The sequence below is a fragment of the Mobula hypostoma genome, chromosome 10 (genome assembly GCF_963921235.1).
Source record: "Mobula hypostoma chromosome 10, sMobHyp1.1, whole genome shotgun sequence".
Taxonomy (NCBI): domain Eukaryota; kingdom Metazoa; phylum Chordata; class Chondrichthyes; order Myliobatiformes; family Myliobatidae; genus Mobula; species Mobula hypostoma.
Genome location: NC_086106.1, coordinates 9,512,220 through 9,656,398, shown reverse-complemented (window position 1 = coordinate 9,656,398; position 144,179 = coordinate 9,512,220). Strand labels below are relative to the sequence as shown.

General features: G+C 44.2%; 4 protein-coding genes across 5 annotated transcripts; 2 read left to right on the top strand and 2 right to left on the bottom strand.

Annotated features, from left to right (window-relative positions):
- The first annotated feature begins 40,009 nt into the window (after nucleotides 1-40,009).
- Nucleotides 40,010-62,498, top strand: tmem91 (transmembrane protein 91). Its single transcript, XM_063059964.1, has 4 exons — nucleotides 40,010-40,058; nucleotides 45,320-45,770; nucleotides 57,979-58,128; nucleotides 59,715-62,498. The coding sequence occupies exons 2-4, from the start codon at nucleotides 45,342-45,344 to the stop codon at nucleotides 59,871-59,873; spliced, it is 738 nt and encodes a 245-aa protein (XP_062916034.1). The 5' UTR covers nucleotides 40,010-40,058; nucleotides 45,320-45,341; the 3' UTR covers nucleotides 59,874-62,498.
- A 215-nt stretch (nucleotides 62,499-62,713) lies between these two features.
- On the bottom strand, nucleotides 62,714-79,377 carry exosc5 (exosome component 5). The gene is made up of 6 exons (XM_063059965.1): nucleotides 79,161-79,377; nucleotides 78,251-78,364; nucleotides 69,345-69,466; nucleotides 67,243-67,383; nucleotides 65,670-65,759; nucleotides 62,714-63,080 (listed from the first exon to the last, which is right to left on the bottom strand). The coding sequence occupies exons 1-6, from the start codon at nucleotides 79,318-79,320 to the stop codon at nucleotides 62,982-62,984; spliced, it is 726 nt and encodes a 241-aa protein (XP_062916035.1). The 5' UTR covers nucleotides 79,321-79,377; the 3' UTR covers nucleotides 62,714-62,981.
- Nucleotides 79,378-79,855: 478 nt separating this feature from the next.
- bckdha (branched chain keto acid dehydrogenase E1 subunit alpha) lies at nucleotides 79,856-125,475 on the top strand. Of its 2 annotated transcripts, none has more exons than XM_063059963.1 (9): nucleotides 79,856-80,002; nucleotides 88,641-88,817; nucleotides 94,879-94,965; nucleotides 96,128-96,236; nucleotides 106,985-107,146; nucleotides 108,339-108,545; nucleotides 112,723-112,864; nucleotides 119,725-119,896; nucleotides 121,092-125,475. In XM_063059963.1, the coding sequence occupies exons 1-9, from the start codon at nucleotides 79,961-79,963 to the stop codon at nucleotides 121,260-121,262; spliced, it is 1,269 nt and encodes a 422-aa protein (XP_062916033.1). In that variant the 5' UTR covers nucleotides 79,856-79,960; the 3' UTR covers nucleotides 121,263-125,475. The 2 variants fall into 2 exon arrangements, with proteins under 2 accessions (XP_062916033.1, XP_062916032.1); XM_063059962.1 differs by lacking the exon at nucleotides 79,856-80,002 and adding an exon at nucleotides 80,031-80,156.
- Nucleotides 125,476-141,394: 15,919 nt separating this feature from the next.
- LOC134353196 (probable G-protein coupled receptor 139) lies at nucleotides 141,395-144,121 on the bottom strand. Its single transcript, XM_063061215.1, has 3 exons — nucleotides 143,330-144,121; nucleotides 142,790-142,854; nucleotides 141,395-141,506 (listed from the first exon to the last, which is right to left on the bottom strand). Exons 1-3 carry the CDS (start codon nucleotides 144,119-144,121, stop codon nucleotides 141,395-141,397), a joined length of 969 nt encoding a protein of 322 aa, XP_062917285.1.
- Nucleotides 144,122-144,179: the final 58 nt, after the last annotated feature.

The following is a 144,179-nucleotide window of genomic DNA, read 5'->3' as shown; positions in this document are numbered from 1 at the left end:
CGGGCCAGGATCCTTCATCAGGACTGGAAAGGATGGGAGCCATGCTGACCGCAATTGTGATCGAAGCTAGTCCTGTAAACAGAAGTCATGCTGCAGATGGTGGAAATCTTGAGCAACACACATACACTGCTGGAGGAATTCAACAAGTCTTCCAGCTTCTGGAGGGGATGCTTCTTCACCCCTCCCTCCCACCACCTTCCAGCTTATACTTCACACTCTCCCACCCCGTCCGGAGTTTGGGGTACATCCTACTCTTGGCCACTAGAGGTCCTCAGTGAGTTTCTGGTTTCTAAACATTCCAGCCTCGCTGTGTACTTGTATAATTGACCACACCAGCCCCTAGTTATTCTGACTATTTCAGCTGTGTGAATTGTGCTGTTCTTTGCTCAGTCTTTGAGCCAACACTTAATAATGTGCCTGTTTTGTAATTCAGTGTCGTATTCCTTTCAAGTACATTTTTTGCCCCTGCCATTGCTGTTTGTAACACATGAAATGCCAGAGGACCTCAGCAGGCCAGACAGCATCTATGGAAAAGAAAAAACAGTCGACGTTTAGGGTGAGGCCCTTCATCAAGACTGGAAAGGAAGGGGAGAGGTCTTGATAAGAAGGTGGTGGGGAGGGGAGGAAGAAGTATAAGGTGGCAGGTGATAGGTGAAACTGGAAGAGGGAGTAGGGTGAAATAAAGATCTGGAAAGTTGATTGGTGAACAAGTTAAAATGCTGGAGAAGGGGGAATCTGATAGGAGAGAACAGATGACCATGGAAGTAAGGGAAGGGAGGAGCACCAGAGAGAGGTGATGTACGGGTAAGGAGATAAGGTGAGAAAGGGGAACAGGAATGGGGAATGGTGAAGGAGTTCGAGAAATTGATGTTCATGCCATCAGGTTGGAAACTACCCAGACGGAATATAAGGTGTTGTCCTCCAACTGGAGTGTGGCCTCATCATGAACTGACATGTTGGAATGGGAATGGGAAGTGGAGTTGAAATGGTTGGCCACTGGAGGTCCCTCTTCTTGCTACAACGTGTCGGTCCAACTCTCTGACAACCAGAAATCTGAATCCTTCCATCCTGGAATAACTGCAGCCATAACTTAACCCACATATTCCATAGTTCCTCTCTATCCGGTAGCACGTGGTATTGAGAAAATCTGAGCTGACAGATAGTTTTGCTATTACGTGATAGCTTTGTTCCTAAGAAGCTTTGTATTTTATATATAGTTTTATTGTAGCAGAACAGTTTGTAGATGCCCGCAGAAGATCCCCATTAGAGGCTTGGCTCTGAGCATTGTTTGGTTGGAGGGTCTATATTTGTCCTCAATCTTCCTCGCTGCTTTAGTGACCCAAGTTGGACCCTGGACTCTGGTGACATCTGCAAGGAGTTTGCACGTTCTCCCGGAGATGGACATTGCACTTTCCCAGGATCTGACGCAGAGTTTTGTCCCCGAAACGTCGACCATCTTTGTCTCCAGGGATGCTGCTCAACTCAGATCCGGAGTTTGTTGCTCCAGATTACAGCACCTGCTCTCTCTTAGTACCTGATGGGTGAAGGAAAACCAGGACACCCCTTAATGGTTAGGGGCTACAACCACGAAGTCCCCTCCACACCTTATGATCTTCACTATCTTCATCTTTTACGCAGCTGTGTTGTGCACTGAGGGTAGCATTAGGTATATTGCTAATTAGAGGAAAGTGCGTTGTTAACAACTCAGATATTTAACCCTTTATTCGGCATTTTCTTCCACAGTAGGAGCCCACATATTTGAGGTCGATGACACGGGAACACTAGTTGGAGTTGTATCTAACCCAAAGGAAGATGGGGTAGTGAACATAAGATCAATCTCAGTATATATACATTTTTATTGGATACAGCATGGAACAGGTCCTTTGAAGCACACCACCCAGCAATCCCCTGATTTAATTTAATGTAATCACAGGACAATTTATAATGACCTTACCAACTGGTACGTCTTTGGGCTGTGGAAAGCAACCCACGCGGTCATGGGGAGAACATACAAACTTCTTACGGGCAGCGATGGGAATTGAATCTGGGTCACCTGTACTGTGAAGCGTTGTTTTAACCACTACACTGTTGTGCCACTGAGCTGTTGTATGTGGTCATATTTACTGTGATTTTTAAAATAAAATTATTATTGTGCTCTTTATTTCATTGTGGTTTTCTTTGCTGCATTGGATCCAGAGTAATAATTACCTCGTTCTCCAGTCTTGAATCTTGAAGATCCAAGGGGAACTTCACTCGAGATGTAAGAGTGTGGAACAAGCTGCCAGTGGAAATGGTGGATGTGTTCAAGTTCAGCATTTAAGAGAAATTTTGGTAAGTACAGTATATGGAAAGATGCAGAGATGACAGAGGAACTGAATGCGTATTTTGCATCAGTCTTCACAGTGGAAGACGGTTGCAGGATACCGGACATTCAAGAGTGTCAGGGAAGTGAAGTTTGTGCAGTGAAAATTAGGACTGAGAAGGTGCTCAGGAAGCTTAATGGTCTGAGGGTGGATAAATCTCCTGGACCTGATGGAATGCACCCTCGGGTTCTGAAGGAAGTAGCTGGAGAGATTGCAGAGGCATTAACCATGATCTTTCAAGAATCAATAGATTCTGGCATTGTACTGGATAACTGGAAAATTGCAAGTGTTACTCCGCTGTTTAAGAAGGGTGGGAGGCAGCAGAAAGGAAACTATAGACCTGTTAACCTGATATCAGTGGTTGGGAAGTTGTTGAAATCGATTTTTAGGGATGAGATTACAGAATACCTGGAGGCACATGACAGGATAGGCCAAAGCCAGCGTGGTTTCTTGAAAGGAAAATCCTGTCTGACAAATCTACTGCAATTCTTTGAGGAAATTACAAGCAGGGTAGACAAAAGAGTTGCAGTTGATGTGGTGTACTTGGATTTTCAGAAGGCCTTTGACAAGGTGCCTCACGCGAGGCTGCTTAGCAAGATAAGAGCCCATGGAATTATGGAGAAGTTACTCGCATGGGTGGAGCATTGCCTGCTCAGCAGAAAACAAAAAAGAGTGGGAATAAAGGGATCCTATTCTGGCTGGCTGCTGTTTACCAGTGGAGTTCCACAGGAGTCGGTGTTGGGACCGCTTTTTACAATGTATGTCAATGATTTGGACTACGGTATTAATGATTTCTGGCTAAATTTGCCGATGATACAAAGATAGGTGGAGGAGTGAGGAAACAGAGCCTGCAGAGAGACTTGGATAGTTTAGGGGAATGGGCAAAGAAGTGACAAATGAAATACAATGTTGGAAAGTGTATGGTTATGCACTTTTGTGGAAGAAATAAACTGGCATTTAGAAGGGGAGAGAATTCAAAATGCAGAAATGCAAAGGGACTTGAGAGTCCTTGTACAGGATACCCTAAAGGTTAACTTCCAGGTTTAGTCAGTTGTGAAGAAGGCGAATGCAATGCTGGCATTCATTTCTGGAAGTATAGAATATAAGAGCAGGGATGTGATGTTGAGGCTCTATAAAGCACTTGTGAGACAACACTTGCAGTGTTGTAGGCAGTTTTGTGCTCCTTATTCTAGAAAGGATATACTGACATTGGACAGGGTTCAGAGAAGATTCACGAGAATGATTCCAAGAATGAAAGGGTTACCATATGAGGAACGTCTGGCAGCTCTTGGGCTGTATTCCCTGGAGTTCAGGAGAACGGGGGGGATCTCATAGAAACATTCCGAATGTTAAGAGGCCTGAACAGATTAGTTACGGCAAAGTTATACAATCCCATGGTAGGGGATTCTAGGACAAGAGGGCATGCCTTCAGGATTGAAGGCCGTCCTTTTAGAACTGAGATGCAGAGAAATTACTTTAGTCAGGGGGTGGGAAGTCTGTGGAATTTGTTGCCACCAGTACAGGAGGCCAAGTCATTGGGCGTGCTTAAGGCAGAGATAGATAGCTTCTTAATTAGCCAGGGAATCAAAGGGTATGGGGAGAAGGCAGGGGAGTGGGGATGACTGGAAGAATTGGATCAGCCATGATTGAATGGCAGAGCAGACTCGACGGGCCGAATGGCCTACTTCTGCTCCTATATCTTATTGTCTTATTGATAAGAGGGCAAAGGTTCATGTGCAGGTTGATGGGATTAGACAGAATAATAGTTCAACATGAATTGCCTGACCCAAATGGCCTGTTTCGGTGCTGTACTGCGCTATGTCTGATTCCTCAGCTACTTTGGTCACGACCTTCCTGCCACAGGTCGTCCGTGGAACCTACCAACCACAGGCTGATGGTTGCACTACCTCTGGTTACATTTTCGATGACTCAGATAATGTGTTAATGTCTGTGCGCCGTGCGAACTGAACAACCTCACAGTCACTGACATACTCTAAATGATATGGTTTCGCGGCAGCACCTCCAAGAGGACCACAACCTTGTGGTAGGATTTGGAGGCTTTTCTACCTCGATGACCCGGAGAGCTTTGTTGGCTGGAGTCAGGGTCTGCGCTTCAGCTCTTGGTAAGGTTACCCATGCCAGTTGGGTCAAAGGGTAGAGGCCAGACTAAGTGTGGTCCGCTGGTCCTCCAAGTTTGGGGGTTCAGTTCAGCGTCAAAAAAAAAAATGTTACGGAAACAGTAATGAAGAATCTTCTAAACAGGCACAAAGGGAGGACCTTCATTGCTGGCCTAACACCAGCGGCGTAACCGACAGTAAGTGAATACGTTTGCGGCAGCAGAACATTGCAAAAACATTTTAAGAAAAGAAAGTAGAAGGTAGGGTTCAGAGGCCGGAGGGGAAGAAGCTGATTCTAAATAGTTGAAGGTGGATCTTCAGGCTCCTGTACCTCCTCCCCAATGGTATTAACAAGATGTCCTTAGTGATGAATGCTGCCATATTGAGGTACTACCTCCTAAAGATGTCTTCAATAGTGTTGAGAGTTGTGACTGTGATGGAGCTGGCTGTAACTACGACCCTCGACAGTGCCTTATGACCCTCTGCATTGGAGCTTCAAAACCAGGCTGTGACTCTCCCGCTCTCAATGCTTCCCATTGTATGTCGAGAGGAAGCTGCAAGATTCACTGGTAAACACGAGGAATTCTGCAGATGCTGGAAATTCAAGCAACACACAGACAGAGCCGCCAGAGAAAGCAGGATCTCCCAGTGGCCACACGTTTTAATTCCACGTCCCATTCCCATTCTGATATTTCAATCCATGGCCTCCTCTACTGTAGAGATGAAGCCACACTCAGGTTGGAGGAACAACACCTTATATTCCATTTGGGTAGCCTCCAACCTGATGGCATGAACATTGACTTCTCTAACTTCTGCTAATGCCCCACCTCCCCCTCGTACCCCATCCGTTATTTATTTATATACACACATTCTTTCTCTCTCCTTTTTCTCCCTCTGTCCCTCTCACTATACCCCTTGCCCATCCTCTGGGTATTTTCCCCCCCTCCCCTTTTCCTTCTCCCTGGGCCTCCTGTCCCATGATCCTCTCATATCCCTTTTGCCAATCACCTGTCCAGCTCTTGTCTCCATCCCTCCCCCTCCTGTCTTCTCCTATCATTTCGGATCTCCCACTTTCAAATCTCTTACCAGCTCTTCCTTCAGTTAGTCCTGACGAAGGGTCTTGGCCCGAAACGTCGACGGTACCTCTTCCTAGAGATGCTGCCTGGCCTGCTGCGTTCACCAGCAACTTTTATGTGTTGCAAGATTCACTGGTGATGTACCAAGTCAACTCCAACTCCAAACAAAGCAGAGCTGCTGGTCTCCATAGTAGGATCAGGATAGCACATTATATACGATTATTCATTAAAACAATCATTAGCATCAGCTCAAACACGAGGAAATCTGCAGATGCTGGAATTTCAAGCAACACACATAAAAGTTGCTGGTGATCACAGCAGGCCAGGCAGCATCTCTAGGAAGAGTTACAGGACGAAGGGTCTCGGCCCGAAACGTCGACTGTACCTCTTCCTAGAGATGCTGCCTGGCCTGCTGCGTTCACCGGCAACTTTTATGCGTGTTGATTAGCATCAGCTGCCTGAAGCTGCTTGTATCAATTCATGGGATTAGCATAAAAACAAAGATACCTTCCTAATGTGCTCCCTGGCGACTGATATTGGGTACAAATATGCAGTATGTTGCATGCTTAAAGATTTCAAGAGTAATGCATGCACCTCCAACAATCTTGTGGTTGGCCGTTTGCTATTACATCATTGCAGTGATTGGCTTTCCTGGTAAAGTTTTGGTGTTTATTATCAATCTTTTTGATTGATGCAAATTAATCATGGAATACATTCCTTTGGACTTCTTGACATGTATGTTACACTCAAAAACAAATAGTTTTCATAAAACATGGCAACCTTTTCTGCAGTATATAGATGTAAACCTGTCTGCTATACTAATAAGGGCTTTTGTATAGGATGTTGTGGTGATGTCTATATTTTCATCGAAGTGTTCTGATGCCTGATATCTGTGACGGGAAGAAATGTAAACGTAAGGTATCTGGAAATTGGAAGTTTGGTTATAGTCATAGTCATAGTCATACTTTATTGATCCCAGGGGAAATTGGTTTTCGTTACAGTTGCACCAGAAATAATAAATAGTAATAGAACCATAAGTAGTAATATGTAAATTATGCCAGTAAATTATGAAATAAGTCCAGCACCAGCCTATTGGCTCAGGGTGTCTGACCCTCCAAGGGAGGAGTTGTAAAGTTTGATGGCCACAGGCAGGAATGACTTCCTATGACGCTCTGTGCTGCATCTCGGTGGAATGAGTCTCTGGCTGAATGTGCTCCTGTGCCCAACCAGTACATTATGTAGTGGACGGGAGACATTGACCAAGATGGCATGCAACTTGGACAGCATCCTCTTTTCAGACACAACCGTCAGAGTCCAGTTCCATCCCCACAACATCACTGGCCTTACAAATGAGTTTGTTGATTCTGTTGGTGTCTGCTACCCTCAGCCTGCTGCCCCAGCACACAACAGCAAACATGATAGCATTGGCCACCACAGACTCGTAGAACATCCTCAGCATCGTCCGGCAGATGTTAAAGGACCTCAGTCTCCTCAGGAAATAGAGACGGCTCTGACCCTTCTTGTAGACAGCCTCAGTGTTCTTTGACCAGTCCAGTTTATTGTCAATTCGTATCCCCAGGTATTTGTAATCCTCCACCATGTCCACACTGACCCCCTGGATGGAAACAGAGGTCACCGGTACCTTAGCTCTCCTCAGGTCTACCACCAGCTCCTTAGTCTTTAGTGCCTTAGAGTGATTGGGAAACTACTGTGGAAGCTCAATCCCCAAATCTTAAATTACTTGGGACTTTTCTAATAAATACAACCATTGCATGGGAAGATTGTGCTACAGTGCTGCATCTCTGGATGTTAGTGTTTCTGCTGAACTATTTGAAGAGAAGATTTTCAGAAGCAGAACCTGGCTTATCAATGAGATATGTCATTAAATATGTCATTTTGCACGGTGGAGAGGAAAAAGTTGCTCCTAAAACATTGTGTGTGTGTGTACCAACACTCTTGTATCTCCTTCCTGATGGTAGTAATGAGAAGAAGGCATGTCCTGGATTGTGAAGGCACTTTTTGTGGGATGCTGCCTTCCTGAGGCATCACTTTTGAATATGCTTTTGATGATGGGCAGGCTGGTGTCGTTGATGGAGCTGGCTGAGACTTTGGTCTTCTGCAACTTTCTCCAGTCCTGTGCAGTGGCCCCTCCATAGCTACAGTGATGCAACCATTCAGAATGCTCTCCACAGTATATCTGTAGGTATTTACTAGTCTTTGGTGACATAGCAAACCTCCTCAAACTCTGAATGAATGAATTCTTTGTGATTGCATTCATATGTTGGAACCAGGGTAGATCCTCTGAGATATTTGATGGCCAGGAAATTGAAGCTGTTCACACTTTCCACTTCTGAACCCTCGAACCCTGAAATTCTCCCAACTTCTCCTTCCTGAAGTCGACAATGGTCTTACTGCGAGTGATCGCAAGGTTATTGTTGTGACACCACTCAACCAGCTGGTCTACCTCACTCCTGTATTCCTCCACATCTGAGATTCTCCCAGCAAAGGTGAAATTATAGATAGGATCTGAACTGTGCCCAGCCACACAGTCATGAGTGTGGAGGGAGTGGAGCAATGGACTAAGCATGCATCCCTGAGGTCACCTGTGATGATTGTCAGTGAGTAGGAGATGTCCTTTCATTGACTGTGGTCTCCCAATGAGGAACTCAAGTATGCAGTTGCAAAGGGAGCAACAGAAGCCATGGTTTTGAAGCTTATTAATCGCTGAGCTCAAATCAATAAACAGCGGCCTGATTAAAGTACTGCAGATGTCCATTTGGTATAAGGGCAAGTGGAGAGCCAGTAATTTCATCTGCTATAGACCCGTTGTGGTCGTACGCGAACTGCAGTGTGTTCGGGTCCTTGCTTGAGGCAGAGTTAATTCTGGCTATGGCCATCCCCTCGAAACACTTGACCACAGTAGATGAGAGTGCTACATGGCGATGGTCATTGAGACAGCTCTCCCAGCTCTCCTCGGACACCGGTATGATTGATGCCCTTTTGAAACAGGTGAGCACGTTGAATCATAAAACCAGCTGAGCTGTTAATTCTTGCCAGTGGGTCATTCTTGGACACACAGCGATTTCTCACATCGATAACAGTTCTCTGACCAGAAAATAAAACCTTACCTGAAGCTCCTTGATATTTTGATAACACAATTGCATACAGATAACAAGGATGCTTTTTATAAGCAGTCAGATGCACACAAGATAAAGTGTGTTAAACCAAAAGACAGAACACCCATTTGTAGAAAATATGTGAGTAGGTCAAGGTGATTCAAGTGCCTTCTATTAAAAAGATTTAGCATTGTAAGGAAACAATTCATCACTTTAAAATGTGAATCTAGCTAGCTCCATTAAGGGTACTAGCCTCCGTATTATCCAGGACATCTTCAAGGAGTGCTGTGTGAAAAAGGTGGCCCCCCCATCACCCAGGTCCGGTCTTGTTCTCATTGTTACTATCAGGAAGGAGGTACAGAAGCCTGAAGGCACACACTCAGTGATTCAGGAACAGCTTCTTCCCCTCTGCCATTCGATTTCTGAATGGACATTGAACCCATTACCTCACTAATTTTTAATATTTATTGTTGTACTACTTACTTAATTTCACTATTTAATATAAGACCATAAGACATAGGAGCAGAATTAGGCCACTTGGCCCATCGAGTCTGCATAAGTATGTATGTAAATACTGAAATTCAGTTTGTTTTCTATTATTACGTATTGCAATGTATTGCTGTCCCAAAGACAGGAATTCCACGGCATACAGTGCCTATAGAAAGTACTCAACACCCTTGGAAGTTTTTGTTTTATTGTTTTACAACATTGAAGCACAATGGATTTAATTTGGCTTTTTTTTACATTAATCAACAGAAAAAGACTCTTTTGTGTCAAAGTGAAAACAGATCTCTATAAAGTGATCGTTGGCGGAGGCGGAGTAATGATAGCGCTAAACAGCGACTCCTTTGTTTGCATGTTTGGAAACAACTCTATTTCCATCTTTAGCATCTTTATTTTTCACTTTCGGGGTTCTTGAAACAAAGGGAATAACTTCACTGAACTTCTCTTGCCCCATCATTGGAATGATCCACAACCAATGGACTCTCTTTCATGGACTCTTCATCTTCTGTTCTTGATATTTATTGCTTATTGATTTATTATTATGTCTTTGTTTTTGTATTTGCACAGTTTGTTGTTTTCTGCAAACTGGCTGGATGCCCAGTTGGTGTGGTCTTTCTATCATGGTTATTGGATTTATTGAGTATGCCTGCAAAAAAATCTCAACGTTGTATACAGTGATATAAATGTACTTTGATGATAAATTTACTTTGAACTTTTGAACTTTGAAAAGTTGATAGTAATAGTGATGCAAGTAAATAAGGTATTAAATTAAACACAAATGAATCATAGGTTAATTATTGATGGAATTCATACATTTTGAATGCCTGTCAGTGATGGTGTCAGAGACAATTGCCTTTGGATTTGATAGATTAGTTTGTACTCCAAAGGATATTAGATAGATTGAGTTAGATGTTACATAATCTTTTCCAGGTACTCTGTTATCATTCTACATGTAAGGAGAGGTAGCTTACAATCTGTTGTAAGGGGGTTTCCTTTTTATATGTCACTGCGTAGTATAATTAAAATTGCTTCTTTGTTATGTTATAATTGAAAGGGCTTCTTTATGTTAACTGCTGAGAAAGTCCTCTCGCTTGCAGTTTGTTTGGATCACGTTACTGATAAGAAAAGTGTTACAAACCAATTGTGATAGTTGTTATGTTTTTGGCGTATCTGTAAGATACTGTATGTGCAGGGTTTTGGGGCAGAAGGCGGGAGGGAGAGATAGAGGATGGACCAGGTACTGTGAATCCGCTAACGGGGTCGGACCCTGAGCGGGGCGTTCGGCGAGGAGAGGAGACGGAGACAGACTCGTGAGGAGCGTCTGGTCGACCACTGTTGTTGCTCCCAGGCGGCCGGTCGAGGTGGTCCGAGGGGTCGCAGGGTGAAGAAGAAGGGTCCTGAGTTCCAACTGTTTGCGCACGAAGAGATTGAACTTTGATAAGTGTGGCGCCTTTTATTTTCCTTTTATATTTTATTCTCTATTAATTATATAGTTCCAGTAATATCTATAAACTGTAAATCATTTAATTGTATCTGGTGTATTGTCTGTTATTTGGGCGGGGTGGGGTACCTCACACAGCATCCACACAAACAATTACCCAGTTTGGCGGGGCCGAGGGCTGGTTCCCTAGACGACAGCGAGCCGAGTGACCCTGAGGCTGGCCAGCGGGGCTACACTGTCTTCCAGGAATACCATTCAAGTGATGGGTTTAATTCATACATTGTGAGTAAAATTTATAGCAGGTGCTTTTATTTAGATACCTTTGGGGAAGATAATGAGATTCTACCATAATGGTTACACTGGACAACAAATTTTTTTGAATGTGTTGCTTCCTCAGAATTTGTTTATGATAGACCACGTGAAGTTGCACACAAATATAATTTCAGACTACTTGTATCTGATAGGAATTTGGAGAAACATGAACTTCTACGAAAATTATATGTTTAATTGCATAACAGTGTTGATGCTTTGCAATAGTTCAGCTAAGCTAAAATGTTTTGTTGATGATTTTGATTTGTACTCAGTGTCTGAGGCTTCTTGCTTAAGTGTCCAACAATAATCAGCCAGCACTGATGGATTCCAGTTGTCATAGAAACATAGAAAATAGGTGCAGGAGTAGGCCATTCGGCCCTTCGAGCCTGCACCGCCATTCAGTATGATCATGGCTGATCATCCAACTCAGAACCCTGCACCAGCCTTCCCTCCATACCCCCTGATCCCTTTAGCCGCAAGGGCCATATCTAACTCCCTCTTAAATATAGCCAATGAACTTGCCTCAACTGTTTCCTGTGGCAGAGAATTCCACAGATTCACCACTCTCTGTGTGAAGAAGTTTTTCCTCACCTCGGTCCTAAATGGCTTCCCCTTTATCCTCAAACTGTGACCCCTCGTTCTGGACTTCCCCAACATCGGGAACAATTTTCCTGCATCTAGCCTGTCCAATCCCTTTAGGATTTTATATGTTTCAATCAGATCCCCCCTCAATCTTCTAAATTCCAACGAGTATAAGCCTAGTTCATCCAGTCTTTCATCATATGAAAGTCCTGCCATCCCAGGAATCAATCTGGTGAACCTTCTTTGTGCTCCCTCTATGGCAAGAATGTCTTTCCTCAGATTAGGGGACCAAAACTGCACACAATACTCCAGGTGTGGTCTCACCAAGGCCTTGTACAACTGCAGTAGTACCTCCCTGCTCCTGTACTCGAATCCTCTCGCTATAAATGCCAGCATACCATTCGCCTTTTTCACCGCCTGCTGTACCTGCATGCCCACTTTCAATGACTGGTGTACAATGACACCCAGGTCTCGTTGCACCTCCGCTTTTCCTAATCGGCCACCATTCAGATAATGATCTGTTTTTCTGTTTTTGCCACCAAAGTGGATAACTTCACATTTATCCACTTTAAATTGCATCTGCCATGAATTTCATGATATTATTTGTCCAGGACCCAGTGATACTTTTCACCATGCTTGTCACTGACAGTGCCAAGATTTGCAGGAAAGTCGAAATGGGAGTGCAGAAAATGAATCTTTAGTGACATGTTGCACTTTATGGAATGTTGAAGCATATTGTCAACCAGTTGCACATAGGTTGGTGCTCTGTAGTTACCAAGAAAATTTTCAATAACATCCTTGAATGCCTTCCATGCGATTTTCTCCGGTCCTGACAATGATGATCTATTTGATTTGTCGACCAACAAAAATACCTTCCTTAATCTTGGCATCAGTTGTTCTGACTTGAATTATTAATTGAAATAACAAATAGGCAATTTCAGAAACATGGTGTGTGACAGGGAAATTTCATGGTGATTTTCATAACCAGCACCCCAAAATCCATAAGATACGTCCAAAGGTATTCAGGAGGCAAAATCTTTGTTGTCCAGTGTCATTAGTTAAGCAGAGTTAGATCGTACAAAGAAATAAATATTCTAAGGTAATGCAGCATTGCCCCTCTCTGAAGTTTACTATCTATGGTACAACTAATAGATGTAGCTTAGGATGGAGCACTGCATTTATGAAGAGAGTCTGTGGAAGCTAGGTCTGTTTTCCAAGGTGCAAAGGAAGTTAAGAGGGGTCATGATTGAAGTATATAAAATTGAGGGGTACAGAGGGTAGAATGCAAGAAACTTTTCCCTGTATCAGCTGTATATGGAATTAGAGAACCTACGTAGATTTAGTAGATAGTAGTAGATGGTTGCCTCTCTGACGGGAGGCCTGTGGCTAGTGGTGTACCGCAGGAATCAGTGCTGGGTCCATTGCTGTCTGCCATCTATAGCAACGATCTGGATGATAATGTGGTAAACTAGATCAGCAAATCTGAGGATGACACCAGGATTATGGGGAAGTTGTGGATGGGGAGGAAGGCTATCAAAGCTTGAAGTGGTATCTGAGCCAACTGGTAAAATGGGATAAAAAAATAACCAATGGAATTCAATGCAGACAAGTGTGAGATCTGACACTTTGAGAGGACCATCCAGGATAGGACTTGCATGGTGAATGGTAAGGCATTGAGGAGTATTGCGGAACAGAGAGATTTGAGAATACAGCTCCCTAATTCATTGAAAGTGGTGCCACAGGTACTTAGGGTTGTAGAGAGAACTTTAGCCACATTGGCAAAATCAGAGCATTGAGTACAGGAGTTGGGATGTTATATTAAAGTTGAATAAAATGCTAGCAAAGCCTGATTTGGAGCATTGTGTCCGGTTCTGGGCACCTGACTACAAGATCAAAAGAGTGCAGAGAAAATTTACAAGGAGCACACATCAAAGTTGCTGGTGAATGCAGCAGGCCAGGCAGCATCTTTAGGAAGAGGTACAGTTGACGTTTCGGGCCGAGACCCTAGTTTGAAATTCCAGCATCTGCAGATTTCCTCGTGTTTGCATTTTTAAACTTATAAGGATGTTGCTGGGACTTGAGGATCTGAGTTGTAGTGAAAGGTTGAATAGGTTAATATTTTATTCTGTGAATGAGAGGAGATTTGGTAGAGGTATACAAAATTGAGTGGTATAGATATGGTAAATGCAAGAGGCGTTTGTCTACTGAGGATGGGTGAGACGAGAACTGGAGGTCATGGGTCAAGGTAGAAAAGTGAAATGTTTAAGGGAAACATGAAGGGAAATTTCTTCACTTAGAGGGTGGTGAGGGTGTAGAATGAGCTACTAATGGAAGTGGTGGATGTGGATTCATTTTCAACATTTAAGAGAAATTTGGATAAATACATGGGCGGGAGAGGTATGGAAGTCTATGATTTAAGTGCAGGTTAATGTGACTAGTCAGAAGAATAGTTTGACGTGGATTAAATGGGCCAAAGGGCTTCTTTTTGTCATGTAGTACTCTCTTACTCTATTTAAGGTGAGGGACAGTAAGTAAAAGGGGATATGAAGAGTACTTTCTTTACACTGTGAGTAGAACGTGCTGCCTGAGACAGTGCTTGAAACAGCATTTACACAGTGTCTAGATAAATATTTGAATCACTTGGGCATAGACAGGGATGGACCAAGCGACTGGTGATGAGGTTAACATGGAAGGGTGCCCAGGTCAGTGCAGACAAGTTGGAACAAATGACCTGCTTTCATGTGGTACAATAATATGAATTCTAAGAGATTCAGCTGATGGAATTTAATTCATATTGTCTTAGATGTTCTACACACAAAGTTAAATGCCTTTTGTATTATAGAGGTGACTCTACACTCCCAAAAGCATATCAGCTACCAATGGCTTAAACATCCCGAAGGATGCAGAAATGCTCTTCTTATAAAGAGGAATAGTTTCTAATCCATCATACAATAAACAGGTTCATCCAATGAAAGTCAACTTGCACATTGTATTTGAGCTTCATAGATGATGCTGCACTTTTACTGATTACTAAAATTTCTTTTAAATCTTTTTATTGAATAAGTATACAAAGAGTAAACCATAAAGGCACTAATACACTTAGAAATTACAGGAGATATTAATACAGAAGAAAAAATTGATACAAACACTGCAATTTAAACATAAAATAATATGGTAAAATAATAGTATACTAATTTTTATATATATATAATTAGCTACTGGCAAATGACACTTAAAGGATTGACAGTGGATATGCAATGGCAAGCATTTAAAGGTTGCATGGATGAACTACAACAATTGTTCATCCCAGTTTGGCAAAAGAATAAATCAAGGAAGGTAGTGCACCCGTGGCTGACAAGAGAAATTAGGGATAGTATCAATTCCAAAGAAGTAGCATACAAATTAGCCAGAGAAAGTGGCTCACCTGAGGACTGGGAGAAATTCAGAGTTCAGCAGAGGAGGACAAAGGGCTTAATTAGGAAGGGGAAAAAAGATTATGAGAGAAAACTGGCGGGGAACATAAAAATGGACTGTAAAAGCTTTTATAGATATGTAAAAAGGAAAAGACTGGTAAAGACAAATGCAGGTCCCCTGCAGACAGAAACAGGTGAATTGATTATGGGGAGCAAGGACATGGCAGACCAATTGAATAATTATTTTGGTTCTGTCTTCACTAAGGAGGACATAAATAATCTTCCAGAAATAGTAAGGGACAGAGGGTCCAGTGAGATGGAGGAACTGAGTGAAATACATGTTAGTAGGGAAGTGGTGTTAGGTAAATTGAAGGGATTGAAGGCAAATAAATCCCCAGGGCCAGATGGTCTGCATGCTAGAGTGCTTAAGGAAGTAGCCCAAGAAATAGTGGATGCATTAGTGATAATTTTTCAAAACTCGTTAGATTCTGGACTAGTTCCTGAGGATTGGAGGGTGGCTAATGTAACCCCACTTTTTAAAAAAGGAGGGAGAGAGAAACCGGGGAATTATAGGCCGGTTAGCCTAACGTCGGTGGTGGGGAAACTGCTGGAGTCAGTTATCAAGGATGTGATAACAGCACATTTGGAAAGCGGTGAAATGATCGGACGAAGTCAGCATGGATTTGTGAAAGGAAAATCATGTCTGACGAATCTCATAGAATTTTTTGAGGATGTAACCAGTAGAGTGGATAGGGGAGAACCAGTGGATGTGGTATATTTGGATTTTCAAAAGGCTTTTGACAAGGTCCCACACAGGAGATTAGTGTGCAAACTTAAAGCACACGGTATTGGGGGTAAGGTATTGGTGTAGGTGGAGAATTGGTTAGCAGACAGGAAGCAAAGAGTGGGAATAAACGGGACCTTTTCAGAATGGCAGGCGGTAACTAGTGGGGTACCGCAAGGCTCAGTGCTGGGACCCCAGTTGTTTACAATATATATTAATGACTTGGATGAGGGAATTAAATGCAGCATCTCCAAGTTTGCGGATGACACGAAGCTGGGTGGCAGTGTTAGCAGTGAGGAGGATGCTAAGAGGATGCAGGGTGACTTGGATAGGTTGGGTGAGTGGGCAAACTCATGGCAGATGCAATTTAATGTGGATAAATGTGAAGTTATCCACTTTGGTGGCAAAAATAGGAAAACAGATTATTATCTGAATGGTGGCCGATTAGGAAAAGGGGAGGTGCAACGAGACCTGGGTGTCATTATACACCAGTCATTGAAAGTGGGCATGCAGGTACAGCAGGTGGTGAAAAAGGCGAATGGTATGCTGGCATTTATAGCGAGAGGATTCGAGCACAGGAGCAGGGAGGTACTATTGCAGTTGTACAAGGCTTTGGTGAGACCACACCTGGAGTATTGTGTGCAGTTTTGGTCCCCTAATCTGAGGAAAGACATCTTTGCCATAGGGGGAGTACAAAGAAGGTTCACCAGATTGATTCCTGGGATGGCAGGTCTTTCATATGAAGAAAGACTGGATGAACTGGGTTTGTACTCGTTGGAATTTAGAAGATTGAGGGGGGATCTGATTGAAACGTATAAGATCCTAAAGGGATTGGACAGGCTAGATGCGGGAAGATTGTTCCCGATGTTGGGGAGGTCCAGAACGAGGGGTCACAGTTTGAGGATAGAGGGGAAGCCTTTTAGGACCGAGATTAGGAAAAACTTCTTCACACAGAGAATGGTGAATCTGTGGAATTCTCTGCCACAGCAAACTGTTGAGGCCAGTTCATTGGCTATGTTTAAGAGGGAGTTAGATATGGCCCTTGTGGCTACAGGGGTCAGGGGGTATGGAGGGAAGGCTGGGGTGGGGTTCTGAGTTGGATGATCAGCCATGATCATAATAAATGGCGGTGCAGGCTCGAAGGGCCGAATGACCTACTCCTGCACCTATTTTCTATGTTTCTATATATCAATAGAGAAAAGGAAAAAAAACCCCAAAAAACCCACCGTGCAACTAAACTAAAAGCAAAGCAAAGCAATGGGCTAACTTGGAAACAGGTAGAGTTAAAGAACTTAAAATCATGTCCTCAAACCCGACCTCCATTAAAAACAGTTTAAAAAAAAGGCAAGAAGGGAATATAAATATGGAACAAAAGAGAAAAAAAATTACATTAAATGAAAATATTGAATAAAAGATCTCCAGGTCTGTTCAAATTTAAGTGAGGAATCATAAAGATTACTTCTAATTTTCTCCAAATTTAAGCATAATATCGTCTGGGAAAACCAAAAAAAGGTAGTTGGAGCATTAGGCTCTTTCCAATGTTGTAAGATACATCTTTTCGCCATTAAAGTAAGAAATGCAATCATTCTACGGGCTGAAAGGGAAAGATTACTGGAAATTTTAGGTAATCCATAGATAGCAGTAATAGGATGAGGAGAGATATCTATATTCAATACCTTTGAGATAATATTAAAAATGTCTCTCCAAAAAGTTTCCAGAGTAGGACAAGACCAAAACATATGAGTTAAAGAGGCTATCTGCCCCCGACATCTATCACAAAAAGGATTAATATGAGAATAAAAACGAGCTAATTTATCTTTGGACATATGTGCTCTATGAACAACTTTAAATTGAATTAGGGAATATTTAGCACAGATAGAGGAAGTATTGACTAATTGTAAAATCTGCCCCCAGTCATCCATGGAAATAATAGAACCCAATTCTTGTTCCCAATCTAACCTAATCTTCTCAAATGGAGCTTTCCTAAGTTTCATAATAATATTATAAGATTACTAAAATTTCAAGAGTTCAAATTTCAAAGTAAAATTTATTATCAGAGTCCTTGTATGTCATCACATACAATCCTGAGATTCATTTTTTCTGTGAAAATCTATAGAATAATATCTGTAATATGATCAATGAAAGATCAACCAGGAGATAACAAACTATGTAAATGCAAATATAAATAATGAGAACATGAAATAACAAGGGAAAGAGTCCTTAAAGTGAGATCATTGGTTGTGGAAACATCTCAAAGGATGGGCGAGTGAGTGTAGTTATCCCTTTTTGCTCAAGAGCCTGATGGTTGAGGGGTAGTAACTGTTCCTGAACCTGGTGGTACAAGTCCTGAGGCTCTTGTACCTTCTACCTGATGGCAGCAGTGAGAAAAGAGCATGGTGTGGATGGAGAGGATCTCTGATGATGAAAGGCCCTCGTTTCGTGTAGATGTGCTTGGCCGCACAGTTATAAATGTAAAATAAGTAGAGCTGGGTGCTAAGCTCACAGCCCAGTGGTGCACTTGTGCTAATGGAAATCATGAAGGAGATGTTTTTTGCCAATCTGAACTGACTGGGGTCTACAAGTGAGGAAATCGAGAATCCAATTATATTCAAAGGACATATTCAAGCCAATTGTATTCCAAGAACGTACTCAGGCCAAGGTGTTGGAGCTTATTTATTTGTTTTGTTTTGATTTGTTTTGAGGGAATGACAGTGTTCTGTTCTCTAAATGCATTAAAGTTTGATAAGATAGTTTGTTTTATATACACTGACTATTAACTAAGCTGAGTTAAATCTAACAATGAGACCACATTTTAAACTATTCCGGTATTACTCTGCATGTAATGAGAAGTAGTTTACAACTTGTCAAACAAGTAATGGATTCCGTTTGTTATTCCTTTTCACACCTTGTGGTGCACTAGGCAGCATTTTTGCCGTTTCCGTAGCAATTGACTTCTTCTTTGAGGCCCAGATGCTAGCTCGATTCTCAACTCAGCACGGCTGGAAGGCGTCCAAGGAGCCGGCCGAATTCGAACTCTGGAGCATTGGCCTCGAAATCTGGTGCTGATGCCACTACACCACCGGTCGGCATAATGGATTCTGTTGAGGGAATTGAATTTATTGTCGCAAGGATGACCCCTTAGTAATAATGATCAGTTTGGCACAGTGAGAATCTGTATTTAATGATGAGTACATTTATTGACTCAGTTCACAAGCACAGGAATGAACACAATTGCACACCTACTAAGTTTCCCTGACCTTCCATGAATAGTCAAAGAAGAGGAAGGGTAATACCTGGGAAGAAGAGTCTACGCTGGCCAGGCGTTCATTGTGGTCCAGTTGTGAACCCAAGTGTCTGATGTGGGTCCTCCATATCCACAACAATTGGTCTCCAGAGAGTTGTCGCTGCCTGAGCCCCCAAAATTGTCTATTTTTATACTTTTCCTTATCAATGATGTTTTATTGTTGTTGGATTCAAGGTCACCTGACTGATCTATGACAGATTCCCATTGGATGTAGCTCAGGGCTACAAGCAGCATTGCTCTATGACCTTCACCTTCAACTTCATGCCTTGGGCGTCTTCTTTTGTTCTATTCAACTTTGACTGGTTGAAACTAATCAAATCAGGTCAACCAGACACTGGGCCTAATGAGATTACAGACTGCTTCTTCTTCAAACCTGCACTTTATACAATAAACAGTTTATCAGAGAATGAGCTCGGGTTTAGCAGAAGCTCCTTGTGTCTAAGTTCAATTGCTCTGATTAAGTTATCCCAGGGCAATAATCCATTCATCAAACAGTTCACAAAATGACAACTGCAAAATGGTGAGATGAATGCCTACATTCCTGTTCCCTGATTGTCACTCTTTCTGGCCAACTTTATAGAAGGTGCCACACACCAAGGCAGATGCCTTCGGGTAAGATGGAATATTTTATACTCCAAAGGGATATTAATAAACAGAGTGAAGTTTTACAAAAAAATTGGCACTTCCCAATGCTCCAGTATCCCTTTCCACATAGGCAGTAATAGTATACAATCTATCATATGACAAATTGATGTTGTAGATGTTGCACATGTTAGGAGAGGGTTTACTTTGTACAGCAATTATTAGATTTCAATGTAAAAGTATTATCAAAGTACGTATCCTGTATGTTATATGTACCACTTTGAGATTCATTTTCTTGCAGTCTTTCACAGGAAACAAAAGAAATACAACAGAATTTTATGAAAATCTATACAAAAACAAAAACTGTAAAAAACAACAATGTGTAAAAGAAGACAAATAAAAATAATAATGAGAACATGAGCTGTAATTGCTTGCCTGGTTGTTGGTGGGGGAGGGGTGATGCTATCTTCTGGAATAATTTAGAGGAGGGGCAGGGGGAGGGGTTGATGCTTTGCTCTTGCTTGTGCGTGGGAGAGGGGGTGCTTTGGGGCTCGAATGTTTTCCTGTCATTCATTCTTTGGGGCTTTTCTTCTGTTTCGGGGATGTCTGTAAAGAGTAAGAATTTCAGGTTGTATATTGTATACATTCTCAGATATTAAACTGAACCATTGAAATAGTTCTTGAAAGTGAGTCTGCAGGTCATAGAATCAGTTCAGAGTCGTGGTGAATGAAGTTATCCATGCCAGTGCCGGAGCCTGATAGTTGTACGGTAATAACTGTTCCTGAAACTGGTGGTGTGGGATCTAAGGCTTCACTAAACAGGTTAAGTCTTACAATAATTCTTTCCAAATACTCCAGCATTGATCGTCACATAAAGAGAAGCAGATTACAATTTCTCATGAAATGAATGAATATTTTAGATATTGCCACAAATACAAAGTGAAATGCCTTTAGACAGAAGATTGTTCTATATATACCCAATGGCCACTTCATTGGTTGCCTCCTGCACCTAATACAGTAGCCCATTCACTTCAGGGTTCACCATGTTATGCATTCAGAGATGCTCTTCTGCACAGCACTATTGCAACCTGTGGATATTTGAGTTACTGACCCCACTTCCTGTCAGCTTGAACCAGTCAGGGCATTCTCCTCTGCCCTCCCTCGTTAACAAAATACTTTTGCCCACAGAGCTGCCACTCATAGCTTTTATTTTGTTTCTCACACTAAGTTCACACTAGTAAACTCTAGAGATTGTTGTGCATGAAAATCCCAGGAGATCAGCAGCTTCTGAGATGCTCAAACCATCCCATTTGGCACCAGCAGCCATTCCATGATCAAAGTCGCTTAGGCCACATTTCTTCCCCATTCTGAGGTTGGTCTGAATAACAACTGAACCTCTTAACCATGTCTGCATACTTTTACGTACTGAGTTGCTGCCATTTGATTGGCTGATTAGATAATTACAGGTGTACCTAATAAAATAGCCACTGAGTGTACATTGGCTATTACTGAAACATAGTGAAGTCTTACAATGAAATAAGCATCTAGTATCTCTCTACACATGCAAGGACATAGATTATAAACTATTGTAGTCCATATTTACCTAAAAGTGGTGACACAGGTAGACGAGGAGGGTGATGAAGGCTTTCAGCATGTTGGCCCTGATCAGTCAGGACACTGAGTATTGAAACTGGAGTGTTATGTGGCAGTTGTAAATAACACTAGTGAGGCCACATTTGGAATATTGTGTTCACTTTGGCACCCTACTGTGGGAAAATGTTGAAGATCTGGGAAAAGTGCAGAAGAGATTTAGGAGGATGCTGCAGGAAATTGAGAGGCTGAGTTGTCAGTGTTTCAATGGTTCAGTTTGATAGCAGAGAATATATACAATATGCAACACCAAATCCTTACACTCTGCAGACATCCACGAAACAGAAGAAAAACCCCAAAGAATGAACAACAGAGAAATGTTCGAACCCCAAAGCTCCCCCCTCACCCCCCCACCTGCCTCTGCAAAAGCATCAGCCCACCCCCACCACCCCACCAGGCAAGCAAGAGCAAAGCCCCCAAAAGACACCATGATCTAGAGTCCATAAAAAACCCCACATCTAGTTTTTTTAGATATTTACAAATTCGAGATTATGTTTGGAAATATATACCTAACCGAAGTTTTAGACAAACATGAGTCCCTGGAGGGACTCATTTGATCCTGTTACTCATAGTGCGGTATCCTATTTTTATCAGATCCTACATAATGGAGCTCGGGTGAATACTGCAGGTCTTAAACAGGCATGGGTGGATGAACTGGGTATAGAACTGACAGAGGTGGCCTGCGATGAGTGTTTAAAGAGTATACATGATTGTTTGGTCAATGTCAGACACAGACTTATGCAGTTTAAAACAATACATAGACTATGCACAGTTTCTACCCTGATATTTCACCAGTTTGTAATAGATGTAAGTCTGTGAACAGTAACTTGTCACATTCATTCTGGTCATGTTGTAAGCTTTATGCATACTGGAAAAGTATTTTTCACTGTTTCTCTGAGGCTTTTGGGAAGCGGTGGGAACCAGACCTGCTCATAGCCATCCTTAGAGCAACAAGCTCTCTATCTTCAGCCAATAAGTATGAAAAAAAGGCTGTATTGTTTGGCATGGTGATTGCTAAGAAGTTAATCCTGCAAATGTGGAAAACGGACTCTGTGCCTACGTATGATCTGTGGCTGAGAGAACTGGCAAATACTTTATATTTGGAGAGACTGAGACTATGTAATGAGGACAGAGGGGACCGCTTTGAAAGGATATGGGGCCCTGTATTGGACTTTCTTACGAGATGAGGACTGAGGTTTTTTGGTGCGGTGCACCTCTGCTGTGTATGGGAGAATGGGGACTGATCTTACAGAGGCGTACCAGATCCTGAATGGCATAAATAGTGTCAATGCGCCTAGTCCTTTTTTCACAGGGTGGGGGATTGGAGGGCATAGCCTTAAAGTGCAAGAAGGGAGATTTAATAGAAATCTGAATGGAACTTTTCTCATCCAGCAGATGATACTTATGTGGAATGAGGTGCCAGTGTAAGTGGTTGAGGCCGATACATTAACAATTTTTAAAAGGTACTCGGACAGGCACAAGGACAGTAAAGGTTTAGATTTAAACTTCCGAGGGATTTAGTTCAGATGTGAGCAAATGGGCTGAGCTGAGATGGGAATCTTGATCTTAATCAGCATGACCAGTTGGGCCAAAGGACCGGTTTCCCTGCCCTGTGACTGTATGACTCTCATGAAATAGGTTTAGATAGAAGTTAATTCCTCTATTGAGAATGAGACTCAATGTGATGGTTTTGCATAAATTAGGAGTACTTTACACACAAAACCTATTTACAAATCGTAAGCACAAAATAATTTGCAGATGGTGGGGTCAGTCCTGCCGAAGGGTTCCGGCCCGAAATGTCGACCAATCTTTTCCATGGATGCTGCCCGACCTGCTGAGTTCCTCCAGCGTGTTGTGAGTGTTGCTATTTACAAATCAGTTGACTTCTAAAAACAAAGCACAAATGCTGCTTATATTTTATTATTCACAAAAAAAGTACAACAGTAAGTCACAAAATAAATAATTTCAGTTGATGAAAGTTGCTTTATACCTTGCAAGTGGAGAAACAGGCAGGTCTACACTCTCAAATGCCTTTGGATAAGAATTACATTATAATGGCTATTAAGTAGATAGAGTTGGGTCTTATGGGGAAATAAACATCTTGAAGTAGTTCAGCATTGACATAAAGAGACTTTTTTTAAGGCATCCGTTAGTCTTGCGAGACCATGGATCTGCGCCTGGAAAGTCTTCGCTCTCCAGGGCGCAGGCCTGGGCAAGGTTGTATGGAAGACCGGCAGTTGCCCATGCTGCAAGTCTCCCCTCTCCACGATACCGATGTTGTCCAAGGGAAGGGCAAGGGCCGATACAGCTTGGCACCAGTGTTGTCGCAGAGCACTGTGTGGTTAAGTGCCTTGCTCAAGGACACAACACACTGCCTCGGCTGGGGCTCGAACTCATGACCTTCAGGTCACTAGTCAAATGCCTTAACCACTTGGCCACGTGCCCACAAACATAAAGAGTAGATTACAATATATCATAATGTAATTTGATTACAACAAATAGATTCAATTTATGTGTGTTAATTCATACATTCCTCCAAGAGCATTACAACTTCGGAGGCTTGCATTCCTCAATGAACTGGAGCGCTATGTTGGCTGGAGTCAGGGCTTTATGCTTTGGCTCTCGGTAGGGTTGCCCATGCCAAACAGGTCAAAGGGTAAAGGCCAGACTAAGAGTGATCCACCAGTCCTCCAGGTTTGAAGGTTCAGCTCAGAGCTAATGACTCTGACTTGTAAAACAAGATTGTTACAGAAACAGGATTGAAGATTCCCTCTACATTTGAGTGTGAAGGTGTTCCCGAGCCTCCACCTCGAACTTGCATGACTGATAGTAGTGAAAACTGAGAAGGTGCTCCTGACATGATGAAGGAAGCCCTGAATGTGGCCAGAGATGGAGAACCTTCATTGCTGCCCTAAACTCCAGTGGTGCAATGGGCAGTTGAGCAAATTCATATATTACACTGAGGTTGAAAATGATGCCGAACTCTCAGTTAATGTCAGGACATGAGATGGAGTACTTGGTGCTACAGTGGCCATGAACTAAACAGAGTTCATTATAGACACAAGAGCTGCACTTGCTGGCATCTGGAGCAACGATATGTTGAAGGAACTCAGCAGGTTGAGCAGTATCTGTGGTGGGAAAAAGGAACGGTCAACATATTGGGTTGAAACCCTGCATGCAGAGCAAGTTAATTGCACGTTGAGGTAAATGTCCCCAGTTGCTCTGGTATTGATCTTTGCCTAAAGCAAGTAGTTTTCAATATGTCATAGGACACAAGAGGCTGTAGTTGTTTATACATTGTGAATGCTGGCTGCAGATGCTGCCTTTGGAGAACACAAAGTACTTTATACCATGATCAGAATTAGAATCAGAGCCTCTTCATTGCCAGTATGTGAAAACATGCCAGAATTCATTGTGGTCTGGTGCCAAGCATAAAATGCAGGACAATACTATATTAGAAAAACACAACAGCAACCAACGATAATCAAGACAATAGTACAAACAGTCACAAATAAATAACAATCAGTGCAAGCATCAATAATCAAACTTAAAGAAATGTGAACATAGACCTTAAAGGCATTCGTTAGTCTTGCGAGACCATGGATCTGCGCCTGGAAAGTATTCACTTTGCAAGGTTTTATGGAAACAAAGCCTGGCCTGCTGCGTTCACCAGCATCTATAGGAGGAGGTACAGTCGACGTTTTGGGGCGAGAACCTTCGTCAGGACTAACTGAAGGAAGTTATTGAAATTGCTGGTGAATGCAGCAGGCCAGGCAGCATCTCTAGGAAGAGGTACAGATGATGTTTTGGGCTGAGACCCTTCGTCTCTGCCCGAAACGTCGACTGTACCTCTTCCTAGAGTTGCTGCCTGGCCTGCTGCGTTCACCAGCAACTTTGATGTGTGTTGCTTGAATTTCCAGCATCTGCAGAGCTCCTCGTGTTTGTGAAGTTATTGAAAGTTAGTTTTGAGGTTTGCAGGTCATGCTGCACTCTCTGCGGTGGGTTTTCTGACCAGCTGTGCGGCCTAGCGCTTTGCGATCTCTAGGAACGGCCTGGAAGGTGTGTGCCCTCGGGGCTGGGAGGTTGGAAGTCAGGGAGTGGGCCCTGTGGGTGACCCGGTTCCTCGCTGATTTTGCTGACTTTAGCATCGTGGGAGACTGAGACATTGAGACTGAAACACCGAGACTGCGGGCAGTGCGCTGGCTGCTGTTGGAGGAAGGCCCCCATACCTGAGCGACTTCCTCCCCCAACCTCTCTCTTTTGATGGAGAGAGAGAGAGAGAGAGAGCGAGTCTGTCCGTCCTTGAGACGGGGGCTTGGAGAAGTGACGTGGAAGATTGTAACATCAGAACAGCAAATTGCCGGTCTCCATCCCCATGGCAGGAGCGACCTCTTCCCCCCTTGCTGGACAGAGAGCCTGTCTGAGATACTAAAGTGTTGGTTTGTGGACGGTAGTTTGATGTACACTGGATCAGTGGGTTCTTCTGCTCCTGCTCACTTAGTGGTGGGGGGTGGGGGAGGGAATTGGTGCTTCTGCTGGCGTGGGTGGGGGGGTGGGGGTCAATGCTTTTGCTGCTGCTTGTGTAAAGAAAGGCGGGGGGGGCTTCGATGTTTCTATCGTTCTATGGGGTTTCTTTATTTTCTGGACTTCTGTGAAGAGGATGAATTTCAGACTGTATACTGTATACATGCCCTGATATTAAATGTACTTTGAAAACTTTGAGTTAGATATTTTAGTATCAGGTACACCAGAGTGGCCGCTGCAAGCTGCGCCGTGCTGCCATCTTCTCCTCCCGCCTTTAGCGCAGATAACTGTGAGGTGTCACCCCCCCCCGCCACCGGCAGGGCAAATGCAAGGCGACAGTGCCCTGTTAGGGGCAAGATCCTGAACAGTGTTGCTGAGCAGAGAGATCTCACCATCCAAGTTCACACCTCCTTGAAAGCAGCCACACAGGTCGATACGGTCATTCAGAAGGCTTACAGGATGCTTGCTTTTGTTACCCAAGACACTGAGTCGAAAAGTCAAAAAGTTCTGTTGCAACTTTATCAAACTCTGGTCGGGCCACACCTGGAGAATTGTGGACAGTTCTGCTCGTCCCACTACAGGAAGGACGTCGAGGCTTTGGAGGGGGCGCAGAAGAGGTTCACCAGGATGTTGGCTGGTTTAGAGGGCATGTAATCTCACGAGAGGCTGGATAAACTTAGGTTGTTTTCTCTGGAGAGCTGGGGGCTGAGAGGAGATCTGAGAGAGGCTTACAGGATTATGAGAGGTGTAGATAGTGGCATGTGGAATGCGGCCAAGTGGTTAAGGCGTCGGTCTAGTGATCTGAAGGTCGCTAGTTCGAGCCCCAGCCGAGGGAACGTGTTGTGCCCTTGGGCAAGGCACTTAATCACACATTGCTCTGCGACGACACCCGGTGCCAAGCTGTATGGGTCCTAGTGCCCTTCCCTTGGACAACATCGGTGGCGTGGAGAGGGGAGAATTGCGGCATGGGCAACTGCTGGTCTTCCATACAACCTTGCCCAGGCCTGCGCCCTGGAAAACCTTCCAAGGCGCAAATCCACGGTCTCACGAGACTGACGGACACCTATAATAATAATCAGGTACAATACTGGCGGTCACTGGGCTATGTATGGGTTCCATTGTTGGCTAATGTCCATCAGCCAAGTTCTCCAAAAATCAGAAATATGCTAAAATTCTTTCATTTCATTGAATATTCACTCTGTATCACCTACAATTAAAATGATAGAATATGTACCGTATCCATTCATTAAAAAATTAATTTTATTGTTATTATTTTCTTGAAAAATGTTTTAAAAATGTATGAGAGTATGTCTGTAAAGTTGGATTCAGACCAACAGTAACACAGAGAGACCCTGTATCTTCAAAGTTGGTGTATAGTCCTTTACACAAGTTCATGTATGCACATGTAATGCCCTGGTTAAAACTTGTACTGCTAAGCTGTGAGGTTTTTTTTTAATTTTAGAAGTTTCTGCAAACACAGTGTGTCCTGTTAGTAAGCTTCATTGACTATTGCTTCGGCTTTGAGGAAACATCTGGAGTATTTGCGGTGGAAAATTTGAGAGAGCGGGGTGGGATCAGATTTCAGAAGGACAGTAGTCTGGTTTGGGGTCTTTTGTGAGGAGGTGTGGAGAAGATGCTCAGAGGATCCCACCCTTTGTAAGAAGTACTTTGTGTAGACGAATGCTTCAAAGGAGGAAGAGTCAGTGCTCCTGAGTTGGCCAGTTTGCTTGAAATGGTCTTCAAGGGAAGTTTGAATTGTTGCTGGTGTCCATGCTGATAAGGGGTTCAGCACGTTAGCAATCAAAGTGAAGTATCCCGACGACTTCCGAAACAAGCTCCAACGTTCATGTGCACATGTGTAATAGGCCCTTTTAGTTTTCTTTTCCTGTTGATAAAGTTGAAAAGTTGGTAAAATTTGTAAAAGAGTATTTTCTTTATAATTTTATGCTGGTGTACCATCTGTCATTTCTTGGTGACTGTTAATTGCGTACGGGACAGTATTTAGACAGCATTTGCTACAATCCATGTTCCTTAATTGGGACATTCTATTTTTCTGTTTGATTGAACTCCAAATCATACTGACCCTAGACGTATGTTATTTATGACAGGTGGCCTTCTCTCCGCTGAGTCAAGAGGCTGTTACCAGAGTCAGCTAACAATCCAAATTTGTATATGAGAGGGTTACACACAGGTGCAATGAAAACTTCAGCTGCAACAGCATCACAGGCACATACCATCATACAAGTGCGATGAGGTCCTGAATTACCGCTATGAACTGTGCTCATTTACCCCTACTAACTGTGCTTTTGGAAAGAGAGATAGAGTTATTTAACATTGATGTCTTGTTTTGATTAGAGAGAGAGAGACAGAGACGAAGACTAACTGTTGGACTGTCACTTTAAGGCACTGGAAGTAACTTTTGGTTTTCTGCCGAATTGGAGACAGCATCGAGCAGCTCGTAAGTTGCTATGGTAACCAAGGGTGTTATTTGATGAACACTCGATGTTATGATTTTTGACAGGTTGTTGATACTTCTCGAGGACACTCGCCTGCTTGTGCATTTCTTACACAGAGAGAGGAAGGAAGAGTTATTTGAATGACAGTTGATGCTTAGCACGGGAAGATAAAATAGGAGGTCAGATGATAGACCTCAGACACACGTCTGGACACTGAATGAGCATTGTTGTGCCCTCAGGAACAGTGGGTTTTGGAGGATCGATCTGTCGCTCTTGCAGTGGAAAGGGAAGGGGTTGACTGGTGGGGAGTTGTCCATGTGTCCACCCTCGCCTGGGGGATAGCTCCACCACAGAAAACCGGTCCCCTTTGTTAAAGTCACAGTCAGTGACCTTTAAAGGATTTCAAAGGACAACGAGGAGATCGATGGCGTCAGCTCACCTGGAGACTCAAAACTCTCCCTCTCTCTCTCTCTATCACTACTCAACTCAATACCACGAACTGAACTGAACTGAACTTCACTCATCATCGTAAGACTGTATCTTTTTATCCCTAGACTTTAAGAAGCTTGGTTTTTCATACATATGTTTCCACACTTACTGAAATACTTACTTCTATATATAATCATTGCTGACCTGTTTGATTTATCTACATTTATATTATTGTATTGCGTAGTTACTAACAAATATTACTAGTTAATAGCAATACAGGTCTCGAAATTGTTTTCTGTTTCTGTTGGTTCTTTATTCCCGTCACGGGGTTCGTGACACGAGCAGCATTTACATGAAAAGCATAAATTAAGCAGAAATCATACACAATGTTTACAAGAAGGAACACAATTAAAACAAAAATTAAATCACAAGTCCATTTTAGTGCGAAGTAGTCTTTGTGTTACTCAGCTGCAATGATTAGGATTGTGCAGGTTGGTTCAAGGACCGGATGGTTGAAGGGAAGTTGATGTCCTTGAACCCGGTGGTGTGGGTCCTCAGACCGCTCCATCTCCTGCCTGATGGTAGCTGAGATAAGATGGCATGGCCCGTATGCTGTGTATCTTTGATAATAGATGTAGCCTTCCTGAGGCAGTGCCTGCTGTAGATACTGCTATTGGTAGGGAGGGAAGTGCCCATGTGTATTGGATAGAGGCGATGACTCTTTGCAGCTTCTTAATTTCGTGCACATTTGAATTGTTGATTCGTAGAATGATGCAACCTGTCAGGATACTTTCAGCAGTATGTTTGTAGAAGCTTCTTAGAATGTTCACATCACAAGCTGTTTATCAAGTCACCACCTTTTTTCCATCGAGTAGGAAAGGGAGGAATCAAAGTCCAAATGGTGCAGAATCTGGACCTGGCACATCACATGCTTTCCTCGGACCCCTCAAATCCACCCTTCTCCTCTTTGTCCAGCCACTACAATGTGTGAACCTTGATGTCCCCATTTAGTCAGGAATGGCCTCTCTCTCAAGGTGGTCAATATTTGATGACTTTTTCTTACTCTTAACAAAAGGTACAGTACTGCTCAAAAGTCTCAGGCACATGTAAAAAGAAAATCTGTAAGCCGAAGGTGCTTTCAAAATGCTGATTTGAGAAGTTTCTAAATTGAAGAAAAAGTACCATAAAGAGCATTAAGCAATAAAAAAGAAATTACATCAAATCAATATTTGGCATGACCTCCCTTTGCCTTTAAAACTACATCAATTCTCTAAGGTACACCGTCCTGCAGTTTTATAAGAAAATCGACTGGTAGGTTGTTCCAAGCATCTTGGAGAACTTGTCACAGTTCTTCTGCAGACTTTGGATGTCTTGCTTGCTTTTTTCTCTCCAGGTATTCCCAGGCAACCTTGATGATGTTGAGATCGGGGCTCTGTGGAGGTGATACTATCTGAAACCATATTAAAAATCTACAATGCCTAAGACTTTTGCACAGTACTGTATGGATCTGAGACCTCCTATCTAACCTCAAGGAGGGAAAGGGACCCCCCTCCCCAACTCCCCCCACACTTTGTACTTTGATTTGCCCTGAACTGATGAAAAAAATCTAAATCCCATGTTTTGCATCAGCTGTCGAAAGAGTAGGGTGCCACAGAAAGGGCAGAGCTGCGGATGATTCATAACTGCAGGAAGACCCCACCCTCTGCAACAATGGAGTTTTCATGGGGGTCTGAGCCATGCCCAATCCAGCTGTTCAAGCCCCAATAACGTCCAAGGCACTAGAGAAAACCTCAAACCTTACACACCCAGTGAAGGCGGGAGTGAATTCACCAGCCACAAGGATGGAAATGGCACTTTCCACCTGTTATCGATCACCTGTACTCTGTTAAGGGACCCTGTAGCCAGCCACCACCCTCCTCAGGATCCAGAGATGGACACACCCCATTCCTCCTCCCACTTCTCCAGACCAACAAAAGCTCCTCCTCCCCTGGGGCAGCTGTCACGATGGGTTGCTGAGATGATGGTTGTGTGAGGTTCAGGGGTGAGTGCTGGCTCTTACACCCAAGCAAGCTCCAAGATCCCAGGATTGAGCACTGAGAACCTGTTGGCAGTCCAAAGTCAGAAGGTACTCCTTCCAGTGAGGACTGAAGTAAAGGAAAGGCCTTCTCTAGTGAGGCCCAAGGTGTGTGTTAGACCTCCTTCAGGATGGCCCAGGCCCCAAGACAAAGACAGATTCCTCTCCAGTGAAGCCTGGGATTCCAAAACAAGACCTGAGCTTTTCCGAGTATCGTCCAAGGTCCCAAGGTGAGTACTCAGCCTTTTCAGTAAGGTTAAGGCTGGGCTTTCTCCAGAATGTCCTAGGTCCGGACACCAGTGCTAAGCCGTTCCAGCACTCTAGTGACAGTACACATTTAATGGCAGGATGCTTAGCAATGTGATTAACAGCAGGATTTAGCTCCATGGTTGCAGAGTTCGATAGGGCGATAAAGAAGGTGTATGGCATGCTTGGCTTTATTAGTCAAGGCGTTCAGCTCAAGAGTCAGGAAGTTATGTTGCAGCTTTATATAACCGTGTGGTAGGTAGTGGTTAATGCAATCGCTTTACTGTGCCAGTGGTTGTTGATCATACTTTGATCATGGTTGCAAAAACAAAGGAGATGGTTGTGGACTACAGGCGGAAAGGAGACAGGCTAGCCACTATTGACATCAATGGATCTGGGGTTGAAAGGGTGTACAGCTTTAAGCATAAACATCAGCGAGGATCTCATATGGTCTGTACATACTAGCTGTGTGGTGAAAAAAGCACAACAGCATCTCTTTCACCTCAGACAGTTGAAGAAGTTTGGCATGAGTCCCCAAAGCTGAAGGACTTTCTACAGGGGCACAATTGAGAGCATCCTGACTGGCTGCATCACTGCCTGCTATGGGAACTCTACCTCCCTCGATCGCAGGACTCTGCAGAGAGTGGTGCGGACAGCCCAGCGCATCTGTAGATGTGAACTTCCAAATATTCAGGACACTTACAAAGACAGGAATGTAAAAAGGGCCTGAAGGATGTTTGGGTACCCGAGTCACCCCGACCACAAACTCTTCCAGCTGCTACCATCCGGGAAACAGTACCGCAGCAAAAAAGCCAGGACCAACAGGCTCTGGGACAGCTTCTTCCACCAGGCCATCAGACTGATTAATTCATGCTGATGCAACTGTATTTCTATGTTATCTTGTGTAAGGGGGTTTCGATTTTTATGTTACTGCGGAGGCTAATTAAAATGGCGTCTTTGTTATGTTAATCTGGGGAATGCGGCTTTGTTGTGTTAAGCGCTGAGAAAGTTTGAGCTAGCAGTTTATTGTGGTTTAGAGGGTGATAAGAAATACGTTATTAACCAAATGGGATAGTTGTTATGGATTTGGTGTATTTGAAGATACTGTATGCGAGGGGGTTTTGGGGCAGAAGGCGGGAGAGCGAGACAGAGGATGGACGAGGTGCTGTGAGTCCGCTAACGGGGTTGGACCCTGAGCGGGACGTTCGGCAAGGAGACGGAGACGGACTCGTGTGGAGCGTCTGGTCAACCACTGTTGTTGGTCCCAGGCAGCCGGTCGAGGTGGTCCGAGGGGGTCGCAGGGTGAAGAAGGTGGTTCCTGAGCTCCAACGGCTTTTGTGCACGAAGAGATTGAACTTTGATAAGTGTGGCACCTTTTATTTTCCTTTTATATTTTGTTCTCTTTTAATTATATAGTTCCAGTAATATCTATAAACTGTAAATCATTTAATTGCATCTGGTGTATTGTCTGTTATTTGGGCAGGTGGGGTACCTCACACAGCATCCACACAAATGAATTATTCAGTTTGGCGGGACCGAGGCTGTTTCCCTAGACGACAGCGAGCCGAGCGACCCTGAGGGTGGCCAGGGGGCTACACTTGACTATCCTGTTGTACATAATATTTATTATAAATTACTATAAATTGCACATTATGAAGGATGTAAGTAATGAAGTCAATTCGATTCGATTCGATTCATGGCCCCTTATCTCGGAAAGGATGTGTTGTCATTGGAGAGAGTCCAGAGGAGGTTCATGAGGATGATTCCGGGAATGACGGGGTTAACATCTGAGGAATGTCTGGCAGCTTTGGGCCTGTACTCGCTGGAATTTAGAAGAATGCGTAGCGGCGGGGGAATGGAGGGGTGGAGGAGTCTCACTGAAACCTACGAATGTTGAAAGAACTAGATAAGGTGGATGTGGAGAGGATGTTTCCTTTGGTGGGCGCATCCAGAATTAGAGAGCACACCCTGAAAATTGAGGGGTGACCCTTTAGAATAGAGTTAAGGAGGACTTTTTTTAGTCAGCGAGTAGTGAACCTGTGGAATTTTCTGCCGCAGACAACTGTGGGGGCCAAGACCATGGGTATATTTGAAGCGAAAATTGATAGTTTCCCGATTGGTCAGAGCATCGAAGGTTATGGTGAGGAGGCAGATGTGTGGGGTTGAGTGGGATCCAGCATTAGCCATGAAGGAATTGCGGAGCAGACTCGATGGGCTGAATGGCCTAATTCTGCTTCTACAGTGGCATGCAAAAGTTTGGGCACTCCTGGTCAAAATTTCTGTTACTGTGAATAGCTAAGCGAGTAAAAGATGAACTGATTTCCAAAAGGCATAAAATTAAAGATGACACATTTCTTTAATACTTTAAGCAAGAAAACTTTTTTTATTTCCATCTTTTACAGTTTCAAATTAATAAAAAAGGAAAAGGGCCTGATGCAAAAGTTTGGGCACCCTGCATGGCAGTACTTAGTAACACCCCCTTTGGCAAGTATCACAGTCTGTAAACGCTTTTTGTAGCCAGCTAAGAGTCTTTCAATTCTTGTTTGGGGGATTTTCGCCCATTCTTCCTTGCAAAAGGCTTCTAGTTCTGTGAGATTCTTGGGCCGTCTTGCATGCACCGCTCTTTTGAGGTCTATTCACGGATTCTCGATGATGTTTAGGTCAGGGGACTGTGAGGGCCATGGCAGAACCTGTGGTAAACCATGTATATAGGTTGTAACTGTATGTCTTATGATCTTATGGGGTCCCGCTGTTGTCTGTAAGGGGTTTGTATGTTCGCCCCATGACCACGTGGGTTTCCTCTGGGTGCTCTGGTTTTTTCCCATATCCCCAAAGACGAACAGTTAGGGTTAATGAGTTGTGGGCATGCTATTTTGCCACTTGAATTGTGGCGACACGTGCAGGCTGGCCATCACCCCACCCAGCCCAGTCCTCAGGCTGTGTTGTCTGTTGACCCAAAACAACGCATTTCACTGTAGCCTCCAATGCTTCAATGTACATGTAACAAATACAGCTACACTTTCAGTACGCTGGGTGAACTCAGCAGGTCGGGCAGCATCAGTTAGAAACGATGATTCAACGTTTCCGGCCGGAACCCTTCGTCAGGACTGAAGAATGAAAGAGGGGGAAGGATTTGAAGAATGCTTGTAGCTTCAGTTGGAAGACCAGTCATTTGAAAGACAAAGGGGTGGGGGAGGGGAAGCATTGACGTCATAGCCCTGAAAACAATGGGTGGTAGAAGAAGGAGGCGGAACAATGAGGGAGCTGGGGGAGGGGTTAGAGTGAAATAGGGATAGGGGAAGGGAGGGGGAGGGAATTACCGGAAGTTGGAGAATTCTATGTTCATACCAAGGGGCTGGAGACTACCTGGACAGTATATGAGGTGTTGCTCCTCCAACCTGAGTTTAGCCTCATCATGGCAGTAGAGGAGGCCATGTATGGACATATCTGAATGGGAGTGGGAAGCAGAGTTGAAGTGGGTGGCTACCGGGAGATTCTGTCTGTTGTGGCAGACGGAGCGGAGGTGCTCGACGAAGCGGTCTCCCAATCTGCGTCGGGTTTCACCGATGTAGAGGAGGCCGCACCGGGAGCACCGGATGCAATGCGTTCCGGCCCGAAACGTCGAATCATCGTTTCTAACTGATGCCGCCCAACCTGCTGAGTTCATCCAGCGTACTGAAGGTGTTGCTTTGATCACAGCATCTGCAGATTATTTTGTGTTTACAAATTCAGCTAACCTTCAAGGTTACATTCAATTCTGGCCGCCTCATTACAAGTAGAACGTGGAAGCTTTAGAGAGGGTGCAGAAGGACGCTGCCTGGACTAAAGGGTGAGTACTGTAAGAAGAGGGTGGTCAAACTTAGGCTGAACTCCCTGGAGCAGGGGAGACTCGACAGAAGTTTATTGGAACATATGATGCACAGATATGCTACTCAGCTGACGTCTTTCTCCCTGGGTCAAAACGTAATATAGGAGGGAATGCATTTAAGGTGAAATGGGGTAAATTCCAAGCAGATGTGTGGGGCAAGTCTTTGTACACAGAGAGAAGTGGTTACCCGGAAAGCACTGCCAAGGGTGGAGGCAGTAGAGGGAGGTACAATAGGGGCAGTTAAAAGGCTGTTGGACAGGCATGTGAATGGAGTATTGGCAGAAAGTATTAGTTTAGTCAGGCATTTAATTACTTTCGCACAATATAGTGGACCAAAATGCCTGTTGCTATGCTGTACTGTTCTATATTCTCTGAGTGAGGTGAGATGAGGCTTGGAGTTTATCTTACAATGCACACGGCCTTGGAGTCAGAGTCAGGTCCCCAGGACTGCCAGCTGGACAGTGCTGTCCTTCCAGGAGAACGTGACACGACAGCGCAGAGGGACGGTGTATACAACCTGCCCGCCATCAGGGATTTACATAAAGCTGAGAAGCACGAAATCTATGACCAGGATGAATCCGAATGGATATGTTGCCTTTGACTCTGCGTGGGCTGAACCAGCCCAAGTGGGAATGTGGCTCTATAAATGAAGAGGAGGTTGATCTGTTTGAGTTATTTTTGGAAAGCAGAGATGCTGGTAATCTCCACTGCGCCTGCGACTCATGAACTGATAAGAGACACACAGAAAATGTCCTACATAGGCTTTATATAATTATTCCTCTTTTTGCAGATTTGGCTCTGAATTTTCTGGGGAAAAAGATACAGGGAAGAGGGGGAGAGGACAGCAGAACTTCTCTGTTTAATTGGAGAGCACACACCCCGCCTCTGAGATCCCTCCTTTCTGCTATTAGGAACAGTGAGGCCTCCGTCATTCAGAGTCGACCATGCTTGGTGCATCCTACCGAGACACACACCGGCCGGAGGCTTTCGGCCCAAAACGTCGATTGTACTTTTTTCCACAGATGCTACCTGGCCTGCTGAGTTCCTCCCAGCATTAACACACGCAAAATGTTGGAGGAACTCAGGAGGCCGGGCAGCATCTATGGAAAGGTGTACAACTGGTATTATGGGTTGAGACCCTTCATCAGGACACATCCTAGCTGTCTAGATATGCAAGCCTGGGCAGTACGATATGGAGAGCGAGCTGTTGCCCATGTAGCAAGCTCCCCCTCTCCACACATCTGATAAAACCAAAGGAACGGCAGGGACTGATACAGTTTGGCACCGGCAGTGTCGCAGGAGTTGCCAGTCAGCATTCAACTCAACATAGAACTTCCTCAGGGACTCCTGCTCTGGAATTTTCCCTCGGAGTTTCTCCTGAGCCCTTCCCCATGCGTGGGTATGGCCGCAAGGCAGCAAAGGTTTGAGATCAGAGCTTTCCCTCTCCTAGATGAGCTGCCAACCACGGCTGATGAGCCCCATCCACCCGGCGACAGGTTTTAAGGCACCAGTAGCCTCCCTTTTCTCCTTCTACTGTCAGTAGAAATGGTGCCACCGGGCTTAGTAGCTAAGCCACATGTGAAGGCCGGGAGCTGAACTTGGTTATCAGAGGCTATTTGAGGTGCATGCCATTGGGGGCATTCAATAGGTAGTGGGAGCTTGCCCCTATTACCACCCTGTATAACAACCTCAAGGAATCTTGAGTAACAATGATTGTGATATGCTTGTAATCTTCAAATTTAGGTCATTACTTTGTCCAGGATACCACAGCACCTTTTCTCCGTCAAATCTTGCGTTTGGTTTGAAGGAGGTAATTTAGCTGTTTGCAACTGAGCCAATCCATGAAGGGCCACAGGAGAGAGCATGCATACCCAACACAGAGAGTGTTGAGGGCGAAAACTGAACTAGCATTACAGCGGGACAAGGTGCACAGAGCTGAGTGTGGCACGGCAGTGGTCAGCACAACGCCTTACAGTACAGGCGACCCAGGTTCAATTCTTGCTACTGCCTGTAAGGAGTTTGTATGTTCTCCCTGTGACTGGGTGGGTTTCCTCCGGGTGCTCGGATTTCCTCCAGGTGCTCTGGTTTCCTCCTGTAGTCCTATGACATACCAGTTTGTAGGTTAATTATAAATTGTCCCATGATTAGATTAAACAGGGGTTTGTTGGGTGGTGGGTCTCAATAAAATAAACAAAAATCCATGAGGTTTTGTTGTTTGGTGGCTGCGACTTTAACGCGGTTATGGCTCAATGTTCTGGTCAGGGTCTCACACACAGTGCCAGGGTGGGAACTGAACCGGTGTCACAGGAGTTTACAGCATGTTATACCTCCCATAATGGGACATAGCACATAGAAATGAGTGCCTAGTGCACATCCAAGAGCAGACTTTCTTGCTTGGTGGCTTCAGCACTAACGTGATTATGGTCCTGTGTGCTGGTCAGGGATAAGGGCTGGCTGACTTCTCAGGTGGACCTTGGATATCTCAAGGTGGCCCTTCTAAGAAGGGCACAGGGCACAGGCCCTTCCCAGATTCATCCCCCATGTGCTGCTATTTGTGGGTTCTTGTGCATCATTTCCTGCATTGCACAAACAAGAAAGAGTCTGCAGATACTGGAAATCTGAGCAACACACACAAAATGCTGGAGGAACTCAGCAGGTCAGATAACATCTATAGGAAAAAAGTACAGTTGAAATACATTTTCCTGCATTGCTGTAGCCATTCCTCCTCTGAAATTAATGACAGTTGGATTTCCAGAGGATGTGGAAGTTGTTATAGAAATGCAAGTCTTCTCTTTACTCTCCCCTTCTTGCCCCCAGTTTGAAGCAAAGACCTTTCGCCTATCTTTGATGTGCCTGGTTGACTCCTCACACTCAGACCCAGCTGTCTAAAAAGCAGAGAGTCAGTCAGTAGCCACTTTTTTTTGGGTCCACCTTGTTAATGCAAACATCTTGTTAACGAAACCGAATTTCCCTCGGGATCAATAAAGTATATCTATCTATCTAGCTATCTATCATCTACCAGCCAATCATATGGCAGATACTCAATGCATGCAGTAAAAGCACGCTGACATGGTCAAGAGGTTCAGTTGTTGTTCAGCCTAAATATCAGAATGGGAAAGAATTGATTGTGACCATAGAATGATTGTTGGTGTCAGATGGGGAGGTTTGAGTATCTCAGAAACTGCTGACCTCTAGTGATATTCAAGCAGAATTGCCTCTAGAGCTTACAGAGAATGATGCAACGAGAATCCAGTGAGTGGCAACAGATACAAAACGCTGGAGGGACTCAGCAGGCCAGCCAGTGTCTATAGGAAGAGTCCTGATGAAGTGGTCTCTGTCCGAAACATTAACTGTTTACTCTTTTCCATAGATGCTGCCTGGCCTGCTGGGATCCTCCTGCATTTTGTGTGTGTGTGTGTGTGTTGCTTGGATGTCCAGCATCTGCAGATTTTCTTATGTTGAGTGAGTAGCAGTAGGGTGAAAGTGCCTTGCTAAGGAGAGAGGGTAGAGGAGAATGTCCAGACTGATTAAAGCTGACAGGAAGGTGACAGTAACTCAAATAGCCACACTTTATAACAGTAGTGTGCAGAAGAGCGTCTCTGAACACACAACACGCTGAACTTTGAGGTGGATGGGCTATGCCAGAAGACCACAGACGCACACTCAGTGGCCACTTTATTAGGTACAGGAGAGCAGGTGGTTGCTAAATTGTGCCCAGCAAGCTCCCACAGACTGCAATGGGATAGCAACCAGACAATGTGATGCTGATCAAGAGATTAATATTGACCAGGATGCCAGGGAGATATCTGTTACTCTTGTTCAAAATGATACCTTTGGACAGATGTAGACTTGGCCTCACCTCTCACCTGAAAGTTAGAACCTCCAACAGTACTGCATTCACTCTGCACTACACTGGCATGGCAGTATAGCTTTCCGAACCAAGCCACTGGGGGAAGAGAAAGCACAATCTTCCATCTCCTTGCTGCACACCAAACCACAGACAGCAGCAGGTCGGGGGGGGGGGGGGGCGGGTTACCAACAGCTATCAAACTCACTCCATGACACTAGGCTGGTGAGAGAGGTGGTGAAGGGACAGGGAAGGTTGAGGAGCTGGAAGAGAGTGAGCGGGTGGGGGAAGGGGAGGGAGGATATGAAAGGAGAGGGAAGGAGGATCAGGAGTCAAGCTGATAAGAGGAGGGAGGGTATTGAGTGGAATGTGAGAACTAGAAGGAAGGGGAAAGGAGGGAAGGTTGGGAAGGGAGGGAAGGTGATCAGGGAGAAAGAAAGTGAAGAGGATGAGGAGGGTGGGAAAAAAGGATGAGTGGTGATCATAGAGTCATAGAAAAGTAGAGCCCAGAAACAGGCCCTTTGGCCCATCTAGTCCATGCTGCAACTTTTTAAACTGCCTACTCCCAACGACCGGCACCAGGACCACAACTCTCCGTGTCCCTACCACCCATGTACCTATCCAAACCTCGTAAACGTTGAAATCGAGCTCACATGCACCACTTGCACTGGCAGCTCGTTCCACACTCTCACCACCCTCTGAGTGAAGAAGTCTCCCCTCGCGTTCCCCTTAAACTTTTCACCTTTCAACCTTAACCCATGGCCTCTAGTTGTAGTTCCACCCAACTTCAATGGGAAAAAGCCTGCTTGCATTTACCCTATCTATACCCCTCATAATTTCATATGCCTCTATCAAATCTCCCCTCAATCTTCTATGTTCCAAGGACTAATGTCCTAACCCATTCAATCTTTCCTTATAACTCAGATTTTCCAGACCCAGCAACATCCTTGTAAATTTTCCCTGTGGTCCTTTAACCTTATTTACATTTTTCCTGCAGGTAGGTGACCAGAACTGCACATAATACTCAAAATGAGGCCTCACCAATGTGTTAAACAATTTCAACATAACATCCTGCACTCACTACTTTGATTTATGAGGACCAATGCACCAGACGCTCTCTTTATGACCCTGCTTACCTGTGACGCCACTTTCAGTGAGAGTGAAGATAATTTGGAGTCTGAGGGAGCCCGTGGCCAGGAAGGGTCTGACTTCAGGCGCTCAGCAGGTCCAAGCAGCAGCCGTTGGAACCGGCGGGCAATAGGACCGAGGGGGCATCCTGCGGGAGCGCTGGCGCTGCGATTTGTTCAGTGAGAAGCGGCGCACCGAGCGGAAAGTTTGTTGGCGGAGACGCAGCAACGACACGGCCCGGGGTAAGTGAGCGGGACCCTCCCCTAACCCGTACGTCTACCCTCACCCCTCCCTTGTTCTCCTTCCCTCACATCACTCCCTCCATAATCCCTTCACGCACTCGCATCCTCGATTCCCTCCCTCACCCTCCTTCACTCTCCCCTCCCTCTCTCACTCCATCTCTCCCGCCTCCATTTCCTCCCTCCCTCATCCCTACTGTCACCCTTACCCCCACCGCCGACCCTTTACCCCCCATTCCGCCTTTCTCACACCCCTTCCCCTCCATTTTTTTCTCCTGCACGCCAAATTTTCACCCTCCGTCACCTCATGCCCCCTAACCTGGACCCCCACCTCACTTTCCTTCCCCCAATACCCCCAGCTACCCTTTAGCATCCAACCCCCGTACCAATGTGACCCATTTCTCAATCGTTCCCCATACTCGCCCACCAACCCAAAAATCGCCCCCGCACGCCTTGCACAACAGCGGGAACTTTGATGAAGTCTCCTAAAGCACTGGATGCCGATGTGCAAAAATATATAACGCCTCACTGGGACCTGGAAATGCTGCGAGTGTGGGCTCGGTCTGTCAGTGAAACGTTTTTCACATTAACGTCACACCATTCAGTCTATTTTTCACGCTGCACAATATACCTTCGCATTAGTCACTCTCCGTGTGTATTCAGTTCGGATTCAACACTTGACCTTTCGTTCTTTACTTGTCTTCTTCACTTTTAATCCATTTCTTTAATCCATCTATTGCTATTTCTTCATTCTTCATTATCCCTCTCATTTTTCTCCCCTTCCTTCTTCCCTCTTCCTCTCCCCCTCCCCCCTCCCTTCCCCTCTCCTCCCCCCTCCCTTCCCCTCTCCTCCCCCCTCCCTTCCCCCCTCCCCTCCCCCCTCCCTTCCCCCCTCCCTTCCCCCTCCCTTCCCCCCTCCCTTCCCCCCTCCCTTCCCCCCTCCCTTCCCCCCTCCCCTCCCCCCTCCCTTCTCCCTTTCTCTCTCCTCAATATCTTCTCTCCCCAAAAGCCTCTCTAATCATCCCAGCTCTTCAATCCCCTGACTGCCTCTGACACTCACTACCCAGCCCCCCAAGCCCTGAATTATATTTGTCTATGTGTTTGTGAGAGCGAGGTGGGGGGGGGGGCAGATCATGCACATTTGTGTCTCTCAGTATGTACCATATGTGTGCCTGTGTTTGTGTGTGTGTGTGTGTCTATTTCTGTGTGAGTGTCTGGGTGCAAGAGATTGTGTGTGTCTGAGGTTTTGTGCGTATGTCTGTATGAGGTTGTGGGTGCAAGAGATTGTGTGTGTTTGAGGTTGTGGGCGTGTGTGTGTATGAGGTTGTGTGAGTGTGTATATGAGGTTGTGGGCGTGTGTGTGTGAGGTGTGGGCATGGGTGTGTGTGCATGAGGTTGTGAGTGTTTGTGTGGGTGCAAGAGGTGTGTATATGAGGTTGTGTGTGTGCGTAAGGTTGTGTGTGTGTATGAGGTTGTGGGCATATGTGTGTGTGTATGAGGTGGGCGCTTGTGTGTGTATGAGGTTGTGGGTGTGTGTGTGTATGAGGTTGTGGGCATTGGGTGTATGTGTATGAGGTTGTGTGTGTGTGTGCGCGCACGTGTATGAGGTTGTGTGTGTGTTTGTTTCTGTCTCTCTGTCATTTTCTGTATGCTGGGCTGCAGTTTCTTTGCCAAGTTGTGACTTCACCATCCATGCCTATTGAAACCTCATTAATGTGGCCCATGGAGAGATCTGATTATTTACCACAGCTCCACGTGATTTCGATATCCATTCTCTCTTCTCTGTTGCATTTCTGACTGAATGAGTCACTGGTGATTTGGACTGAGATAGATGTTGTACAGAAATGTCACACAGCGACGGTACCATTAGGAGTGGGTTTAATGTATCACTGTGAGAGTCGAGCAGAAAGCCAGCATGGAACTCGGAACAAAGATGAAAACTGCATGAGTCAAACTAGGGAGCATGAAGTGACCCCAGCTTTGTCAAAGCATTCTCAATTGTAAGGAAATATGCCATGAAGATAGGTGAAGAATAGGTGACAAATAATTTAGTCCCCATCCGTTTCGTCACATAAACCAGTGATTTTGATTAATTCAACTGAGAAATTTTATTTGCGAATCACATGCTCCTTTTTTTTTACAGAAGAGGTCAAAAACAGGGAAAATTGTAAAGCATGAAAAACAAAAATCAAAAACTGAAATGTCAGTAGTTCAAAAGTATTCATCCAGCCTTTTGCTCAGTACTTAGTTGACCTACCGCTCGCGGCTGTTACAGCCAGTAGTCTGTTTGGGCAAGTCTCTATGAGCTTCGCACAATGTGATGGAGCAAGATTTGCCCATTCCTCCTTGAGAAGTTGCTCAAGCCGTGCCAGGTTAGTCAGAGAGCAGTAGTCAGCAATACTGGGGTCTTTTCAGAGATTTACAATCGGGTTAAAGTGAGCCACTTACGGACATCCATTTTCATCATCTCAAGCCACCCTGTGGTTGCTCTGACAGCGTGCTTTGACCACAAGATATAGAAGCAAAATTAGGCCATTCGGCCCATCGAGTCTGCTCTGACATTTCATCATGGCAGATCCAATTTCCTCTCAGCCCCAGTCTCCTGCCTTCTCCCTGTATGCCGTCATGCCCTGACCAATTAAGAATCTATCAACCTCTGCTTTAATTATACATAAAGACTTGGCCTCCACAGTAGCCTGTGACAAAGAATTCCACAGATTCTCCACTCTCTGGCTAATGAAATTCCTCCTCATCTCCGTTATAAAAGGATGCCCCTCTATTCTGAGGCTGTGTCCTCTGGTCTTAGACTCTCCCACCAAGGGAAACATCCTCTCCACATCCACTCTATCAAGGCCTTTCATTATTCAATAGGTTTTAATGAGGTCACCCCTCATTCTTCTGAATTCCAGCGAATACAGGCCCAGAGTCATCAAACGTTCTTCATATGGCAAGCCATTCAATCCTGGAATAATTTTTGTTAACCTCCTTTGAACCCTCTCCAGTTTCAGCACATCCTTTCTAAGATAAGGGGCCCAAAACTGCTCACAATACTCCATGAGGCCTCACCAGTGCTGTGTAAAGTTTGAACATTACATCCTTACTTTTATATTCTAGTCCTCTTGAAATCAATGCAAACATTGCATTTGGCCTCCTCACCACAGACTCAACCTGCAAATTAACCTTCAGGGAATCCTGGACAAGGACTCCCAAGTACCTTTGCAACTCAGTTCTTTTTCTGTCCATCTAGAAAATAGTCAACCCTTTCATTTCTTCTACTGAAGTGCATGCCCATACACTTCCTGACACTGTATTCAATCTATCATTTTTTTGCCCATTTTCCTAATCTATCTTGGTCCTTCTGTAGCCTCTCTACTTCCTCAAAACCACCTGCCACTCCACCTGCCTTCATATCATCTGCAAACTTTGCAACAAAGCCATCATCCAAATCATTGACATGTAACGTAAAAAGAATCGGTTCCAACACAGACCACTGTGGAACACCACTAGTCACTGGCAGCTAGCCAGAAAAGGCTCCCTTTATTCCCACTCACAGTTGGGATGGTGTTACTTGGCTGGTGATTTACGCCACACATACTGCTATTAAAAAAAGCATACCCTTGCCCATAAATACTTTGCAAGTGTTGAAGCCAAAGTCAGTTAGAAGATACTGTAAAGACATGAAAGAAGATCTTGTGGTCAGATGAGACTAAGTGGAACTTTTTGGCTTTAAAACACTAAGTGGTACACATCAATACTGTGCATCAGCCAGGTAACACCATCCTGACTGTAAAGTATGGTGGAGGTAGTAACATGCTGTGGGGATGTTTTTCAGGAGCAGGGACTGGCAATCTGGTCAGGGTTGATGGGAAGATGAATGTTGCTAACTACTGAGAGATCCTGGAAAAAGTCCTGCTGGCCCCTGCCGGAAAGCTTGAACTGGAGAGGAAGTTCATCTTTCAGCAGGACAATGACCCGAAGCACACTGCCACAGCAACCACGGACTGTCTTCAGATGAACGTAATTCATGTCCTTGAGTGGCCCAGTCAGTCCTGACCCTAACCTGATTAAACATCCATGACAGGACCTCAAGATTACTGACCACCTCCACTCTCCAACTAACTTGAGTAACTTCTGCAAGGAGGAATGGGCAATATTGCTCCATCATGTTGTGCAAAGCTAATAAGAGACTTATTGAAAAAGACTTCTGGCTGTAACAGCCAAGAGTAGAGGTTTATCTAAGTACTGAGGAAAGGGGGATGAATACTTCTGAACTGCTGACTGTTCAGTTTTTTAATTTTTAATTTTTCATGCTTTACAATTTTCTGCTTTTTTGGGGGGGGGGGCTCTACTGTAAAAAATAATGACCATGTGATTCACAGATAAAATTTCTCAGTTAATTTGATCAAAATCCTTTGCTGTAATACTCGTTTATGTGGCCAAAGGAGTGGGGGCTGAAAACTTTTTCAAGGCACTGTAAACTGGGAAGAACTATACCATGTGGGGTAGCATTTTCACACTGGATAGAGGATTGTGGGTTCGCGGCACATTCCAGATATTTGAACACCAATAGACCTTGCAACCTAATGTGGTGCAAGTCTTTTTGATGAAAAACTTGCTCGCAGTTGTACGTCAAGGATCTGTGACTGTTCACAAGTACAAGAGGAAGTCATGCTTCCAATGTGTTTTTAACACATTTATGCATGGGACATGGGTGTCATTGGCAAAGCCAGAATCTGGTGCCTGTTGGAATCTTTATCCTTTACTAGGTAAAGGCCCCCTTGAGATCCCACCATAGGTTACTTGAGTCAGTTGACTGCAGGTAGGGACAGCAGTGAAAATAAAGTTTAAACCATTATAACACAAAAGGCATACACGCACACACAGAGGAGCGGAAATGTACAGAAGACACACACATACAGTAAGGTAATAGTGTGGTCACTTGAGACAAGTACTATGTTCTCCTAAATGGTTGTCTATTGGTGGGTCCACAGGAGGCTGTACAGGTGTCCTTCAACACACTTACTGAATAGTGGACACACAAAACAGAGACGCACACACACACAGTACTGGACACACTGAATACAACACACATTCAATACATGTACACACTGATACGGCATACAATAGCGAACACACACGTACTATATGGTGAAGATTGTTTGGCTCGAATGTGCATTGGATTTCGAAGTGTGAGTTTCTATTATCAGTTTGCAAACATTAAGATTGTAATGCCTGTGGACAGAAATAATCTTTTTTTTTCGCAGACATGACTCCTTGAACCTTTTGATGTTGGCAGTAGAGAGATACAAAGCAATGGAAGACATGCAGGAGCTCCAAAGACCCTTGCTGGGTGAGCAGGCTAAAGGCAAACCCTTTAGTCATGTCCTGCTCTGCCGATCCCAGGAGAAATCCACACCTCCCTCAGAGAGAGCCTGGGACCATCTGACTCTGAGCAAGTTCCCATCAAGAATGGACGCCTGCTCACATAAGGATACCATGGACGCTCTCTGTAGGCCAAGCCTTGCACTCCAAGTGGAGTCCATGGTCCTCCTGAATCTTAAAGGCTGCAGTGAGACTACCTTCACCGAGTGCAGGAATGAGGAAGGTGAGACTGGAAACCCTGCCTGGCCCCTGGACCTGGAGCTTGAGTCAAAGCTGGACAAAGTTCCAACCATCTCAATCGATGTGGAGGATGTTCCATTTCTGGAGATGCAGGTAAAGTAGTAACAATGTAAACCAAACTAAATGCCCATTGTATTGCGTCCTCTTCCTGATTCATTTTAATTCGGTTTGTTTTTATTTTGGGATCTGGACATTATTGATTACCCCGAACTGCTCTTGTGAAGGTGATAGCTCCCATCATTGACTTATTGATCTAATGTAGGGTGAAAGTGGTCTGATGGTGCTATTAGGGAAGATTTAAGTACTTGGTCCCAGTGGTGCTATTCATGTCAAGTCAAGTTTATCCATTTAACTATATACTGCATAAGTATACCATCAGAGGTGATGTTTCTCTGTACCAGGGGGTAAAGCACAGTGGTACTCATAGCACATGTAACACAAAATAAAAATGTTTGTAACTTAGAAAAGAATAAAATCTACAAATGAATTACATAGATAAACAAAGCAAAGTGCATAAAGTAAATATTGTAGGGTACAGGACAAATCAACGAGTCATACTTCGAACACGATGCGGCAGGGAGTTTAGAAGCCCAATGGCCTGAAGGAAAGAGCTGTTTTCCATCCTGGACGTTCTTGTCTTTCTGCATTGGAGTCTCTTGCTTGATGGTAGAAAGTTAAAGAGAAATTGAATTGAGTCAACTTTATTTCTTACACCCTTCACATACATGAGTAAAAATCTTTATGTTACGTCTCCATCTAAATATGCAATTTATGTTGATTTGTAATAAATAGTTTGTACAACAGTACAGTCAATATGACAGAAATACAATTATATCAGCATGAATTAATCATTCTGATGGCCTGGTGGAAGAAGCTGTCCCGGAGCCTGATAGTCCTGGCTTTAATGCTGGGGTACCGTTTCCCAGATATTAGCAGTTGGAACAATTTGTGGTTGGGGTGACTCAGGTCCCCAGTGATCCTTCCGGACTCTTTATGCACCTGTCTCTGTAAACGTCCAGAATAGTGGGAAGTTCACAACTACAGATGCGCTGGGCTGTCCGCACCACTCTCTGCAGAGTCCTGCGATTGAGGGAAGTACAGTTCCCGTACCAGGCAGTGATGCAGCCAGTCAGGATGCTCTCAATTGTGCCCCTGTAGAAAGTCCTTAGTATTTGGGGACCCATACTAAACTTCTTCACTATCTGATGTGAAAGAGGAACTGTTGTGCTTTTTTCGCCACACAGCCGGTACGTACAGACCACATGAGATCCTCGCTGATGTTTATGCTGAGTAACTTAAAGCTGTTCACCCTCTCAACCCCAAATCCATTGATGTCTCTCGGGGTTAGCCTGTCTCCATTCCTCCTGTAGTCCACAACCAGCTCCTTTGTTTTTGCCACATTGAGGGAGATGTTATACTATTGACACCATCCTGTCAGGATGATGACTTCTTTTCTGTAGGCTGCCTCATTATTATTTGAGATATTTGAGATTTCAATCAATGTAGTATCATCGACAAATTGAATTTGCAGATTGGAGCCGTGGGTGGCGACAGTCATGTGTATATAGAGAATAAAGGAGGGGGCTTAGGACACAGCCCTGAGGGGCATCTGTGTTGAGGGTCAGAGGTGAGGGAGCCCACTCTTACCACTTACTGGCGATCTGACAGGAAGTCCAGGATCCAGCTACACAAGACAGTGAAAGCCGAGGTCCCTGAGCTTCTTGTCAAGCCTGGAGGGAATTATGGTGTTGAATGTTGAACTGTAGTCCAAGAACAGCATTCTCACACAAGCATCCCTCTCCTCCAGATGTGTAAGGACAGTGTGTAGAGGTGTGGCTATTGCACCATCTGTTGATCGGTTGTGTCGGTAGGTGAATTGTAGGGGGTCCAGTGTGGGTGGTAGCATGCTGCAGATGTAGTCCTTGACCAGCCTCTCGAAGCATTTACTTATTACTGACAACAGGAATTCTGCAGATGCTGGAAATTCAAGCAACACACATCAAAGTTGCTGGTGAATGCAGCAGGCCAGGCAGCATCTCTAGGAAGAGGTGCAGTCGGTTAGTCCTGACGAAGGGTCTCGGCCTGAAACGTCGACTGCACCTCTTCCTAGAGATGCTGCCTGGCCTGCTGCGTTCACCAGCAACTTTGATGTGTGTTACTTATTATTGAGGTGAGCGCAACAGGATGCCCGTCGTTCAGACATGTTACCTTGGTCTTTTTAGGTACAGGGACAATGGTGGATGTTTTGAAGCAGGATGCAGAATGGATGGGCGGGATCCTTGATAATACTAAGGACCCTGCGTACACAGCGGAGGATTCAAGGACTTAGACGATGAAGGAATACGAGTATATTTCCAAGCCAGGATGGAATACAACTTGGTGTTCCCACTCACCTGCTCCCCTTGCACTACATAGTGGTCGAGGTTGCCATTTACATCTCCAACATTTGTTGATTTTTTTTGTGGAAAACTGCTAAGGAATCTGCAGGATTTGAGTTGGATCCAGTGTGCACTTCCCTTTCCTGACAGATCCCAATCCCATTCCACATCTGCATTTTCAAAGCCACTACATGCATCCATAAAGCAACTTGCACAGCAAGGCATATGAAAAAAACCTAAAGGGAGTGTTATTAAACAAGTTTCAACATGTATTTAAGTGCTAGGTCTGTTAACCAATGACAGAAGCTTTCAGGTGTTTATTAAAAAAGGGAAAAAAATGTAAAGATTTAAGGAGGTAGCTCCTTGGGGAGTGAACAATTTAAGTCAGTAATGGAGTGATTATAGTATCAGATTATTACCACTGACATATGTTGTGATTTTTTTTTTCTGTTTTGTAGCAGCAGTACAGGGTAATGCATAAAATATACTATAAATGTAATAAGGTATACATCTTTGAGGCCAAAGGTACAGGTTTGAATCTGGCTGACTCCTTACAGGCTTTCCATCTGTGCTGGGTTAGCAGCTCAGCCTCGTGAGAAACAGTTAAATGCTACGGAAGTAGCAAAAATGCCACCTAATGCCCCATAAGGTGTGAAAAGGAAAAAAATATATATAAATTAAATAAATGGTGCAAAAAGAGAGAAAAAATAATGAGGTAGTGTCATGGGTTCATTGCCCATTGAGATATTTCTTGATAGAGGGAAAGAAGCTGTTCCTAAAATGTTGCAACACACACACAAAATGCTGGAGGAACTCAGCAGGCTAGGTAGCATTTATGGAAGGGAGTAAACATCGACGTTTTGGTTCAAGACCCTTCATCAGGACTGGAAGGGAAGGGGAAAAGTCAGGATAAGAAGGTGGGGGAGAGGGGAGGGAGAAGTGCAAGGTAACAGGTGATAGGTGAAACTGGGAGGGGGAAAGGGTGGAGTAAGGAGCTGGGAAGTTGATTGGAGAAAGATGTAAAGGACTGGAGAAGGGGGAATCTGATAGCAGAGGACAGAAGACCGTGGAAGAAAGGGAAGAGGGAGGAGCACCAGGGGGAGTGTGATGAGCAGGTAAGGAGATAAGGTGAGAGAGGGAAACAAGAATGGGGAATGGTGAAGTGGGTGGGGGCAATTGCCGGAAGTTCGAGAAATCACTGTTCAAGCCATCAGGTTGGAGGCTACCCAGACAGAATATAAGGTGTTGTTTCTCTAACCTGAGTGTGGACTCATCATGGCAGTAGAGGAGGCCACGGACTGATTTATTGGAATGGAAATGGGAAGTAGAATTAAAATGGGTGACCACTGGGAAATAGTGCTTTTTGTGGCAGACAAAAAAATGGTGCTAAAATGTTATGTGTGTGCCTTCAGGCTCTTGTAACACCTCTTTGATGGTGGTAATGAGAAGAGGGTAAGTCCTGGGTGGGGTGGGGGTCCATAAAGGTGGATACTGCCTATTTGAGACATGGCTTTTGAAGATGTCCTTGGATGATCTAAAATCTGGGATGATCAGTCTTTGAAAGGGATGTCAAGGGATTGTAAAGCATTAGATGCCTGAGTTAAGGAGGGGTGAAACAATTGATGGTTTGAATGCATGATTTAATGACCAATGTGTTGAGAGACAATATAGATGAGAAGGCATGGGAGCAGAGGGAGATATAAGTAATTGGGATCTGGAGCAGATTTGGCAGTGGAATTAAAAAAAAATAGATTTGTGTTTAAAGAGTGAGATGAATTGAGTAGATATTCCCTGCCCATTCTATCTATGCCTCTTATAATCTTATAAGCCTTTATCAGATCTTCCCTCTGCCTTTGACGCTCCAGGGAAAACAGCCCAAGTTTATCCAGTTTCTCATGATAACACATGCCCTCTAAACCAGGGTACATCCTGGTAAACCACTTCTGCACCCTCTCCAAAGCCTCAACATCCTTCCTATAGTGGGGTGAACAGAATTGCCCCAGATGTGGTCTAACCAATATTTTATAAAATTATAAGCACTGGTCTTCCTCCTGGCTCTCAAGGTTCTTCCCATATTGAATTGAATTAAATTGACTTTATTTCTTACGTCCTTCACATACATGAGGAGTAAAAATCTTTACGTTACGTCTCAGTCTGAATGTGCAAATTATAGTAATTTGTAATAAATAGTATGTACAGTAAGATATACAACAGAACAGTTAATATAGCTTAGAAATACAATTGCGTCAGTGTGAATTAATCAGTCTGATGGCCGGGTGGAAGATGATGTCCTGGAGCCCATTGCTCCTGGCTTTAATGCAACGGTAGCATTTCCCAGATGGTAGCAGCTGGAACAGTTTGTAACTGGGGTGACTCAGTGGTCCTTCAGGCCCTTTTTACGCCCCTGTCGCAGTAAATATTCTGAATAGCGGGAAGCTCACATCCACGGATGCGCTGCGCTGTCCGCACCACTCTCTGCAGGGGCGAGCCTGTCTCTGTTCCTCCTGTAGTCCACAACCAGCTCCTTTATGTTTGTGACATTGAGGGAGAGGTTGTTTCCTTGACACCACTGTGTCAGGGTGATGACTTCTTCTCTGTAGGCTGCCTCATTATTATTTGAGGTAAGGCCAATCAATGGAGTATCATTTTGCAAAATGTGCAGGTTAGTAGGTTAATTGGCCACTGCAAATTATTCTTTAATGTAAGTAATTATTAGTTTTGTTTATTATTGTCACATTATTGGGTGTATGGGGTGTCCAGGGAGGGGTGGCAACTCTGGTGAAGGTGCTTGACCTGTCCATTTCGGGGTACCTCACTCACCTTTAGTTCCCAACAGACACTCAGCTCTCATCTGTGGCTCCAACTAGCTGTTTGCATGCGACAGCAGTCACACCCTGGTACAGTGCTACGACAGGCGGGCTAAACCAGGTGAAGGTGTCCGGTGGGTCTCATATCTTGGTGAGTTAGGGATATGCCTGTCTTAGCATGCTAAGCCATCCCTGGCGGATTGGGCAGATGAGACCTACAGTGAGATCTAACAGCCAGGAAGGCGGTACTGCAAAGTTCCGCGGAGAGCGAAGGGCACGACAAGGCACAGAAGACTTCATGGTCATCCACTGCAACCAAGGAAGACCCCAGTTTGTGATGCTTGTTCGTACCACTGGTCCTGGACTTCTGAGGTCGAGAGAGTGCCCCACTACAATGGATTTTCCACCTTAAAAACTCTCCTGCACAGGTTTCCTGTCACTGTCAGACACAACAGACACCCAACGCATTATTATTGTCACATGTACCAAAGTACAGTGAAAAAAACTTGTCTTGCATACCGTTTATACAGATCAAGTCTTTTCACAGTGTATTCAGTTCGAATAGGATAAACAATAACAATGCAGAATAAAGTTTAGAAGCTATCGGAAGAGTGCAGTGCAGATAATTGATAAAGTGCAATTTTATCATGAGGTTGATTATGAGGCCAAGAGTCTATCTTAACGTATAAGAATTCTCTGCAAGAGTCTGATAACTGTGGTATAGAATCTGTCCCTGAGCTTGGTGGTATGTGCTTTCAGGCTTTTATTTTCAGCCCGATGGAAGAGGGGAGAAGAGAGAATGCCTGGGATGGGTGGGTTCTTTGATTATGCTGGCTGCTTTACTGAGGCTGGAAGATGAATAATGTTCCTGTGATGTGCTGAACCGTGTCCACAACTCTCTGCAGTTTCTTGCAGTCATGTGCAAAGTGGTTGCAATACCAAGTCGTTTTGCATCCAGACAGAATGTTTCCTATGCTGCAGGGTGATAAAAATTGGTAAGAGTCGACAGTGATATTTTGTTTGTTTTCTTCAGCCTCCTGAGGAATTAAGAGTTCTGGCTGAGCTTTCTTGGCCGTGATGTCAAAATGATTGGACCAGGGTACGCTACGGGTGATGTTTTCATCTAGGAACTTGAAGCTCTCAACCCTCCCAACCTCAACAATGTTGATGTAGATTGGGGGGGGGGGGGAAGAGGGAGGAGGAGACAAAGAGAGAGAGATAGAATGAATAAATAATTTATATGGGTACAAGGAGGTAACGATAGGATGGCTGGATTGGCCTCTGGCAGCTGGCGTGGACAAAATGGGCTGAATTAACTTTATCTATGTTATTATACTGTATGCATTGATTTGGATTGACACTGGAGATTTGGGCGAGCTATTTTCCACATACTCAAATTGGCTTCCTAAAACCATCTTTCTGTCACCTGTCTGGGACTTCTGCTGCTCAGAGGGTTCTCATGCATCAGGAAGCCTAGACAGAGTTTCCAAGGAGCCAGAAGGGCTGATTTTATAGAATGGATGATTCCTTTGTTGGGGGATGATGTTGAGGAAGGAGCTGGGAGGTACCGGCTCTACAGGCGATGCCTAGTCCATTTATTATTCATTATTGTGAAAGTGACAAATTTACTTAAGTTATTCAAGTTCAAGTTTGTTGCCATGGGCATACATACCCGGGGTAGAAATGCATGAACATTAGCTTCTTGTAGCAGCACAGTACGTGACAAACGTAAGTTAAATATGAACATAAATTGTACAGAACTTGCATGGCATAATAAATAGATATAACATACACAGTGCAAACTAAGGGATGCTGCTTTCCTACGACAACACTTCGTGTAGTTGTGCTCAATGGTGGGGAGGGCTTTACCCGTGATGGACTTTGTTTTTTTTTAATCTGTCTTTTTAATTGCTGGTGAGATTGCTCTGCTACAGAGGGGGAGAATGTTGCCCAGGTTTTCTGCATTTTGGATGTGGATTTGGACTATGGACTTTTTTTCCAGTCTTATGGTTGTATTGTATTTTTAGTTTGACCTTTCTTGTTTTTTGGGGGAGGGGGATTTGGGATTGATGTACCTGTTTCATTTTTTGCGTGGGGAGGAAGGAATTGGGGGGGAGTTGATGATTGTGCTGCTGTTCCTTCTTTCTTGGTTTTGTGGCTAGCTGGAGAAGAAGAATTTCAGAGTTGTATACTTTGATAATAAATGAACCTTTGATTTATAGTCAGCTAATTATTATTAATATTGCATCATATGGGCGAAGCATTTCTTTAAAGTCAGTCCCCAGAAAGGAATGTTAAGAAACCCCTGGACTGGACGACAGGTATGGGTGGGAGATATCAGAAACCCCGTCCACACCAGCATCACCTAGTGGCGGGAGTCTGCAACTACCTTGTGACTGACAACAACAATTCAGAATAGGAAAATTTAAAAGAAGACATGGTCAAAATCCATAACAGCAAAAGTGTATGTCAATATAAGATTTAATATCCATAATTGGCTTCTGACAGAGGTTAGACTGGTTGAGTTGAGATAACGACTAGATTATGTGCTCAGATTTATAAATCCACAATCTTTCTGATGCAGAGCCAAACTTTGGAAATATAAATGCTTGTCACTTAAGTCGTTGTTTGTGAGTGGAATACACATTCTGAATTTGTCTACATTTCGAAGTACTGTTTGCACCTAATGCTCGCTTGGAGAAAAATGTTTAATGGTTTATTGTTCTTTGCCCAGTTTTCTGATTATTCACTTGTGAGAAATAAGTAATAGTCCAGATGATTTTTCCACTGCGATTGGGTGGGACAACAACCATAGATCATGAGTTGAGGCTAAAAGGTGAAAAGCTTATCAGGGGAACATGAGGGAAAACTTCTTCACTCAGAGGGTGGTGAGAGTGTGGAACGAGCTGCCAGCACAAGTGATGCATGCGAAGCTCGATTTCACCATTTAAGAGAAGTCTGGATAGGTGCAGTACATGGATGACAGGGGTATGGAGGGCTATGGTCCCGATGCAGATCGTTGGGAGCAGGCAGTTTAAATTATTTTGGCATGGACTTGATGGGCCGGTTTCTGTGCTGTACTTTTCTATGACTCTGTGACTCTTTATTAATTTAACTGGTTCCTCTGGATTAGAGTAATATACCTGTTTACAACTTGAATCACCCTAAATCCTTTTCATTAGTGTAACACCAAGAGAGTGACGAAGAGACAGAGGAAAGGGAGATTGTGAAACAGGAAGATGGGAGTGAAAGAAAAAGCAATTCAGAGAGGGCAGAATAAAAAGGGAGAGAGACAGGGAGTTTGGGAAGTGTGCAAAGGAAGAAGAATTGTAATTAAGCTACATACATTGTAATTTTTTTGATTTAACTTAGAGGTTGTTCCAATCCCCCTTAAGAGATTTCTCCCAGAGTCCTAATCAACGGCTCATTCCCAATACACTCTTCCTCAAACAAATAAGCTATTTGTGCGTCTGACAGGTAAGAGGTGCCTAGGAATTCGATGATTCCCAATGTTCCTCTACATCCTGACTAGGAAATTTATCACCGTCCCTCCATCGGCCTGATTCAATACGGGCTGTCTCTGGGTTATAAACACCTCTATGAATGAGCAAGCTTTCATAATGCTATTAAAATCAAAAAGTGTGTCATATTCATTTCCATGAACGTCAGAAGTAGTTTCCCTCTCTCCATTAAGAGCATAAGAATTAGTTCCTTCCACCCATTGAGTCTGCTCTGCCATTCCATCATGGCTGATTTATTATCCCTCTCAACCCCATTCTCCTGCCTGCTCCCCATAACCTTTGATGTCCTTACTAATCAAGAACCTATCAGCCTCCACCTTAAATATATTCAATGACTTTTCCTCCACAGTCATCTGTGGAAATTAATTCTACAGATTAGCCACCCTCTGGCTAACGAAGGCTGTCCCTCTTTTCTGAAGCTGTGCCCCCGGTCCTAGACTCCCCCACGAGTGGAAACTTGCTCTCCACGTCTACTCTATCTAGACTTTCAATAATCGTAGGTTTCAATGAGATTCGCCCTCTTTCCTTTGAAGTCCGGTGAGTACAGGCTGAGAGCCTTCAAACGCTTCTCATACATTAACCTTTTCATTACCAGAATCATTCTCGTGGCTCTCTTGACCCTCTCCAATGCCAGCATATCCTTTCTTAGATAAGGGGTCTATAACTGTTTACAATACTCCAAGTGCGGTCTGACCAATGCCTCCTAGTCAGTCTTACGTGCTTTTGAAACCATTCATTCCAATATTATAGAGGGATGGTTAATGTATTGAGGGATTTTTGTGTATTTTTTGTACAAAATTTACTGTACAAATGGAACCTATTCATTAACTAGGGATGGTCTGTATCGGAACTCCTCAAATCCAGAGCTCATTGCCGTTAATTTAACAGATGGTGAGCAGTGGCTCTCTGTCCTGTCATGGTCAATAAAAGTGGGACCAAAGCACTTCAATAACACATCCCTCAACTCAGATGCTACCTGACCTGCTGGATATTTCAGCATCAGATGTCCAGCAGGTGTGTTGTGCATCTGTGTTCCAGCATCATCTTTCCTTCTCTCCTGCCCTCATCACCTTCCCCTGGGTTACACCTTCTCCAGCTGGAATTACCTGCCTCTTTTAGACAAAACTTAACAACATTTCTGTCATCTCCACGACCTTGGTTGCCAAACTATCACAGATGTCCTCTTTGAACTGTCCACCGGGCTCTCACTTTGAAACCTAAAGCCAATTTGGATTCTTATTTTCCCAAATTCGACTAAAGATCCTTGGCCCCAAATATTAACCCTCCCTCATTCTGTCCTACAGTTGTGCCCGACCTCCTAATTATCTCCAGTAGTTTCTTTTATTTTTAATCTTTATTTACTTATTTAGCGATAGTGTGGAACAGATCCTTCTTTCAGCCTCGCCACTCAACAACCAACTGACTTAATCCTAGCCTAACCACTGGACTATTTACAATGACCAATTAACCTACCGGTATGCCTTTGGACTGTGGGAGGAAACTGCAGCACCTGGAGAAAATGGGGTGGCATGGTAGCTTAGAGGTTAGCGCAACGCTTCACAGTACACGCGACCCAGGTTCAATTCCCGCCACTGTCAGTAAGGAGTGTGTACGTTCCCCCTGCATTCTCCTCCGGGTGTTCCTGTTTCTCCAACCCGACTGGCTGGTAGGTTAACTGGTCATTGTAAATTGTCCTGTGATTAGGCCAAGATTAATCTGGGGGATTGCTGGGTGGCGGAGGGCCAGAAAGGCCTGTTCCATGTTGTAGCTTAATAAATTAAAAAAAAAGCACGCGTACACAGGAACACAGGAACATACAAACTTGCTTACAGAAGACACTGGAATCAAACTCCGAAAATCCAAAGCCCCAAGCTGTAATGGCATTGTGCTAACCACTACGCCACCCACATCTGGTGTCTTACTGTCTATTTGCCTCCACAGATGCTGCCTGACCCACCGAGATCTTACAGCACCTTGTTTCTTGTTCTAGATCCCAGCATCTGCAAGTCTCCTCAGTCTGAAGACAAAATCTTTGGTTACACGCATACAGAATACTGCAGGAGCTCAGCAGCATCCGTGGAAATGAATAAACAGTTGATGGGCTGAGACCCTTCTTCAGGACTGGAAAGGAACGGGGAAGATCCCAGAATATATAAGGAGGGGAAGGAGGATAGCTGGAAAGTGAAAGGTGAAGACAAGGGTGGGAAAGGTCAAGGGCTAGAGAGGAAGGAATCTGATAGGAGAGGAGTGGACCATAGGAAGTGGAAAGGAGGAGGGGACCGGGACAGGTGAGAAGAGGTAAGAGGCCAGAGTAGAGAATAGAAGAAAAGGGGAGGGCAGAGGGAATTTTTACTGGAAGGTAAAATCTTAGGTGGTTGTGTTGGCCTCCAGTGAGTCAAGTGATTGTACTTCAGTGGTTATTAATTTGTTGTGAGAGCTGTGGGATGTTCCAAGGGCAAGGTTGGGGAGGGGAGGGGATAGGGGTAACTTTTTACAAATAATTATTTGAAAATGCATTACTTGACCTTGCCTGGGCTGGGTGATTCTCATTTAAAAGCAATGCTTCCTGTTATGCTCATGCATCAAGCCAGCGACCTCATCGTGGCCCATGAACCTTATTATCTGCACCACACTTTTCTCTGCATTCAGTTATTGCTTTTCCTATCAGTACGACTTCAATGTGCTTTAAGTTCAGAATGATCGATCTGGATGGCTTGCAAAACAACACAGTTCCATTTATCCTGGTAGATGTGACCAATTACCATAAGCACTCAATAAAACAGAACCTGGAAAAAGGCATTTTATTTATTGATTTTTTTTTAGGGATACAGTGTGGAGGAGGGGCCCTTCCAGGCGTGCTGCCAAGCAACCCCCCCCCCCCCAATTTAACCCTAGCCTAATCACAGGACAATTTACAGTGATTAATTAACCTACCAACCGGTAAGTCTTTGCACTGTGGGACGAAACCGGAGCACCAGGAGGAAACCCATGCGGTCAAGGGGAGAACGTACAAACTCCTTATAGGCAGCGGTAGGAATTGAACCTGGGTCGCTGGGACTGTAAAGCATTCTGCTGACTGCTAGGATACCATGCTGCCGCATTAGTATGCATACACTGTATACTCATCACAAATTGACACACTGCCCCATTGGGTATAACAAGCTCAAAAAAAGATTCGTTATCAAAGTACATATGCAGTACAGAGCCATGAAACAAAGAAACAACCATGGAATCAGTTCAAAGAAAAACACCAACCCCTCCCCAATGTGCAAAAAAAAAATTGCGTAAATGTCAAAAATCGAGTGGAAAAACACAGGATATAAAACACCAACCCACCGAGTCATTCAAAGAGTCTGAGCACATTCGGTTCAGCCCAATCCAGTGCTGTGTCGTTTGTTATCTGCAGGTTGCCCTGATCAAAATTGAACAAAATAAGGAGCAATGAGAAACACATCCTAATGTGAACTACAGGGTCTAATCCACAAACCGCGTCAATTAAACCTTGCCCAAAACCCAGGACTCCGGCACTACCCTCTGACAAAACGGAGGGGGAGTGTTTGAATAACGGAGTGTTTGATGTTGTCCTCTTTCACAGGCCAACCATTACAGCGATGACGACAGCGATACCGATAGTGAAAGAACTTTCTCCCTCAGTATCCCTCAGGATCATTTGGGTCTCGCCCTCTTCTCCATGCTCTGTTGCTTCTGGCCAGTGGGAATTGCCGCATTTTGCCTGTCGCAGAAGGTGAGGCAACACGTTCCGGTGGGGGAGTCTTCAAAGGTATAACCACAAGGTCCAGTGACAGAATCTTTGGCCTTGTCTCCAGGAGTTTTGAATGTTGAGGAGCAAGCTGATCAAGGTCTTCATTTGAGGAATTTGGGAAAACTATTCCTTCTGATTTGATTAAAATGTAGTGGATATCTGGGAATATCACTGGTAGAATCTGTGCGGGCCTGGCTTCGAGGCTTTTGAAATTCCCTTTCTGCATGGCAGACCACCCCTTTGAGAAGCCTTGAGTCACAGCTCTCCGAAACTAATCCACCTGGAATTGATGGCCAGGTAGTGTGGAGGAAGCAGGAAATCTTCAGGACTTGGACAGATTGGGAAAATGGCCAAAGAAATAGCAGATGAAATACAGTGTAGGAAAGTGTATGATCATGCACTTTGCTAGAAAGGATAAAGGCATAAACTATTTTCTCAACACGCATCAGAAATTGGAGGTATAGAGGGACTAAAAAATCCAAGTGCAGGGTTCCCTCACGGTTGGCGCAGATCAAGTCAGTATAAAGGAAAGCAAATGCAATGTCAGTATTCATTTCAAGAGGACTAAAATATAGAAATAAGGATGTACTGTAATGCTAAGGTTTTATAAGGCATTGTACAGACCATATTTGGAATGTAGTGAACAGTTTTGGGCCCCATTATCTAAGAAAGGATGTGTTGGCACTGGAGAGGCTCTAGAGGAGGCTTATGAGAATGATCACGGGAATGAAGGGATTAACATATGAGGAATGTTTGATGGATCTGGGCCTGTAGTCACTGGAGTTCAGACAAATAGGGGGACGGGCCGGATCTCAATGAAACGTACCAAATATTGAAAGGGTTAGATATAGTGGACGTGGTGCGGATGTTTCCCATAGTAGGAAAGTCTAGGACCAGAGGTCACAGCCTCAGAAAAGAAGGATGTCTCTGTACACCGGAGACGAGGATGAATTTCTTTAGCCAAAGGGTGGCGCATCTGTGGAATTCATTGTCACAGGTGGCTGACGAGGCCAAGTTATTGGGTATACTTAAAGCGGAGGTTGATAGATTCTTGATTATTAAGGGCGGAGAGGAGTCAGGAGAATGGGGTCGAGAGGGAAAATAAATAAACTCCATGGAATGGTGGAGCACCCGTTGGCTGAATGGCCTAATTCCGCTCTTATGTCTCACGTTCTCCACCAACCTCTCAGGCCATGAATTCCAGATATCAACCACCTATTTTGGTGAAAAGTAAAACCCACAGATCCCTTCTCACCCCATGCCCTCTAGATTTATGGGAAGATAGCACCCATCTATCCCCTTCAATATACCCTCCCCATCCCAGTCTCCTGAACCTCAAGGAAATAGACCCTGTCTTTCCTCATAATTGAAATACTCCACCCCAGGTAACATCCCAGCGAATCTGCACCTCTCCAGTGCAGTCCCATCGCTCCGATAGAAAAGTAAGTGGAACTACACCCTGTTGGATGATCAATTTGAAATGCATTGTTAAAAGCAATAAACTTTGCTTGCTTCTCTATTTAATGTTTTCATGTGAAAATATAACTTCTCATCTGGTGCCCTTCCAGACCAGCAAGATCATGGACCGAGGGGATTACCACGAAGCCAGATCTGCCTCCAAGCAAACTTTTTGTATGGCCGTCTGTTCCATTGCCCTTGGTGTGTGTACATATGTTGCGGGTGTGGTGGTTCTTGCCCTCTACATGTCAAGGAATGCCCATGCATAGCGACAATCTCCACAGGCACAGTCACTGAAGAGAGATCCGCATCTTTCATCAGTGTACATTGAAGGGGACGTCCCAGCATAGAAACCGTCAACCACCCTGACTGAAACCCGACTGGTATTCCTGCTCAAGGATGTCTGATCCAAGGAGAAGTCTGGGTATAAGGTACACTTGTGGAATGTGTGGATGTGCTCTGTATCACAATCATATCACTTTACAGAAAACTGGTTCATCTGGCATTAAACAGAGGCTCCATCTTGACCATGTGGAGCAGTGTAAAGGGTTTTGGCAATAAGGAGGGAGGGCTGGAAAAGGCAAAATGGGGAAGGAACATGGGGATTGGATTACCCTCCCCCAGCTGGCTTTATCTACCTATCATCCTTCATTTCTACCCATCACCTACAAGCCTTCTGCCTCTGCATTTCCCTCTTCTCCCTCCCCCAGCTGGCTCTATCTACCCATCCTAATCTGGTTCCAACCTCCTCTGTCTGACCCCTCTATCTCACCTCTGTACGATGGCCACCTTCACTCTACACCAGGGGTTCCCAACCTTTTTTATGCCACTAAGCAAGAGGTCCATGCTCTACACTCTTAGCCCTTATGAAGGGTCTCGACCAGAATATCCCTTTGCCTCCTCTAATGTTGCTCGACTTGTTGAGCACCTCCTACAGTATTTGTTTTAGCTCAATATTCCAACAGCTGCAGTCTCTTAAGCAACACGTACAAAAAGGCAACACGCACGGAAAGGAACAATCAGTTGAAGTTTTGGGCTGAGGCCTTTCACTGGGACTTCAGCATCCTGATGAAGGGTCCTGACCCAAAACATCGACTTTGGTTCCTTTCCGTGAATGCCTGACCTGCTACGTTCCTCCAGCATGTCGCACGTGTTGCTCTGGATTCCCAGCATCTGCAGGATCTCTTGTGTTTATGATTAGCTGCAGTCTCCCAAAAATGGCGTATTTATAAAGAGTAATTACATAATGACTGAGAAACTTTTACATATGCATTCATTCTCAATAGATGACATCAATGTATGTTGATACATTGCCCATGTCAACAGCCACATGAAGGTCATCTTTCAGAGCTGCTGCAGCCCTGAAAGTACAACTGAAGCATTTTGTTTGATATAGTTTGTAATGCACCCCATGCTCTATGTTTTAAACAACTCAACACTGATAACGGAAGTAAATACCATCTTCACAGTCACATAGCGTATGAAAGCAACATACGGCAACAAGGTCAATTGGTTTCAAAAAACACTCTGGTGCGATTGCAATTATAACGTCAAAGCAAAATTATTTAAGTTCTTAATAGAAGAGTATTTACACTCAGTGGCCACTTTATTAGGTAGGAGGAGAGGTAGATTCGGAGTTTGTCCGCCTAAACGCGAGAGCGAGGCTTGATCAATCTAAGCACTGGGCCAATTTGGAAAGGCCACGTATGGGCCGAAATGTGCTGGTGGGGTCCAGGCTCAGATTTTATCCATGCAGCGGGGCCCGGGTGCCTAGGGCGGGGTACAACCTAATGTTTGGACGATTTAAACGCCAGGCCAGCTGGATTGAAAAGGCAGGTGTTGGGACCAGAGGCGAGGGTCAAAAATGCCCTGCTCCACGATGTTTTGCTCCGCTCTGTGACAAACTGAGGCTGTGGCTGGGGGCCTGCTCCGGGCTTTGTGTCTGAGAACTAACTTTCATACTAAAATGTTATTTGCTAACTTTTATTGTTTGCACATTTCTCCACCGCACATTGGGTGTTTGTCGTTTTTTTAAAAAAATGGGTTCTTTTGGGTTTCTTGTTTCGTGGCTGCCTGTAAAGAGAAGAAACTGAAAGTGTACGTACTTTGATAATAAATGTACTTTGCATGACTCCCTGTACCTAATAAATAGGCCACTGAGTGTATGTTCAGTCTTCTGCCGCAACTTCAAGGTTTGATGTGTTGTGTATTCAGAGTTGCTCTTCTGCATATCATGGTTGTAATACCTGATTATTTGAAATACTGTCACCTCCCTTTCAGCATGAACCAATCTGCCCATTCCCTCTAACCTTTCTCATTAACAAGGCAAATTCACTCACAGAACCACAGCTTTTTTTTTGTTGTTTTCTGAGAATTCTCTGTAAACTCTAAAGCCAGGGGTTCCCAACCCTTTTTGCGCCATGGACTAATACCATTAACTGAGGAGTCCATGGACTCCAGACTGGGAACTACTAGTCTAGAGACTATTCTATGTGAAAATCCCAGATCAGTAGCTGAGATACTCAAGCTACCCCATCTGGCACCAACAATAACTCTACGATCAAAATTACTTTGATCACTTCTCTTTCCCATTATGATGTTCGGTCTGAACAACAACTGAACCTCTTGACCACAGCTGCATGGTTTTTATGCATTGAAGTGCTGCAATGATTGGCTGATCAGATATTTACATTAACGAACAAGTGTACCTAATAAAGTGGCCACTAAGTGTATATCCCAATGGTAGTCCTCCAGCCATAGAACTTGGAGCTGAATGGGAGCCAGCCACAATAGAAGGGCATGCGCTAATCCTTCTCCTCTGGAGAAACTGTATCCCACTGGCAGCAAACAGCTATGGAAAAGTAAAGATCTTTTTTTAACCATGGCTTGAATTTTGTCACTGACACACTGGTGGCAGGAGTGACTGAGGTACTAAAGAAGCTGGAGATAGCTCTGGCACTCGGGACCACAGCAGTGGAAAAAGGAAATCAGGGTTTCTTTAAACTTGTTAACATATCTTATGTGGCTGTAATCAAATTGTGGAATCCAAAATGATATTACTGGATAAATGTTTAATCAGCTTGAAACCAATAATAAAAATAATCAGCAGAATTTTATTTTTAAAAAGTGTTCCTTCTCCCTGACTCTCATTAGACATATTCAGCCAGTGTTTGACAATAGCTCATGTAGAAAGCCAGAATGCTGGGAAAGACAAAAGTTGTGATGAAGTCTCTGAGGCACTGTGCAGCATATCCACAAGTTCAGCCAACTGCAGGGGTCCAAGAACACCGCCCAAGCAAGCACCATGTTTTTAACCAGAAGCACCTCACCTCTGGTGCAACAGGACTCGACCTGGAAGGTCCATTCCACATTCCTTTTTATTCATTTAGCTTTGAATACCTTCTGCTTATCAAGTCCCTGTAGAACTGAAAGATCTTTTCTGAAGCCTTCTGGCATATTGCAACACACTGCTGAAGCTGAAACAGAAGACAAGTGCATGAGCAACACCATGGAGAAAGCTTCAAATCCCAGATTCATTACCAGAGCATAAACACTAACAAATTTGCTAAAAGGGAGAATGACCTCTCTGGTCAGTTTTGGTAACCATTGCAGGAAAGATGTCATTAAGATGGTCTTTCCTGTAATATGTAATAAGCCCAACTATTGATACAGCTACAAAGAAGGCACGGCAGCAGCCATATTTCATGAGGAGATTTGGTAGGTAACCAAAAGCACTCACAAAGTTTTAATGATGTACCGTGGAGAGCATTCTAACTGGCTGCATCACCACCTGGTATGGGTGGGGTGGGGGGCCTCTGCACAGGATCAAAGTAAGCTGCAGAGTTTTAAACTTAGCTCCAACATAGGCACTAGCCCCATTAGTATCCAGGACATCTTCAAGAGATGCCTCAAACAGGTGGTGTCCATCGTTAAGGACTCCCGTCATCCAGATCATGTCCTGTTCTCATTGCTACCAATCAGAAAGAAAACACACACTCAGTGATTCAGGAACAACTTCTTCCCCTCTGCCATCTGATTTCTGAATGGACATTGAACCCATGGACACCACCTCACTACTTTCTTTTATTTCTATCTTTGTATTACTTATTTACACTACCTTGCTACTTTATTTTCACACCACTTATTTAATTTTACATACACACACACTTCAATTCACAGTATTTTTCTCTATTATTATGTATTGCCTTGTACTGCTGCCACAAAGCCAGCAATAATTAAACCCGATTCTGAACATGGCAAGCCTGCAAAGATGTATGAGAATGTTACTGGGACTCCAAGGAAGAGGCTGGGCAGGCTAGAACTTTATTCACTGGAGTATAGGTGGCTGTGGGATGATCTTAAAGGGGTGTAAATATTCATCGGGGGGAGGGGGGGGAATAGGTTGAATGTACACAGCATTTTTAAGGAATCAAAACCTAGAGGGCATAGGTTTAAGCTGAGAGGAAATATTTAAAATTGATCTAAGGGATAAATTTTTGCATATGGAACGAGCTGCTAAAGGCAGTTATTGACTGAGGCAGGTACATTAACAGTATGTTCAGGCAGGTACTTGGATAGGAAAGGTTTCAAGGGATATGGGCTAAACCCAGATTAATGGGACTATTTTAGGTGGACATCTTGGTAAGCATGGACAAGTTGGGCCAAAGGGCCTATTTCCCTACTATATGTCAATGTGTATGCTATCAAAATTTTGCAACTTAGATGATTATCAGATAACTGTACATTAGAGGAGTTGCAGGAGATAGCCGTGGGGCAGAGTGATATTACTTGGGTAACTGATGAACCCAAATCCACAGACTGAACTTGATACACAACAGGGAAGTCATTCAGCCTACTGTTCCTCAAAATAAACTCTTCCAACCCTCAAACTTTTCATCATTAGTCAGTAAAAACTGGGATAGCATATAGAGACTGAACACTGCCATGGATTGTCCTGCGAGAGGGGGAGGGTTGGACATGGAACGAGCAAACCCATCCCGTAAAAACCCAGTGCTACAGAAATGCCAACAGAGGCTCCGAAGATCTCATTCCTGCGAGGGGAAGGGTACACCACGAAGCTGGGCTACACCTGCGGACAATGTGAAAGACTGGCCCAGGACAGAGGACTCTGGCGAGCTGCTGTTGGCGGCCTACGGCATAGTACAGGTGACGGGTTTAAAAAGAAAACAGAAATTGGTTCCCACATGGAAGGCTGGTCCAGAAGGTTACAGCCTGTGGGAAGCTGGCAAACTGGATCCAAAGGGTTATTTTTCTGTCCACTGGGTGGTTGGAATCTGGAACACAGCGCCTAAAGTGATGGAAGCAGCTACTCTGACAACATTAAGCAGCATTTGGACAAGCTCTTGAATTATCAAGAGCATAGAAGATCACAGACCAAGGGCTGGCAAATAGGATTGATCTAGATGGGTACATGACGGAATGAAAGGGACAAAGGGGCCTATTTCTGTGTGGTACAACACCATGACTCTAATAATGTGCATCGAGATAGCACCTTTAAATTTTCAAGCCCTTGCTGTGTTATCAGACTGAATCTGACACTGGCCCACAACTATCAGGGCAGAGGCACAATGGACTGAAGAGTTCTGTGCCGTATGACTTTAAGACTTTCAGTTTGCTGCCCTTATCAGATCTAATTAAGAAGCTAATTTAAATTCAGCAGGAGGTTAGGGACAAAACTGCAGACAAGAAATTAAAGCCTTCCCCAAACAAATAATTTGCACAAGTGCCAATTATTGCCAGACACATAAAGCACAATCTAATTTTAAAAATTAAGAACCATTAGTGAGTGGAGAATATGTCAATAATTGATTTTAGTATTCCGTGCAGGTTCTCCATTAAGCTTCTCAAATCTTGCCTGACCTTCAACTGGAACAATGCAATGATCAGCACTGAGGGATATTCATCTCATGCTCTTCGCACAGCTTTCACATCTGCTGATTTTCCTGCAAGTTGGACCCCATCCTTCACGAGCCCGTACCCTTTCTATCATGGTAAAGAGGGGCATGGGAAAAAGGATTAAAAAGGCACGAGCTTTATAGACCAACCTCCTCAACAGAATAAGATCCTTTTGTAGACAACGTGAGCATTTGGTTCTCAACACTGTCGATGGAGAAGGTGAGAATGGCTGCTGCACCCTGGAACAAACAAGGCCGAGAATTAGAAAGGAGGACGGGATTGTCTTACTGCCCTGAAATTAACAAAGATGATTTGCAACTTCCATCAGCATTAGTTAAATCCATCCTCAGGTGTTTAAGACAGGTTTATAAATAAACCTTAAATACAAAGAAAGAATGAGTTTTGGTTTGATTTGTAAGCTAATACATTAACGCATTTTAATTCCATGTCCCATTCCCATTCTGATATGTCGATCCAGTGATGGCCCGTGGCCAAGTGGTTAAGGCGTTCGTCTAGTGATCTGAAGGTCGCTAGTACAAGCCTTGGCTGAGGCACCGTGTTGTGTCCTTGAGCAAGGCACTTAATCACACATTGCTTTGCGACGACACCGGTGCCAAGCTGTATGGGTCCTAATGGCCTTCCCTTGGGCAACATCGGTGGCGTGGAGAGGGGAGACTTGCAGCATGGGCAACTGCTGGTCTTCCATACAACCTTGCCCAGGAAACCTTCCAAGGTGCAAATCCATGGTCTCATGAGACTATTCTATGTCTATCCATGGCCTCCTCTACTGTCAAGATGAAGCCACACTCAGGTTGGAGGAGCCAACACCTTATATTCCATCTGGGCAGCCTCCAACCTGATGGCATGAACATTGATTTTTCTAACTTCCATTAATGCCCCACCTCCCCCTCATACCCCATCTCATCCTCTGGGCTTCCCCCCTCCTCCCTAGGCCCCCTGTTCCACGATCTGCTCATATCTCCTTTGCCAATCAACTGTCCAGCTCTTGGCTCCATCCCTCCCCCTCCTATCTTCTCCTATCATTTCGGATCCCACCCCCCACTTCCCACTTTCAAATCCACCGAGGTGTCAATACCACCGAGGACCAAACCTGGACCCAACATGTCGATATAGCTGTAAAGAAGGCAAGACAGCGGCTATATTTCATTAGGAGTATGAGGAGATTTAGCATGTCACCAAAAACCCTTGCAAATTTCTACAGATGTACCATGCAGATCATTCTAACTGGCTGCATCACCGTCTGGAATAGGAGAGCTACTTACAGGATCGAAATAAGCTGTGGAGATTTGTAAACTCAGTCAGCTCCATCATGGGCCCTAGCCTTGTAGTATCCCGGACATCTTCGAGGGGCAGTGCCTCAAAAAGATAGTGTTCATCATTAAGGATGCCCATCACCCAAGTCATGCCTTGTTCTCACTACTACCATCAGGAAGGAAGCACAGAAGCCTGAAGGCACACACTCAACGATTCAGGAACAGCCTCTTCCCTCTGCCATCAGGTTTCTGAATGGACATTGAACCCATGAACACTATTTTTACTATTGTTGCAACACTTTTTTAATTTAATTGTAATTCACAGCTTTTTTTCCCTATAATTATGTACTGCCATTGTACTGGTACCCCAAAATTGACAAATTTCATGACATATGTCGGTGATATTAACCCTGGTTCTGATAATGTCCAGGGATTTCGTATTACCAACCTTCTCCATCGCAGTCGTCGGGTCCAGAATGATGTTTCTGTCCGAGTCGATCACACACGTAATCCCGCAGAAGACACTTTTCATCGGGAGCCCAGCATCCATCAGTGCCATGCAGGTGGCATTCAGGCAACACGACAGCAACTACTCCTGCCAGTTAAGGATTTCACTGGCAACGAAAACTTCAATTGAAATTTGCAGATTCACCACCCTCTGGCTAAAGAGATACTTCCTCATCTCCATTCTAAATGGATGTCCCTTTATTCTGAGGCTGTGTTCTCTGGATTTAGACTCACCCATCACAGGAAACATCCTCTCCACATACACTCTATCCAGGCCATTCAACATTCGATGGGTTTCAATGAGGTTGCCACCGTCCTTCTGAATTCCATTGAGTCGAGGCACAGAGCCACCAATCTTTCAATCCCAGAATTACTTTCACAAACCCCTCTGAATCCTAACGTCAGCACATCCTTTCTTACATAAGGGACCAGAAACTGCTCACAATTCTCCAACTGAGTCTTCACCAGTGCTTTATAAAGCCTCAACATTACACCCTTGCTTTTATATTCTAGTTCTTTCGAAATGAATGTTAACATCGCATTACCTTCCTCACCATCGACTCAACCTGTAAATTAACCTTTAGGGAATCATGCACAAGGAGTCCCAAGTCCCTTTGCACCTCAGATTTTTGTATTTTCTCTTCATCTAGAAAATAAACTACGGTTTTATTTTTTTCTACCAAAATGCATGACTATACACTTTCCTACATCTGGTGCTTCTTTGCCCATTATCCGAATCTGACTAAGTTCTTCTGTAGCCTCTAGTTCCTCAAAACTACCTGCCCCTCCACCCACCCTTTGTATCGTCTGCAAATTTGGCCACAAAGCCATCAATTCCATCATCCAATTCATTGATGTACAATGTGAAATGAAGCGATCCCAACAGAGAGCCCTGTGGAATACCATTAGTCACTGGCTACCAACCAGAAAAGGCTCCCTTTACTGCCACTCTTTGCCTCCTGCCAATCAACCAATGCTTTGTCTATGCTTGTACCTTTCCGGTAATACCGTGGGCTCTTAACTTGTTAGCAGCCTCATGCGTGGCACCTTGTCAAAGGCCTTCTGAAACTCAGAGAACAACGTCCACCAATTCTCCTTTGTCTATCCTGCTTGTTATTTCCTCAAATAATTCCAAAAAATTTATCAGGCTAGATCTTCCCTTGAGGAAACCATGCCAACTATGACCCATTTTATCATGTGCCTCCAAGTTCCTGAAAACCACATCCTTAACAATCGACTCCAATTGTCTTCTCAACTGCTGAGGTCAGACTAACTGGCACATAATTAGCTTTCTTCAGGATATGTGTTCAGGTCTCTGGAGTGCGCTTTGAAACTATTTCATTCTAATTCAGAGAAGACAGCCTATACCAATGTGCTACTTTTTAAGCTCTCAGGCACCATTAGGTTAATGCCAGAGCCCTGGCCAATATTTAGTCCATAACTAGTGTCATGAAAACAGGAGACTCAAGAATTTGCAGATGCTGGAATCTGGAGCAACAAACAATCTGCTGGAGGAACTCAGTGGGTCAAGCATTAAAATCAAACACAAGTGACTCTGCAGATGGTGGAAATCCAGAGTAACACACGCAACATGCCAGATGAACTCAGCAGGTCAGGCAGAACCTATGAAAATGAATAAACAGTCACTGTTTCGGGCCGAGACCCTTCATCAGGTCAAGCAGTATCTATGTGGGAAATGGAAGGAGCTGTTGACATTTCAGGTTGAGATCCCCCATTATGATGGGGTCATGACTTAAAATGAGGACAACTCTACCCACACCCCCCATCCCACTCATAAGCTGCTTGATCTGCTGAGTTTCTCCACCAGTTTGTTAATTAAAAGTTATTTTGGTGGTATCTCAATGCATAAATTTTCAACATGCTTCATACTGTACAGGACCAGACCAACTAGCTCTTCGATGGTTACTGAACAGTTTACCTGAGTAAAGGCATGCTTCAGTTTAAAAAAAGTCCTTCTACTATCAGAGGGCATTTTGGTGAGAGGTTGCCAGGGTGACCTAACTATCACTACTGTCAGGATACAGATCCAGAGTCATGGATGACCTGCAGTACGACTGTGATGGAGGACCGTGGGTGCAGGGCAGTCAGGATGGTGGCTTCACAAGTGTTTCGAATCATCTGCTCCTTGCTCTTCTCTGCAACACCTTTGACGAAAAAAACCATGACGTTAAGTAATGTGAAACAAAGCAACAACAAAGCTGCGCGAAGGCCAATATCAGATCTCAGAAAACATTACATGGAACTTGACACATCCTGGAACTCAATGGAAGATAATTAATAAAGTCAAGATTACTCTATAGATTCTCTGATGAAAGGTCTCAGACCTTAAACATTAACTTTATGTTTCCACAGATATTACCTGTTTGCATTATTTTGTGTTTTTGTTTTAACATTTCTGTATGCAGAACGCCCAAAATACTGATGAGCACACTGGAATCCTTTGCAAAAAAAACCCAATAAGTTAGAAGTTTCATAGATGTTTGCAAATCCAAAGATCTATTTGGTATGGAAACACCAGTGTCCTTGAATGAAAAATCTTACAAAAAGTAGTGGGTTCTACCCAGTGAAAGGGTGGCCAACCTTTCACATTCCATGCGTCACTTTTTTCACGCACGAATTCAGGTGTGATTTTTTCAGGCACGAGTTCTATATTAACATATTCTTACAAGAATTGTGGGGGTACAAGGGTTGTATGGCGCATCTGAACTCGTGCATGAAAAAATTGACACTTGGAATGTAAAAGGTTGGCCACTCCTGGCCCAGTGTATCACGGGTAAGGACCCTCCAGCTATTAAGCACATCTACATGATATGCTGTCGCAGGAAAGCAGCATCCATCATCAGGGAACTACCCCCCACCCCACCACCCAGGTCATGATCTCTTCCTGCTGCTGTCATCAGGAAGAAGGTCCAGGAGACTCAGAACTTACACACCAGGTTCAGGAGCAGCTATTACCCCTCAACCACCAGGGTCTTGAACCAAAGAGAATAACTTCACTCAACTCAACTTCACTTTTGCCCCCATCGGTTTTCAGCTTCTAGCCTCTTGTCTCTCCCTTCACTCTTATCGCCCCTCACCTGCCTCGATCTGCTTTTAAAACTGTCTCTACCCATCACTCCATTATTGAAGTGATCCCAAACCTATCAACTCACTTTCAAAGACTCTTCATCTCATGTTCTCAATATTTATTGCTCATTTATTTATTTATTGTTATAGTTTCTTCTTTTTATATTTTCATAGTTTCTTCTCTTGCACATCGGTTGAACACCCAAGAAGATGTGGTCGTCCACTGATTCTATTATGGTTATTATTCTATTACGGATTTATTGACTATGCTCACAAGAAAATTAATCTCAGGTGACATATATGTACTTCAATAATAAAGGCATCCGTTAGTCTGGCAAGACCATGGATCTGTGCCTGGAAAGTTTTCACTCTCCAGGGCGCAGGCCTGGGCAAGGTTGTATGGAAGACCAGCAGTTGCCCATGCTGCAAGTCTCCCCTCTCAACGACACTGATGTTGTCCAAGGGAAGGGCATTAGGACCCATACAGCTTGCCACTGGTGTCGTCGCAGAGCAATGTGTGATTAAGTGCCTTGCTCAAGGACACAACACGTTGCCTCGGCTGGGGCTTGAACTCACGACCTTCAGGTCTCTAGTCCAATGCCTTAACCACTTGGCCACGTGCCCACAATAATAAATTTACTTCTAAAAAGCTCTGTGCCTGTTTCCCAAATGGCACGGTCACAGTCAACTGAATGGTCTCGTTTTTCAGAGTTCAAAATACATTCATTATTAAAGTAGGTATACTACATACAACCTTGAGATTTTTCTCTATATAGGCAGCCATTAACAAAAGAAACCCAATAGAACCCATTAAAAAGACTGCTAAGCAGCTATTGTGCAGCAAACGAAATCAAATCTTGCAAACAATGAAAGTAAGCAAATTAACATTTAGAACTGATGTTCATGAAAATGAATCCACAGCCACGAAGCCAGTCATCAGCGCAGCCCGACTAGGAGGCTGTTAGTTGCAGGCCACAGCAATGCAGAGACAAGTAAACCTCACAGAGCAGCGAGTTGGACATTGGCCTGTCCTTTGCCTCCGGCTCCGACATACTGACCTCTTCAATCCCAGCGCTTAAATCAGCCTAAATCTCCGGTCGCACCTCCATTTTGGACCTGAGCCCTGTCGCTTTGATGTGCTCTCAACGTAGGCCCTGTTGCTTCGAGATGTTCTTGGACCCATAAGACACAGGAGCAGAATTAGGCCATACAGCCCATCGGGTCTACTCTGTCATTCCATCATGGCTGACCCACTCAACCCCATACACCTGCCATCTCACCATATCCTTTGTTGCCCTGGCCGATCAAGAAACAATCAACTTCTGCCTTAAATATACACTCGGACTTGGCCTCCACTGCAGTCTGTGGCAGAGCATTCCACAGATTTACTACTCTCTTGCTAAAAACCTCTGTTCTAAAGGGTTGCCCCTCTAATTCTGTATACTCCCACCATAGGAAACATACTCTCCACCTCCACCCTATCTAGTCCTTTCAACACTCCGTAGGTTTCAATGAGATCAACCCGCATTCTTCCAAATTCCAGTGAGTACAGGCCCAAAGCTGCCAAACTCTCCTCATACATTAACCCCTTCATTCCCAGAATCATCCTTGTGAACCTCCTATGGACTCTCACCAATGACAACACATTCTTTCTGATATACGGGGCCAAGAACTGTTGATAATACTCCAAGTGCGGCCTGACTATTGTCTTACAAAGGCCCAGCATTATCTCTTTGCTTTTATATTCTATTCCCCTTGAAATAAATGCCAACACTGCATTTGTCTTCCTTACCAGAGACTCAACTTGTAAATTAACTTTCTGGGAGTCCTGCACGAGGACTCCCAAGTCCCTCTGCACCTCTGATGTTTGAACATCCTCCCCATTTAGATAATCGTCCGCACTATTGTTTCTTTTACCAAAATGCACTATCATACATTTCCCAACACGGTATTCCATCTGCCACTTTTTTGCGGGACCTGCGACTTGATTTAGCCTGTCCCCAACCTTTCCGATTTGACCTGGCACTTAAATTGGTCAAACCTTCCTTGCTCTAAACTTCTACAAGCCACAACCTCAGTTCAGCAGAGCCGAGTAAATATTGCAGAGCAGCGAACTGAACTGACCGGCCCTGACACCCTGGCTTTTCCAATCTAACCCACTGCTTAAGTCGTTCCAATGTATCTCTGCCACTTTTCTTTCCTCCCAGAAACTGTATTTCTTCAAATCAACTTGTCAACTTAAATTTTGCCGGACCAGGTAATCACACCACACACAAGTCTTTACTTTAACCTTTTCACTAGTGTAAGGGGGTTTCGTCTTTTACTGCGTCGGCTAATTAAAATGGCTTCTTTGTTATGTTATACTGGGGAATGCTTCTTTGTTATGTTAAATGCTGAGAAAGTCTCCGGCTAGACAGTTGCTTGGGTTAATACAGATAACAGGGTGCTATTAACCAATTTGGATAGTTATGATTATGGTGTATCTGGGAGATTTGTATGTGCGGGGTTTTGGGGCAGAAGGCGGGAGAGAGAGACAGAGGATGGACCAGGTGCTGTGATGTCCGCTAACGGGGTCAGACCCCGAGGAGAGCGTTCGGCGAGGAGACGGAGACGGACTTGCGTGGAGCGTCTGGTCGACCACCGTTGTTGGTCCCAGGTGGCCGGTCGAGGTGGTCCAAGGGGTCGCAGGGTGAAGAAGGTGGTTCCTGAGCTCCAACTTTTTTGTGCATGAAGAGATTAAACTTTGATAAGTGTGGCGCCTTTTATTTTCCTTTTATATTTTATTCTCTATTAATTATATAGTTCCAGTAATATCCATAAACTGTAAATCACTTAATTGCATCTGGTGTATTGTCTGTTATTAGGGTGGGGTGGGGTACCGCACATAGCATCCACACAAACTAATTACCCAGTTTGCCGGGGCCAAGGGCTGTTTCCCTAGACGACAGAGAGCCGAGCGACCCTGAGGGTGGCCGGGGGGGCTACACTAGTTTATTGTTTGAGCTCAGCCGGCGAGAACCTCAAAGCAGAACATCAAAAAGAGACACAAATTCTCTCTCTCTCTTTCTGGCAGCTCAACGAGCTTCTAATTTAAAAAAAACAGAAATGCTACAATTTATAGAATGAGCAAAGAACACTCAGTTACAATGGTATGCCAAGTCAGTTAGAGCCAAACCCAACTACTTTGATAAGAGAGTCCACTAAATCAGAGTTTAATTACAGATAGACATATTGTCCTCCCCGTATCAGTCATTCTTGTCGCTAGGCCCCTGACTTAATTACAGACAGATGTCTTTATCATTGAGCCTCTCCAAAGAAAACACTTAAGTTAGTGGAGCAAAACAATAAGGCACGATCTATGTGAGCTCTGAGTAATTCCAGCCTTCATGTCACCTTGAAAAGGCAGCTACAGGCTATTAATCAAGCAAGCTATTAATCTAAACAAACTGCGGGCATATTCTTCAGCGAAAGCAACAGAATTTGTTCACTAACACACATAGGGTGGCACTTAAGTTTTTAACCCATTATTTACAAGAGTCCAAGAATCATGTCTTACTTCCCCAACATCCTTAAACTTTATCAAACTCTCCCAGTAGTTTAGTGTAACCCACTTTACATTATGTTGCAGCCAATTCTTCATAAATATGACAACAAGGGAAACATTAAAAAGTAGGATATTCCTTTTAAGCATGGACCTAGCCAGTGAAGTCTCGGACTGATGTAGCCCTGCCCATTGCAGGTGGCATGATGCAAACATGCGCTGTTTTTATGATCAAAGAAGTTGAGTGGCAGAGTAATGCAGTTGGTGATGTGGTGCTTCAGACTCCGAAGTTCCTGGTTTGATCCTGACCGGTGTGTGAAGTTCGCACGCTCTCCCTGTGAACACAGGGACTTCCTACAAATGATCTGGTCTCTCCCACATCTCAAGGATGTGTAGGCTAACAGGCCACTCCAAATGTTCCCAGATGTGTTGATGTATGGCAAATTCTGGTGGTGGTCAACAAGAATAAGGAGAAAATAGACTGGGAAGTCTTAATGGGGGAACAGCGAAAGATGGCACCAGAGGTTTATTGCAGACCCGGGTGATTTCTTCCAGTTCATCCGCAGAACAGTTTACTTTCTTCTCTTTTAATGTTTCTTTTTACCTTTTCAAGGTGGTGGGGTCCTGTCTTAGTGTTGTGATCTACAGCTACACTCAAACTGCGGTCCTTCATAGTGGTGGGTTCACGGTCTCTGGGGGTTTTGCTATTGCTTGCATGGTGGGGGATGGTGGGATTGATGTTTTTGCTGGAGCAAATGGGAGGGGGAGGGTCATTGCTTTAGTGTGGGGGGGGCACTATGGGGTTCTAATGTTTGTCATTCATTCTTTGGGTTTTTTTCTTCTGTTTCATGGATGTCAGTGAAGAGTTAGAATTTCAGGTTGTATACTGTACACATTCTCTGATCTTAAATTGAGCAATTAGGTGCTTGATGGCTAGCATCAAATCTCCACAGTATATAGCTGTGGACTCAATGACTAACTCATAGAAGGTGGAGAACCAATCCTCCAGAGATGGTATTTGGGAGCTCTATTAACATTTTATTTCTCCTTAGACTTCACAAAGTAGATTCTGCCTGTTTGTGAATTATGTGATGGAGAGTGCTTGGTAAACGAACTCCTTACACACACACACACTCAAACATTGTCTTGTCATTCTGCTGTTGTTGTGCTGGGTGTTGTACTTCAATGCCTTCCCCTGTATATTCTGATAATATGTCCTAAAGTAGGAGTCGGCAACCCGTCGATTGCGATCGACCGGTCCATCTTTGAGACTTTCCCAGTAGATCCCAAAGAAAAATCAAAAATAGATACACAAATACTGTTGTAATGTGAGCATTATAAAAGTAAGTAATGCTAATTAGGATGATGGTAATATAGGAATATTTTCACTAAAAAGCTGTTTGTAAAGACAGATTGTTTCCGGGTTGCGGGGGATTAGTTCCGTTCTTTCTGCCCAGTGCGCATGTGTGTAGGTCCCCCGGCATGCACCGCGTTTCCAGTGTGGCCCGTGCTGCATCAAAGTAACCAATTAGATTAGGTAACAGTACAGACTGTCGCAAACATCAATATACGGCAGTGTCCCCGACCTCCGGGCCGCGAAGAATGCAGTGGTGCAGTGGTAATCGGGATGCACACAGCACATCTTTAAGAAAAAAAGCCGAAATAAACAAGCTAATTAATTAGGTGAATGTCGGCTCAGATCAGAGGCGACGCAATCGGCACTCGCTCGTGATATCCTGATAGCATGGCAGAGGCTCCACGAAAGAAGGTGAAAACATACAAATTCCATCCAGAATGGGAAGAGGAATTTCTGTTTACCTTGGTGAAAGACAAGTGTGTATGTATGTTGAGCCACCAAACACAAGCACTGACTAAAAGAGGGAATCTGGAGCGGCACCGCAACACCAACCACCGGGAATTTAAAGACACCTACCCCACAAAGAGCGCAATTCGTGCCTGGAAAGTTGAGCTGAAATCGGGGTTGAAGGCCCAGCAATCGTTTTTCACAAATCATGCTGCTCAAAATAAGGCTGCTATTGAAACATCATTTCGTGTAAGTCACCTTTTGGCTGAACACAAGAAGCCTTTTACAGATGGCGATTTATTCAAGGAAGCAATGGTCATTTCCGCAGAGACTGTTTTTAATGACTTTAAAAACAAAAACGGCATCACAACCGCAATACATAATATACCGCTTGGCCCTGCAACAGTGACAAGGAGGGTAGAGTCACCGTCAGAGGACGTGGGTATTTTTCACTACAGTTCAATGAATCCCTGGATGTAATGCAAACAGCTCAGCTCGTTGTATTTGTCAGAATGGCTTTCCAGGATTTTACAACAAAGGAGGACTTCCTCACTCTTTTGCAATTAAAGGAAAGAACGAGAGGTGAGGATATTTACAATGAGTTTAAAAAAAAGTCCGTGAAAATGACATCCCCATTCATAAACTGGTGGCAATTACTACTGATGGGGCTGAGCAATGCACGATGTGCGCGTTAGTTTTATAGCACTAAAAGTCAGTGCCTACTTCAGGTCAACTTATCTATGTGAAACTGCATTTTCACAGATGAAAATTATTAAATCTAAGTACAGGAGCTGCTTACTGACAGACACCTCACTCGCGTTGCCAACTTTCTCACTCCCAAATAACAGACAAAAGTAGCAGTCAAATCCCAGGACATTTGTGTTTACCCCGAGAAAGACTACAATGACCATGATGTCTTGTGTGGGCACCTGTGTGCGCATGCGCGTATGTGCCGATTTTTTTTCCCCACCAATGGGTTTTGGCTTAATCTTCATTATTTCTACTTTATATAGGCTGTGTATTTATCATATCATTCCTGCTTTTACTATATGTTAATGTTATTTTAGGTTTTGTGTGTTATTTGGTAGGTTTTTTTTTGGGTCTGGGAAAGCTCAAAATTTTTTCCATATAAATTAATGGTAATTGCTTCTTTGGCGTAAAGCATTTCGGCACAAAAGGTTTCATACGAATGCTCTACCTTAGCGGGGGAAATACGGGACAGTTGGCAACCCTACTGCTCACAGACTGTCTCAGACTGGCTGTCTGTAGTTATGAGCCAAATTTCAGGGAACTAGCAGAAAGTATTCAGCCCCAGTCATCACACTGAGTGCAACAGTCAATTTTTATTCATTTATTTTTCGTGTTGAAATAAAATTAAATAATGAAACTTAGAATTAAAAGTGTGAAGTATTGTAATATTCTTAAAGAAAGACAGCTATGGCCTGCTTGATATGCTAGTTACAGTGTTTTCTTGTTTGAATTAACTTGAAAGTTTGACAAAAGTATTTTGTGTAATTCAAATACATTTCGCCCAAATAAAAGGCCTCAAATTGGAAGTACAATCTGAGCTGTTTTTTCTCTAAACGATTTAGTAGGTAGATCTTGCCTTTCACTGAGGTCGAGGTAGGGGATCTTGGGCTTAAAAAGGTTGGTGACCACTATCCCAAAGGTGTAAACACGAGGAATTCTGCAGATGCTGGAAATTCAAGCAACACACATCAAAGTTGCTGGTGAACGCAGCAGGCCAGGCAGCATCTCTAAGAAGAGGTACAGTCGACGTTCCGAGCCGAGACCCTTTGTCAGGGTCTCGGCCCGAAACGTCGACTGTACCTCTTCCTAGAGATGCTGCCTGGCCTGCTGCGTTCACCAGCAACTTTGATGTGTGTTACTATCCTAAAGGGTTTGTTTTATGGTGCCTAATCATATACTTCAAAATCATCAAATTTTTTTTAGTAATGGGGATGTGTAAATATGTACATGTTGTCTGTAAACTGTATTTAATATAAATACTTCCGTTTGTATGTAATATGATTGTCACTACATTGTGGAGTGCATCATATTCTAATCCACGTGTGATTTTTTAACTTTGTGGGCAATTAAAGATGGTATGTCCTGGTGTCTAATAAACAGGGCTCATCGCTGTGTGAGAGTGAGAGACTGACTGACTGCCAGGAGATCACACTGGACAAAAACAGTATGGAACTGCTACTGTGTTTTTTGGTAGATATGTTTTTGTAAATATCGGCAGTTTTCTTTTCACTATATTTTGCAAGTTTTGTACTTTGGTTATCCCTAATTAACACCCTCGCAATAAAGGGTGAAGTGACTCCGGGCATTTTGTTCTTTAGTCATAACCCACGTATTTAAGAAATTATTTCCTACTTAACTGCAACTCACCCAGTACTGTACTCCATGACATCTGCAATACTGTTGTACTTAATCAATCCTTTTCACCCCTCTCTCGGATATTAGTCCGATGTTTTCCACATCTTGGCCTCTCGGGAAGTCAACACTCACCTGGTAATCCAACTTTTGGCTTGAGTAGGACATCCAGTGTGGCTTTGTCAAAGATCTCCTTGCTCACTTTCACCTCTGCTGGTCCATACACAGCAGCCAGAACTGTCGTGTCTCCTACGATTGAAAACGTATATTAGCGCAGGTAAATAGCAACAGTACAAAGGAGGGCTAACACACGGCAAACATCCAGAATCAAATCTGTCTTGATTTAATCAACGTGGTAGACACCGAAGATCAAATTTACTATCATCTTCAATGCCAAAGCACACCCTTTGGTTGAATGAGGTAGAAGGGTGTTCGAAGATGAAGATCTCAGTCCTGGTATAAAACTCTGTCTGCTGGCAGCAGTAATCCTACCCTTCATGAATGATTTTGAGAATCAGACTACTGACAGTCGGCATCTTAGAACATTTAAAAAGATGCCACCATCTCTGCCTGCACTAAATCCACCGACTGTACACAGAACACCAGACTCCCGTGCCAGGTTATGCCACATCATATACATGCCCCAGGGAGGGGCCCCCTCCCTCTCCCCCTCTCTCTCTCCCTCTTGAAACAGTTGACTCTTGAAGACCTAATAGAATTAGCCACTCGGCCTGAACAGCTTGAAGTGGAGAAGCACTCAGGATTGTGCAGAGAGCCTCCAATCCATGAATTGGGAGCATCCGTGAACAGCACTTTTTAATACACTCAGCCCCCGACTAAAAGCTCTCCACTTTCTACTTGTCCACCTAGAGACAGATAGGTCTGCTCCACATCAAGGCTGAACAGGGGTGTGAAGGCCCGGTAAAACCATGCGATCAGTTTAAACTGAGCGCGGGCTGCATCTTCACCCTATCAACGCTCTAGCCCCGAGGCCTCGGCTCTCTCCGGAGTTCCCCATGCGGGCAGACGGCGCCTCAACACCTACCTTGCGTAAAGCTGGCCGAGCCGTCGGGCCGGGACAGGAGGCCGTGTTCGCAGGAGAACGGCAGCAGCATCCGCGCCTCAGCGCTGGCCGTTTCCATCGTCGGCTGCCGTCCGCGCCAAGGGCCTTGCTTGTACCCCTGACCAACGGCGAGCACCACCATCGGTTTCAGCACCGTCTCCTTCTAACCAATCACCCACAGCACCCTTTGCCTCTAGCCAATCATCCGCAGCACCCTCCGCCTCTAGCCAATCATCTGCGGCACCGCTCTAGCCAATCACCCACAGAACCCTCCGCCTCTAGCCAATTACCCACAGCACCCTCCACCTCTAGCCAATCACCCACGGCACCCTCCACCTCTAGCCAATCACTCACGGCACCCTCCGCCTCTAGCCAATCATCTGCGGCACCGCTCTAGCCAATCACCCACGGCACCCTCCACCTCTAGCCAATTACCCACGGCACCCTCCGCCTCTAGCCAATCATCCACAGCACCTTCTACTTCTAAGCCAATTATTCGCAGCACTCTTTGTCCCTAGCCAATCATCTGCGGCATTTTCTGCTTCTGCCTGCAGTCGACTAATTTCGGTCTCGAGCCAACCGCACAGCGCTCGCGCTGTGGCTCCAGCCAAGCAAAACCCGCGAGTCGGGGACGCAGCCCCCTCCCCGCCTACTTCGCTCAAGTCAGGTCCCTTCAGCAAAGGTGACCAACTCATGCCTTAATTTAATAAGAGTTTAGAAGGGATTTCCTCGCGGTTACTTATTATCTCACAGTATAACGATTTGATTTTTGTTCAGCTCTGATGGACGATGAAGGCTGTGTGATAGTGGGAGCGGTTTCCAAGGTCAGTGACATCACGGGGCAGGCAGCAACCTGGGCAGACAGTTATGATGGCGGCGGTGGTCAGGCATCTGGGCCGAGGGTGCAGCGGCCTCGGCAGGAGTCTTTACAGCCGTAGGTTCCTCACGGCCACCCTTCGGCGGGCTCTTTCGGCCAGTGTAAGTCAGTGGTGCGGGGTCTGGTGTCAGCGGAGTTCCGGCGTGACACTAGGGGAGGGGAAGCGCCGACGGGGTTGAAGGACGCCGGCATCTCTGTTGCCAACGTGCAGAAACAAAGTCAGGTGTATTGTTATATAGATATTCACAAGAGTAGTAACAAACGTACTTGCAGTAGCATCACATTAGATTGCATCGGTTAGGACTTTATTCCCTGGAACGTAGAAGAGCGAGAGGAAATTTGACGAAATTATGTGCCGTATAGATGGGTAAATGCAAGCAGGCTTTTTCCACACAGGTTGGGTGACGCTACATCGAGAGGTCATGGGTTAAGGGTAAAAGGCGAACTCTATAAAAGGAACATGAGGGGAAGCTTCTTCATTCAGGAGGTGGTGAGAGCGGGGAACGAGCTGTCAGTACAGCGGTGCATGCGAGCTCGATTTCAGCGTTTGAGAGGAGTTTGGATGGGAGAGTTATGGAGAGCTATGGTCCGAGTGCAGGTCGATGGGACTAGGCAGTTTAAATGGTTCAGCACGGACTAGATGGGCTGAACGGTGTTTCTGTGCTGTACTTTTCTATGACTACGCGTTCAAAAGAAAAAAAAACACATTAAAAAAACATACAAAATCTGGAGAACTCAGCAGGTCAGGCAACATCGATGGAGAGGAATAAACAGTCGATGTTTCAGTCCAAGACCCTTCAGGACTAAGGAAGAAGAATCCAGAATAAGGAGGAAGGTTTAGGGGAAGGAGTACAAGTTTGCCTAAGGTATTTCAGAGATAGCTTGGAAGAGGCCTTTGAAAGGAAGCTCTCCAAGTACGCAGGACTGGTCAGCAACTGTCAGCAGGCTGGATGGAGAGCGAGGTGTCTCCCAGTGGAGGTTGGTTGTAGGGGATTTGTAGCCCGTTCTTTAGTTAGAGCCTTCAGCATTTTGGGCATCGAGGGAGAGAGGAAGAGGAGAGCCATCCGCAGTACCACCGATGCGGCAGAGAGGGCCTCAAGATGGCTGTGGCTCAGAAAAGGGGAGCCATGGAGTCATAAGTAGCTAGCCATCTGGACACAAGCTGGAGTCTGATCAGCCCCGGCTGGGTCACCTGGAGGAGGGTGTATGATGTTGAAAGACCCGAAACACCCGATGATTCCAGGAACATCACTGAAGATGTTTCTGGAAGCATCAATAGATGTATGTACACAGCAGTGGAGAGGTACATTTTCTGCTAAATCCTCCAAATTATTGGCACCAGTTTGAAGCCAGGGCAATGTTACCAATACTGTAATTGTAAAAACAAGAAATTTGGCATATGCTGGAAATACCACCATTTGTGGCAGACAGAGTGAATGTAGTAATCATACTGAGCCATTTCTGTAAGTGAGTTACTGGAATTACTCCCAAAATAAGCACCCTGTTAGCAGCTCAGTCACAGAAAGATGTTTGTAGATGACAGAATCTCGTAAATGAAGACACCTTGGTGACTGAATGGAACAGATTGGAACTGGAGGATCCCGATAACCATAGCTGTAAAGCAGAAGTACCTCTCAAAATCTCCAAACAACAGCCCTTCTGCCCTGTAAAGTATCACCTGTCCAGGACTATGTGGATCCCTTAACCCAACTCAAACTACAAAGCTGTCCATAAGACACAGGAGCAGAATTAGGCCATTTGACCTTTTGAGTCTGCTCTGCCATTCCATCATGGCTGATTTAGTATCCACCTCAACCACATTGTCCTGCATTCTCCCTGTAACCTTTGATGCCCTGACTAATCAAGAACCTATCAACCTCCGCTTTAAATATACTCAATTAATTGGCCTCCACAGCCGTCCGTGGCAATGAATTCCACAGATTCACCATCTGTTCTAAGTGGATGTTTCTCTACACTGTGGCTGTGGTCTCTGGTATTAGACTCACCGACCATAGGAAACATCCTCTCCACGTCCACAGTATCAAGGCTTTTCAATATTCGAAAGGTTTCAATGAGATCTCCCCCCTTCATTCTTCTAAACTCCAGCAACTACAGGCCTAGAGTCATTAAACACTCCTCATGCATTAACCCTTTAATTCCTGGAAGCATTCTTGTGAGCCTCCTCTGACCCTCTCCAATGCCAGCACATCTTTTTTGTAGATGTGGGGTTCAAAAGTGCTCACAATACTCCGCGTGTGCTCCGACCATTGCCTTATCAAACCTCAGCATTACATTCTTGCTTTTAAATTCTGGTCCTCTCAAAAAGTCATAGTCATACTTTATTGATCCTGGGGGAAATTGGTTATCGTTACAGTTGCACCATAAATAGTAATAAAACCATAAATAGCTAAATAGTAATATGTAAATTATGCCAGTAAATAAGTCCAGGACCAGCCTATTGGAAAAAATGAATGGTAACTTTGTATTTGCCTTCCTCACCACCGGCTCAACTTGCAAGTTAACCTTTAAGGAATCCTGCACACAGACTCCCAGTACCTTTGCACCTCTGATTTTTGAGGTTTCTCCCCCATTTAGTACAACTTTATTCCTTCAGTGCATGACCATGTACTTCACTATATTCCATCTGCCACTTCTTTGCCCATTCCCCCAATCTGTCTGACTCCTCCAGCAGACTCCCTGCTCCCTCAACACTACCTGTCCCTCCACCTGTCTTCGTGTTGTCCGCAGACTTGGCCACAAAGCCATCAGTTTTGTCATCCTAATGTGAAAATAAGTGGTTCCAAGATCAGTCACCGGCAGCCAAACGGAAGAGGCCCCCCCCCCTCCCTCCACCATCTGAATTCCCATTCTTTGCCTCTGGCAGTCAGCCTGTCATGGAAGTATCATCCTTGGGTCTGCACAAAATATTAAAGAGGGTAACGGGAGCAGACTGGAAGGATTAGCTGTGTTGGGGTGGCGTGGGCAGGAAAGAAAAGGAGGATGATTGTCCTGATGCTCACTATCAGAGCACAGTCACTCCAATACATTACTGCATATCACAGCTTTGTGTGTTAGTAGTAGTAATAGTAGTCATACTTTATTGATCCCAGGGGAAATTGGTTTTCGTTACAGTTGCACCATAAATAATAAATAGTAATAAAACCATAAATAGTTAAATAGTAATATGTAAATTATGCCAATAAATTATGAAATAAGTCCAGGACCAGCCTATTGGCTCAGGGTGTCTGACCGTCCAAGGGAGGAGTTGTAAAGTTTGATGGCCACAGGCAGGAATGACTTCCTATGACGCTCTGTGTTGCATCTCGGTGGAATGAGTCTCTGGCTGAATGTACTCCTGTGCCCAACCAGTACATTATGTAGTGGATGGGAGACATTGTCCAAGATGGCATGCAACTTAGACAGCATCCTGTCTAAGATCATGCGTGTGTCTCTACACGAGAGGCTGGGTAAACTACCTTGTTTTCTTTCGAGTGGTGAAGGCTGAGATAAGATCTGATGGAGGTTTATAAGATTATGCGAGGCATAGATAGAGTGGACAGGGGGTATCTGTTTCCCAGGGTAGAAATGTCTTATACCAGGGGGCATACATTGATGGTTCAAAGGGGTTAAGTTCAAAAGAGATGTAAGTGGGAAGTTTTCTTTTACTCAGAGGGTGACAGATGCCTGGAATGCACTGCCTGATACGGTGGTAGAGGCAAATACATTCAAGGCTTTTAAGAGACGTCTGGATAGCCACATGAAAAAGAGGAAGATAGAGGGAACAGTATTGTGTCGGTAGGAGGGATTAGTGTTGGGGGGGGTGAGGTTATTGATTTATGTTTTAGCTGCTTCAGCACAACATTGTGGGCAAAATGGCCTGTTCCTCTGCTGTACTCTTCTGTGTATGTTCTATAAAATGTTAATATATAGATATGTCTTGCTCTCGCATCTCTCCCTCTTACAATTTGTATATATGTTATTTAATTTTGCTGACAGCTCACCCCTAGCTATCTGGAACTCTGTCGAGTACCCACTTGTCTGCCATAATATCAATTTTTCTTTGTTTAATGAAGATTAGTCAGGACCACAACTAGTGCTGTTGTCTTTCATATTTGCTTCATCCTCCCGACACCTATCACACCTTTTCCTCTCTTTTCTTTGTATCATCTTCCATCTGCAGGAATTGTCAAACACAGTTTACTTAAAAGCACATACTGCTTATTAGCAAGCTTGTGTCACTCAGTTGACAAAACAGAGTCCCCACTCACAGGGCCTGGGAAGAGCTGCAAATCAAGTGAGCCTCCGAGTACTGTCTGGGCTGCTGATATACATTCGTTATCACATACATACTTTGATAAGGGTAGTCAGAGAAGCTTTCTCATGCAACAAACACTTCTTTGTTCATACATTATTCTCGCAGCACGACTTGTCAAGTTGCCAATAAGTCAGGTTTTAGCCCTTTTAATTCTGCATATAGTTCAACAGCCCTCCCCCCAACTCCATGCCAGTACTGCTTGACCCATCAGCAGTTTGTGTTTTTGCTCTAGATTCCTACATCTGTCGAGCAAGATGCTAAAAAATAACATGATTTCTAAGTGTACGAAACTCAGAGTGTTGCAGGGCTACGTTGATTCCACACTAATGTATGGAAGCGAATGTTGGACAATATCAAAAGAAAATGAGGAAGACTCGAAGCTGCAGAAATGTTTCTGAGAAGAATGATGAAAATATCATGGAAGGACAATTGAGGAATTGCTGAGTAAAGTCGGAATAAGAAGAAAGCTGATATCATCAATCAGGAAACGGCAGCTGGCATTTTTGGGACATTCACTGAGGAAAGAGGAGCTCGAACATCTTGCAGTGATGGGAAAAACTGGTTGAAGAAAAGTCACGGTTGACAGTGCATGGCTTTCATGAGTCACATCATGAGATGGACTCAAGTTTTGAAGAGCTTATTAGAACTTCTGAGATTAACGAAAGATGGAAGACCACGATTGCCCATGTCGTACGTCGTACAGCATGGCATTTGATGATGATGATCCAGCATCTGCAGCTTCCCCTGTATTAGAGTAGCTGAGTTTTAAGGTGGAGGCATATGTAATTCTCTCAAGAAGAAATATCTGTACCGCAACACAGTGGTGACACATTTTACTGTATATTTTGATGTTCGCATGATGAATAGTCTTGAATCTTGACCTGAATTATGTATTCAAATCTTTGGATGAGAATTGAAATAACAATGGAGATACTGTACTTTGAGATGTGAGTTTCTCTCTTGTTGAGTGGATTTTTGAATACGCACTGCAGCATCCAGAAATCAGAAAACCTTGTGCAAGGGCAAAGAGGTTAATGGGAGCACTTGTAGCCAGGTACAAAATCACTTCTGATAATATTGTTCAAACATTAAGTTCTTATTAACTGGCTATGTTAATCGCACAAGGCTGGGTCCTTTTTCTCTTGAGGTAAGAAAATAAATGTTAATTGGTGACCCAGCAGAGGCCTCTAAAATGCAAGAATAGGCACAGTTTATATTTACTGGGCAAGAACAGAGCAAAAAACCTAGAAGCTGTGTGATATTCAAAAAGCAATCAGAAAGAAATTATATGCAGAGAGTGGTGATTCCCATCCTGAATAGTCAGTCCATGGCCTCCTCTACTGCTGTGATGAGACCACGCTCAGGTTGAGAAGCACCACTTTGTATTCCATCTGGGTAGCCTGCAACCCGATGGCATGGACCATAGGGTGTGGTTGAAGAAACTATAGATGCTTTGAAGAAAAGACTGGGCAGGCTACAGAGGGGGAGAGAATAGAAGTTGACGCTGATAAATTTATATATCGAAGGATGCCAGCAGGGCTGACTGGTGAAACAGCAGAGGCAGCTGTGACTAACTTTGCTGCAAAAAGTTGACTCTGTTTTTCTTCCCGCAGGTGCAGACATACTTGCTGAGTATTTCTAGCATATTCTGTTCTTATTTTGAGTCTGCTCTCTGCTGTGGGTTATAGTTGAGTACATTGGATGTCAATTCTACTTCCCATTCCCCATTGCAACTTGTCAGTCTATGGCCTCTTCAACTGCCACGATGAGGCCACACTCAGGTTGGAGGAGCAACACCTTGTATTTCGTCTGAGTAGCCTCCAACCTGATGGCATGAACAACGATTTCTTGAACTTCTGGTAATTGCACCCCCCCCCTCACCATTTCTCAGCCCTGTTTCCCTCTCTCACCTTATCTCTGTACCTGCTCATCACCTCCCTCTGGTACCTCTCCCACTTCCTTTCTTCAATGGTCTTCTGTCCACTCCTATCAGATTCCCTTTCCTCCAGCCATTTATCTCTTCCACCAATCAACTTCCCAGCTCCTTCCCCCTCTCCCGGTTTCACCTATCACCTGCTACCTTGTACTTCTTCCTCCCCTCCCCCACCTTTTCACACGAACATCTTTTTCTGTCCGGTCCCAATGAAGGGTCTTGGCCTGAAACGTCAACTGCGTACTCTTTTCCATAGATGCTGCCTGGCCTGCTGAGTTCCTTCAGCATTTTGTATGTATTATTTTGTACTTCCAGCATCTGCAGACTTCCGCATATTTGTGATATGCAGGAGTTATTTCCTGCATTCATTTCCTCCTCATCCACTGAAAGCCAAATACAGTTCTGTAGCTGACTTGTCCCTGCAACTAAGGTATACTTGTTCTTGATGTAGAAGTGGAATTCCAGTTAAGATGACACCGAACTGTGGTCTTTGTCAACGTTGTGACATAGACAGTAGTTTTGTAAGCTCCTGTGGATGGTGTTATGGTCACGGATGTGAGTTATGGGTCATGTTAGGAAGAAGGAGGTGGCGGAGTTAAGAGTCAGGCCGGAGTCTAAGCCTTTGTGCCACGTTTGAAGGCCAGCTAGGTGATTGGGTGATGAAGACCATCTGGTGTCTGGACCTTTCCTTTGTGCTTGAAGGCCAGCGATATGATGAAGGACATTTGGAGTCTGGGCTGCCGTGCTTGAAGGCTAATGACAGTCAATTGGACTGTTTTTCATGTTTGCAAAGATACAGATCTGCTACATGTTTGTTTTTCCATTTCAAGTATATATTCATTTTCCTTTAAAAAGTTACTGAATTTGCTCTATTTTCCCTTTCAGAAAGTGGCTTATGGAACTTAAGGTATCTCAGTGAAAACTCTCCCTTCCTTAGTTTGATGGAGAACTGTCTCTCTTGTCTCTCTGGAAAACTTACTCATTCCTAATACTATTAGATTACTGTGTTTCTGAAGACATACTATATCTCTCCTTTCTCCAATTTGCAAATTAGTTGTATGTTCTATCTGGAGACATTTCTTTATTCAAAAAACAAACAACATTTGGAGTCGTGTACATTTGAGTTATCTCTTTAATAGAGTGTATTAGAGAGTTCAAAGCAAATTTTATTGAAGTACGTGTATGTCATCATTTACAACCGTGAGATTCATTTTCTTGTGGGCATACTCAATAAATCTAATAGAATGACAGCCATAACAGAATCAGTGAGAGACTGCCCAGCTGGGGTGTTCAACCAGATTGTAGAAGAGAGTAAATTGCACAAATACGAAAAGAAGAAGTAATAATAAATAAGCAATAAATATCAAGAACATGAGAGGAAGAGTCCTTGAAAGGTAGTTTATAGGTTGTGGGAACATCTCAATGATGGGGCAAATGAAGTTGAGTGAAGTTACCCCTTCGGTTCAAGAGCCTGATGCTTGAGGGATAATAACTGTTCCTAAACCTGGCGGTGTGAGTCCTGTGGCTCCTGTACCTTCTTCCTGATTGCAGCAGCGAGAAGAGAGCATGTCCTGGGTTGTCGGGGTTCCTGATGCTGGATGCTGCTTTCCTGTGACAGCATTTCATGTAGATGTGCGCCTCAATGGCTGGGACGGCTTTACCCGTGATAGACTTGACCGTGTCCACTACTTTTTGCAGAATATGCTGTTCAAGAGCGTTAGTGTTTCCATAACAGGCTGTGATGCAGCCACTCAGTCAATATACTCTCCACTACACCCCTGTAGAATGTTGCCAAAGCTTTAGTTGTTGTGCTGAAACTCCGCAGACTCCTAGAAGCAGTTCAGAGAAGGTTTACTAGGTTTATTTTTGGGATTTTCTTATAAGGATAGGCTTGTACCTACTGATGTTTAGAAGAGTGATAGGGGACTTGACTGAAACGTATGTGATCTTGAGTGGTCTTGACAAGCTGGATATAGCAGGATGTTTCCTTTTGTAGGGGAATCTAGAACCAGGAGTCACTTTTTGAAAATAAAGGTGATATAGTTAAGACTGCGAAGAGGTGAAATTATTCCTCTGAGGGTGTGAGTCTTTGGAATTCTTTCTCAAAGAGCCATGAAAGAAGAACCCTAATTTATTTTAAGACAGAGATAGATGGATTCTTGTCAAGCAAGAAGGTGAAAGGATATCGAGGTAGACATTCAGAATTGATATATGATGATCTTATTGAGTGGTGGAATAGATTTGTTGGATTGAAGTCCTGCTCGCTAGTTAGTATGTGGCATATATTTTCTTTATTACAACACCTGACGGTTTCCTGTTTTCTCTCTCTCTCTCTAGCATGCACTTTGCCAGCAGCAGTTCACATCCCTGGATGAGAAGCCCCAGTTTCCAGGAGCCTCTGCAGATTTTGTGGACAGGCTGGAGTTTATTCAGCCCAACGTGATATCCGGCATTCCCATCTATCGGGTCATGGACCGGCAGGGACAGATCGTGAACCCGGACGAAGACCCCAAGGTTAGTCGTGCGCTATCTCCAAACAGGACTGTAACCTGACCCCGTGACCGGATCCTCACTGTGACTGTGCAAAGCGTAATCTGAGGCGAGTGAAAGCAATGGCAGTGTGTTGTACACAGGCACGTGTTCAACATCTCGTACTCTTTCTGTCAGCAGGCAGCAGTGCAGGATATGACTGTTCCATTGACCACACTTGGTGATAGTGATAGGGAGGGGTGGTTTGCCACAAAACTAGGATGGAGATTGAATTGACATAGGAAATGATTGGGAAGAGAATCCAAATGGGAACTTGGATGGGGGAGGAGAATGAGAGGACTGTTGGTATGGAGAGATTATTTTATTTCTCCATTCCATTTGCAGGAAATCAAGACTGTAGGAGCAGGAATAGGGCACCTAGTCCTTTTAGCCTGTCCCACCATTTGGTGTTATCATATCTAGTCTGTCCCAGGCCTCAACTCCTCTTCTGCACCCAATCCTTTAAAAAATGATCTACTTCTCTATACACCTCTGGTGATCTAGTCTCTGCCATCTGGGGTGGAAAATTCCACTGATTCACCAACCTCTGAGAAGAAGTTCGTATGCACTGCAGTCTTAAATGATGCCCTTTTATATAATCATAAAGTCATTCAGCAAGGAAACAGATTCTTTAGTAAAACAAATCTGCACTAACCATCATGCACCCAATTACACTAAGCCGGTGTTATTCTCTTCACATTAAAATGAACTCCACCCTTGTTCTACCATTCACTGCCCACTAGAAGCCACTTTGTCATTTTCATTTTTATTTTTTTTATTGACATACAGATCGGAGTAGGCCATTCAGGCCCTTTGAGCTGCACTACCCAACAGTCTCCCAATTTAATCTCAAAACTATTTACAATAAGCAATTAGCCTACCAACCAGTACGTCTTTGGACGGTGGGAGGAAACCGGAGCACCCGGAGGAAACCCACGCTGTCATAGGGAAAATGTACAAACTCCTTACAGGCAGCGGTGGGATTTGAACCAAGCCACTGGTACTGTAAAGCATTGTGCAAACCACTATGCCACTATTTAAGATAATCATTTTTGGGATGTGAGAAGAATCTGTAGCACCCAGAGGAAACCCATGTAGCCACAGGCAGGATATATAAGATCCACTGCTTTTTTTAAATACTCCATTGAATAAGATTTGTACTTTTTAACAAACCTATGTATTTTTCACAGTATCTGGTTCATCCCAGCTCACTGGCAGAACGTGGTATAGCAGCTAAACTAACGGTTCATCACTTTCTCATTTTTCATTGGCTAAGTATTAGCTCATTGCCCATGTGATGTAATTGTTTTAATTATGTATCCTATTAACTAATTCATTCCTATCTAAGGAATTTTCATTAACTTATAAAAGTGATAGATTTTTCAGAGGTGCAATCTTGGCTTCTTTATTCCTTTGTCTTCGCATCATATACCTCAGCATCCTTTCTCTGCTCTCTATTCAGTTTGCTTAGTATTTGAATGTTTATTTGTATTCTAAGATAAACTAAAATCGTAGAATTAAGACTGCTTGTCATTCCTGACCCCTGGAAGAACCCTAAAGCTCAGAAAATAAATGGAGCTCCAACCACCAGATATCAATATTGAACTTGCATTGCTGGGGGCTCTGAGGCAGCAGCTCGACCCTTGAAGCCACTGATTCTTGTCAGTTGCATCTTGTTATTCTGTTTCCAGTATGAAACATTCCCATTTCTGGAAACATCTCAACATACAGTTTATTAGATATACCCGTACATCTGCTCGTTAATGAAAATATCTGATCGGCCAATCATGTGGCAGCAACTCAATGCATAAAAGCATGCTGACATGGTCAAGAGGTTCAGACCAAATATCAGAACGGGGAAGAAATGTAATTTACGTGACTGACCATGGACTGATTGTTGGTGCCAGATGGTGTTGTTTGAGTATCTCAGAAACTGCTGATCTCCTGTAATTTTCTCGCACAACAGTCGACACACACAACAGGGGTTCCCAACATTTTTTATGCCATGGACCAATACCATTAATCAAGGGGTCCGTAGACCCCAGGTTGGAAACTCCTGCTCTAGAGTTTACAGAGAATAGTGCAAAAACAAAAAAAAAAGCGCAATCCAGTGAACTGTAGTTCTGTGGGTGAAAATGGCTTGCTAATAAGAGAGGTCAGAGGAAAATGTCGAGAATGATTCAAGCTGACAGTAACTCAAATAACCACACGAAACAACAGTGGTGTGTAGAAGAGCATCTCTGAATGCACAGCGCATCAAACCTTGAAGTGGATGGGCTACAGCAGCAGAAGACCAGGAACATACACAGAGTGGCCACTATATTAGGTACAGGATGTACCTAAGAAGTGGCCACAGTGTGTATATATTCTACCTTAACGTCTTGTGGTTCTCAATATGGCCCTACCTCATTTTCCTAAAATCCAAGGAATCTGAATGCCACTCAAATGCCACTGCTTGTATATTTTCATAAAAGATACAGATTTTTGAGTGAAGGCTCTGGATTTTCACAGTGTAAGTAATCAATTTTACACAAAACTCCCATAATCTCCTATTTATAATCTCAATGGTTCTGCATCTGGTTCAATATCCTACACTCCCTTTAAACTCATGCGGGACATATTTCTGCTTCCCCTTTTATCTCACTGGGATTTTCCTTTAAAACTCAGCCCAGCTCTGATTCCAGTGCCATTATAAACACATTGGTACCCTGAGAATATATGCCTTTTTAACCCACAGCCCATTGTTGCTATAAGCTCTCCAGGGCTTTGTTTCCCATGCTCCCTTTCAGCTCTGGTTTACTGGAAAATTTATTGTATTTTTTTCTTAAAAAGAGTAATGTTTTGTGTTTTAATAAGAGCAATATCCAATATAGTCCAGAAAATCTGGCAGTCTGGTACTCCCAAAGTCGTCGTCATACAGCAGGGAATCAGGCCATTTCGTACATCATGTTCACCACTGGGCACCCATCCAGATTAATCTCACTTTCCAATACTTGGCCCACAGCCTTATATACCTAGCCCATTTAAGTGTTTATCTGGAGTCTAGACGTTTCGTAAGTGCTGTCAGTCCCAAAGGATTTCTGGTTATTTGAGTTTAATTGTAATTAGTTGTCCTGCAATGAAAGAACAATGGCATCATTCAGCCACTAGGTGGTGCAAGTGTCTACGTAATTCGTATTGCAGATTGCAAGTTGACCAGCGAGATAAAAGAACATTTCCCTTATCAGGTGGATTTCAAAGCGTTGATTAAAATTCATAAATTGTATTTTGTTTTCTCCATAAATCAAGTTTGGATTATCAATCAATATGTAATGATTAAGGTGGATTGTGTAAATCTTATGCCAGTTCTTCAGTTTCACACACCTTCAGTTTCATTGGAGTGATGTCAGGTTATAGTTTAACAACAGTTGGGCAAATTCACTTGTGGAAGCCCACAATTGTTTAAAAGTAATCTCGTAACCGGAATGGATGAGTTGCCTTATGAGTGCTTGTCTTCCTTAGCCAGAGGGTGGTGAATTTGCAAAATTCATTGCCCCAGAGGGCTGTGGAGGCAAAGTGGAGGTTGATATGTTCCTGATTAGCAAGGGCGTCAAAAGTTCCAGGGTGAAGGCAGGAGAGAGGGATAATAACTCAGCCATGATGGAAACACAAAATAGTCTGCAGATGCTGGGATCAAAGCAACACAAAGGGTTCCTGACGAAGGGTTCCGGCCCGAAACGTCGACCGATCTTTTCCACGGATGCTGCCCGACCTGCTGAGTTCCTCCAGTGTGTTGTGAGTGTAGCCATGGTGGAATGGCAGAGCAGACTTGATGGGCTGAATGGCCTGATTCTTCTCCTATGTCTTATGGTCTTATGGGAAAAGTAGAACAGGCCAGACTGTGCTGGTGTTTAGAAGAATGGAGGGAACTTTAAATAAATACTTAGAAAGGATGCATTAGTTAAGAGGAGCAAGTTTGGATGGGACAGGCTCTTGTGTAGTTTAGAAGAGTGGGATGGAACTTGATTGAAATATAAAATCATCAGTGATCTGGATAGTGATGTGGATATATTCAAGGAAACCGCGATCAGAGGATTACTGATGGAGGTGAGGCAAAGGTTTATCTCTCTGAACGCCATGCATATTTGGAACTTGCTTCCTCAGGGCAGTGGAAGCTAAATCTTTATATATTTTTAAGGTGGTGGGGTAGATAGGTTCTTGAGAAGCAAAGAGATGAAAGGTTGCCATGGTAGACAGTAATGTGGATTTGAAGTTATAATTAGCAGGGTGTGGCATGTCTAATTATTATTTTTTATTTATGCTATAGCGTGGAACAGCCTCTTCCGACTCTTCGAGCTGCCCTGCCCAGTAACACCTACTTAATCCTAGACTAATCACCTGACAATTTACATAAACCAATTAACCTACCAACCGATACGTCTTTGGACTGTGGGGGGGAACCAGAGTGCCTGGAGAGAATTCCACGCGGTCACGAGGAGAAAGTACTAACTCCTTACCGGCAGTGCGGGAATTGAAACCGAGTTGCTGGTACTTTAAAGCGTCGTGCTAACCACTACTCTACCGTGCCGCCCCAAAGAAGCCAAGTGGCCCAATGCTAACTCCTAATTGGCACGTTTGTATTAATTATTTGGAGGAGGAGGTGGGATGCTTTGTCAGCTGGTATGGGAAATCCGGGTTCTGTATAGATGTAATGAAGCTGTTGGTATGGAACCAAGCTGGTTCACTGATGTTCTCCAAGGAAGTAGATCTGCTACTCCTACATGACTCTATACCAATGATGTAAACTACTGACTGCCTGCAAGTCAATTCCTTGTGTCAGACAACAACTCAGTAGTCCACCTACTCAAGCAGTCTATAGATTGACAACAAATGATGTCCTGTCAGTGATACCCATCTTCCTAAAAAGCAGAACTTATGGAGTGGGACACCTTGTTACAGGAATTGCAGTAATGCAAGCCGGTTTAGGTGACTTCGCCCCTGAAGTGACTCTCCAAATGCAGGTGGACATTTTGAGACAGTTGCCTAGTGGAGCAGGTCCTATGGGAAGGAATATCACTGGCCCTCCACTGTTTCATCAGCAGTTGTGTGAGGTCAACAAGACCCACAAAGCTAGTTGTCTGGGCATAACTACACTACGGTAATGTAATATTACATTACTGATCATAGTGTACTTGCTAATTTTCCTCTGTAGCATCCAGGACATCTTCAAGGAGCGGTGCCTTGATAGGGTGGCGTCCATCATTAAGGACCCCTGCCACCCAGGACATGCCCTCTTCTCATTGCTACCATCAGGAGGGATGTACAGGAGCCTGAGGGGACACACTCAATGATTCAGGAACAGCTTCTTCCTCTCTGCCTTCTGATGTCTGAATGGACATTGAACCCATGAACACTACCTCACTACTATTTTAATTAGTTTCTGCCTTTTGCACTACAAATTTTAACTTAAATATTTAATATATATATATAATTACTGTAATTTTTTTTCTATGTATGTTTATTATGTTTTGCATTGTACTGCTGCAGCAAAGTTAATAAATTTCACAACATATGCCGGTGATATTAAACCTGATTCTGATCACAGCGTAGTTGCTAGATTTCATACATTGCAATAATGAAGGTTATTCAGTATCTTTAAAGTATTTGGGATATCCTGAAGAGGCAACTGTTTCAGAATTACATATTACAGCGTTAATAACATCTAGGGGAAGTAGAAGATTATGCGAATTGTACGCTTTAAAGGAAGCTATTTAGCCCATTGTTTGTGTGGCATTCCCACACCACTGCCAGTTCCCTCTACCCCTGATAAAAACGGATTTTATTGTATTCTGAATTGAGAAAGGCTTGAAAATGTTCTTTTACCAGGAGTTGTGTTAGTTGTGTTAAATGATGGTGTGTTAACCCCTTCTCAAAGGCTTTATGGAGCAGCCGCAGTGTTTCTATTTCTGCAGTGCCTGAGGGGGTTATGCCATCTATTCACTGGGCTGGGCTGCTGTGTATTCCCACCGTTCACAGATCTACTCCGCTCTTTCTGTCCTTTCTGCAGTTGCCGAAGGAGATGGTACTCAAGTTCTATCAGAAGATGACACTGCTGAACACTATGGATCGCATTTTGTACGAGTCTCAGCGACAAGTAAGCACAAGACAGTGAGAGGCTTGGATTTTACTCTGCTGCTTCTGTCCCTTGGGCGTGCTAATAATTTTTACCTGGGTTTTACGTTGATGCTCCTGGTGCTGAACTGAATTACAGTGTTATTCATTGAAATCCCACAGCTCTTTTAGGAGAGCAAGGGAGTTCTGTGTGGTTTCCAAGTTCGTGTTTATTGTTTTCATATGCATACTTGCCCAGGGTATACATACAATGAAAATTAGCATTTGAGGGCTCTGTGCAGTACGTTACAGGCTGAGGACCAACATTAATAAACTTAAGTTAATATAGTTTTATATTTATTTCTTTTTTATTTATTGTTTATTTATTCTAATTATTTATAGTTTATTTATTCTAATCATTGGAAAGGATACAGAGGAGATTTACCAGGATGCTGCCTGGTTTAGAGAGTATGCATTATGATCAGAGATTAAGGGAGCTAGGGCTTTACTCTCTGGAGAGAAGGAGGATGAGAGGAGACATGATAGAAGTGTACAAGATAATAAGAGGAATAGTTAGAGTGGACAGCCAGCGCCTCTTCCCCAGGGCACCACTGCTCAATACAAGAGGACTTGGCTTTAAGGTAAGGGGTGGGAAGTTCAAGGGGGATATTAGAGGAAGATGTTTTACTCAGAGAGTGGCTGGTGCGTGGAATGCACTGCCTGAGTCAGTGGTGGAGGCAGATACACTAGTGAAGTTTAAGAGACTACTAGACCGGTATATGGAGGAATTTAAGGTGGGGGCTTATATGGCAGGCAGGGTTTGAGGGTCAGCACAACATTGTGGGCCGAAGGGCCTGTACTGTGCTGTACTATTCTATGTAATCTAATCTAATTTATTTATTAAGCTAAGGCATGGAGATGGCCCTTCCGGTCATTCCAGGCTGTGCTGCCCAGGAACCTTGGATTTATACAACTTACATATGCACAAAATAAACACAATTCCTGGTCTTAACCAGCATGTCGTCACAGCAGATCTTTACCTGGTTGTAAATATGTTGCTGTGTGTCAGCTAGCTTTTGTGTTGACCTACAGAGAGGACACGTCAGAGAACGCTTCCTTGATTGTGGTGCTTTGGGGTGGCCTGAGGTTATGTTGTTGAGCTGTTCCCGGACCAATGCCATTTATAGACCCATCCTGTCTTACAGGGTCGTATATCCTTTTACATGACAAACTATGGTGAAGAGGGCACACACGTAGGCAGCGCAGCTGCACTGAAACCAGATGACTTGGTGTTTGGACAGTACAGGGAAGCAGGTGAGTTGAACGTGTGGATTATATCCAGGGCTGTCGGACGAGGCCTTATTTGGTCTACCGTGTAAACAAGTGCATCCTGCTTACTGGGTCAGAACATAGTACGGAACAGAACAGGATCAGGCTCTTTTGTCCACGATGTTGTGCCTAACAAATTAAACTAATGACTCTTAATTCCTTCTGTCCACATCCTTGCATTCTCAGCATTTTCATATGCCTGTCCAAGAGCCTTGTAAACTCTTTTATATTTCCTTCCACTACTACTACTGTAGTGCACTCTAGACCAAGGAGTTGGCACAGGAGGGAGGGGCTTCAGATTTTTAGATCTTTGGGCTCTCTTCCATAGAAGGTAGGACCTGGATAGAAGGGAAGGTTGCTCCTGAACTAGAAGGGGAATTAATTTCCTAGCAAGAAGCTTTGCTCATGCTCCATGGGTGGTGAGGTGGGGTGGGGGGGAGGTTAAAATAGAGTTACAGGGGGATGGGAATAGACAGTGGAGTGGTTGTGGAGGAAGGTGTTGTTAAGCCTACATACTACGTCAGGAATCAAAAGTCTGAGCATGGTGGGAAGGACTAATGTTCAGAGCCGTGTATATTTCAAGCAAGGAGTATTGTAGGAAAGGCGGGCAAGTTTAGGGCATGGATCAGCGCGTGGAATTATGACATTGTATCCATCGGTGGGACTTGGTTGCAGGAGGAACTGGTAGCCCAATGTTGCGGGGGCCCGTTGTTTTACAGCGGGAGGGGTGTTTATGTCACAGGCAGTACTCTAGACAGGAGAGCTCATCAAATGAGGTTTTTTGGGTAGGATTCAGGATCACATTAATGGGATTATATTACAGACCACCCAACAGTACGCAGGATTTAGAGGAGCAGGTTGTAGAGAGATCACAGACTGTCGCAAGGAACATAAGGTTGTGGTGGTAGGTAATTTTAACTTTCCTCATATTGACTGCAAATCCCATAGTGTAAAAAGGCTGGATGGGAAAGGGCTTGTCAAATGTATTCAGGAAAGTTTTCTTAATCAGTACATAGAAGTCACAACTAGAGAGAGAGCAATACTATATCTCCTATTAGGGAATGAGACGGGGAGAAGATAGAAGTTTGCGTTGAGGAACACCTTGCATCTCGTGATCATAATGCTATTAGCTTCAAAGTAAACATGGAAAAGAACAGGTCTGTTCCCGGGGTTGAGATTCTAAATTGGAAAAGGTCTAATTTTGATGTTATCAGAAAGGATCTGGCAAGTGTGGATTGGGACATGTTGTTTTCTGGCGAAGGTACACTTGGTGGAAGGTCTTCAAAAGTGAAAGGTTGAGAGTACAGAGTTTGTTTGTCCCTCTCAGAAGAAAAGGCAAGCATAACAGGTTTAGGGAACCTTGGTTTTCGAGGCATACTGAGGCCCTGGTTAAGAAACAGAAGGATGTGCATTAGCAGATATCGGTAGGCAAGAGCAAACAGAGTATAAGAAAAGAGAACACTTAAGATGGAAATCAGGAGGTCTAAAAGAAGGCACGAGGTTGCTCTGGCAGACAAGTTTGAAGGAGGATCATAAGGGAATCTACAGATACATTAAGAGCGAAAAGATAACAAGGGACAAAATTGGTCCTCTGGATAATCAGAGTGGTAATTATGTGTGGAGCCGAAAGAGATGGGAAGATCTGAGTGGATTTTTTGCGTCTGTATTTCCTTGGAAGATAGACACAGAAGTGAGGCAAAGCACCAGTGAGGTCATGGACCTTATACAGATTACAGAGGAGGAGATGTTTGCTGTCGTGAGGCAAATCAGGGTGGATAAATCCCCAGGGCCTGACAAGGTGTTTCCTCAGACCTTATGGAAGGATAATAAAGAAATTGCACGGGCCCTACCAGAGATATTTAAAACGTCCTTAGTCGTGGGCGAGATGCTGGAGGATTGAAGGATAGCAGATTAGTGGATGACACCAAGATGGGGGTGGGGGCGTAGTGAACAGCGAGGAAGAATATCAAAGCTTGCAGCAGGATTTGGACTAGCTGGAAAAATGGAAGACGGAATTTAATGCGGACAAGTGTGAGGTGTTTCGCTTTGGGAGAACTAACCAGGGAAGGTCTTACAGGATGAGCAGTGGGGGACTGTGGAGTGCAGTAGAACAGAGGGATCTGGGAATGCAGGTATGTAATTCATTGAAAGTTGTATCACAGGTACATAGGGTCGTAAAGAAAGTTTTTGGCATATTGGCCTTTATAACTCAATGTATTGAGTACATGAGTGGGAATGTTATGACGAAAATGTAGAAGATATTGATGGGGCCTAATTTGGAGTATTGTTTGCATTTTTGGTCAACTACCTACAGGAAAGATGTAAATAGGATTGAAAGAGCACAGAGAAAATTTGCAAGGATGTTTTTGGGACTTGAGGACTGGAGTTAGTGGGATGTGTTGAGCAGGTTAGGACTGTTTTCGCTAGAACAGAGAAGATTGAGGGGACATTTGATAGAGGTATACCAAATTGTGCGGGGTATAGTTAGGGTAAATGCAAGCAGGCTTTTTCCACTGATGTTAGTTGACAGTGTAACTTGAAATCATGAGGTAAGGGTGAAAGGTGACATGTCTAAGGAGAACATGAGGGGACCTTCTTTACTCAGAGGGTGATGAGAGTGTGGAACGAGCTGTCAGTGTAAGTGGTAGATGCGAGTAAGATTTCAACATTTAAGATGAATTTTGATGGGTACATGGAAGGGAGGGGCATGGAGGGTTATGGTCCAGGTGCAGGATGATGGGACTAGGTAAGTTAATGGTTTGGCATGGACTAGATGGACTGAAAGGCCAGTTTATGTTCTGTAGTGTTCTATAACTCACACTCCCTGTAAGCAAGAAACTTTCATAGAACGTAGAATCGAGAAATCGACAGTGCATTATAGGCCCTTGGTGCCGACCATGTAACCTACTCTAGAAACTGCTGGAAATTTCCCTGCTGCATAGCTCTCTGTTTTTTCAGCTCCATGTATCTATCTAAGAGTCTCTTAAAAGACCCTATTGTATCCGCCTCTACCACTGTTGCTGGCAGTGCATTCCACGCACACACCACTTTCCCTTTCTCATTGTTTCCCTCCGAGGAAAAATATAATGGCTGTCTACTCTAGCTATGACTCTCATAATTTTTCTACATTTTTATCATGTCTCCCCTCAGCCTTCACCACCCCAGAGTTGTGGGTGATTATGCCTGTACAACTACATTCTGGGTTGGCCTGGTGGGGAAGACGTCTGAGTGTTACCCTACAAAGCCGATGAGTTCTCTGCATTTCAGTGGTCATCCTTGTGTGGAGAGTGAGATGGATATCCCATCTTGTTCACTTTGCCCAAAGGCTTACCGATGACGACAAACAACTTCACGGAGGGTTGTTGTGGCATTTGAAATGCCTCAGTTGCAGAGTATTTGGGACTGAGTTACCAAATAGGTAGATCTTCCAAAGATTAAGCTGCAGTCTCTTTCTTCTCCCAGCAAGTCCCTACCTTCCATTCAGTCCTCTGAGAGGTATATGTTTAGGGAGCAGATGAACCTCTCCATAAGCCACCGTTAGACTTCAGCTGGAGCACTGAGTCCAGTTGCATGCCATTTCAATTTCTCTTCCCATCCCCACATTGACCTGTCCGTTCTCTGCCAGAATGGGATCCATGCTAGGGGACAACATCCGATATTCTGCCTCAGTGATCTAGAGCCTTATGGCATGAACAGAGTTTTCCATTTTTAGGTCATCCTCCCCTCTGATAGGTTGCTTTCCCTCCTTTTCTTCCTTGCTCCTTCCGGCGCTCCCTTTTTAGTCTGCTTTCCCTCAAACCCCACCCAACTGCCCCTCACTTGTCTTCCTGCTACTCCCGTCTTGGTTTCATCTATCCACTATACCTCTTGGTTAAAACTCGCACTCCATCTGGTTCTCATTCTAACTGCCATTCATTTCTTCCCTAATGGTTCCCATTCTCACCTCCTTAACTTATCAGAGTCCAGCACTCGTTTCCAGCTTATTTCTGTCCAGCAGCTCCCCTCCTCTGTCTGGTACCACTTCCCTGTCACTTCCTGTTTAGTCCTCCAATTATCTGTCTCATCACTCCCATTCTCCTCTTTAACTGGCCACCTCGCCTTAGTCCCGTGGCTGAAAACGTCGACAGATCCTTTCCTTCATGAGGTACAGTTCAACCCACTGAGTTCCTCCAGTAAATTGTTTGTTGCTGGAGATCCTGGCATCTGCAATCTCATGCGTCTCCAGGTCTGGACTCCACTGTTAAGAAAATTAAGACCTTGGGTAGGGTTCCCAGAGACAAAAGGAATTAAATAAACCAGGGAAGCTGGGATTGTTCACCAGCATAGAAAGGTAAAGGTACATTCCACAGAAGAGCCACCCAGGTCATGTCTTGTTTTCTTTGCTACCATTGGGAAGAAAGTACAGGAACCCGAAGGCACACACAAAACGATTCAGACACAGCTTCTTCCCCTCTGCCATCTGATTTTTGAATGGATTTTGAATCCATGAACACTACTTCATTACTTTACGTTAATTTTTATTTTTTTTAAGATAACTATTTAATGTATATATGTGTGTGTGTGTGTCTGTGCGTGTGTATGTATATATATATATATAAAACTGCAATTCATATTTTTTCTCTATTATTATGTATTTCATTGTACTGTTGCCACAAAGACTACAAATTTCATGACATATGCCGGTGATAATAAACCTGATTCTGATTCTGAAGAGTTCAGTAGTCTTAGTGCAAGTGGAGAGAAACTGTCTCCACAGGCATGAGGGACAGTAGTGGAGAAAGATTTACAAAATTGTCGGAAGAATTAGAGAGTAATGAGGAGATGTGCACAGCAAGAGGTGTGATCTGGAATTACTGCTTGAAAGGTGGAAATTGATTTGACAGGGATGGGTGGAATGGCCTGATTTTGCTCGTTCCTTATGTTTTTTCATTCAGAGACAGACATGGTGTCATGAAGGAGCAAATTGTTGACCTGTAGTGAAAGAGCAGGGCAGTGGGGCTAAATAAATAACACAGAAGTCCATGGGGGCTAGCTAGTTTGTTCTCCTGTAAAGATAGCAGAGATATAAAGGCTTTCTCCTGTGCCTAAGTTATGACGTGAAGGTGGGTGTTGGGGATGGGGGCTGGTGGAGGTAGAGGTGGAATGTTACAAGACTTAGCAGCAGAATTAGGCCATTTGGCCTATTTATTATCCTGCTCAAACACGCTCCTGCTTTCTCCCCATCACCTTTGTTTTCTACCAACCTCTGCTTTAAGTACAAGGGGTGATTGATAAGTTTGTGGCCTAAGGTAACCATATAACAATTACAGCACGGAAACGGACCATCTCGGCCCTTCTAGTCCCTGCCGAACTCTTACTCTCACCTAGTCCCACCAACCTGCACTCAGCCCATAACCCTCCATTCCTTTCCTGTCCATATAGCTGTCCAATTTAACTTTAAATGACAACCTCAAACCTGCCTCAACCACTTCTCCTGGAAGCTCGTTCCACACAGCTACCACTCTCTGAGTAAAGAAGTTCCCCCTCATGTTACCCCTAAACTTTTGCCCTTTAACTCTCAACTCGTGTCCTCTTGTTTGAATCTCCCCCACTCTCAATGGAAAAAGCCTATCCACGTCAACTCCATCTATTCCCCTCGTAATTTTAAATACCTCTATCAAGTCCCCCCTCAACCTTCTACGTTCCAAAGAATAAAGACCCAACTTGTTCAACCTTTCTCTATAATTTAGGTGATGAAACCCAGGTAACATTCTAGTAAATCTTCTCTGTACTCTCTCTATTTTGTTGACATTTTTCCTATTATTTGGTGACCAAAACTGTACACAATACCCCAAATTTGGCCTTACCAATGCCTTGTACAATTTCAACATTACATCCCAACTCCTATACTCAATGCTCTGATTTATAAAGGCCAGCATACCAAAAGCTTTCTTCACCACCCTAGCCACATGAGATTCCACCTTCAGGGAGCTATGCACCATTATTCCTAGATCCCTCTGTTCTACTGCATTCTTCAATGCCCTACCATTTACCATGTATGTCCTATTTTGAATAGTCCTACCAAAATGTAGCACCTCACATTTATCAGCATTAAACTCCATCTGCCATCTTTCAGCCCACTCTTCTAACTGGCCTAAATCTCTCTGTAAGCTTTGAAAACCTACTTCATTATCCACAACTCCACCTATCTTAGTATCATCTGCATACTTACTAATCCAATTTACCACCCCATCATCCACATCATTAATGTATATGACAAACAACATTGGACCCAGTACAGATCCCTGAGGCACACCACTAGTCACTGGCCTCCAATCTGACAAACAGTTATCCACCACTACTCTCTGGCATCTCCCATCCAGCCACTGCTGAATCCATTTCACTACTTCAAAATTAATACCTAACGATTGAACCTTCCTAACCAACCTTCCATGTGGGACCTTGCCAAAGGCCAGAAAGACAACATCCACCTCGTTACCCTCGTCAACTTTCCTAGTAACCTCTTCAAAAAATTCAATAAGATTTGTTAAACCTAACCTTGCACGCACAAATCCATGTTGATTGTTCCTAATCAGACCCTGTCTATCCAGATAATTATATATACCATCTCTAAGAATACTTTCCATCAATTTACCCACCACTGACGTCAAACTCACAGGCCGATAATTGCTAGGTTTACCCTTAGAACCCTTTTTAAACAATGGAACAACATGATCAATACGCCAATCCTCCGGCACCATCCCCGTTTCTAATGACATTTGAAATATTTCTGTCAGAGCCCCTGCTATTTCCACACTAACTTCCCTCAAGGCTCCTAGGGAATATTCTGTCAGGACCCGGAGACTTGTCCACTTTTATATTCCTTAAAAGCGCCAGTACTTCCTCTTCTTTAATCATCATAGTTTCTATAACATCCCTGCCTGTTTCCCTTATCTTACACAATTCAATATCCTTCTCCTTAGTGAATACCGAAGAAAAGAAATTGTTCAGAATCTCCCCCATCTCTTTTGGCTCCACACATAGCTGTCCACTCTGATTCCCTAAGGGACCAATTTTATCCCTCACTATCCTTTTGCTATTAATATAACTAGAAACCCTTGGGATTTATTTTCACCTTACTTGCCAAAACAATGTCATATCTTCTTTAAGCTTTTTTGATTTCTTTCTTAAGATTCTTCTTACATTCTTTATATTCCTGGAGCACCTCATTTACTCCGTGCTTCCTATAATTATTGTAGATATTTCTCTTTTTCCGAACCAAGTTTCCAATATCCCTTGAAAACCATGGCTCTCTCAAACTTTTAACCTTTCCTTTCAACCTAACAGGAACATAAAGATTTTGTACCCTCAAAATTTCACCTTTAACTGTCCTCCATTTCTCTATTACATTCTTCTCATAAAACAAATTGTCCCAATCCAGTCCTTCTAAATCCTTTCGCATCTCCTCAAAGTTAGCCTTTCTCCAATCAAAAATCTCAACCCTGGGTCTAGACTTATCCTTCTCCATAATTATATTGAAACTAATAGCATTGTGATCACTGGACCCGAAGTGCTCCCCAACACAAATCTCTGTCACCTGACCTATCTCATTCCCTAACAGGAGATCCAAGACTGCCCCTTCTCTAGTTGGTACCTCTATGTATTGCTGCAAAAAACTATCCTGCACACATTTTACAAACTCCAAACCATCCAGCCCTTTTACAGTGTGGGCTTCCCAGTCTGTGTGTGGAAAATTAAAATCTCCCACAATCACAACCTTGTGCTTACTACAAATATCTGCTATCTCCTTACAAATTCGCTCCTCCAATTCTCGCTCCCCATTTGGTGGTCTATACTACACCCCCATACGTGTTACTACACCTTTCCCTTTCCTCAATTCCACCCAAATAGCCTCCCTAGGCGAGCCCTCTAATCTGTCCTGCCAGAACTCCGCTGTAATATTTTCTCTGACAAGCAATGCAACACCTCCTCCTCTTGTCCCTCCGATTCTATCACACCTGAAGCAATTAAATCCAGGAATATTTAGTTGCCAATGGCACCCCTCCTGCAACCGTGTTTCACTAATAGCTACCGCATCATACTTCCAGGTGTCAATCCATGCTTTAAGCTCATCCACCTTTCTTATAATGCTCCTAGCATTAAAATAAATGCATTTAAGAAATTTTCCACCTCTTACTCTCTGTTTATCACTAACGGTACAAACAACTTTACTGTTTTCATTATTTTCCTTCTCCCCTACATCTGTTCCTACACTGTTTCCCCTCCCCCCTTGTATCTAGTTTAAATCCACTGCAGCCTCTCTAGCAAACCTACCCGCAAGAATATTTGTACCCCTCCAGTTCAGAAAAAACTGTCCCGCCGGAACAGGTCCCACCTTCCCTGGAAAACTGCCCAATTATCTATAAATCTGAAGCCCTCCCTCCTGCACCATGTCTTCAGCCATGTGTTGATCTGCACTATCTTACTATTTCTAAACCCGCCTGCACGTGGCACTGGTAGCAATCCTGAGATTGCTATCTTGGCGGTCCTGTCCTTTAACTTGGCGCCTAGCTCCCTAAACTCACCTTTCAGGACCTCCTCACTCTTCCTACCCACGTCATTGGTCCCTACATGGACCACGACATCCGGCTGCTCACCCTTCCTCTTGAAAATACCGAGAACTCGATCCGAGGTATCACGGACCTTGGCACCAGGGAGGCAACAGACCATCCAGGATTCTCGATCTCTTCCACAGAGCCTCTTATCTGTCCCCCTAACTATCGAATCCCCTATCACTACTGCTCTCCTGTTTTCCCTCCTTCCCTTCTGAGTTGAGGGTCCCGTCTCGGTGCCAGAGACGCAACCACTGCAACTTGTCCCTGGTAGGTTGTCCCCATCAACAGTATCCAAAATGATGTACTTATTATTGGTGGGAATGGCCACAGGGGTGCTCTGCACATCCTGTCTATTCCTCGTCCCTCTCCTGACAGTCACCCAGCTACCTATCTCCTGACTTTTAGGGGTGACTGTCTCCCTGTAACTCCTGTCTATTTCTGCCTCTGCCTCCCGAATGATCCGAAGTTCATCCAGCTCCAGCTCCCGAACTCAGTTTGTCAGGAGCTGCCGCTGGATGCACCTTTTACAGGTGTAGTCATCAGGGACGATTGTGCTCACCCTGACTTCCCACATCCTGCAAACGGAGCACTCAATTGCCCTAACTGCTGCCTCCACTACCTATTCTTAAGGTAATTAGATTTGTTAAAGGAACTTACCCAACCTTACCTCACTTGGAGTGAAGCTCTTCCTCAGCCTCTGCTTGCCGAAGCCTCGAGCCAAAGCCTTCCTACTCTGTCTCCCTCTACTCCGTCGCCCGCTACAATGTCGCCCGCTCCGTTAATCTGCTGTCTTTTGAACACTCCTGCTGCCTCACGGTCCAACTTACACGCGCTTGCGCAGTCATGCCCCGTTCAACTGCCGAAGGTAGAAGGAGATCATTTTAGAAAACCTAACACATTTATTTTTCTTACATTTATACACTTAGTCCAGCGGTCGTGGAGCGTACAGATCCCTTCTTTGTAGAAGTCAGCATCGTAAACCTCCTGAAGTGGTCCACAGCAGGGGTGATTGATATGTTCGTGGCCTAAGGTAGAAGGAGATGAGGAGAAACTTCAAACTTTCTGCATTTTCACTCAGAGTTGAACTGCACGTGCATGTGACAAGAGCTGTATAACTCATCTCTTTCTACCCTAGGGCACAAACTTATCAATCACCCCTGCTGTGGACCACCTGGAGGTTCAAGGCGCTCTCGTTACATGCACGTGCAGTTCAACTCTTTGAGTGATAATGCAGAAAGTTTGAAGTTAATAACTTATCTCCTTCTACCTTAGGGCACAAACTTATCAATCACCCCTGCTGTGGACCACTTCTACAAAGAAGGGATCCGTATGCTCCACGACGGCTGGACTAAGTGTGTACATGTAGGCGGGGACTATGTTGAAAAATAAACATGCTCGGTTTTCTAAAATTGACTCCTTCTACCTTTGGCCATGAACCTATCAATCACCCCTCGTATACCCAACAACTTGGCCTCCACAGCCAATTGTGGCAAGAAATTGCTCAGATTCATCATCCTCTGGCGGAGGGGGTTGTCCCAACATGCACTCTCTATTCTTCTGTAAATATAGCGAATGAAAAGAACTAGTGCACACTGCTGGCTTTGTGTGTGAGATGGGGAGAGTGCAGGCCATAAAGGCCTGCTGCTGTCTTTGTTTATCATGCTGCTGGGCGTGGCTGTCTGTTGTTTGCCTTTAAAGAGAGCCCAATGACAAAGTTCCAGGTAGCTTTGTATCTCTATATAAGGAAACAGTCTCACCTTTACACTCTCAGACCTGGTGCAAGCTTTCAACCATCCCTCTGCCTCCAGAGATGCTGCCTGACCCACTGAGATCCCTCAGCAGTTTTATTTTGCTCCATATTACAGTCTCTTGTGTCTCAACAAGTGTGATTAACTCACTGGAGCCCAATAATAACCAGCAGCAGAGGAAGATTAGAAAGTTCTTCCAGCACCTTGGCCAATAACTTTCCTCTGAGCACAATACCCAAGACAGTAGTTTCATCCCTAGTTTGCCATTAATGAAATCTTGTTGTTTGTACCTGGGCTCCGATGTAAAGTTAAGAAAGAAATGGATTGGGATTGATTATTTACGCTGCCAATTTATTACCATTACGTTCTTTGTATGTTGCGTCTCTTGCAGGCGTTTTAATGTACCGCGACTTCCCTCTGGAGCTCTTCATGGCGCAGTGTTACGCCAGTGCCAATGATGTGGGCAAGGGCCGCCAAATGCCTGTTCATTACACCAGTAAAGATCACCATTTTGTTACAATTTCGTCTCCCCTAGCAACACAAATACCCCAAGGTAAGGATTTCCAGTCTAAATGCTTTACCCTCTCCCCTTACCACCACCTTCCCTCTGCTGCTTCTTGCTACCTCCTCAAAGTACACCAGGTGCTGCAAAATTTTTCAGTCCAGCTCTCAAAATGGAAGTCGCAAAACCACCACAAATACTTGGAGGGAAGGTAATAGGGTGCTAGAGAGAGGCAACCGGAGGTGTGCTTGAATGACCAGAAGGTAGAACAGTACAACGTAGTACAGGTCCTGCAGCCCACAATGTTGTGCCGACCTTTTAACGGACTCCAAGATCAATCTAATACTTCCCCCCTACATAGCCCTCCATTTTTCTTTCATTTATGTGCTTATCTAAGTCTCTAAATGTTCCCAGTGGTATATACCTTTACCATCACCCCCTACAGTGTGTTCCATGCACCCACTGCTTTGTATAAAATAATCCTACCTCTTGACATCCTCGCCGTGTTTCCCTTCAGAATTGTGCCCTTTCATCTTAGCCATTTCCACCTGGGAAAAAGACACTGGCTGTCCACTCTGTCTATGCCTCATATCAACTAAATACATCTTTATGGTGTGGGCACGTGGCCAAGTGGTTAAGGCATTCGACTAGTGATCTGAAGGTCGTGAGTTCGAGCCCCAGCCGAGGCAGCGTGTTGTGTCCTTGAGCAAGGCACTTAATCACACATTGCTCTGCGACGACACTGGTGCCAAGCTGTATGGATCCTAATGCCCTTCCCTTGGGCAACATCGGTGTCGTGGAGAGGGGAGACTTACAGCATGGGCAGCTGCCGGTCTTCCATACAACCTTGCCCAGGCCTGCACCCTGGAAAGTGAAGACTTTTCAGGCGCAGATCCATGGTCTCGCAAGACTAACAGTTGCCTTTACATCTCTATGAAGTAAACTTTTAATCTCCCTTGCTCCAAAGAGGAAAGCCGGAACTCTCTTAGGTTTTCCTCATAAGACTTTCTCTCTAATCCAGGTAGCTTGCTTATAAATCTCTTCTGCACCCACTCTAAAGCCTCTACATCCTTCCTGTAATACCAACCCTCTTCACCATTACTTGCCCAACAGGGTTTCTCTCATGTAGTGCATTGCTTTTGTTCTCTCTTGCTGGTGGGATACTCAAGTCAGTACTGGTTGTATTTTTGGTTTCTAGATTGCAGTGATTTTTATGACACTCTCTCTGCTCCTTTGTTCCCAGCTGTAGGGGCTGCTTACGCCTACAAAATCAGCCAGGCAGACCGCGCAGTCATCTGCTACTTTGGAGAAGGGGCGGCAAGTGAAGGGGACGCTCACGCAGGCTTCAATTTCTCGGCCACTTTGGAGTGTCCCATCATATTCTTCTGCAGAAACAACGGCTATGCCATATCGACACCGACTCATGAGCAGTACCGAGGCGATGGCATTGGTAGGTACCCGGAGAACCGTACAGGGGAGATGGTGGTGGTGTCAGATCATATGACATAAGGAAGAATTCACAGAACCAAAAAACGTTGAAACAGTCGAGTTTACTTTCATATGCACAGAGATATATTTGCATTGGTGCAATTAAAAACGTGCATGCAGTAGCATATCACAGGCACGTACCATCATATAGTAGCATTCACACAAAAAACCTAAACTAATGATACATTATGCAGAATTTCTGCAAGAAGGAAGAAGGAACGGGGGGAGGTGTGAACAGCAAGTTAATTTTACTGCAAAGTGAACAGAGTGGTTGCAATGCTGCAGTGATCAGGGTTGTGTGAAGTGGTTTAGAAACTGGGCGGGTAGCTGTTCTTGAAAGTAGTGGCTTTGAGGCATCTGTACCTCCAGTCCCACGGTAGAAAGCACAGAAAGACAGTCTGCATCTCAGCATGCCAGTACTGCAATGCAGCGTAGCGGTTAGCACGATGCTTTACAGCACAGGCAATGTGGGTTCAATTCCTGCCACTGCCTGCAAGGAGTTTGTACGTTATGCCCACCGTGACCGTGTGGGTTTCCTCCGGGTGCTCCGGTTTCCTCCCACAGTCCAAAGACGTACCAGTCAGCTGGTTTATCGGCCGCTGTAAATTGTCCCGTGATTAGGCTAGGTTTAAATTGGGGGATTGCTGGGCAGTGTGGCTCGAAGGGCTGGAGGGGCCTGTTCTGCACTGTATCTCAATATAATATTCCTTTCTCTTATTTCCTTATACCAGAGAAACAGGCCATTATGTCCCTCAAGTCTGCTCTGCCCTCAGAGTATTTGCATATGCCCCATTCCCCACATATGCCCATCAGCTGCCCCCTGATTCTCCTGCTACCCACCTGCGCTGGGAGCAGCATACAGCAGCCACAACCTGCCAACCTGCATATATGTGATGTGAGAGGAGGCTGGAGCATCCACAGGAAACCCAGTTGGTCACAGAAGAAACACGCCACTTCCTCATAATCACTTCTGATTTGAAAGTTATTTAGATAATGAAGACACGCAGTCCTCTTTTATTGTCATTTAGTAATGCATGCATTAAGAAATGATACAATATTTCCTCCGGTGTGATATCAAAAAACACAGGACGGACCAAGACTGAAAAAACTGACAAAACCACATAATTATAACATATAGTTACAACAGTGCAACAATACCATAACTTGATGATGAAGTCCATGAGCACAGTAAAAGTTCAAAGTCTGCCAAATGTCCCACATCTCACGCAGACGGGAGAAGGAAGAACTCTCCCTGCCATGCCGACCACAGTCCGACTCTGAATCATCCGAAAACTTTGAGCTCTGATCAGCTCTCCGACACCGAGTACTGAGCTCCATCCCTGTCCGAACGATTCGACCTCAATCTTGGTCGCCAACAGCAGGCAAAGCCGGGGATTTTGAGGCCTACCCTCCGAAAGATTCCCGACCACGCAGTAAGGACAGCAGCGAATGAGCATTTCGGAAATTTCTCCAGATGTTCCTCTGTGCTTTCACGTCCCTCTCCATCAAATCAGAATTGTCCACAGCCCCTATTTAACGGATACAATATTATTGAATCTGTACCCAACTCCCATCAGAAACTTTAAGCTAGACGGAAGGTTCTCTGACTGACAAAGGAGGCAAAGAGTGGGAATAGAGGGGGCCTATTCTGGTTGGCTGATGGTGACTGCTGTTCTGCAAGGGTCAGTACTGGGATTGCTTCTTTTGACATTATATTTCAATGATTTAGATGATGGAGTTGATGACTTTGTAGCCAAGTTTGCAGATAATATGAAGTTAGCTGAAGGGGCAGGTAGTGTTGAGGAAGCAGAGAGTCTGCAGGAGGCCTTAGGATTGGGAGAATGGGCAAAGAAGTGGCAGATGGAATATAGTGTAGAGAAGTGTATGGTCATGCACTTTGATGGATGGAATAAAGGTGAAAGCTTTTCTAAATAAGCAGAAAATCACAAAGGCGAGGAAAGAGGACCGGGCCAAGACAACAGAGACTTATGGAGAAGAGGAGTTCGGTGGGTAATAAAATGGACGAGTTGACGGCGCTTGCCAAGCGTCAGAGAACGTTTCGGGAGTGCAGTGTTATGTGTTTTACTGGGGCTGCACGAGGACATACCCGATCAAAACTTTTCCATGGACGGCTTCCAGACTGTTCGGGCTGACCGGAAGTGCACTGAGAGCGGTAAGCATAAAGGAGTTGGGGGCTTACTGTTCTGGTTAACAATGGATGGTGCAATCCTGGTCATATTACGATCGAGGAATGTGTTTGTAGACCGAATATTGAACTTTTTGCTGTTGGACTCCGGCCATATTCCACCGAGATACAACACTGGGCGTCACGGGAGGTTGTTCCTGCCTGTGGCCATCGAACTTGCAGCTCCTCCCGTGGAAGGTCAGACACTCTGAGCCAATAGGCTGCTCCTGGACTTATTTTCATCTGGCATAGTTTGCATATTGTTGTTTGATTGTTTGTGGTTTTTGTATTGCTATATTTATGCTCTATTCTTGGTTGGTGCGGCTGTAACGAAATCCAATTTCCCTTCGGATCAATAAAGTATATCTATCTATCTATCTATCTAAAATACAAAAATCAGGTGCAAAGGGTTTTGGGGGTCCTTGTGTAGGACTCCCTCAAGGTTAACTTGCAGGTTGAGTCGGTGGTAAGAAAGAAAAATGCAATATTAGTATTCATTTTGAGAGGATTAGAATATAAGAACAAAGATGTAACGCTCAGGCTTTATAAGGCATTGGTCAGATCACACTGTGAGCAGTTTTGTGCCCCTTATCTTAGAAAAGATTTGCCGGCATTGGAGAGGGTCCAGAGGAGGTTCACGAGAATGATTTCAGGAATGAAAGGGTTAACATGAGAGTTTGGTGGCTCTGGGCCTGTAGAAGAATGAGGAAGGAATCTCATCGAAACCTATTGAATATTGAAATATAGATAGAGTGGATGTGGAGAGGATGTCTCTACAGTGTGTGAGTCTATGACCAGAGGGCATAACTTCGGAATAGAGGGACATTAATTTAGAACAGAAGTGAGGAAGAATTTCTTTAAATAACCAGAGGGTGGTGAATCTGTGGATTTCATTGCGATGGATGGCTGTGGAGGCCACATCATTGAGTATATTTAAAGCAGAGGGTGAAAGATTCCTGATTAGTCATGGTGAATGGGTTGAGAGGGATAATAAATCAGCTATGATAGAATGTAGAGCACGCTTGATAGGCTGAATAACCTAATTTTGCTCCTATTTTTATTGCCTTAATTTAGTGGAAAATTTTCCTCAAATAATATCTTAATTTTTTGTCCCTTCCAACTACTAATCCGCCGTCACTGGAAATCATTTATTGACACGTTTATCAACACACTTTTCGTCCCTCTTCCCTCCGCGAGAAGGCTTAGGAGCTTGAAGACTCGTCCGGCCGGATTTGGGAACAGCTTCTTTCCAACTGTGATAAGACTGCTGAACGGATCCTGACCCGGATCTGGGCCGTACCCTCCAAATATCTGGACCTGCATCTTGGTTTTTTTGCACTACCTTACTTTCCATTTTTCTATTTTCTATTTATGATTTATAATTTAAATTTTTAATATTTACTATCGATTTGTAATCCAGGGAGCGGGAAGTGCAGAATCAAATATCACTATGATGATTGTACGTTCTAGTATCAATCGTTTGGTGACAATAAAGTATAAAGTATTTAATCAACAAAACCCTTCAAGATATCAAACATTTCGAACAAAAGTATCTAACCTTTTATGAATAATCCTAGTCTCGTTCTACTTGAATTATCTGTCTTTCAGTCATCCCAGTGAATTCCCTTTCTGTCCTCTGCCGTTCTTAAGTTTTGATGTCCAAAATTCTGGTGAGTTGAGGGCTGTTACAGAGGTAACATTGAGAGTGACTTGCAAGGCTATGGGGTTTGTAGTGATGTACAAAGTAACAATATTGGGAGTGACTTAGGGAGCTCATGGGAATCGGGGGGACACGGACAGTCTTATCAGGTTGGTAGTGTTGTTTGGTTGAACTTGACATCATAAAGCTTTGGGGCCTGGAGTGACCTAGTATGGCCCTGGTATTGGACATGGTGTACAGAGATGGTAATTTTTGGACCATTTACTTCATTTGACACTTTATCTGTTCCAATAGCTGCCAGAGGTCCTGGTTATGGTATAATATCGATCAGAGTGGATGGGAACGATGTCTTTGCCGTCTATAATGCCACTAAAGAAGCTCGGCGTAGAGCAGTGGCTGAAAACCAGCCCTTCCTCATTGAAGCAATGACTTACAGGTGAGTGCAGGTGCGTGTACGAGCTCTTTCTGGGGCTCCGATTATCAGTTTGTACCAATTCCTAGTTAATAATTCCTGTGGTTTATTTTGACAGATATACGGGGTGGCGGGGAGTGGGGGGGGGTGATTGATAAGTTTGTGGCCTAAGGTAGAAGGAGTCAATTTCAGAAAGCCTAGCACATTTATTTTTCAACCTAGTCCCCGCCTACATTTACGCGCTTAGTCCAGCGGTCGTGGAGGATAAGGATCTTGGACCTCCAGAAAGTGTCCACAGCAGGGGTGATTGATACGTTTGTGGCCCAAGGTAGAAGGAGATAGGAACCATAGAAACCATAGAAAAACTACAGCACAGAAACAGGCCTTTTGGCCCTTCTTGGCTGTGCCAAACTATTTTCTGTCTGGTCCCACTGATTAGAAACCATAGAAAAACTACAGCATAGAAACGGCCCTTTTGGCTCTTCTTGAATTATACAGCTCTCATTACATGCACATGCAGTTCAACTCTTTGAGTGATTATGCGGGAAGTTTGAAGTTAATAGCTCATCTCCTTCTACCTTAGGCCACAAACTTATCAATCACCCCCCAATGAGTTATTAACTTCAAACTTCGTGCATAATCACTCAAAGTTGAACTGCATGTGCATGTAACGAGAGCTGTATAACTCATCTCCTTCTACCTTAGGCCATGAACTTATTAGTCATCCCTGCTGTGGACACTTTCTGGAGGTCCAAGATCCGTATGCTCCACGACCACTGGACTAGGTGTATAAATGTAGGAGGGGACTATGTTGAAAAATAAATGTGCTAGGTTTTCTAAAATGGACTCCTACCTTAGGCCACAAACTTATCAAGCACCCCTTGTAGTTTCCCTACACTCCTGGGTGATTGCAGTCCAGAGTCAAAGACAGGCTTACAGTAAACTGCTACCTTGTTGCTTCATATATGGGAAGAAAATGTGACATGACCATGAATAATTTATTTTACATTTATTTTAAATGAGCAAGTTTTTTTTGTCCAGTTTGTGGTGCTGAAGAACTTGGGAGTTTATTGACACTTGGAGAATTTGTTTCTACTGTTGTTTATGTTTCAAAAGTAAATTTGATTCATAAATTTGATTGGAGCTCGAAGTTTTCGGACGACTCGGAGTTGGACTGTGGTCGGGCATGGCAGGGAGAGTTTTCCTTCTCCCGTCTGCGTGAGATGTGGGACTTTCGAGAGACTTTGAACTTTTTTACTGTGCCCATGGCCTGTTCTTCATCAAGTTATGGTATTGTTTACACCGTTGTAACTATATGTTATAATTATGTGGTTTTTGTTAGTTTTTCCTTCTTGGTCTGTCCTGTGTTTTTGTGATAATCACACCGGAGGAATATTGTATCATTTCTTAATGCATGCATTACTAAATGACAATAAAAGAGGACTGCGTGTCCTCATAATCTAATCTAATCTAATCTAATAATCTAATATCACATATATAGTACTGTGCACATGGTTTTAAGCACATATATATAGTTAGGGTGCCAAAGACTTTTGTGCAGTACTAGTAATTTTATGTATTGCATTGTACTGCAGTTGCAATAAAAAAAATCCATGTCATATTTGAGTGATAATAAACCTGATTCTGAAGTAATGTTACAACTTTATAAAGCTCTGGTTAGGCCACATCTGGAGTATTGCATACAGTTCTCTCTCCACTATAGGAAGGATGTGGAGGCTTTGGAGAGGGTGCAGAAGAGGTTTACCAGGATGCTGCTTGGTTTAGAGGGCATGTGCTATTACAAGAGGGTGGGTTGTTTTCGCTGGAGGCTGAGGGGAGATCTGGTAAAGGTTTACAAGATTATGGGAGTCACAGATAAAGTGGACAGAGAGTATTTGTTTCCCAGGGTTGAAATGTCTAATACCGGGGGTCATGCATTGAAGATGAGCGGAGGTAAGTTCAAAGGGGATGTAAGGGGCAAGTTTTTTACTCAGAGAAGTGTGGATGCCTGGAGTGCACTGCCTGGTGTAGTGGTAGAGACAGATACATTGGTGGCTTTAAGAGATGTTTGAATAGGCAGATGGATGTAAGAAAGGAGGAGGGATATTGTCATGGTGTAAGTAGGTAGGATTAGTGTTTGAGTATTTTTGATTTGCTTTTAGCTGGTTCGGCACAGCATTATCGGCTGAATGGCCTCTTCCTGTGCTGCACTGTTCAGTGTTCTGTGCTCTATGATATGGGTCTCTATTGTGGACTGAGTATGGGAAGGGGGCAGGGAGAGGGGAATAATGGTTGGGTAAAGGGGAAGGGAGAGGGCTGGGAGCAGGAAGCAGCAGAGAGACATTTTGTAATGTTCAGTACATCAGTTGTTTGGAATCAGATGATCTTACCTAGTGTCTGCACCCGTGCCGCCCTCTCCTCCCAAAGCCCCAGCACTCCTCCTCTGTCACCTTCCCAGCTACCCTCCTGTGGCACTGCAGCCTCACTATTCCCAACATCACTTACAAACTTGCTCTCCACTCCACATTCGCATATACAGTACTTTGCAAAAGTCTTAGGCACCTTAGATGTATATATGTGCCTCAGACTTTTTGCTCAGTACTTTAAGTATACCTTGGACAAATCTGTTATTTGTCAGTTATTTACTTTTTCAGAAATGAAGAGCATATTCAATAAAATTTTGGTCAACTTTCGCCCACCAATGGTTAAGTGGACATCAAAGTAACTGCCTGCTCTCCTAAACATACCTATCTTTAAGAAACACCTTTCTTTAACATGACATTTTGTCACTCTTGTTGGCTTATTGCTATTTTGTTGTCCGATAATGTTCCTGTGAAGTTCCGGGATAACTCATTACTTGTGTTAAATACCCAGAAAGGAAAGACTTTAACTCATGGGTTGGGCTGGTCTTGACCCTGGAGCAAGCATTAGGTTCGCATGATGCTGTCACCTGGGACAGTTAATCTGTCTGCTCTCCTCTGGTCTGTAAAGCTGAACTGAGATCTGATTACAATGCTTCTTTAATAATTGAGGCCTCATTGTACTATTAGTTAATGAGTCATTTGATATTCTCATCATATGGTCATTCATTGAGGTCCCTCAATTGAGTCCCCCTTCTAGGAATGTCAAAGAACTAACTTAATGCTCGTTTCTCAGGGCTCTGCCAGACAACACTTGCTGTCATCCTGGAAACTGAGCCGATGCAGACTCCACACCCAGTACATAACTGACAGGGATGCAGCTTTTCATAGCTGTCAATAGTAGCTCATGTTCACATAGACAGTAACCTGCATCACACACATTCACTAAAGGAATACTGCTAATCTGGTTGCTTTGCAAAGTCACACTGCCGTAGCTAGTGTAACGTTCGGTAGAGATGCAGGGAACTTCCTGGCCAGTAATTCTCCTACTCCCGTTGGTTGTGAGGACCTTGGGACATTCCAATGACGTGCAAGTCTTAATAGCTTTCAGTAAGTAGTAAAGCACAAACATGAGAAAGTCTGGAGATGCTGGACATCCAAAGCAACACACACAAAATGCCGGAGAAACTCAGCAGGTCATGAAGCATCAATGGAAATGAATAAGCAGCTGACGTTTTGGACCTAGACTCTTCTTCCAGACTAATAAAATCCTGGATAAACTCTTCTCTGTTCTGACTATGTAGTCTTCACCGTACTCACTTGTAAATGGCAATTATGCCTCCAGGTCCAATGAAGTGCAGTGAGGGCTTTTTAATGAGTTATCAGTAGACACTGTATAAACAGGAAAATCTATTCTCAGTCAAAGTTCAAAGTAAAATTTATTATCAGGGTACATACATGCCGGTACATACAACCCTGAGATTTTGTCTCTGCGGGTATACTTAGCAAATCTATAGAACAGTAACTGTAAACTGTAAACATAAACATCAGGAACTGTTAACTGTATAGAAACTGCAAATACAAATATAAATAAATAGCAATAAATAACAAGCATGAAATAACAATATAACAGAGTCCTTAAATGAGTCCTTAAAGTAGTGTAGCTATCTCCTTGTGTTCAAGATCCTGATGGTCAAGGGGTAGTAACTGTTCTTGAACCTGATGGTGCGAGTCCTGAGGTTCGTCTATCTTCTACCTGATGACAACAGCGAGAAGAGAGCATGGCCTAGCAGTGAGGGTCTTTTATGATTGATGCTGCTTTTCTACGGCGACGTTTCATGTAGATGTACTCATGTACTAGGCTGAATCCACCACCTTTTGTAGGATTTTCCGCTCAAACGCATTGGTGTTTCCATACTTATCCATAATGCAGCACACCTTCCAATGCACATGTACAGAAGTTTGCCAAGGTTTTTGATGACGTGGCGAGCCTCCGCAGACTCCTGAGGAAGTAGAGACGCTGTCATGCTTTCTTCACAATAATATTTATATGATGGGTCCAGGACAGGTCTTCTGAGATAGTGACACCTAGGAATTTAAATTTACTGACCCCCTCCACCTCTGCTCCTCCGATGAATTTGCAGTAGATCCATTGGTGCAATTAAATATTGTCCCAGATACCTGCAAGATTTGGTGTTGCTCTTTAAATTTCCATGGAAGCTTGTTAAAAGTTAATGCCAATTCAGTGGAGATTGAATCTCATTACACAAATCATGGAACGTACCATTGCACTGTTCTGGTTATATTCTCAGGGATTTGAATTTATAACCTCAGACTCTTGGGCCATAGTGCTTTGTAAGATAGCAAACTCCACAAACATGAGTTTTAAGAGTACAACTCAGCACTCCTGATGCTATTCAAAGTGAAAGTCAAAGTATATTATCAGAGTACACACATCACCACATACAACCCTGAGATTCTTTTTCTCTATGGGCATACTTAGAAAATCTATAGAACAGTAAATGTAAACAGGATCAATGAACAACAAACTGAGCAAATACGGATATAAATAATGAGCATGAAATAACAAGATAAAAGAGTGACGCTAGTTCTAGTTATGCTAGTTTGAACTTGAACAGGGAGAATCGGGTCGTCAAAAGTTCAGACATTGGGAGACACTGAAGCAGGTTGACAGTTCACTGACTTCAATGTGAACTTTGCAGAATTTTTAAGGAAGGGAAAACAAGGAACACTAGGCCAACTTGAGCGTTAACTAAAACTCTCAAACTGAAAGCAAAATGCCAACACTGTGGCTGAATGTAATGTGTAATACTAAGCAATACTACTTGTTTCCAGTGTCAGTTGAAATGATTTTTCTTAGACGAGGATGAAGGTAAGCAGGGAGCATAATGTTGCTGTGCTTTGCTCAAGTCTCGACAAGGCTGGAACAAAACGAAGGGAGTTAAATGCTGCCATAACGAAACAGTAATTGCTGGAACGTGCATACTCACGTGCACAACTGCTGAACCTGCTGCACAGTTCGCTTGCAGGAGCATCTAGACCAGGGGTCCCCAACCTTCTTTGCACTGCGGACCGGCCGACTGGAGTGGGGGGTGGTAGGGTTGCCAACGGACAAGAGTAGCAGTCAGATACGTTGTGTTTACCCCGAGATAGAGGACAATGACCATGAAGACTTGCGCGGGCGCCAGTGCGCATGCATAACCTGAGTACGCATGCATAACCTGAGTACACATGCGCCTGCCGATTTTTTTTCCCTGCAAATTGATTTTGGCGATTCCGTTCCGAGGGGGTGTTAATCACGACCGGAATATAGGTGATAAGTGGCTAATACACTCAGTTTCGTTTCTAAAAGGGCTTATCTAACGAATTTAATATTAAACACACAGCGCATATTTTCCTCGCATGAATACAGTGATAAGTCAATTATCGGGAGGACAGGGGAGCTTGAAGTAAGTGTTGAACGAACTTCCAGTAGAAGTGGTAGAGGCAGGTTCGATATTATCATTTAAAGAAAAATTGGATAGGTATATGGACAGAAAAGGAATGAAAGATAATGGGCTGAGTGCAGGTCGGTGGGATGAGGTGAGAGTAGCGTTCGGCACGGACGAGAAGGGCAGAGATGACCTGTTTCCATGTTGTAATTGTTATATGGTTATATCAGTCACTTATAAGTCAATAGCATCATAACATTTTAAGTAACGTTTGGATATTAAACACACAGTGCATATTTTCCTCGTATGAGCATATAAAATCATTGCAACACACCAATATAGCTGAATCAGTGGGAGCCTTGGGCTTGTTTCCCTGCAACAAGACGGTCCTATCGAGGGGTGATGGAAGACAGCGATACTCAAAGAGGGTTCCTTATGTCCAGTCTATTCTGCAATTTAGTTTTCGTTGTATTCATTGCAGAAAACTCCGCTTCGCAGAAATATGTTGGAAGCAACGTTTTCAGTGCTTTCGTGGCTATCTCAGGATATTTAGCCTTGACTTTGATCGGGAATGCCGGCAGAGATGTTATGTCAAACATACTTTTCAGCCCGCCGTCATTTGCAAGCTCGAGGAGTTGGTCTCCTTCCCGCGCTGACATGGATGACGCGCGGATAATGACCTCGCATGCGTAATGGCTCAACAGTGGCCGTGACAAGGAGTGAAGAAAGGTGCAGCTGACTCATATGGCCAAATCATATTTCCTCACGGCCCGGTAGCGCATGCTTTGCGGCCTGGTACCGGTCCGCGGCCTGGTGGTTGGGGACCGCTGATCTAGACCCTGCAGCAGAGCCCGTGGTTGTGACACAAGCCCTGCTGTGCTCTGTGGTTAACTAACCTGCTAATGCGTGTAACAGTTACTGGGTTAATAGTATATGTTGACTTCAGCTATGCTATCACAATTAGGTAAGGAATCTGTGCCTTCTGGAGAGGGGCAGGGAATGTCAATTTGGAATGTGATCTTGTTTCTCGGCGCTGAGACAGATTACAGATCTGTGTTGTGAATCTCCCCAGGATTGGCCATCACAGCACCAGCGATGACAGCTCAGCCTATCGATCCGTGGATGAAGTGAACTACTGGGATAAGCAGGATCATCCCATCTCCAGGCTTCGGCACTACATGGAGAACAAGGGATGGTGGGATGAGGAGCAGGAAAAAACGTGGAGGAAGCAGTCTAGGAAACGGGTAAGTATTCTGCCAGGTACCCAGAAATTGCTGCACTTTCTCCTTCAAGTACTATTTAGCATTCCTTTAAATTCATCCATGTTTGCCTGATGTCCCACATGGAACTCTTAACATACAGAATTCTGAACTTTCTAAGTAAAGACAAAAGAGTACTAAAGCCAGGGAGGTGTGCCAGATTTCTAAATGCATATGTCTTATGCAGTTCTAACTACCAGACTGTTAGAATGGAGTGAGAGTATTCGGGAAGATGCAGAAGAATGGTTCCAGGGAATAGGGAGTATGATTAGAAAGATTAGAGAAGTTGGGGTTCTTCTTCCTAGAGTCTTTATAAAGAGTTATACAGGACCCGAAACTGGTCCTTCAGCCGACTGGTCTATGTCAACCAGGAGCCCCATTTTCCCATGTTTGGACCATATCCCTCTCCTATCTATGTAGCTGTACAAATACCTTTTAATGTTGTTAATATAGCTGCCTCAACCATTACCTCTGGCAGCTCACTTCATATACTGACCACTCTCTGGGTCAAATAGTTGCCCTTCAGGTTTCCATTAAACCCTCCACCTCTCATCCTAAACCTGTGTCCTCGAGTTCTTGATTCCCCAACCCCGAGAAAAAGATCCATTTTAGCCCTTTATAGTTTTGTATACCTCCATCAGGTCACCTCTCATTCTCCTATGCTTCAGTAAAAAAGTCCCAAGCTTTCTACATAACTAAGTCCCTTGAGTGCTGGCGTCATCCTTGAAAATCTGCTCCAAACTTCTTCCAGCGTAATGGCATCTTTCCTGTAGCAGGATGACCAGAGCTGTACATGACATTCCAAAAATGTGGCCTCACCAATGTCTTGTACAATTGCAACGTAACACCCAAACATCTTCTCGATTCTCCCTTCCTCCCTCTCAGCTCTGAGATTAGGCACTGGCTTTGAAGGGGGAAGGGATAAGAGGCTCTTGGGGAATGAGGGTGGATTTCAAGGAAGGTGGAGGGATTCAAAGGGGTAGGTGAGGGAGGGACAGTGGCTATTGAGGCTGAGGGAGATGGACGTGACGTTTCTGTAGAAAAGCAAAGAATTGAAGAGAGCACCATTGGTTGGGCTGTTGCGTCAGTGCAGATTAGGAGACACAGTGAGAACAATAACATCCACTGCGATAAAACAGCTGTCAGCAGTTTAACCAGCTGACTGTCATCTCCTTGCCAGGTGATGGAAGCCTTCGAGGAGGCTGAACGTGCACCGAAGCCCAAGGTGGACTATTTGTTCTCGGACGTGTACGAAGAAAGCCCTGTGGTGCTGCAGAAACAGAAGGAGGCCCTGCAGAGGCATCTGAAGATGTACGGAGAGCACTACCCCCTAGACCATTTTGAGAAGTAAATACCACACTCTGATTCTCAGCCTTACCCAACACACCTCCATGTGCATGTCAGTGAGTTTCATCTCAAGTCAACAAGATGGCTTCCAGTTAACCCCTTGATTTCCAAAACTTAGGCTGATTATGGTGAACCTTTGCTGTCCCTTCAGTTTCTCATCCTGTAGATCTGAGTTGTGCTTTCCCGCTGTTGGTTGTTGGGTATTGGAGGCGTCTGATGGCTGTTAGTCTGCCAGATGGTGAATTCTTGATTTCCCTGTCCTCTCGCAGCACAAATAACTCAAAACTTAATGATGTCAAGTGTTCCGTACACCTGTAAGCCAGTTGGCTGAAGGTAAATGTCATGATAACACAGAAAACATTATTTCATACATTCAGATGAAAGGCTTGGTTAAAAAAAAAAGTAAAATCAGTTAAAAGGGCCAATTTTTCTTCCTTAACTGAAATATTCCATCAGGGTTAGGAGGAGAGATGATGTTCTGATCTTTGGCGGGTGTTTTGTTGGCCTCTATCTTGATCTGTAGATCTCATTTATTTTCTAATGTGTTCTGACTACAAAATAGAGTTTGTTGTGTTGAGAATAATTACAAAGATCAGGAAGCAAATCTTTTTGACCTTGTTTCAGTTCCCTCCTGTCAGCCCTGTCATTTGTTGTATTAACAGAAATGACACTTTGCCTTCTGCAGTAGTCTTGTGGGTTTGGGTGTCCTCTAGGGCCGTTAGGAACTCTAGAAATTGGTTACATTGAGCTGTATCCTCCTTGAAAGTTGTGTGGTGAATCAAGTCAAGTAGTTGAAAGGGGAAGGGAACCTGAATTCCCTGCTGTCCACCCTTTAACATAAAGGTAAGGCTGGGCTCAGATCCAGAGCGTCTGTTACATCCAGTCTCACATCAATGGGAACCAGATAATTCCTGCAGAGTATGGCCCATAGTAATCAAAGCTCCTCTTGCAGGGTGAGGGTATGTGGAGTCCGTGGTTGAGTCAGAAGGGGGAAAAGTTGAGAATGATGTGGATGTGAAAAATATTAACACCCTCTGCTGCAGTCCATGGGAAGTGCTGGTCATTGATGCTGGAACATATCTACACGTTGGTGTTTGCCCAGTTTAAGACTAATATTGATATTCTGTACATCAACTTGGTCTCTTGTACATTTCATAGCTGCTACTGTACATCTTTGTTTATATGACCATAAAGGCCATTTAGCCTTTATCAATGCTGACCCTGTGGCTACCCTTCTGTGTTAACCCCATCTCCCAGCATTTGGCTTAAATGCTGCCAGTGATCTAGCTTCTACTTCTTTCCCAGGCAGTGCTTTTCATGTAATTTCTGCTGAGGGTCCCTCTCACGTTCTGTCCTGATGCAGGGCTTCAATCTGAAAAATCGACGGTTCCTTTCCACAGTTGCTGCTCAACCCACTGAGTTCCTGCAGGTGATTGTCGCTCCCTCGTATCCACTCCCACTTACCCTAAACCCATCTCCGCCAGTTCCATCTACCTGATATGGAGAAAGGTTTCCTGCAGTCTGCATTGTCAACACCCCTCAGAATTTTATGTACCTCAATCAAGGTCTTGGCCAAAATGGTATAGCTGCCATTTTCGGACTTCATTGTAGTCTGAATATTTACGGTGAAATTCAGAGCCAGAGTTTCCTCTTGGTGTAATCAGGATTCAGATGGGGACCTGATTTCAGGTACAATGATGTCAGTGATACAAAGGTTTAAGGCTGTGGTGAAGAGCTGACAAACCTGCTGAGATCACTGAGGATCCATCTTCAGCTGCTTACAGGGCATTCCGTTTCCCCTCTACTTCTTCTTCACAATGGGCTGGCACCACAATTATTTATTTCCCTGCGTGTAATCAGATCTGGCATTGCCTTCCTGATGTACAGTAATTCATAATGCTTGCAGATACTGCCGTGCTACAGAGCAGACAGTTAAGATAATTTCTAAGTTTTCTTGTGTGGGAATGACTGCCTTTTCTAACTTAAGGCACAGGCTCATAATCATGACTGGGACAATGTGGTCTTCAGGAAATGATGACAAACTGAAGTCACCAAAACCATTGGTTTGCAGCTCCTGTTCTTTCTCCAGTATCTCACCCCTTTCCAGCATAAACAGCAGTAACAGTGTAATTCAGTGGTGTTGGCTGCACGTAGTCAGGTGCTTGTGAGCATAAACACCCTGTAGCGATGTCCATGTCGTGAGGTAATTTAAAGGCTTTATATTTTACAGCACTTCAGCTAGTGGATTACCATGTATTAAAACAAATGGAGGAACTATGCCAGGGGCTAGCTCAGTCAACAGACCGCAAGGTCATTCAGCAGTAACACAGCAGGGCAATGTGATGTTAGCAGGTTCCCGCTTCCACCACCATCTCCAGGCTGCAGGTTTCTCCTCAAAGCACGCGGTTGAATTCAAAACGTACAATGTGATCCGCAGGGATATTTCTTTGGACACTTTCTGCCTTCTTGCTTGTGTGTAACGAGAGAGGCAAGGAGACACAGTGCCTTTGGATTATTTGCAAGTGGACATTGTGATTTGAATAAACTGAAGAGTCCCAGTGCTTTAAAGTTTTCAATGCAAAAGGTGGAGAGGTTCCAGCAGATGCTCTTTCTCTCTGTAATGAGCCACCCACATATTCCATCACCACCCAGTTTTTCTTCCCCTTGTTGCACAAGGAGATGTATGTTGGTTGTTCTCCCACAATTTACTCCTTTCTGCTTCATAGGTGAAATAGTTGCTAATTCTGCTTCCCACAGTGTTCCCAAAACCTCCCACTCCTTAAGCAATGACTATTAAATAACTTACTCAAAGGCTGTGATGTAAAATAATGTTTTACTTTTAATGCCCCCCATTTGGTGATATTAAATATTTCATGTTGGTTCTAAAGCATCAGTTAATGTTAGTTTCCATTTTGAATGGAGATGAGACTTGGATCTATGATATGGGTGGAGTCACTACAATTTGGTTTGTTCAACATCCACCTCTCTGATCAAAGAGTTGTGTTTAATAGAGCTCAGCTGAAGCTCCTTGTACCATTTTCTTGTCCAGAGGTGTTCCCAGTAGTGTACGGGATTTATTAGAGACTCTGGGATCCTCCTGAAGGGTTGCACACCATTCCAATGGCCACTTCTGGCTGCTGAACATGGGGCATCCTTCCCAGCAAAGAGATGGAGCTTACTCAGATTACCCTAAACCACCTCAGCCAAATCTAATCCATGTACTTCCCTGTGTGAATGTTGTGTGGTATTCAAAAATTCTCTTTAATTGCTCATGGTTAATATTTGATTTCAGAACCTTTACTTTCTTGCATTGGTTTGTTTTGTATTGGTGTATCCAGAGACCTGGCTTTGTAAATGTTCTGTCAGGAACTTTCTGTTGCTGTGTAAACTCTCCGGCAACCTCATGGTCAAAATGGTGTGACTTGCTGCTGTTAATGTACCAATTTAAAGGTAACTTAAACACTAAATATATGTTGCCGTGAAGTTGAGAGCTATATCGGAGAGTGCAACTCAGGGGAGGAGGGTTTGATTATTGGCTAAAGTACATTAGGGAGTAGCCTTAGCAAATCCAAATTTCATAGTTAAAGTCTGTTACAAAATATAAATGTATTAAAGTTGTGTATATAAACATTGATAGTTGAGGGATAGGAATAAAAATAATCAAAGTGGTGAGAAATTGTGCTTTGTAGAATTGAGGGTCAGATGTTTGACAAAAAAAATCAACTAATGTTGTTTTCTCTGTTGTATGGAGCAGAAATGGATCTGCAATATGGTTGGAATTGCTACGATATAGTGTACTCTGTAATCACCTCTCTGTACTAACGGTGGTGCTGAATAACAGACAGTTAAAGCTCATTAAGCTAATTGAGCCTGCAGGTTTGACCTTGGAGGTCAGCCTCCTGGAGAAAATTTCCTGTTAAGGAAACCCCCTTAGAATTTTGAACATCTGACATCCAACTTCTCTCCTGTGTGTTGGAAGAGTCTAGATGCTCCTTAAACTGTGGTATCCAGACTCCCCTCATGTAACCTACTCACTAACTGTCAGGGAGCATGTAAGGAGCACCGCAGGGTTTCTAAGTAGTTCCTGTGATGGAATTGGCAATATTTTCATGGATCTCTGTTAAAACTGACAATTCATTAAAAAGTGCAGGTTGATGTTACCTCAGTCTGCCTTGGTAGCATGTGTAAAGATATGAGCAATAAAAGTTGTATTTAAGAACAAATTTGTTCATTCAGTGTCTTTCTTTCTCTGAGGCTTCTTTTGATCAGGGTTGACCATGGATGTTGCGTTCTAGCTCTCTAGATATGCCAGCCTGGGCAGTACGATGCGGAGAGCATGCTGTTGCCCGCGTAGCAAGCTTCCCCTCTCCGTACACAAAGGAATGGCAGAGACTGATACAATTTGGCACCAGCAGCATCACAGGAGATCCCAGGCAGGGTTGAAGTCAACATTGCCGTGCCTTGAGAACTTCAGCTCTGGATTTTTCCCTTGGGGTTTACTCCTGAGGTCTTCCCCATGAATATGTATAGCCAGAAGGCAGAGGAGCTTTGAGATCAGGGTTCTGCTTCTCCTAGAGCTGCCAGCCACAGCTGATGAGCCCCATTTTTCTGAAACAACTGGCTTTAAGGCTCCAGTAACCTGCCTTCGCCCCTTCTCCTGTCACTAGAAACAGTTTCCGCTGGGCTTAGTGGCTAACACACACATGAAAGCCAGGAGCTGGACTGGGTTGTCAGAGGCTATTTGGGGCACATACCATTAGGAGCATTTAATAGGTAGTGGGAGCTTATCTCCGTTAGCACATGGTTATAACAGCCTTAGACAGTAGACCAAAACAAAAGGTTGAAAATCTGAAATAATAGACAAGTTGTACGTGGAAAGAATGAAATTTAAGCTGAAAATAAGAACACTACCATTGCTGTAAATATGTGTTAAAACCCACACAATGCTGGAAACATTCAGCAGGTAAGGCAGCACCTATGGCGAGAGAAGCAGTTAACATTCCAGGTCAAAGGGTGCTGTGATCAATAGATAATAGTGTGGTAGTTTTATGTGGGAAGAGAGATGAGGACATGGAATATCTGTGATGAGGTGAGGCCAGTATTGCCAAGGGAATGAGTTGTCCAGTCAAATGGACAGATAGGGATTGGTCAAAGAATATAAGTGGTTGCTAATCACTGTGAGTTAGGATGTGCCCAGCAGTTTTGCATATACTTATGGTGAGAGAAAAAAAAATAAGTCAACATCACAGATGGATTTCTCACACAGAAATAACCTGTTTTGAATCTGACAATGAAAGCAAGTCATTTGAAGTTGTATTTGATATCGAGCCAAGGGGAATCTTCCGGCCGGTTCACAATCATGATCTTAGATTATGGTTGATTAGCTGCCAAATCAGGCATAGTTATTGCAGATGGAATTTAATTCTTATAAGTACAAGGCGATGTATTTAGATTAGATTATGAGGACACGCAGTCCTCTTTTATTGTCATTTAGTAATGCATGCATTAAGAAATGATACAATGTTCCTCCAGAATGATATAGAAACACAAGACAAACCAAGACTAAACAAAAACTGACAAAAACCACGTAATTATAACATATAGTTACAATAGTGCAAAGCAATACCATAATTTGATGAAGAACAGACCATAGGCAGGGTAAAAAAAGTCTCAAAATCTCTCGAAAGTCTCATCATCTCACACAGACGGTAGAAGGGAGAAACTCTCCCTGCCATGAGCTTCCAGCGCTGCAAGCTTGCCGATGCAGCACCCTGGAAGCACCCGACCACAGCTGACTCTTGAGTCCGCCCGAAAACTTCGAGCCTCCGACCAGCCCTCTGACACCGAGCACTGGGCACCATCTCTGCCGAGCGCTTCGACCCCAGCCCCGGCAACAGGCAATAGGCAAAGCTGAGGATTTGGGGCCTTCCCCTCCGGAGATTCTCGATCGCATAGCAGTGGCAGCGAAGCGGGCATTTCAGAAGTTTCTCTAGATGTTCCTCCATGCTTCTCACGTCTGTCTCCATCAAATCAGGATTGTGCACGGCCCCTATCTGAGAGGTCTACTAGGCGTTGGGTTCCAGGGAACATTGAGGAACACAATTGATGCGTGTACATTTGTTCCTGAAGGAGGTAAGTAGAAAAGGTGGTAAAGAAGTAATTTGCTACATTTCATTAGCTGAGCAGGGAACAAAAGGACATTGAAGTCATGTTTTATACATTTTGATTGGGTCTCAGTGCATTTCTGGTCACTTCTTAACATGAAGAACGTGATGAGATTGGAGAGTGCAGGTAAGATTCACCGGAATGCTGCCTAGGAGGGAACATTTTTGTCATGAGTAGAGACTGAATAGGCTGGGCATGATTCCCTTGGACTAAGTTGGAACCTGTTAAAGGGGCATTAATTCTAAGGATGAGAGCTTTTCTCCATAAAGGAGATCTGTTAACACTAAAGGGAATACACTTAATGTGTGAAGAGTAAGATTAGAGGATGGAAAGGTTTGTTTTCAATCAAAGGGTGTTGAAATCTGAAACTGCTGGATGGCATGCTGGAGACAGGTGCTTTCACAATATTAAGTAATATACACTCAGTGGCCATTTTTTAGGTATCTTCTGTATCTGTCTTCACTGCTGTAGCCCTTGTACTTCAAGTCTCAATGTGTTGTGCATTCAGAGATTCTTCTGTACACCATTACAACACGTGGTTATTTGAGTTACTGTTGTCCACCTGTCTGCTTGAAGCAGTCTGGCTATTCTCCTCTGACCTCTCATTAACAAGGTGTTTTTGCCCACAACTGCTGCTCAATGGATTTTTTTTTGTTTGTTTTTTGATCCTTCTCTGAACTCCAGAGAGTGGCTTGAAAATCTCAGGAGATCAGCAAATTCTGAGATAACTCGAACCACACCATCTGGCACCAGCAACCATTCCACAGTCAATGTCACTTAGATCACATTCCTTCCTCATTCTGATGTTTAGTGTGAACAACAGCTGGACCTCTTGACCATGGCTGCATGCTTTTAAGCACAGGGTTGCTGCCACATGATTGGCTGATTAGATATTTGTATTAATGAGCAGGAGTACTGGAGAATCTAATAAAGTGACCATTGAGGGTAGAGTCAACCACTTGAATCACCAGAGCACAGATGGTGATGGGTGTGTGTGATGTATAAAGACAATGACTTAATTTAACTTTGATTGAAGCTCAAATTTATTGCTATGGGCATACAGTACATACAAAGGGTAAAATAAAGGCATGTAAAATAGCTTTTTGTAACAACGACATGACAAACTTACATTAGTATAAACTTTATGTAAAGTATACAAACTTACACAAGGTAAACGTAATGACACTAATGCAAGTTGAGAGAGTTAAAAATGTTTAAAATCTCATTTGTTGCTGAAGATTTCAGCCTTTAAGGGTTAGAAGAGGATATTTTGGTGTTCTCTTAGGAACTGGTTGGATATTACTCTCCCGGGTCTTCACATGACTTCTGTAATCATCCACAGCAGAGATTTCCAAGGATGCACGATCTGCAAGAGAAGACATCCTCTCTCTTCAGATCCCAACTTTGTACCATTTATTCTTATACTCCAACCCTGGTCTTGATACTTCAGTCATCTTACCTGTAAGGTTTGGCAATATCTCTTATTCTTCTAAACTGGAGAAGTCAGCAGATTACTTAATCTCCCATCATTGAAAGTAGTTCCTCGGATCCTGGATTTCCAGTTGTAGACCCCAGCCAGTTCTGACTGGCAACATCTCCTCCACGATCTCCAACAGCACAGGTGCTCCGCAAGTCTGTGTGCTTAGCCCCCTGCTCTACTCGCTTTACGCTTATGACTGTGTGGCTAAGCAGAGCTCCAATTCCTTAATAGAGTCTGCTGATAATATCACCGTCGTGGGCTGAATCAAAGGTAGTGATTCATCAGCATAGAGGAGGTAAGTTGAAAATCTGGCCGAGAGCTGCCATAACAACAACATCTTACTCAATGTCAGCAAAACCAAGGAACTGATTATGGACTTCAGGAGAGGGACACCACAGGTGCATGAGTCGGTCCTCACTGGCAGCTCAAAGGTAGAGAGGGTTTGAAACTTTAGATTTCCAGATCTTGCTATTTCAGAGGACCTGTCCTGGGCACAGCACGTAAGTTCAGTTGTGCAAAAAATCTCATCAGCACCCCTACTTCCATGGGAGTTTGTGGAGATTTGGCATGAGTGGAGGGTATATTGACTGGCTGCATCACAGCCTGGTATGGAGGCTCTGATGCCTTTGAATAGCAGGTGCTACAAAGAGTAGTGGATTTAGCCCATCAATTATTGTAAAGCCCTCCCAACGACTGAGCACATTTATTCGAAACACTGTCATAGGAAAGTAGCATCCAACATCAGGGATACCCCACCACCCACGACATACTCTCTTCTCACTGCTGCCACCAGGTGGAAGGTACAAAAGCCTTAGGACTCGCAGCACCTGGTTCAAGAACAGTTACTACCCCCAACCATCAGGCGCTTGAACAAAGGGGTTAACTACACTCAACTTCACTTGCCCTGTCATTGAAATATTCCCACAACCAATGAGCTTACATGCAAGGACTCCTCATCTCATGTTCTTGTTATTTATTGCTGTTTGTTTATATTTGCATTTGCACAGTTGTCTTCAGCAGTCTGGTTCACTGATCCTGTTAAAGCTACTATTCGACAGAGTTGTTGAGTATGCCCACAAGAAAATGAACCTCAGGGTCGTGTATGGTGATATACTGTATATGTAATTTAATAATAACATTTACTTTGAACTTTTAAAACTGGTCATCCTTGGATCTAGTCTAGGGAATCTCCACTCTACTCGCTCCTGACTTGTTAGCATTTAAAAAGGAGATATTAGATATCCACGAGGTGGATGTATCCCTGACCGCTATGAGGAGTAAGGGAAGGGATTGATGGGGAGCAATTAGAGATTTGTAAATATCTACTGGCTTAGATGATGTGCAAGATGACTGGAGGGCAGCAAATATATTTCCTTTATTCAAGAAGAGCAGCCGGGATAAACTAAGAAATTATATGAAGTTTGTGTAGATTTGGCATGTCAACTTCGACAAACTTCTATAGATGCACAGTGGAACGCATCCTCACTGGTTGTATCAAGCCCTGGTATGGAAATGCCCAGGAATGGAGAAGTCTATAGAAAGTTGTGGACACAGCACAATGCATGACAAGTAAGTTCCTCCCCATCATTGAACACATATCCTGCAACTGGAAATCAGCATCAATAATCAAGGACCCCACCCCCCCACCTAATCATCCAGGCCATGCTCCCTTCTCGCAACACCCATCAAGCAGGAGGGATAGTTCAAATTTCAAATAAATATATTATTAAAGTACATATATTGTATGTCACCATATACAACCCAAGATTCATTTTCTTGTGGGCATACTCAATAAATCCATAGAATAATAACCATAACAGTATCAAATGAAAGACCACACCGACTTGGGTGTTCGACCAGTGTACAAAAGATAACAATCTGTGCAAATACAAAAATAAATAAATAATAAATAAGCAATATGTATTGAGAACTTGGGGTATAGGGGGCTCTGGATACAGGTAGTACCTTTGATGTCTGGCATGCTGCTCCCTACCAGACAGTGTGGACGGGCATCACTGGTCCTCATCCATCTCCTAAATCTCTCACGTGTTGGCCCCAAGCGCCATACCCCGGTAAACCGCTTCAGCTGGCGGGCTAAACCACGTGAGGGGGTGGTGTTAACGCGGCACCACTGGGTGAATAATTTCCATGATGAAGTCACCGGCCGGGGCAGAAAGGTTCTCAGCTGAATTATAACGGCCACGTGTTCAATGCTAGGGCGAGCCATCTAGCTGGAAGAAACCAGCTGTGGTCAAACCTGGAGAGGGATGGGCTTCGCCAGGTTTCAGATGCCCAAGACACGCTGCATGATGAGCACACCAAACTGGGGCAAATTTTGTCATGACGGCGCACCGATGACTCCACCAGGAGTTAAGGGCGCAAGAGGATGAAGAAGAAGAAGATCGAGAACATGAGATGAAGAGTCCTTAAAAGTGAGTCCAATTCAATTATGAGGCAAGTGGAGTGCAGTTACCCTCTGTGGCTCAGGAGGCTGATGGTTGAAGGGTAGTAATTGCTTCTGAAACTGGTGGTGTGAGTACTGTGGTTTCTTTACCATGTTCCTGATTGGAGGGATTGCTTCATCGGTAGGAGTTGAAATACTTCAATGCAAGCCTCTCAAAGCATTCTATCTCTGTGGAAGTAAGTATTACTGGACAATAGTCATTGAGGAAGGTCACCACGTTCTTCTTGGGCACTGGTATAACTGAAACCTGCTTGTGATTAAGTGGAGCAGCGAGTTTGTGGTTGATGCCAAGACTGTAGTGTAATGGGCAGCAAGGAAGACTATCATGGCTTGCAGCGGGATCTGGACCAGCTGGAAAAATGGGCTGAAAAGTGGCAGATGAAACTTAATGCAGACAAGTGCGAGGTTTTGCAATTCGGTAGCACCAACTAAGGTAGGTCTTATATAGTGAATGGTAGGGGACTGAGGAGTGTGGGATAAAAAGGGATCTGGGAATATAGGCCCATAATTAATTGAAAGTGCTGTCACAGGGTAAATAGTGCCATAAAGAAAACTTTTGACACATTGGCCTTCTTAAAAAGGCGGGAGGAGAAGATGGCGGCGTGCCTGCGTGTGCGCAGCCCTCCAGTGAAAATGATATCATAACTGTTAAATAGGGGCCGTGGACAATTCTGATTTGACAGAGAATGGACGTGAAAGCACAGAGGAACATCTGGAGAAATTTCTGAAACGCCCGTTCGCTGCTGTCATCACTGTGTGGTTGGGAATCTTTCAGAGAGTAGGCCTCAAAATCCCCGGGCTTGCCTGCTTTTGGCAACAGAGACGGAGATCGAATCATTTGGACAGAGATAGCGCTCAGTACTCGGTGTCGGAGAACTGATCAGAGCTCGAAGTTTTCGGATGACTCAGAGTTGGATTGTGGTCGGCATGGCAGGGAGAGTTTTTCTTCATTCTCCCGTCTGCGTGAGATGTGGGACATTTGAGAAACTTTGAACTTTACTGTGCTCATGGAGTTCTTCATCAAGTTATGGTATTGTTACACTGTTTGTAACTATATGTTATAATTATGTGGTTTTGTCAGTTTTTTCAGTCTTGGTCTGTCCTGTGTTTTGTGATATCACACCGGAGGAAATAATGTATCATTTCTTAATGCATGCATTACTAAATGACAATAAAAGACGACTACGTGTCTTTATAATCTAAAATTAATGCTTTGAGTACAGGAGATGGGCTGTTATGTTGAAGTTGTAGAGGACATTGGTGAGGCCTAATCTGGAGTATTGCATGCAGTTTTGGTTACCTTCTTACAGGAAAGATGTACATAAGATATGCAGAGTACAGAGAAAATTTACCAGGATGTTGTCGGGTCTGGAGGACCAAAGTAATAAGGAAAGATTGACTAGGTTAGGACTTTTTTGCTTGGAACATAGAAGGTTGAGAGGAGATTTTATGGAGGGATAAAATATTATGAGGGGTATAGATGGGGTAACTGCAAGATAGCGTTAACAGTGAGGTTGGGTGGGACTACAACCAGAGGCTTCAGGTTAGGGGTTGAAGGTGAAAAGTTTAAGGGGAACACGAGGGGAAACTTCTTCATTCAGCAGGTCGAGAGAGTGTGGAACAAGCTGCTGGTGCAAGTGATGCATACAAACTCGATTTCAGTGCAGGTGAGAAGTTTGGATAGGCGCTTGGAGAGTAGGGGTATGGAGGACTATGGTCCTGGTGCAGGTTGATGGGAGTAGGCAATTGAAATGTTTCGACATGGACCGACAGGCCTGTTTCTCTGTTGTAATTTTCTATGACTCTGTTGCTCTAAGTAGGTTTTCATTTCAAAGAAGTAACAAAATACATTGATGTGGGCAGTACAGTTTGTGCAGTTTACGTGGACTGCATCAAGTCATTTGACAAAGTCCCACTTGGGAGACCAATCCATAAGGTTAGAACAAAGGAGATCAAGTTGGCACATTCGATCCAAAGTTGGCTTGGTGACAGGAAATAGGGAGAATGGTGACTCGAAAATCCAGTGGTGTACCTTAGTAATCGATGCTAGGACCCTTACTGTTCGTCATTTTCATTAACAATCTAGCTATGAATGTTTGTGATTAATAAGTTCGCAAGTAATATGAAAATTGTTGATAATTGTGAAATACCATGTAATTAACGTTGTTAATGAATGCAATCCATACATTTTCTAAATAAACTGAGCGCAAACTTTACTTTGAAACGTGATAGAGCTTCAACGTATTTGCATTATCAGCTCCTCACATCACAACACTGACACAAATTGTGACAACAAACTCATAATGGAGGTTCTGAGATAATTAAGACTGGTGCAAATGAGACGTTCACTGATATTTTGTACTACGCGGTTAGAAGTGAAGAATTTGAAAAACTGTCAACTCTTGTGACATCGTTGGAACATTTCAGTCCCATGAATGGAACGAAATGTAAATCCAGCAGCAGACTAGGAGTGGAACGTTTGGATGATCTGATGAGGATTATGACATATCTTTCACCTGGATGTGAAATTCTTCTGGACAGTGCTTATGGGCGATGGATTCGTAATAAAGACAGACAATAAGAAGTTTACGAATCTCAAAATATTTTCTTTGTTGTACTGTATTTTATTGAACTCTTCAATTATTAAATAGAATCAAAAGGAATTGAATTTTAAGTTTTCATTCAAAGTATTTATATTATAAAATAACATTTAAAGAGCTGCGCAGTTTTCAGGCCGTGTGAAAATTTCTCACTCAGAGCAATATGCAGCTGTTAAAAAAATAGAGGGTGCTTTGGTATCTGGGATATAAGTTCAGTAATTAAAAAAGGTGTCACCACAGATGTATAAGTTGGTGAGGAAGGCCTTCATTGTCAGAGGCATAGAATTTAAATGGTTACATGGTGGTTTTGTGGGGTAAATTGAATGCGCAATAATGTACGAAGCTTTGGGGATTCATGGTTTCTACCTTCTGCATCACGGGCACATCCCGCCCTACCGTCGGTAGCAGGGGAATCAGCAGGATGCAAGCTGACCTTCTGTGGTGGGGGAAATGGCCCTGAGGCGCAGAGTGATAGGGGGATAATTATGTTTTATTTTGCACATAGAAGATTGTATATAGCGATCAGTGGGCACGTGGCCAAGTGGTTAAGGCATTCGACTAGCGATCTGAAGGTTGTGAGTTCGAGACCCAGCCGAGGAAGCCTGTTGTGTCGTTAAGCAAGGCACTTAACCACACAGTGCTCTGTGTATCGGCCCTTGCCCTTCCCTTGGACAACATTGGTCTCGAGGAGCGGGAAGACTCGCAGCATGGGCAACCGCCGGTCTTCCATACAACCGCGCCCAGGCCTGCGTCCCGGAGAGTGACGCAGATCCATGGTCTCGCAAGTTATATATAGATGCCTTCTATAGAGGACTGGGGGCTGTACAGGGTTGCTACCAGTCAGGGAAAGTCTGACACAGGCTCAAACCGGCCCGAGCTACAAACTGTAGTAGCCCCCTTACAATTCCGTAAACTGCAGGACGGAGGCTTCCCATTGTACATATGATGTAAAAGCGAAACTGCACACAATTAACGCAGAGCGCAGGCCCTGTGGCACACTACAAAAGACCGATGTCACCCTCCATATATAGGGCGCATGTTGGGCAGAGGTAGTGGGGGATAAACCCCATTCGAAATAGCGTAAGAATAGTGAAAACTTTGGATTAGGGGGCATTCGTCATGGGACGACTATCGTCCCCGCTGACGCCCGCTTATAATAAAGGAGAAATTTGCTTCTGGAGGAAACAGCCGAATGAATCCATATGAATTTTTTTTTTTGATTACACACACAAACCTCGGCTCAGTTTTGCAGACACTCACGGAGTCCACTCTCTGCCCGACACAATACAACTGTAGAACTCAAATTGTTTTATTTATTAATTAATTGAATAATTGAAGTTACAGGATATTTGACCATGGTCGCAATCTGCTCTCTGAACTTGGACTGAGTCACGGCATAGATAAACGTGTTTGTACAGCAATTTAAATGCAGAAACATAACACCGACGTGACGAAAGATGTACTGAGCGTTGTTGTAATCCCTGGTAGATATCCCGGCAATAGAATAGAAGAAGGAGTCTATAACGTAGAGCAGCCACAGGAGGATGAAGCTGGCGGAGAGTGTGAAGAGTAAAATTATAGACTTCCTACGGCTCTCCATCTCAGGGTCACGGGTCTTCTCACCTTTGTTTCGACCTCTTAGTGATCTGCGTACGCGACTGGCTACCAATATATGTTTGACTGTCAGAACATTAAACAACAAGATCAAACCAAATGGAAGCAACGGGGTTGAAATTGCGTCAAACCAGTCAAATCCCACCCACCCCGGTTCAGGGAAATAACCTGGCTTAAAAATGCATAACCAGGAAATGCCATCGATGATTACCCAGTGTTTCAGTATAAAGTACTTGGGAATGTTTTTGAAACAGACCAGAGAGCCAGTTACTGTCAGAACCACCGTTGCAGTTTTCCCGGTGCAATATTTATCTTTTAGATTCTGGCAAGAAATAGCCACGTATCGGTCAATGGTGAAAGTAACGGTGAACCAGACGGAACAGCCCCTGGCTGCGTGCCTGAGGACATAGAGGACTTTGCAGACCGGAGTCATGCGCAGGATATTCCAGGGGAAATAGTAAATATTGATCCGTCGTAGTATGACCTGAGTGATAATGGTCAGTAGATCCGCCGCAGCCATGGCCACCAAATGCAGAGTGCTGCATCTGGAGAGCCCGCACTCGCCCCAGGATAGGATCACGATCGCCACGAAGTTCGCTAGAAAGCAAGTGTGTGTGTGTGTGTGTGAGAGAGAGAGGTTAGAATTTACTGATCATACACCTTGCTCAGTAAAGTTTACATTTCACTACCAAAAACATGAAACTGATCAAAAAGTAGAAACTCACAAAAAAGCCAAGCATCCAGCAATCCAGGAGGTGGAGAATGAAATCGAGTGAGTGAAGGGGGAATGAGAAGGGCACAAGTTGGGGAAGAGGAACCATTCGGAGGATGTGAGGGTGACGGGCAAGCAGAGAGAGTGTAGGACGGGAAAGAAAACGAGTGCCGGGGCCGAGGTTAATTTAGGAAGAACTCAGTAGCTAAGTAGCAAAGGAAAAGAGTAAGTGGGACCAGTTACTGGTAGTCAGTCAATTCTCTGTTCATGGCGTGGTGCTGTAGACTAACCAGTTGGAATAGGGGATACCATTCCTCGAGTCCACTCATATTAAAGTTTAAACCAAAGTAACTTTATTGTTAAAATTCTTATGCACATTTCAGCATATATTACCCCGAGTTTCATTTTCTTGCAGGCATTCACTACAGAACAAAGAAATAAAATAGAATCATTGAAGATCTCTCCACAAAGACCCAGCAAATGAGTAAAGGAACACAAGTGAGCAAATAGAAAATCCACCGACCAACTAAGTAACTAACTAAATAAGTTGTAATGAATACTTGTTTTTGGTGCCTAGTCTCTTATGCTTGCACAACGCTTCTAAAATATTTTGAGAGTGTCTGTCCTACCACTTCCTCAGCGTGGAACGAAGCACCTAAACCCCTTCATTAGACATTACCTTCATGAGGGAAACAGTCTCTCTATTTGCCACATCTACAGCCTTCATAATTTTTTATAACTGTGTCCGGTCATCCATCAGCCTCTCCCGCTCCAAGGAAAACTCGTATAGTCTATCAATCTGTTCTTATTACTGAACTAGTCCGATCCAAGCACCAGGCTGGTGAATCTCCTTTGCTTCCTCTTCAGTGCATTGGCATACGTTTCTATAGTGTGGTGACCGGAACAGTACAGAACACTACAGGTGTGGTTTACCCAGTGTTTTATATGAAGTTATTACAATGAAGAGCCGGCCTTATATTCTACGTGAAAATTGGCGAAGCCAAACGGACCATATACCCACTTGCTCAGCCATGCTACTATTGCTCCCAGTTGAAGGGAGCGATGGACTCATACCACAACGTCCCACTGTTCATGAACACTCCCTGGGGCAGTACCATTTACCATGTACATCCAATACGTGTCCAACTTTCCAAACTGCATCACTTTGCACGTGATAGGATCAACCTTCATTTCGTGACTATGGTCAGGAATCCCAGTGTTGGTAACTCGCAGTAGATTTTTTTTAGTAATAGATGTTCCTGTTAACACACTGAAGTCATGAGTCTCAAACCTAGATCTCGGCACATACCTAGCACAATTTTACACCGTCGCATGCTCAATGGAGTTAAGCATTCCATCCCAGCTGGCAACCCACATAATCAAATACCTCGAGTGCAACACACGGTCAGAAATATACAGCCAATTTGGAAGGTCCGCTCAGTTTAGGACACGGAGTTCAGTTACAAATACTCCATGACACCGAATCAGCTTGCTATATTTAGTGCCATGTGTTCTCAATGCTGTATGGTCCAAGGGAAAATAGATGCTAAAACCGAGAATAAAATCAGAGCTCTGGATGAACTCAGATCAGCACCTGTGAATGCAAAAGGTATAAGTTAAAGTTCCGGATTGAGGTATTGGAACAGGAGTGCGCGCAAATGGAAAGATCGGCAGTAAATAGGATTGGGATGGAAGCTAGTGGGGGACTTGAACAAGATGGGGAGAGGACAATGGACAGACGAAGGGATGATGGGCAAATGTAACCAGGTGGGGAGCAAGAGAGGATGGTACGTAATAGGTGAAACCGTATAGACAGGAGATGATAGATTGTCGAAATATGTCTCAGTATTACCTTGATTTAAAATCCAAAAGTTAACCGCATTTTGAGCACAAGTTTAATATTAGCTGAGGGATAAAATACCGCACTAATTCAGGACGTCAAGTGCAAGGAACCGATTTCCTCATTACAGATCTATATAGTGCTGAACAGTAAGTATTCACTTTAATCAAAATAGTCTTATCAAATCGAAAGATCCACCCACAAGCAGAGACTGACTAAACTGTGAAGGCAGTAGGAACCTACCAGGAACTCCCGTAAAAGCAATGATCGTGTACCATATCTTGGCAGCGGTTTGAACCGGTAGATGCATGTTCGGTCTGAAGAGACGTGTGACTTTGTGCTGCAGGAAACTCTCTTGCAATGGAGCTCCGAAGTGGTAGACTCTCTGAACATTTCTTTTGTATGCTGAATGATCTCAGGGGAGATTTCAAAGTTGCAACACCTTCCAGGATGTTTGTTTAAAAAATAAATATGACAGATTACAACATGCAAGTTAAATCTCTCTTGTGTAAATTAGAAAATGGAAGTTAGTTATGAAGTTTGCAGAGAATCCTGAAAAGAATGGTAGCCGTTGCTGGAACATTAGAAAAAGGGTTCGAATGTCATTTTCTGAAACTTGTCAATTCCGTGCTGGTGTCCGGAATCATAAAGCATCGCCTTCTAGATCCATGCTAACCATCAAGTAGACATCCCTAAACAAGTATTGAGTCTGCAGTTGCCGGAAATGCAAGCAGCACGCATAAAATGCTGGAGGAACCCAGAAGGCCAGGTAGCAAAAAGTACAGTCGACGATTCGGGCCAAGACCCTTCGGCAGGACTGCCTAATCATGAGCATATCCCTTCGCACCAACGGTAACAGGGTTTCAGGTCGACCAATTATAGTGGGGACATTGGTTCTGTAGTACAGAGAGAAAGTGGGATAATTGTGTTGCAGATGGATGACTGGGGACATTACAGGTTTGGTACCAGGCAGAGAAAGTCTGTAACGGGCTCATACCGGTCCAAGATACAACCTGTGACTCTTTGACATTATGCGTACAATGGGAAGATTCTGTCCAGCACTTTACGGAATTTTGAGGCTATTAACAGCCCTACGTTTATTGCAGTTAACTGCAGTTTTGGGAGCAAAATGGCGTTGCTTGGTTTGTACAAGCTGAGGTCCAATTCGCGCTGCAAGATATCTCCGCCGACAACACCGAATATTTCTGGTGGTAGCATCTCTCAGCTACTCCACGCCTGCAAGAGTATCGAGTCTACTAGAACACCGGCCTGAACGCAATAGATACCAACCGCTGAAAACTCATCTTTTACAGACTATCGGAGTCTAAATGCCTGATCAAGTTCACATAGCCGCCCCTAATGCAACTCTGAAGGGCGAGAGGGGGCTTGCTAAGATGGCTGAGGGAGCCATTATGAAACGGTTTCAGCGGCTGTTCATGGAGCACATTAAAGTCCTTCTCCCGGTTACCCTGGAGGCGTTCCAGTTCGCCTACGGCACAAAGCGTTCCACTGATGATGCAATAGCCTCTGCCCTCCACTCTGTCCAGTCCCGCCTGGAAAAGGGGGTCTCATATGCTAGACAGCTGTTTATAGACTTCATTTCGACGCTCAACATCATCATACACCAGCGAGTGTTGGGGAAAATGTCCTCGCTGGGTTTCAACATCTCCCTCTGCAATTGGATACGGTACTTCTGAACGGTAAAGTTATAGTCAGTCTGTGTGGGCAACAGCATCTCTCCCATTACGCTGAGCTCTTTCGCTCCCCAAGGCTGTCTGCTCAGCCCGCTGCTGTTCACACTGCTGACGCATGACTGTCTCACAGGATCAAGCTCAAGCCGTGTCATCAAGTTTGCAGATGGCGCAACAGTGGTTGGCCTTATCAAGAACGATGACGAGAAGGTGTATAGAGCGGAAGTGGAGCGGCTGGTGGATTGGTGTGAGAATAAGAACGCAGGCCTGAATGTGGAGAAGTCAAATGAAATAATTGTGCCCTTCTGGAAGGCACAGACACACCAACTCCTCCGCGAAGACATGGCTGCTCCACAGGGAGAGTTAAGTGCACCAAGATCCTGGGAGTTCACATCACGGATGACATCACCTGGTCTATTACTATCGCCTCTCTGAACAGGAAGGCACACAGCACCTCCACTTCCTAAGGACATTGAGGGAAGCGTGATTCCCAACAACTGCCGCCCTCTAATCTTAACTGCGTTTTACCGGAACACTGTTGAGAGCGTCCTGACAAGGTACATCTCCATCTGCTATGGGAGCCGTCGAGCATCGGACCAGAAGTCCCTAAAAGGACTGTGAGAACAGCTGAGAGGATCATAGCGGTCTCCCTACCATGCACTGGTGACGTTTATCAGGAGCGGTACCATCGCAGGGCCTTTAGTATTATCAATGATCTCACCTATCCATCGAAAATCCTCTTTGACTTTCTACCATCAGGCAGGAGACTACGATGCATAAAAACAAGAGCTTTTAGGATGAGGAAGTTCCTTTCCCCAGGCTATTAGGCTTCTGCACTCTCGGCCACAACGTATTCGAAGTGTCACTGTTTAATCTGTTAATTTTAGTACACTTTAGTTTGTTATTTATGTGCGATTCATCTGTAGATTGTATCCTTCCCTTCATAAGTTATCATGTGTATTGTGTGTTATGTGTACTATTGTGTTTCGAAGTTCGAAGAAACGTTTTCTCGTTTCTATATATATTATACGGCTGTATACATTAAATACTTGTATATATTTAAATGTTAATAAATATAATTTGACTTAAAGACAATACCCTTTATCAAGTGCTTGAATGCTCAGTGGACTTAACCAGGGCATTTGGTCTGGGATACAAAGCGAGCTCTTTCCAACGCGACCCCACTGGCGCACCTGCAGCCCAACGCACCCATAACCATTACTACGGACGGCTCAGACTATGCCGTGGGTGCTGTGCACTAACAGTTGGTCGGAGGCGTGTGGCAGCCGCTCGCCTTCTTCAGACGACAGCTCCGCCCCCCCGAAAAGAGCTGTAGCTTCTCGGTCTCTATCTGGCTGTCCACCATTTTCACTTTCTTCTCGAAGAGGGTCACCATTTCACAGCGTTAGTGGACCACAAAACCCTCGTAACTGCAAACCCCCGGTCTGCACGACAGCAACGCCACCTGACCTGCACATCAGAGTTCACAACTGATATACAACATGTCAAGGGGAAAAATGATGCCGTGCCTGATTGCATCTCACGGCCATCCATCCCAGAGTCCGTGAGCTTACCGGCTGACATTAAGTTCGGGGAAGCTGGGGTTTCTCTCTTGTGCGGTCTGAACCGGTCGGCCTCGCACCATAGTGCCCGCAGTCTGGAGGCGGACTTTCGCATCTGGGCTGGAAGGCCCCAGAGAAACTGGGTGCACTAAAATATGTGTTGCAAGTCCTTCGAAAGGACGTGCGTGATTGGAGTATAGCCTTTGTGCCGTGCCAGCGGACAAAAATTAACCGTCATGTCCAGGCGCCATTGTCGCCTTTTGAGGTGCCTGAGCGACGGCTGGACAATGTCAATGTGGACCTTATTGCTCCCGACCCCCTACGGTTCCATGCTCCTCCTTCCCATAGTGGGGGTAGCACCAGGTGACCAGAGGTCGACCCTCTATCGTCGACGACGGCCGCAGACATGGCTCGGGCGTTCAACAGCACCTGGCTTGGTCGGTTGGCACTTCATCTGACACTTCTACTGACCGCTGTACCCAATTCATATCAGCCCTCTCGGTTGCCATGGCCCTGAACCTCAGCGTTGGATGCCATCACCCCACGGCGTATCACCCACAGTCCAATGGCCTATGTTTAGCGGTTTCACACCGCTCCTTAAAGGCTGTTCAGAGCTTTCCTGTCTAATGGGTTCTTTCTTTTTCGTCTCTCGTGAGCTCTGCTGAAGCTCAGAGGAGCTCCAAAGGCTGATCTGAAGTGATCCGCGGCAGAGTTGATATACGGCCAGGTGATTTTATTCCTGACGCCATGACCGCCTGGTAGGCCTCTCAACAGCATTCCACCCCCCTCAGTAAAACCAATTCCTTTGCTTCTATTGCTACCTCCCGTCATGGAGTGCAACAGTCTAGAGTTACAATTCGGCTCGTTTGTTTTCGTCGGGTATGCTGCACACAAACAAATCTTAAAGCCTATTTATGATGGCCATTTCCGCATTTTGGAACGGAGGGAAACGATTTTATCCCAGATAAGAGGGGCAAACTTGAATGTGTTTCGGTAGATCGCTTAAAACCATCGACTAAAATTTGGAGGATTCCGCTACCAAGACCCTGCCGTCACGACATGGCCATGAGCGTGTGACCTCACCTCTGAAATTGTCAGAAGCACCTGCTGTTTCTCCACGCATGGAACATCCGACTCGAGCCCGGCGCTCGTACGAGTTCCCGACAGGCTCCCAACGCCGGATTTAGTAAATTCTGTGGTGGGTGGGGTTTGTGCAGGGCAATGCAATTGGCGGAAACATGTATATTTCTCAAACAACCGACACTCAGTTGGGGTTCCTCATTAGAGGCTGGTCGGACGTGATGACGTATTAGGCGAAGTTCTGTTCCCGTGATTTTTGTGTTTAGTGTTTGGAGTACAATAAATGAGTTGTTACGGTTTTTCTTTTACGAAAAACGCCTCACGTCGTTCTATTAGCGAAAACCGCCGCGTTCGCCCCGGAATGGGTGACTCCACTGCTGACGTCCGCCTGTAATAAAGAGAAAGTTTTGTTCTGAAGGTAAACAGCGGATTCCGTGACAGTTTATTTTCGTTTACCCGTACCAACCTAGGCTCAGCTTTCAACTCTCAGCTGTCAACTCTCTGTACGACCCAATACATCTATTCAGTTAGTAAGTTAGTTAGTTAGTTATTGATATACAGCGCAGAAGAGGCCCTCTCGGCCCCTCCAGCCGCTCCACCCAACAATTCCCCCGAATTAATCCCAGTCTAATCAAGGGTCAATTTATAATGACCAATTAACCTGCCACCCGGTACTTCTCTGGACTGTGGTAAAGAAACCTATGCGGTCACGGGGAGAACGTACTCATTTCTTACAGGCAGCGGCTGGCATTGAATTTGGGTCGCCTGTACTGTAAAGCGTCGCGCTGTAAAGCGAAGTAAGTACACGCTAATGGCGGAACTCAATTCTTTTATTTGTTAATTAATCGAATAATTGAAGTTACAGGATATTTGATCATGCTCTTCAGCTGCTCTCTGAACTTGGACTGAGTCACGGCATAGATAAACGTGTTCGTACAACAATTTAAATGCAGAAACATAGCACCGACGTGACGAAAGATGTACTGAGCATTGTTGTAATCGCTGGTAGATATCCCGGCAATGGAATAGAAGAAGGAGTCTATAACGTAGAGCAGCCACAGGAGGATGAAGCTGGCAGAGAGTGTGAAGAGTAGAATTATAGACTTCCTACGGCTCTCCATCTCAGGGTCACGGGTCTTCTCACCTTTGTTTTGACCTCTCAGTGATCTGCGTACGCGACTGGCTACCAATACATGTTTGACCGTCAGAACATTAAACAACAAGATCAAACCAAATGGAAGCAACGGGGTTGAAATTGCGTCAAACCAGTCAAATCCCACCCACCCCGGTTCAGTGAAATAACCTGGCTTAAAAAAGCATAACCAAGAAATGCCATCGATGATTGTCCAGGGTTCCAGAACAAAATACTTGGGAATGTTTTTGAAACAGACCAGAGAGCCAGTTACTGTCAGAACCACCGTTGCAGTTTTCCCAGTGCAATATTTATCTTTTAGCTTCTGGCAACAAATAGCCACGTATCGATCATAGGTGAAAGTAACGGTGAACCAGACGGAACAGTCCCTGGCTGCGTGCCTGAGGACATAGAGGACTTTGCAGACCGGAGTCATGCGCAGGATATTCCAGGGGAAATAGTAAATATTGATCCGTCGTAGTATGACCTGAGTGATAATGGTCAATAGATCCGCCGCAGCCATGGCCACCAAATACAGAGTGGTGCATCTGGAGAGCCCGCACTCGCCCCAGGATAGGATC

Bases quoted from the DNA above. Each gene is read 5' to 3' on its own strand.
- tmem91 (XM_063059964.1), top strand. From the start codon at position 45,342: ATGTTGGCAGTAGAGAGATACAAAGCAATGGAAGACATGCAGGAGCTC. The intron at 45,771-57,978 runs GTAAAGTAGTAA...CCTCTTTCACAG, and splicing joins TTCCATTTCTGGAGATGCAG to GCCAACCATTACAGCGATGA. The intron at 58,129-59,714 runs GTGAGGCAACAC...GTGCCCTTCCAG, and splicing joins CATTTTGCCTGTCGCAGAAG to ACCAGCAAGATCATGGACCG.
- exosc5 (XM_063059965.1), bottom strand. From the start codon at position 79,320: ATGGTGGTGCTCGCCGTTGGTCAGGGGTACAAGCAAGGCCCTTGGCGC. The intron at 78,365-79,160 runs GTAGGTGTTGAG...TTTCAATCGTAG, and splicing joins CTCGGCCAGCTTTACGCAAG to GAGACACGACAGTTCTGGCT. The intron at 65,760-67,242 runs GTTGGTAATACG...TGTTTGTTCCAG, and splicing joins CGACGACTGCGATGGAGAAG to GGTGCAGCAGCCATTCTCAC.
- bckdha (XM_063059962.1), top strand. From the start codon at position 80,046: ATGATGGCGGCGGTGGTCAGGCATCTGGGCCGAGGGTGCAGCGGCCTC. The intron at 96,237-106,984 runs GTGAGTTGAACG...CGTCTCTTGCAG, and splicing joins TGGACAGTACAGGGAAGCAG to GCGTTTTAATGTACCGCGAC. The intron at 112,865-119,724 runs GTGAGTGCAGGT...GAATCTCCCCAG, and splicing joins ATTGAAGCAATGACTTACAG to GATTGGCCATCACAGCACCA.
- LOC134353196 (XM_063061215.1), bottom strand. From the start codon at position 144,121: ATGGCTGCGGCGGATCTATTGACCATTATCACTCAGGTCATACTACGA. The intron at 142,855-143,329 runs GTAACTTCAATT...TCTTTATTACAG, and splicing joins AGAGCATGATCAAATATCCT to GCGGACGTCAGCAGTGGAGT. The intron at 141,507-142,789 runs GTGAGGCGTTTT...GGGGCCTTCCAG, and splicing joins GTTTTCGCTAATAGAACGAC to CCCAGATGCGAAAGTCCGCC.